Source organism: Apus apus, chromosome Z (genome assembly GCF_020740795.1).
Source record: "Apus apus isolate bApuApu2 chromosome Z, bApuApu2.pri.cur, whole genome shotgun sequence".
NCBI lineage: Eukaryota > Metazoa > Chordata > Aves > Apodiformes > Apodidae > Apus > Apus apus.
In genome coordinates, this window is record NC_067312.1 from 70,903,614 (window position 1) to 71,047,792 (window position 144,179).

Below are 144,179 nucleotides of genomic sequence, written 5' to 3' on the forward strand. Positions count from 1 at the left end.
GTCTACCTGAGGCCCATCCTCTTGGGGGGGGCAGCAGACGGGGGCTGACAGCGCAGCTGGGGCCTCCCTGGGGGGGGTGCGGGGCCCTCAGGCCGCTGCTGGGCGCGCTCCGCTCCCGCCCGGGCTCCCCTCGCCTCACGCAGCGCTGAGGGCCCCGTCCCGCCTTCCCGCCCCCTTTGCCGCCCCCGCGCATGCGCACCCGCCTCCCGCCGGCGCTGCGGCCGCGCCTGCGCGGGGCGGTGCGCGGGCCGGTGCGCGGGGGCTGCGCGGCGGGCACGGTACGTGCGGGGCTGCTCCCCGCCGCGCTCCTGGCTTCGTCGCTCGGCGGCCGGGGCTGGGCTGGCCTCAGGGCCGGGCCCCGCCGCTGCCTGTAGCCGCCCCGCAACCCGCTTGCCCGGGTGGGGCAGCCCCGGCGGGTGGGCGGTTGGGGGGGGGCGAGGGCTGCGGGAGGGGCTCGGCCGCGCCGGGAGGGCCAGGGAAGAGGAGGAGGAGGAACCGGGCTGTCCGGGGGCTTGTCGGGCCCCACCCGGGCTGTGCTCGGGTCTGCTCGTTGCTTCGTTCGGGGGTAATTGACGGGAGGAAGGCGCGGGTGCTGGCAGCCCGGCGGCCCTTCGCGGCTGCTGGGTTCCTCAAGCTCGTAGCTGCCCGTAAACCGCGTGTGAGGGGCCCTGACCTCGGTTCTGCAGCTCAGCGTCTGAACTGGGGCGTCTGAGCGTCACAGAAACAGGCACCGTGTCTCTTTTCCCCCGTTTCCACTTCCCTGACATCCAGGTGGCATAAACAGATCGGCAGGGCCTTGGGTTCACTGCCATCGAAAAAGAACATATTTTCAGGCACTAGATAAATAATTTATGTCACTCACTTCAATACGATGCAGTGAAAGCACCAGAGGCAGTGAGCACAAGCTGATAGATCATTTTTTTTCCCCTTAAACGGAAGAAGAATTAACTGCTGTGGTAACTGAGCACTGAAACAGGTTGCCTGTGGAAGTTGTGGCATCTCCCTCCTATAATAAAAACCTAACTGGAAATGATCCTGAGCAACCTACTCGACCCTATTGTGAGCAGGGGGATTAGACTAAAGAGTCTCCAGAGGTCTCTTGCTGTTCTGTGTATCTGTGATTCTCTACTGTACTTGAAGAAACGTGTGTTGTTTTTTGTTTCCCCCCCCAGTGCTTTGTTATTTTACTATTCAGTTGCTGCATCAGTGAAAGGTCTTAGTGTTCATTTTATCTGTCAGTACTAACATATAGTTTGCTCTGCAGATGTCATCTAGCATGGCAGGTGAAGAGGACTTCTTTTTGGAAGAAAAAAGTTTCAAGCAGTACTGTGAAGAATTTATTAAGCATTCACAGCAGATAGGAGATGGTTGGGAATGGAGAACTAGCAAGGTAATAATAGTGTTAATCTTTAGATTCCATTGTTGGTGTCTTTGAGCTGTTGACAGCTGCCACAAGCTGGAGCATCCTTTAAGGGGGGTTTACATCACGTGAAATGAATACCATTCACACAGCTGATCCAAGAACAAAATGGTGCATAGGTGGTTTACAGGAGGATTTAGGCCAGTACATCTGTTGCATAGGGTTCATGAATCCAAACTGCTGTGATGATCTAGTGCAACTTGCTGTGTGTATCAGAGGGGTAGGACCACCAGAGATGATTGCTGCTTTGATCAGAAGATGTCTTCTGAGGCATTATGCAGTCTTTGCTTTCAGAATTCTCAATGATGGGGGAAAAAAGTCACAGCTCTCAGCAAGTCTTTCAAATCATTGGCTATGCTTAAAATGGAATTAAAAGAAAAAGAGAAAAGAGCTGGTACTTTTAATCTTGACTGCCTAGCTTTATCTTCCAGCCATTGGTAGCTGTACCTTGTCTGCTGAGCTGAGGACCCTTCTTTAATCAGAACTCTCCCTGTTTTGGTACTTAGAGATTGAGATCAATTCATCCCTTAACCTCGTCAGTGTAAAAGCAAAATGTGTTAAGCTCCCTGACTATTTGACATGTTTTCCAATATTTTAATCATTCTTGTGGATCTCCTCTGAATCCTTTCCAGTATATGAAAATCCTCCAGCTGTGAGCAAAGCTAGACAATGAATCTTATATCACTGGGAAATTCAAACCTTCCTGCTCTGGGCAAGTGCTGGTGGTTTTGTATTCAAAGATTACTTTAACCCTTTACACTGAGATAGCACATAGTATTTGTTATATATGTCTGAGTTAATAATTTGTATTAAAACGCTTGTTAGTTGCATACAGCCACCACAAAAAACTGTATTAGTGATCAATCCTCATTATCTGCTGCTTTTGCATAACTTTCAAACCTCACCAATAATAATTATATATTGTTTCTATGCCATTAATCAAAATTTTAAGTAGTGAAGGCTCACAGGACCCTGGTAGAATCACTTCTTTTATGATGATTCCCCATTTTTAAGTTACACTTGAGATTTGTGAATGAATAATATTTTCATCCTTTGGTGTGTTTAAGATTAATGTGGGATTATTTTAATTTTTTAATTTCTGTTTATGGAATCAACAGTTAATCTTGAGGAAGTCTTGAGCATACACTGACTTTTACGTTTACCAACCAAACGTCTTTTTATGTTATCCTGACAAAAATCTATTTTCTCTAAAAAGTAACTACATTTATTGTATATATTTCTGTGTTTACTGAATTCTGTATGACACCGTCTGTTATTTTGCTTGGGACTGCATCAAACTGATAGGTATATAGTTAGTTAAATTAGCCAGTATATAAAGATAAATATTGATACATGCTGGCTATTTCCAGAGTTCTCTGAAACTTCTGTAGTGCTTGAAGACCTAAATAAAATTAGCAGTTCTTACATGCTGATTAAAAATGCCTAATAATAGCTACATCATGCTAGTGTCCTGCTTAACCACTTGTCACATGAAAACTTTGTAATAGTTATGGTTTATGGGTACATAATTTGTATTTGTTATGTATATATATATGTATTTTGAACACTTGATTTTCCTACTTTGAATGCTTCTGTTATTTTCTATTTAATAATAAATCCATGCTGTTGTAGGTTTTCTTTTTGCCACAGGTTTTTTGAGGGGTGAGCAATGGAAGTTTTTTCTGTGTTCTTGTGCTTCTTCTGCAACTGCCTTTCAGTAGTAGGTGGTGTGGGATACTCATTATTATCTGTGTATTTCTATTTCTCTAGCTTTTAATTTTTTATTTTATTTTATACTTTAATGGCTGTGGTGGTTTCCCATGCTTTCATGATTTTGGGGAGAAAAATCATGCCGGTACCATTTTGAAATGCAGCAAGTCCCAGAATAAATCTGTGCCATAATTTCTACTAAGTAATTATACATTAGCATTTGTAGCCCTGCCATCACAGATGAACAGAATTTCAGTGTGAAGCAGGATCTTTGCCTTAGATGTATTCTGTTTAAAAGTTTGGTTTTGTTTTTTTTTTAAAGAGTGCTGATATTAGCCAAGTGTTACAATGCACCTTTTCTTACAGGCAACCATTTGATACTTCAGATTTCAGTCTAGGGCTATATTTGTGAGGATTTATTCAACAAAGAGAGATGCTCTGAGCTGCTATTGGGAATTTAATACACGGGTCAAAGTTTGAACTTTCTGTGAAATAAGAAGCTTTGCTGGAAATAGCAGAATGAGGTAGATTTTGTTCTCACATATAAAAAAATTGTAAGGGTTTTTTTGTTGTTGTTTTTTTTTTAAATGGGCCAAGTTGGCGACTCTGTGATTTCAGTGTGTGATAAAAACCTGGCCGTTGAGACCATCCATTTATTTTATGTTATCTGGGAAGGAAGCTTTTTGTTAACAAGATATGTCATAGTCTTGTTGCCTTTTCCACCAATATATGTGTTGTGGGTAGTTTGGGGCACTCTTAGTTTTGCTGATGTAATGCACTTGGATCCCATTACTCATTCCATACTCACGTGAATAGAACCATTGATAGCAGTAAGACCACACAAGTAAACCAGGCTTGTAGAACTGTATTCTTGTGTTCCTGTGTTTTCTACAGAGATTAAATTTAGATGATGAAATACCTGTTGTTTTTGTGGATCTGGCTCTTGTGGCATACGCTCACATGGCCCAAGCAGAACCCTGTATTTATAGCTGAAAGTGACATGTTCTAAGCTATGTTATTTTTATAATCTGTTTTTTTTTTCCCCAGAAGAAAGCTGTAAAAAGACCAAGAGCACCTCTGCAGTAGGACCTAATGAAGCTAAACGTGGTTGCTGTTATTAAGGACAGATAGCTACATCCTGTCAGTGAAGGCTGCCCCTAGCCCCCTTTGTGTTCTGCTTTATGTTTGTTTCATATTTAGTTAGGTTAATCGCTAGGTAATCATATCAAAGGCTATCTCAGTTCCCATTTACTTGTGATACTCAGAGGCAGCTGGATTAGAAATTGACTCCCTTTCCACGATATAATGGGATCAAAGTCCTTACTAAAGTGTTGATTTATTTATAGGGGCAGAAGTGTACAAAATATATACAGAGAGTGCAGCAGCAGGGATGTTTCTCTTCCCTGCCACCTCTCCTCTAGCCTTTGACATGCAGTTGTCGAAGACAGAGACTGCTAACTCCTTGTTTCCAGCTATCCATGGATTATTTTCATGGGACTCAAATAATTTAGACTGCAAAGGCTATGGAGCTTGGCTCCCTTCTGCTGACAGGAAGAACTGGTTCAGAGAGGTGAATGCTGTATCCAACCCTTCTCTGGCAAAGCTCAGTGTGCCTTGGGGCATTTTACCTCTGTGGGTGGCTGTAGTACTTTACTTTCTCTTAGTGGGATAAATACCAATGCAGGTAGCTTTACTCTTGCTTTACACTTGCAAGAAGTTCCACAAGAGAAAGACTTGAGTGTTTATAGTGGGAGAAGTGGCTTTTGTATCACAGAGTTAGGCGTTTCTGTCACTGTTGTCTGCTGAATGCTTGATTCTTCATTACACAAGATGCAGTTGGTTCTGCAGCCAGGACATTCAGCAAAACTTGGCGGATTCGTGCTCTCGATGAGATTTATTCAGAAAATATGGCATGCAGTAGGAGAAGTTATAAGCAAGGTAGTTTCTCATAGTGTGGTTCATGCTTAAAAACTCATGGACAAAGGTACATGAAGAGTATTAGCATTTTTATCAGGTGTGAGACTTGGTAAGAACAAAGTAAACAAATAGCCATAGCAGATTTTGAACGTAGATACATTCTGCAGTGTCCTTGAAAAAAGAGAGCTAGTGTTCCAGAATAAAGCTTGTGTTGATTTGAAGGTCAGAATACACAAAATAAACCATGTCAACAATGAAAGAATAACTAAAGAATTAAATAATAGTTAAATTTCCAGCCTTGTCAAGCAGTTTAATGCTACATTAATGAATTTTGTAGAGCAACTTAATTTGAGTAGAATCCTTTTTTTGTCAGATGTGCATATGCTTTCTGTGTTTGTCTAAAATAAAAAGTAACAAAATGGCTAATAAAACCCCAATTTATTTGTTTCTTTTGAGAAATTAATGCTTAACATGCAACTACTGTTCTTTGTGGTTTTATACTCTTTCTCCCTTTTGGAGTGTATACTTTTCCAATATATCTGTTATTAAATGTTTTTTCTCCTCTTATTTCTAATTAATAAAAAATAGGTATACGAGTGTGTGTGTGTGTGTGTGTGTGTGCAGGTAGTCAGGTCAGCAAGGAGGGAAAGCCCCTAAAACCTCCTGCCACTGAGATTGCACAAGGGCCCTTTACAGCATTAGGTGATGTGGCTTGGGAGGCAAAATGATAAAAAGGGAGCTGGGAGAGGGTACAGCTTAGTTTGTTTTCTCTTGCATTTGACCCTCAAGGGTGATCAAAAGAAGGGAACAAATTGTAACTCTGCACACATAAGTTCTGAAGTGGGTTTGTTGTTTTTCTTTTCAGGAATTTAAGAATGTTAGGGGGGGAATAAAGCAAAAATAAATCTATGTACCAAGAATTGGGAAGTTTAAATTGGCATGAATGCAGTGCTTGAAATAGGTAAAAGTCATTAATAGCTGCTCTTTATGACCTTAGTGCACTGTCTTTCAGTTCTTTGGCACTCATCCTGATGACCAGGTAGCAGTTACCTAATCCGATTAATGGATATATTAAATTTTATTTTTATTGTTCAGGTCTTTGACTTCTTTTGAGATCAAGAACTAGTGTAAACTACATGTGAAAGATACTGGAAAGCAGTGCAGTCATCAGTGCCTATAAAAAGACCTGGACCTTATGCCTAAATACCATGCTCTGTTTATTTTCTAGAGCAGTGACAACATTTAGCATTTTGGTTACAGAAAAGTTTTTCTTTCTTGTTTTCTGAACACAGGGCCTTGGTGATGGTTATCTTAGTAAAACACACTTCCAAGTAAGAAACAGAAACATCCCAGCAGATCTCATGGAGAAAAACAGTGATAACACTGAACCAACATTATTTACACATGTTGAAGTAAGTACAGATGTTAATTTTTTGTGTTTACTGGATAAACCACAAACTAGATTTTTTTTAAAAAAACAACTATACTGTTGATTTAAGTCCTACCAGAAAGATTTCAGATCTTAAGTTACCAGTGACTTAATTATTCTTCCTATAGTTGTTCATATTCAGGTGTACTGCTATATTGGTGATGAAAACTGGGAGTAAATGGAAAGGCTCAAGCATGTTTTATATATGTATTTTCATTATGGAAGGGTAATACTTATTTGCACATTGATTCACTAGCATTAAGGAATCTTTTTGTGGAAAAAAAAAAATTTTGTTATCTTAGAGATAAATATTAATAAAAAAAAAACCCCAACAACTGAGATTAATATTAATTAGAAGTAGTATTTACTGGGGTGGTGCATAAGAATTTTATATTCCTTGCAAGCTTTTCTGCTATGGAACTAACTTCAGATACTGTGCAATATTTTTTAAATTGGTGGTGGGAAATAAAATAGTTTGTTGTTTTTGAAGAATACATTACTTTCTTCCAGAAAATGAAACTCACTGAACTCGGGGTGAACTGATCTGAATAATTATTTGCTTGTTAGATTCTTCATTAGACCTCTAGATTATTTGCTACTCAAGATATAAGTTGTAGAAATTCAGTCCCTTGTTACGTTGTTACCATAAATGTGACAAGAAATGCTGGATTAAAATTGACCGAAAATAATGTATTTATGTATTATGAATACATAATTATGTTGAACAGATGAACATGATGTATTTTCTAGTTACCTTTTTCTGCAGCAATTCCTTTTTTCATCAGCACATTGTTGTTTTGTTTTGTTGTGTTGTTTTTTTTTCCCCCCCCACAGTGACTCTGAAATGAGTATTCTTTTGGCTTGTTTTTTTTGAAGGAAATGGCACTTAAAACAATCATGCTCTGTGTTAGTCTATGATGTAGCAGTTTCTACTGATTTTTGAGTTCCGCTGTATTTCAGAAATTATTAGGTTCTTAAAATTTTGTGAAAGCAGATGGCTATCTAGATGAAAAGTGACTTTTACTGGAAGTTAGAACTTTGATCTTTGTGTTCTGTTTGTCTAATCTGTGCAAGTATGAAACTGCCTAAAGCAGCACCTTTGTCCCTCAGAATGCCATGAGGAACATCTGAAGTTCAAATGGCACAAGTAAGCTGGAAACAAGACATGCTTCTGTTACCAATAAGACAACTTGTTCAATTCATTATAAAAAGCAAAAAAACCCCCCAAACAACAAACAAAGAAAGAAATAATAAAGTTTTACAACCCCATTGCTGATGCACCAGCTTTGATACGGATTGGAATCCATACAATCTTTAGAATCACTAAGTTGCATTTGTTTGATAAGTACCAATTTATAAGCATAGTATGTAAGTAACCTGAAGGGTAGCGGAAGCATTTTAAGTTTTCCTCTAATTTAAATTCTAGTATTTCTTAAAATGAAGGCTAAAAACAGTGCTTTAGAGATCTGTACTTAACTGTCACTATGACAGTGTTCCTATACTTCAGTCCTGACTTGTGAGAACAGATTACTATTTATGTTCAAAATTGCTTTTGATGATTGTGCCTTTTTTAATAATGAGTCGAGTCTTCATTACGGAGTGTGTTTTAAAAGAACATTTTGTAAAAAACTATTCAGTCCTTTGTCTGAAAAGTTGTATCTGCTATAGAAAAAGCTTCAGAGCCTGTAATATACTGAAACAGAGACTTTTATATACTGGAGTGTAACAATAAACAGTCTTTAATATACTGAAGTATGATTCCAGGCCAAACACTGGTTTATCAAGATGCCTATATTAATAATTACTCTTGAAATATTGTGAAATATTTCAGTTTTGGATCACAGAGATGTATCTAGGTTGGAAAGGATCTTGAATATTAGCTGATAGTCTTTGAGAAGGAGTCTTTGCTCATGTTATGTAGCAGCAGTAAAGATGGGAGAGTGAAGCAAGGGAAAGGTCTTAGAAAATTATGTAGGTTATAAGACATGAGCTTATGCATAAGAAGAGAAATGGGTTTCCTTTCTAAAGTGTTCACTGCCTAATAGAGATTATGTCAAATTTATATTCTTCATTGAACTGGAGGGTAACCAGGCTGTTAAATTATTTAATCTAGAAAATGGGGGAAGCACACCAATAAGTTGGAAAATGAAATTTGGATATATAAAGTAAAACTATATATTTAACATTAAGGAGAAGGAAGGAAGTGGTGGCTGTAGAGGGGATAGATTTGCTCAAGTATAGCAGTACATGTTCTTTTTCACAGATGTTGAATGCAAGAGTCCTGTTGCACTGTTCTAAGTGTCTGTTATTTAAATAGGCTGTCTTTGCAAAAATACTTGTTGCACCCATAAATCATAATGTTATGGAGTTAACTGCAGTCACTTGGAGGTTCAGGTTAGATACCAGGAAAAAGTTTTTCACCCAGAGGGTGGTTGAGCACTGGAACAAGCTCCCCAGGGCAGTGGTCACAGCACCAAGCCTGCCTGAGCTCAAGAGGCGTTTGGATGATGCTCTCAGGGACATGGTGTGATTCTTGGGGTGCCCTGCACAGGGACAGGAGTTGGACTCGATAATCCTGATGGTCCCTTCCAACTCAGCATATTCCATGATTCTATGGTTCTAAGTTATTGAAATACTGAGTTCAGCAAAAGTTGTGATCTTGGTAGAAACTGACAAGGTTTGTACTGGTTATATGCCTTCAATATTTAACATTTTTTCCTCCAAAAATGTATAAATTTTATTTTTATATATTTGAGGTCTGAAGGAGGCCTAGATTAAAGTTTTGTTTTGGAAAAACAGTAGCCATTGTCTGACAGTTGCATCTTTCAAAATGTTTCAGAATTACTGTTGTGATCTATATTTTTCTATATTGTATCTGTAGTATTAGTTTTACTGAGATATTCCATCTGTCAGTTGCCCAGTCTTCTTCAAGGCATGGTAGGATATGACACATAGTTTTATGGCAGATAATTAACAAGGAACAGCAAGAAAGGACAAGTTAGGAAATTAAGGTCCTAACAATATCCATTGTTGGGAACAATGTTGACCAAAAAGCAAGGAAAAAAATGTGATATGGTGTATGACAGGGCATTAGAGACCACAAGATTATCCTCTCCTTTTCTTGGGGATCCAGTTCAGAGATTACAAGTAGAACATTAGTTTTGGCAGGCATGGTAAAAATTAGGAGGAAAATTAGAAGACAAGCTTTTGAAGCTGAAGGGAAATACAGGGTAGTTGTCCATAGGAAGGATATAACTCCTATTTAAGTAATTGAGCCAAAGACACATCAGGGAAGAGGTGTTGTTGAATAAATCGGTGAACATATCGTGTTGTAACTAAGAGTACAATTAGGACATTGAAGCTGCAGAGAAGCAAAATTATTGCTGTTCTGTTCTTTTTAAATTTATGAACAGATACTGATGTATAATGATACGGTGCAGGAAATACACAGAATAGTTGAAGTAACTTTATTTAAATAGAGAATGTTATGACAGTATCAAAAAAGTACCTATCTTACAGGATCTCCAGGAAACTGATCAAAATATTTGAAAAGTTTGTTTCAGTTCACTGGTAATATGGACAGTTATGGTTTCCAGTTTTCCATTTCATTGTCTCATATTAAAGTATTTGAAGTCTTCCTTGTGAAGGAGTGGTGAATAATATGTATTGTGGTCTTTTCTGCAGAGCAGTCTGTGTTACATGGTATGCTTGATTCCTTTTACACAAGTTGTGTTTTTATCTGAAAACCAAGAATAAAATTCTGTGTGAGTTTCTTTCTCCTAATTTTAGAAATGTGCAACGTAGAGCTTGTCACTTAAATCTTTGTTTCAGCATGAAGAGATAAAAAAGCATTTTGGGATATAAATCAGTCAGCCTATTTTAGGTGTCTTCTCTAGGAGAAGATGAGTCTGAAAGTGTCTGTCTTTCTTGACTGATGATCCAGGGAAGCTAGTTGGCTAACCTGGGTGTAGGTGTCTGCATTTTGTCATGTGAATATCACACAACAAAATATGGATCTGAGCTCATTAAAAGCAATAGTAGTTTTTGCTGGTGACTTCCCTGAGGCCAAGATTTCGCTTTGATGGTAAAGCTTATACATGGCTGAGGTCTGTATGTCATAAAATAGCAACACAAATAAAAAGGATAAACTATTTGAGCAGCTGACATTGTCTTAAAGGTTGATTAAAATCCTTACATGGAGACTGGCATGCTTGTGCAGTGGAATGCTGTGGCCTTTGTGACACTGGGTGTCAGCACTGGCAGTCACAGTCTGTACATGTAACACACCTGCACATGCTAGTATACCAAAGTACCATCCTTTTGAGGGGGCTACAGTGGTGCGGGTTGCTGCATTAAAGCTCTTACTGCAACTTCTTGCACAGGAGTCTTCACATTGCAGGTATTGTAGGATACTATGGGTAAGCCGATTGACAGGAAGTTGCTGTAATAGGAGGCTGCCCTCTCTGTAGGACCAGTATCTATAGAATACAGCAGAAGCTTGTAACAGCTTTGGGAGTTACTGTCCTGTACTGCAGCAAGTTCACATGTGACCTAGTATGAAGCAGGTTTTCCATTTTCTGGAACTTGAAGGCTTCTGCCATATGCACAACAGTTATTTGATGGCTTCTTCAGCTCATTGGCAAGCCTGCAGAATTCAGACTGTCTCCTTGTTATCCTTTCACGTGTCAGTGAACCTTTGATATCTACTGGTTTCCAGACGCACTCTTGGCAATTCTTGAACTGTGCTAGGCAGTAGAGGAATAACCTTATGAGCTCATATGAGGACTGTGTTGGGTGTTGGGAGGTGTGAGAAGGCTTGCAGCTGTAAGTGGGCGCAGTATAAGTGTCAAGAGTTGGATTTTACACTGTATTGAAGTGACCCTTAAGACAAGTTTAGATGAAGGTAAATGTAAAAAAGGATTCATATTCACATAGATGCACTTACACTACAAAGCAAGATCTCTGGAGGCTAATATCTATTGCTAATATCTACTGCTAATATCTACTTAGGGCAGTGTAAGAATGTTTCTGTCTTTATTCTTGACAGTAAATGAGTTGTTAAACTGTTTATCAAACCAGGTGCTGGCGGATCTATTTTATGCAGACCCTATCTTTCCATTTGCCTTTTTACTGGGAAAGGATTGAGAATGTTCTTCAGGAATGCCATTCTCTGATTTCTGTGGATTTATTTTAATCAAGATGTTTGTTTTAACAACCAGATTAGTAAACAGAAACTACTAATGACATTGTGACTAACCATAAACAAACTTGTGACCAAGTTTGAGGAACACCCTTGTAACCAGTGAGATTGGAATTGATCCCTAGGATATGAGCTGAAAAATTCATAAATCTTGAAGTGTCTTCTCACAGAACCAAAGTAGGATGAAGTCCAAAGCAAGGAGCTGATACAAATACACGGTGCAGTTGAAAACTTCCAGGTTGCAACTTTGTTTTAGTTAAATTTTTATTGATTCAGTTGTTCCTTTCTCTGCTGTCCTGACTTTATGCCAGATGAGTGTCATCTATACTTTTCCATAGACAGCATAAATCTTGTGGAACCGCCATACTGTGTTCTGGCTGACTGAACAAGAATCTTCAGTGTATATTCTTTCTTGAGGCAAATCAAATCTGTCCTGCCAAGAGATCTGTAAGGGTCTTCATCAATGAAATGGAATTGTCTCTTCTTTTGTATAACTTACTCTATACATGGAGAAATGTTTCAAATATTTCTATATTGACAATCTTATATTACCCAAGGTTATAAAAGAGATTAATGTAAGTTGTTATTCACAAACTCTTTACTGGGCCTAGATCTGATGATGACCAACTGTGGGAGGTAATTAACTTGATAAACTTAACCTTGGGTTGCTTTTGAGGCGTACTGTGGCACTGGCATCTTGACTTTGTGAGGCAGTAGCTTATGTTTCCCTGTGACTGAAACTGTACAAATGCTACAAAGTCATATTTCACTTATTTTACTATCAGCCCAGGTTACCAACTGCGCTGAAATGATGGCTTTCATTCTAGACTTTAGTATTTACCATCATCTAACTCCAGGATTTATTAAGTCCTATGTAGACATGTTTTAAACAGGGACAGAACAATTACATGCATTACATATTATTACATTGATTTGTTGATAAAGTAAAAAATATTGTAAAAAATTCAAAAATTAAGATAGTCCTCCTGCCTCAGAGAGTTTATAAAAGAGTAAAATAGGAAAATCTGGATTCACTTTATGCGTTCTTTTTGTTTGTTGTTCAAATAGCTCAAGGGAAGCAATAACTTGGAGTAATAATTCTCTGTGTGTGGTTTGTCTCAGCTCTCCTGGGTATTGCAGAAGAAGTGAGTCAGCGTGGACCCATTTCTGAAGCTAGAGCCATTGCTACTTCATGAGGGGGTGGGCAGGTTGGGACTGTTGAAGGTCTGTTAGTACCTGATGTTGCCTTTGGAAGATGAGCACTGAGCTTCACAGGGATGTTGTTTAAGTTTTCTATTTATGTGGACTCCACCTTTGCTGGCAGGCGCTCGTTAGTCTTACTGCAGATCTGCCTGATGGAGAATGTGGGAATGAGTCTGACATCTTTCTTGAACTTCATAATACCATGTGATTTGGTGTTCAGCTGTGCTGTTCAGTTTATAACAACCAGAAAGTTACGGTTCTTAGTAATTATTAATCATTTTTTCTCTAAACAAAGCCAGTATTTTTAGAATTAAGACCAACTCCTTTTTTTTTGCACAAAAGTAAATAAGATTTACTCAGTGTAAACATTTGCATAACCACAGTATTTGTTGGATGGTTAAAATATGTGAAGTGAAAACCCAGCAAACAGTACTTAAGGAGAAAAATGTAAATACATTTAATGGAATCCAGCACTCACTGCAGAAAATAATGAAAAGACCTTAGTAAGAGGGGGAAAATAAAGTGTTACATGCTCACCTGAAACGTCGGTTTTTAAGGAATGACCTAAGCTTAAGAGCAGTGCAATTGCTCAGAAACTGGTGAGTTTACCTCTAGTCTTCTTGATAGTTTCCCTGTCACCTTGAAAAGGGAATTAAGTCATGCTCCATCTGTATTCAACCCCAAATATGCTCCCTTGAAAAAATGATGTGGTAGGCTTTGGTAGCTTTGATAGGAAGGAAGTATTCTAATTTCAGTTTGTCTGGAAACTACTCAGACCCTTTTCATCATGCTTGGCTTCCTATTCCAATTCCATTAAGTATCCTGGCAGTGAGCTCTGCCTTTGGTGCTGCTGCCCAAAGTGTTGCTAGTCAGTCTTAACTGGGCCGCAGTACGTGCTTGTACCCCATAATCCTCTCTTTGCCAGGCCAGCGTTTGGCCCCATGTTCTGAACTCCTTAATGCTTCATTGTCTAGTATATGTACCAGCAACCTTTTCAAATGCTAGGTCACAGAAAGGAAACCCAAATTGTTGATGGAAATCTGTAAAAAGTTGATCAAGAAACTGCTTATTTTAAGGAGAACCGAAGTGCATGGCAAAATGCAGTGAAAATACTCATGATTTTGCTTAAAAATGTATTAATCTGAAAATGGAATTAGCTTTTATTAAACCACAAGAAAATACTCTGATGTGGATTTTATTAACTGCGTTCTACATGAAAGAGCTTGGCTAAAGAATTACATTGTTAAGAAATATCACGGCTGGAGCAAACTTTGGTGTAGACAGTACATCCCTTCCTTGAGCTGGGGAAACCTCTGCAAAGGAAGAATGCTATGGTGACAGAAGTCATCTCAGTCCCTGATATGTCCTGCTTCTGGACTCTTCCATTAATGGAATGTCTCAGTCTTCATGGAAGGGGCTAAATGCTTTTGCTTCTGTTGAGTTCTGGAGACGGGAAGTTTTTGTCTCCCACACACAGACCTTTGTAGATAATTTTCTGTGTGTCACTTTGGTATCCTGGCAAATCTTGTTAACAGTAGTTACATTTAGTTTTCAACAGCTTTGATGACATTCTGTTGTCTTGACTGTGATTGTGGGTGGTAGGACTATGATCTTAATTCTCCATCTTATACATTCTTTGATTGCTGTTCTGTTTACCCAGTAGAATGTGCTTAAATAAGTTTTCACAAACCTTAGAAATTATATCAAAGAAAATATATAAACTAATTGTGAGGCTTTTGTGAGAACTGAAGAAGCACCTTGTAAAACCTCCAGAATTGATTTCTTTTTAGTTTAGATGTTAGAGTGACTGCAACTTTTTATATGCTATCTTAGGATTTGGAGTTGTTGCTTAAAATGCGCAAATAAAAGCCACATCAAACACAGAAAAAGATGCTTTAATTCAGATTCGGTAATGGAATGTAGCACTTTTAGTTAGAGAAATGTGGTTGAAGGCATGGTGTAATCCCAGCAGAATGTCTTCCTTCTGCAATAAATAAGCCTCCATTTCCTACAGAGCACATACTGAAACTGTGGCAAGTCAAGATGGTTTTCCCAGAAGCTGAACTTGGAGAGACTAGTAATACCACTGAAAAAAAATATTTTTAACCTTCGTCTTTTATTACAGATACTAAACCCAAATATTGTTATTTTGTTTCCATTTAGTGCATTTTTGTCATGGCATCTAGAAAATTGTATTGAAAGATTTATATAGGTGGCTTTAGCATATATAGACAAAAATTCCAGACTGAAGTTTTTAAGCCTTTTTAATTCTTTGAGATAAAATCTAATTAAATAATTTTAATGTTTAATTTAATAAATGTGCAGTCTGTCTTTTTAAAATGTATGGCTTGTTGATAATTGAAGTCATTAGGAGATTGTAAAAAAGTTTTAAAAAATGGTGCCACAGTTGACTTCAACAGCAATAGTCTCTGCCCTGGAAGTTGTTCTAATTTACCTTAGGACTGTGTGTAATTGCATATGGAGCAGAATTATCAGAGAATAGGCCACATATTCAGATAGTTACCTGCCTAGGCTATGTATATACCCTCTTAGTTTGCTAAGGTAATGTTCATTTTTTTTGTTTTTATGAGTCAGTGACTTTTGCATCAAATATTTTGGTAGCCACATGCTTGACGTGCTTTGATATCTGGGCGAAGTATCCAGAGATTCCAACTTAGGGAATTTTATCAGTGGAAGGGCTTATGAGAATTTAAAATTTGTTTTTCTGCTTTTAATGTAAAGATACTACTGTATTAGTGTTAATAAGAAAAACTGGTATAGACATTTCTTTTTTGTTGTGTTACTATCAAAACAAGTCATAAGACAGTGGTTTGTTTTGACAATGTATTTTCCTCCTCATTTGTTTTTCCCTCCAAATAAAAGTTCAAATTTACCTCCTGTGAGTGGAAGTAATAAGTATATCAGTAGTGCTTATGGTGGTACATAGAGCCACACCATTGCATCCTATTATATTATTTAATATATTAAACCTAGTGTGTACTGTAAGAGTACCACTGTGAGCAATGCTGGTGAAAGGTCTGGAGAATAAGCCCTATGAGGAGAGGCTGAGGGAACTGGGATTATTTAGTTTGAAGAAGAGGAGGCTGAGGGGAGACCTCGTTGCTATCTTCTACAACTACCTGAAAAGAGGTTGTAGGGAGGTAGGATTTGGTCTCTTCTCTAAAATGAATAATGACAGGATGAGAGGAAATGACCTGAAGCTGCACCAGGGGAGGTTTAGACTGGATATTAGAAATAATTTCTTTACTGAAAGAGTTGTTGAACTATGGAGCAGGCTGTCCAGCGAGGTGGAAGAGTCACCATCCCTAGAAGTTTTTAAAAGAAGTGTAGATATAGTGTTTAGCAACATGATTTAAGCACTGAATGGGTAAGTTAGGTTTATGGTAGGGGGATTTAGGTTATTGTTGGACTTGATGATCTTCAAGGTCCCTTCCAACCAGGATGATTCTGTGATTCTATGACTCTATGATTAGGGATAACTGGAACAAAGAGTTTTGGGGGAGCATATCAGTAGGGTATAATTATTCTTTATCCTGTATGAGCAAGTAGATACCAAACACTTCCCCAGTTAAGATCCAAAGCTATATTGTTCAGAAGTTGAAAGAGGGTGTACTTTACAGGGGTTCTACTCTGTACAGCTTATTAATAGGAACAGGAATATAATTAAAAGCTCACTAACATGCAGAAAAACCCATGTGTTGCTCTGAATTTTACTCTTATAGTTTGCTTTGACTAGATGCATTTTCATATTAAGACTACACACTTCAGGATTCAGTGGAATAAACGATACATATTGGTGGCAGTTGTTCAGAATTGATTAATCACTGAGATATGTGAAATACAAAAGGACTGTGCTGCAAGCATGTACATGGAAACTGACAGTGATGTTAAATATAATAGAAAGAAAATGAATGTTAAAATTCTTGCATTGTTAGAAATACTCCATCTTCATTTGTGTTTGGAATAATCTGGCCCTAAAAAGCTAAAGGGAAGGGATTTTTGAGCAACATAAATACTTCTAAAATTAATGATGCAGAATTATATTTTGGTTTGGCCAGTTTAGGGCGTGGAGCTGCCCAAATAATAAGTAGCATTTTGAGTTTTAGAGTGTGTTTCTGTTCTATGCCCACACGTGTATGCTAGTGATGGTGGCAAGTAAGGATGGACAGAGTGAAGAGGCTCCCAGCACTCTGGATGGCATTGCTGCACCAGCATGTTAGGCAGTATGTGCTGTGCCAGGTGTAGATTAGTTTGCTCCCTCCCAGAGTGGTGATGGAGTCCTGAGGGAGATTGCAACACCCTAATCATAATTTCAGCATTTGACTGCTCCAGGGGCAGTCTGATGATGTACTGCTCTAACTCTAGGCAGAGTGTTGTCTTTTTGTCCAGACTGTATTTTTCAAATGTTTATGACGTTAGTTCACAAACAGGAAACATGACACCATAGTATTTGTCAGCACTGTTTTACCACAAAGGAAACAAAATCACAATCTAGTCAATTGTTAGCATTTTACTTTGTCTGTTGAACCTCAAAATGCTTCATGTTGTCAGTCTTGCATATATGCCTTTGTTTCTTTTAAATTAAATTGCACTCGGCTGGTATTATGCTGTAATTTTCTAGGGACAATGCTCATCTGTGTTGGACCAATACTCTTAATTTGGCCATGTGCCTATATATTCTGTAGCAGCTTTATGTGATTCATCTTGCAGTGTGTTTGGATTATTCGGCTACAACACACAGGTTATGGTGGCTTGGAGAATACTGCAGATTTAGGGCCTGAAGAGTGAGCAGTGATTTTCTGAAAACCAGGTGAAGTGGCCAAACTTTCGCATGTTGCTGCTTTGTAGGAAATTCCAACGTTAAAAAGTTTATAGGGTGCTTGTTCTGTTTGTTTCTGAAATGTATTTGAGTTCTCTTCAAGAGTTGTAAGTAGTGGCTCCTTTTGCAGTGTTAAATTGTTAAATTGTGTAGTGTGGGCAGCAGTCCAGGAGACCATTGGAAGGACTATGCTGTGGGAGATGGCAAGCAGGGGAGTGCCCCATCCCCCAGGGCACTTGAGGTTAGACCACCTTCAGTTACACCACTGAGCCTTTAAATATATCAGAAATACAAGCAGTTAGGAAGTGTGTCATCTTTAAACATGCTTATCATGGCTGTTAGTGCAAAGTTAGCCCCCAGTACTGATTCTAGCTTCCAGTTTGTTTACCCATCTGAAGAGTCCCACATTACTGTTGTTTTTGATGAGAGGTCTAGCTGTGAACTTTGTTTCCTCAACACCATCTCACCATCATTGACTGAACTATTCTCATCTGTCATGCTCAGGATGCACAAGCCTATAATTTTCTCCCCTTTCTTATGAAGACCAGTTATTATTTCCATCTCTGGACAAAGATGCAGTCCTGTACTTTTTTCCTGCATGTTAAATCTTTCTGTACTGCCAATATTGTTTGTTAAACTTATTAATTAAAAAGCAGCCACTGCTAGTTTTATACTGATATTGTAAAGATAGCGATTTAACTTTCTTCTTGAGGTCAGAATGTGGTGTTCCTTGAGGACATTGGAGAGTTGCACTGTGTAACAAGGGTGTGATTTTGAGGTCTAGGCCTTCCTAGATATAGCTAAATATCATTGAAGGAAAGTATGTATGAGCTAGAGTTATGAAATGTTTTGTATAAAATAATAATAGCAACTTATCTTTCCTGTACAACATACACACAATGAGGACGCACTGCATCTTACCTTTTAGGAGTCAAGTCCTTTAAAAATGTAGATATGAAAATAAGACTTTTTTTCAAACTGGACTGGCACTCAACATGCTACCAAAGCAGAGTGTTAAAAATTGGTGTTGATGTGATTATGAGCATCCCAATTTCAAAACTACTATTCTAGTTTACTGCAGAAATGAATTTGGTCCTGTGATTTTGGATGAGATGCTCCTGAATGAGCAAAACACTGTATCTTTCATACATAACAGGTACTTCTAGCTTGAATTCAGCTTGTTTATGTTGTGTAATCTTTCTGCCCTGGTTTGCCAGGAGCTAGTTCAGACATTGCTTAGCGATGCTTATGGGCAATTTAAGTGAGACACTCTCAGCTCTACTTGTGTACAAGGTACTGAAAGCACATCCCAAGTAAAGGGAACATGGTTTTAATGTTCATATATGTTTGTAGATAGGAAAATATACTGCTTAACATAAGTGAATGTCTGTAACTAGACTATTTTCCCCAGTGGGTAACTTTCTCATCATGATCTGTGGTGGTACCACTGAAAATAAGTGATGTGAATTAACTCAAACATCTTTTACCATTTTCTTTGAATTCTGGAGGAAGATGTAATGTCATATGCTAAGTATTTTTTAAGTTTGCTTTCTGAAAAAGAAAACAATAAAGTATTGAAACTCCTTGGGATCATGAGGTAGACATTTCTGTGAGCTAAGTGATAACTGAAGATGCAGAAAGGGAGACAGCTCTGGTAGAGAAGAGGGCTGTAGCTTTTAAGAAGCCAAAGACTTGCACTATGCGTAGCAGGTCATACTTTATAATCTAAACTTTGTGCTTATCTAGTGATTTTTGTAATACAATCATTAATATTTGTTTCCATCTATATTTTATTTTTTCCCCTATTTGATAGCTTGCCAATAAAATTCCTTTCCCAGACATCTGAACCTAGCTTGCAGACTGACAGGGAACAAAAAAACACCTTCAAAAGAAAGCACATTAAAAAGCTTAGAAATCAGCAGAAAGTGTTAACGGCTGTGTTGGCTGTTACACAATGGGATGCAGGAATTGCAATAATGTTCTTCTTCCATCTGGTGCCTGCAAACTTGCTGTTTTCAGAGACATTCATTGCTGTAGCAAACTGTTCACTTATTCATTCACGTGTAGCTGCCCGTTATTCTTTGGAAAAGACTTGGGTTGAAATTGACTCAGTTCTTTGTTATGAAAGTGCTCAGTGTCAAACATATTACAAGAAGATGTCAGTCCAAATGCAAATACCATCAAATTTCAAAGCATCTCTGCATGTTTTATATATATGGAATGTACTGTGAAGGTGTAGTCTCAGGAGTGAGGATCTTGACTGACAATACTCAAAGGAAAATCATGCAGTATCTGTGCCAAAATGTCTGTCTTAGGCTGAAATTTTGATTCCTGTTTTAAATTTCCTGGCTTTTGTTAGCTAACATCCCAGCCTTAAAATTCCCTCTTTTCTTAGAATCTCTGTAGTTATTTGTTACAGCTGGACTGGTTGACTTTCAGAACTTGAGGTAGCTACTGACTGAAAGGAGGTTGTCACGCTGAGAGGGAAGGATGGTTTAGCGAAGTAAAGGATGGGGAAGAACTAGAGCTTGTGCTTTTCACTCCCAATAGCAAAATAAGACAACTTTATTTTGGAAGGTACTTCCTCATTTCCTTGTATTGATTGGTTGATAGTTGGGGCAGTATTGGGGTTGCCAGTTTTGACACTACTGCAGGACAAGGACCGTCTTAAGGAATATTTGTTTTTTTACTTGCAGTTTTCATAGGAATAGCTTCAGAGTCTTGTTAGGAGGAAAGCAAGCGAAGATGGAGAGGGGACACTTACTTCTTGCCAGAATAGGAGAGAAGGATATGTAATTTCTGAGCACAAACCAGTTAAAAATGTCCTCCTTAAGTAGCTGAAATAACCATATTCATATGGCAAGAGTCTTGGATGGTATGTTCATAGCAAGACAAGCTTGCCAGGTTAGCATCATTTAACTTACCTTCTCTTCTCCCAGAACATAAATTAATCTCTTCAGTCCCGCAATAGTGAGCAGGTAAATTAACTTATTCATAGTTATCTTGAAAGTATGATGGGAATTCTTAGCATTCTGCCCATTTTAGTTAAATGTCATATAATAATATGCATTTATGTAAATCTCCTCTTGCTTTCAGAGAGTGTGAGCCAACAAGGGGGTGAATTGAGACTACATGGAAAATGTTCATTTTGGCATATGGAAGCTTTAAAGTGCTTTACTATGTAACTTGGTCTTTCTTTTACCTTTTCCTTGAAAGATTTGTGTTCTGTGTATTGATGTAACTATGATATTTGTAGTGACTGAATTACTAACTGCCAGTTACTGAACTGGAGAACCCTTGTGAAGAAGCAGCAGTTTATAGTTGTTAGAACATCACTGATGTTCATCTACTGTTGATACGTTATAGTATTTCATAATAGTAATAGTATTTTGTGGAAATGAAAAAGCTCAATTAAGCAAAACCTATTTGGTCTTCTAGCTAATGAGAGAAGTTTGAAGAAATAAGTTGTAGGGTGGCAGTACTGCAGAAAAAAATTAGGAAGGTATAAACAATGTACAGATATATCATTACAATCCATGCAGTAAATGTGCTTACAAAAGTTCCTGTAAAATATTTGTCCTCCCTATGCAGTTTTAAAATCTTCAGATTTTACAATTTTTTATTATAATAGACATGCACATTTTTATTGCAAGCAATCAGCTACTGTATTTAAAAATAAATGTGAACCTTTGTATAAAGTGCAGTTTATGGTAAAGTCGTCTCTTAAGGGTTTCAGTATCAAGGATATTTAGGATGAGGCATAAGTCCAATAGGCAGTAATAAGGGAAGGCCAGTGGTTGTGAGTAACTGTTTTTTGACTGATTTCCTTTGGAAGTGGTATTAAGAGGTCATACTGTCTGTCTGCCAACTCCACCACAGTGTACTTTGGGAGTTGTTTGCCAAGATGAGTCACATCTGGGAGAGGTTATCCATATTCTGAAGATGTTAGGTTCCTAGTGAAGTTTGCAATAGCAGCCAGTGAGGTGGAGGAGAAAGGTGCTGGTAATAACCGAGTTACTCAGGGATGAAGAAAAGGGGAGGGAGGGGTGGAAGCCATAGTGAGATCCTAGGATTTATTTAGCCTGTGTATTCATTAGTACTGTGGTTCAGAGCAATAGTGTAATTTTGGAGCAAAGACCCCAACTGTCCGCACTTACCATGAGTTGGTTGGTTTAGTGCATGTGAACTAGATGAATTTTGGAGGAAACTAAACTAGGAGATCTGCTCCAGGTATGTACTGCATGGGCTCCAAATCCTAATGGGAGCAATAAAACTCCAAACCGATGACTCATTTTTATGTAAAGCTTTGAACCACATGTTGTTTGGTCTTTCAGTTCAGAGAATAAGACTTAAGTTCAGTCTGCAGTAAAATCTTGGAGCTGCATACACTGTAAGTTTTGGGGTCTCTGCACCAATTACTGATGCCCTTGCTCTATTCCTCTAGTATTGTAATGTTTGCTTGTGCGGTGTAGGCCCAAGTTCCTTAGTGTACCAGCACTTCTGCCTAGTAAAGCAGTCCTCTGAAAACAAGTTCATGTGTAGTCAGTGAAGAGCAGTGTGTGCTCTTGAGTATCTCTAAATAAAGAACTTGTCTGCTTGAATTTAGGCAGCAGTTACGCAGACATGGTGTGCTTTGGAGACCTTCAAAGCCAGTTATTTCTTCACCAATTATATTGAAACTTAAGTGCTGAATCTGAATGAGTCTGAATAAACCTGAATGAAGTGTCTAGCTTAAGGAAACCAAATTCCATCTTCCAGCTTCATTAGTTCTTCAAATTGTGAATTTTTTCTTTGCCCTCCTTTATGCACTATTCAGTCAAATCCACACTTTTGGCATGTTAGTATATAGTACTGATCATGTTAGAAGAGTGTGTGTCAGAAGAATTAGTTAAATGTGGCTAAAGATCATTCAGGTTTTGGCATGTGGGCCGTATTATTTTCAGCAATCTCTAGAAGCTAAGTGTAGGCTTCTGAACTGAATTGATACTTAGCAATGGTGAGTCCTTTGGCTGTCTTCAGTGGAAGCTTCTGAGTACTTGATGCTTTGGGAAATCAGGCCACATAGGCACTTAAATAGAAACCTGCTAATCTAAGTGGAAGTTTCTGATTTTGAGGGTTTTGTCTGAGATTTAAAAGCTAAGACAAGGTTAATTGTCTTGAGTAGTTATGCAGGTTTGCAAGAATGAACACAAGAGCAAGAACAAGCTCCATATGTGAAATCTGAAATCCTAAATAGGATGCCTGGAATACATTTAAGTATATACTTTGTAAGGTTCTTGTTCTTCACCAGTGTCACAGCACGTGTCTCAATGGATGTTTAATGTATGTTTAACTAGTCCAGTGAATAAGACGCAGAAGTGCAATTAAAGAACAATTGAAGAGAGTATGCAATCAAAATTTTGATCTCATGGTCTGGTACCAGCTAGAATTATTTAGCTTTTAAAAATAAGTATTACAGCTGGAAAACTAAGAAAAATGTTAAACATTGGAAAGATGACAATGCAAAAGGTATGCTACACCCAGAGTTAGCAAGGTATAGTACTCTCCTTTGGATTGCATTAGAAAACCTGTTCTGATCTGATTTTCTGTGATGTATATTTCTGTCTCTGACCTTGCCTCTCCTCAGAAAGACTTCCATCAGTGGAATGGTGTTAACCACATTTGAGCAAGGTAGAGATTTTTAAAGGTAGTTAGACTCCTGTAAGTTTTATGGCTTTAAATGGCTGAGTGGAGGACAGAGTCTATAAAAGTTCTCTGCCTGAAGGAAAACGTACATCATGTGATGGTAACTTACTCTCTGCCAGAGAATCCACATGACAAAGTCCTTATAAATACCCAGCTGAAGGAACAACCCTGTCCTTGGACCTAAAACTCAATTGACCACAAAATGCATATCTGAAGAATGAAAAATCAATCAGACAAAACATTTCATAATAATTCAAGGTAATTCTGTGTTTACAATATTTAACAAGCAACTTGATGAGTAATTTCATAATATTTTGTCACATGGATTTGATGCAATATGAAAAAACAAACATGAGTTGATTAAAGAAATATGCTTGCATAAATAGAAGATAGCTTTTTTGCTATTGATTTTTTCCCCTCTTTCCCCAAGTACCTATGCTTTGGGAAACAGAGAGTGCATTTGTCTAACTGTGAGTAAAGTCTCCTGATGGGCAGGAGCCCTCTCAGAACATGCTGGGTATGTGGATATTGAAACGGTGCATTCTTTGGTGAAGCCCAGCATACCTTTAGTTGAGACAACATCTGTCCCTGTGAAGGAATGATTTTAATGTCTGTAAATAGTAAAACTGTGCTGAACCTTTTTGGTAGTGTTTTTGATCCTGCTTTACATAGATACTCTGGATTTGCTTAGGCTGTCCGAAATTTTTGGGTGTTTACAATCCTATCCAAAGCTGCTGTGTGTGTCTGTGTGTGGGGATACTGAAGTAAATCCATAATCTGTACAGGCCCAGTGCTTGCACCAAGCTTTATTACCAAGTTGTTCATATGTACACAAATCCTTTATATTTCCAGGGAAAAAATGGGACTTCCTGTGCAGGCACTGTGGTAGGTCTAGGCATCTCTCATAGTTACTGTAGATGGCCATCTTTGAAATCAAGATGTAAGGAAATATTTTTTAAAATTCAATATGAGAAATACTTGCTTTATTTGTCATTTTGCATATTTGAAGATTTTTTTAATTTTCTCATTGATTTCATAGTTTTATAACTATAGTATTGTGTGGGCATTGGTTGCTGTACTATTTCAGAGCAAGGATATATTAAAATTCTGTCCCTTGTTCACACAAGTTAATGTAAGGGCTCACAGTACTGTGAACTGTATCTGATTGTGCTTTACAGGTCAGTCTTAGTAGCCAGACATGCAAAGTTCTTTAATATCCAAGTTTTTTAATTAAAGTGAACCATACCTTACTGATAAAGTAAAGGTTTTTCTAAACCATGTTTTCAAACACTGTAGCTAGTCTACATTGCTTTTAGATAGAGCTTCTTGGGCACCTGGAGAAATCTGGGCATCAGTAATCTAGAAAAGGTATTTTTTTTGCCAGCGTTAATCAGATTTGTTTTATTAGACTTTATTTACTGCTTCATGTTGTTCTCCCAAGTTTCTCAGTCTTTCTGCTAACATTACTTTCTTTCTTTGTCTCTGCACAAAAAAGAGCATTTTGCTAACACAGTAGAGTCTCATTACAGAATTTTATTTCAAACCCATCTATAGACATATCTCTGAAAATAGCTAGACTTTAATGACTTTTTTTTAAAGTCTTCTTTCTGAAAACTGCCCAGATACTAATGTGATGGAAATATTGGTAAAAAGGAAGAAATAGAAAAATGACATGAGTGGGGTTGTTACTGATGTCTTTCAGTTAATGCACTTCGTTATCTTCAGCTGAAATCCCTGTTGTAATCTGATACACTTACTGTTCTGGAAGGTATGCTCACAGTATTTTATTTAGCTGGTACTTTCAGATGTTGTCCATTAGTATTATTTTAAAACATATCTGAGAATTTACTTCTGCCTGTTGTTTTTCAAAGGCTGCCCTTTATCATGGATCTCCTAACTGTGTGTAAACATCACGAGTCTGCTGTACTGACAGCTGGTTATGTTGTAGATGATACCAGTGAATGGTATCTCTTTTTTCGGTCAGGTCTACAAAAATCTTGCTGTGATGAGTTGTTCTCTTACGTGAGTGAAGCCCGTCATAGAGGACAGCACTCCTCAAACATGTAAATAATGTGTAATAAGCACAAGCAGTTTTCTTTAGTGATTGAAGAACATTTAATAACCATACATCAGTAACAGCAAAAAGTGCTTAGGCAAATGGAATCAAAATCAAGTGCCTTGAAAATTTTTAAAGAACAATTATTAAGAGCTGAATACTTAACACTTTGAACGAATCTTACTAATAATATGTAGTCATACAAGGAGTGAATGGGTGAAAAGAAAGCAAGTGTTAAGAGTAGGAGGGATGTGACCTGGTAAAGAGGGGAATAAGCCCAGTCTAGTCAGTTAGAGACTAGTTTTAAAGTAGTTTCAGATGTCCAGAAGTTAGATTACAAATAGTTTAATTTTATGGATAAGGAGATCTTAATGGTGAGTTTTCCCTCTCTTCTTTTTCCTTTCTGTCTTTTGACCTGTGTCTTAAATTTTCCCCTACTGGCATCAAAGAACAGGTATTAAAAAATACCTCAGACTGTAGAGTAAATACAGTTATATTCAGCTGGTTCTGAAATAAAATGTTTGTCCTTAAATAGTAATTTATTAAAATGCTAGAAATTCAAAGCATGGGTTAAATTTGATGCAGTGTATTGAATTAGCCAATGGGAGGTACCACTTAGAGCTGGGGAGAGCCCTTGCATAAGGCTTTTCCTGTTACCTGCATGCAATGTGCAGTTTTGTATTGTATGTTGCAAATAACAGAGAAGAGAGAAGAGAAAGCATTTTTCAGATTGTTTCAAATATGGCTATAGCAAGGAAATAGCTGAGGTCATAAGCTGTGTTTCAGGGACCTTCTGTTCATTCTATTTTTGAAGGAGTTTTAAGTGTTTAATTCTGAAGGCAGAGTAGGTATTATTCATGCATTGCTTTGTTAGATATAATTAACCTAATGGAGAAGTAGGATGTTAACCCCAGCAGAGTATCCTACAAATATGGGTATGTTCCTTCTGCTACCTGAGCTATCTCTGTAGAAGTTGTGAACTTGCCTTTGCTGAAACAGATGATTCATTCTGATAATGTCTGAAAACCAAACAATATAATAAAATAACTGCATACACTGCATAGTTTCCATCTGTCCATACTTTCCATATTTGTGTTGAGTAGTGTGTTATTCCCTAAATCTTATTGTAAAATAAACAGGAATACATGAATCCTTTCTCTCTCCTTATTTTCCATCTTTCTGCTTGCTGGACTTTACAATGTTTTTCTTGAGTATTTTTAGTAAAGTTGGAAAAATAATGATTGTATCTATAGTTTTTGGAAGAGCACAGAAAGCTTCCTCAACAAATCTCTCCAAAAATAGATTAGAAAAAATATTTATTATAGAATTAGAAATCAGTTCTGGAGGATTTACACGTTTTTGGGTTAAAACAACAGTTGAAATTTTTACCATGCCAATACTAGCATTTGAAGGAAAACTTGGAGAATTATTTTCCCTACTGTCTGTTGTAGGTGCTTTGTTGATAACGGTGGCATTATTAAATTTAATGAGTATTCTGATATTATTTCTAAAAATGGTAAGAGTCTTCCTTATGTAAGAGCTGATGGAGTTTTTTCAGCTTTTTTTTTTTTTTTTCTTAATCAGCAAAACCTGAAACTCAGATTTGGTGCTGCTATGTGGTAAGAATTGCAGATAGCTGACCTTAGAAAACAAGCTTGAATGGATGTATCACCAGTTGGTTCTGCTTAAAATAAATAAATGGGCAAACTAAGTTTCTTAATTTCAAAAGGATAAACTGTAATTTCTTAAAGATATTTAGTGATTTTGGCTGAAGCATGCTTTGTCTTCCTTCCAGTTAAAAGTCCAGAATAGTCTTGAAACCTAACCGTTGAAGCAAGATTATCAGGAAAATAATGAAACCTTAAGGAATGGAGCAAAGGTATAGCTTAGATGTTTAAGGCATAAAATAAGAATTCCTAGAAAGAAAACCTGAGTTATATCTTGGAAATAAGTCTGAAAAGATGCTAAGACAAATCTCAAAAGGTTCTTGCAAAGAGAAAGGTTAAAGGAAGAGAAACAAGCCCAAGGAAAAGATGGCAGACAAAATTATATTTTGCTTTCTCCATCAGGTAAATGGAAATGAATTCCCATTTTCAGTTAAGATGATTTCAGAGAAGGCAAGATATGAGAATGGGGGTGTATGTAGACAAAAATAACTTAGATCAAGGGGGAAGCAAAATTTGAGAGGAGGTCAGGAATTCAAAGCTAAGAGAGATCTTAGAATTCCTGTCAGGTTTCTGGTGTGCCAAATATTAGTGTTATACAAAACAACAATATAGTGTTATACAAAATAAATACAGTGTTACACAAAAAAAGAAATTTGGTTCTTTCGGGTTTTTTTCTGCTTAAAAAGGAAAAAAGTTATAGGCTTATTCAAGGTCTGAGTAAATTCTTAAAGAAGAAAGAGGTAAATGTTGAAAATGGAAATAGAATGGAAGACAAGATGTGTTTACAAAATATAGTGGATATGTTGAATCATTACCCATTATTTGGCAAAATAACTATTTGTTGGAGAAAGAAAATCCAGTGCTTCTAATCTGTTTAGAGTTTAGTAAAACTTTTTATATTAGAAGCAGACAGGAAAACAAAGCTGAGTAGTAATACCACAAAAATTGTCATTGGACAAATCTTGCATTTTAACAGTAATTGTAGTACAGGAAGAAGGAGAGGGTTAATTAAATTTGCTGATGGCAAAATATCTGGAGGCACTGTCAATATAGGAGAAGATAAGAAATGCCTGCAGAGAGAACCAGAGGACCTTGAGGACTGGCATAACAGAAGCAAAATTAAATTTAGTGGTGCAAAATGTAAGGTCGTGTACTTGGGGAGTAAGGATAAGATAATTCTGTTTCAGAAGTTCTTGGCTCATTAGATGGAAGCATCTGAGGAGGAGAAAGAAATGGGTGGTTTTGTTGATCGTAGAATTTCTGTGAGCTACTAATCGGCATGAATGAATTAAAGACAGTTTTGGGTTCTGTCTGGGTGTTGCTTTCAGATGAGGACTCAGATCTGTCATGCTGTACGTTTAATTTCAGTTACTCCCACTCCCACTAAAAAAAAAATAAATTAAAAATTTGTAGATTTCTTATGGTGATAGGGAAAATCAGATCAAGAAAAACCTATCTTACAAGAAAAGACCAGAAGAACTCATCGTGTTCAGCCAAGAAAAAAAAACACAACAAAGCTTGAAGGGAAAGATTATTTATCTCTGTTAATAGACTGGGTAAAAAAGGTTTGAAATGCCAGGGAACGAAACAGCTATTTAAACTAAACTAAAATTTTGGCACTGGAATTAAATGTTATAAACTGAACTTGGATAAACTTGCACTTGAATTAGAGAAGTGAGATACTGAAATGGCTTTCTGAAAGAACTAATAGTATCCTGAAGCCAGTTAGTTTTCAGTTAAAACTGTATAAATTTAGTAAAAGGCATATGGTGTTTGATACCTGTGATAATGAGATAATGAACTTAATGACCCAGGGTCTCTTTCCCTCCTATTTCATACATAACTGTTACTAAATTTGTGTTATCCATGACTGTGATGAAAGACGGATATTTAGAGTTACTGCCTTTGTTGATCAATCAGTCAATTGATCAATCTGCTTATCCATCCATCCATCTGTCTGTCTGTTTGTCTGTCTCTCCCTCTCTCTCTCTCAGATTTTGCAAGGCTGTTTCAAGGGTCAAGAACTTAGAGCACAGATTGCACAAGAATGCGTGTTTTCCTGTGTAAAACAAGACCCACATCTTTACATTATGTGTGGGAGAGATTTTCACTTTTGCCCTAGATAAACAATCCTAGAAAACTGAGATCTGATTTTGAGAAAATGCGATCCTCAAAATCCCTCCAATTTAATTATTTCAAAATCTGAGTCCCAAGTTTTGTTTTCATGTGAAGTTTAGCTAGGAATGTCTTCTTCTTTAATGTCCTTCCCAAAAGAAATCAGAGAGGTACTTTACCTTCAAAGCAAAGGAAACAGAGGGAAGAAAATACAGGAACTAGGCTGACAATTCACAGTGCTAAGCTAGCATTTTGCCCTTATTGTTTGCAGTCCTGCTTTATCACTGGGAATCCACTGTACGATGAGGAATGCCTGTCTTAGGTAAGCTTTCAAAAGAAAATGAGAAAATAATTTGGTTTAGTTAGAGGAAGTGGGCTGAGAATTTGTGGGTGAGATTGCAAGCGTGGTCACCCTTCATATATGTGAGAAAGAGGGAAGGAGTGTTTGCTATAGTTGGACTGTGAAGAGTAACATGTAGAGGAAGTCTGAGATAAGCAGACAGTCACTGGTATGGACTGAGGTTGTTCCTTCTAAAACTTGCTTAATGATGGTACATGGTGCTTTTTTTTTTTTTTTTTTTTTCCCCCAGGAGGCTTAATGGGGAACTTCTGTGCTTCCATTTGTTCAGATCTGATGCAGCTACTGAAAATATTAGTAATTCTAAGCAGTGCCTGTGAGCTTCATGTATCTTGTGTCCACTTTGTCGTGAGCATTAGAAGTTCAGGAATTGTGATGGGATGAGACCAACAGATTATTAAATCCCCTTTGATGCTTTTGTTTTCTTGTCCCCTGGGATTGGAAATGTGAGTTGTCGTAGCCTTTTGTAGTATATCAGTCTAAAAACATTCTTGTCTGATAAAAAGAACCAGGAAGTTATTAAGCCTGGGAACAAAGAGGGTGAGAGGTACCCTGAACACAAAGCACAGACAGAGGGTGGAGAGAGCACTGCTCTGAGCAGCCTTAGAGGTTGAAAACTTGGTCCCTGCTCTTGCAACTTAGCTTTAGAGCTGAGCTCTGATGGGTTGATGAAGGAGGAGGCTGCAAGGTTAGTAATTTGTTTCACCTTTGTAGCTGAGCTTTGCCTTGAAGCAGAGAAACATTCTGGTTGTTTAAGATGCTATTTTTAATGAAAAACAATTATAGATTATCCTGAATCATGGAATGGTTTGGGCTGGAAGGGACCTTAAGGATCATCTAGTTCCAGTGTCCCTGCCATGGGCAGGAATACCTGCCACTGGACCAGGCTGCTCCAAGCCCGATCCAGTCTGGCCTTGAACACTTCCACGGAGGGGGCATCCACAACCTCCCTGGGCAACCAGTGTCTCACCATGCTCGCAGTGAAGAATTTCTTCCTATTTTCTAACATAGATCTAACCTCTTCCAGTTTAAAACCATTACCCCTGTCCTATCACTCCATGCCCTTGTAAAAAGCCCCTCCCCAGCTTTCCTGGAGCCCTTTCAGGCACTGGAAGGTGCTATAAGGTCTTCCTGGAGCCTCTCTTCTCCAGGCTGAACAACCTCAAATCTTTCAGCCTGTCTCCATAGCACAGGTTCTCCAGCCCTCAGATCATCTTCGTGGCCTTCGGCTGTATTTGCTCCAGGAGTTCCATGTCCTTGTGTATGCATAGCTTTAGATTTTTACCTTTCTCTTGGTAATCTTGTTTCCAGCTTTGTTACTAAGAACATAATATTTTGCTTTGCTAGGTGAAATCTGTTTTCATTTAAAATCATCTGGTGTTAAAAATGAATGGAGCTGACAGACAGGCTTCTCCAGAGAAGATGTGTCCTAGGAAAGCAGCATGTCAAGCTGCCAAGCAGCAGGGATTTACAGTGTGAGAGAAGGCTGGGATTTGCTGGAGTTGTGCATGAGCCCTGCCAACTGGAGGGCTCCATGTGTACCTGGTACCAGCTGCTGGCTGGTAGGAAGACATCCTAGTAGGGAAGGTACAGGTGGAGTAAAGCAGAGCCCTGGGCAATCTCCCAGATCGTTACAGGCTTCTGCACTGTTCCACCTTCAGAAAGGCACTTTTTACACAGTCCTTACAAGTGCCTGGTATTCAGGAACTGTGCTATCATTTGAAGCATATTTGCTATTAAATGGTCCATATTACTTACCTTCTAGTGGCTGAAAGTGCAGTCGTTCAGAAAAAGAACAAACGTTTTTGAAAGTGCCATTCTGCGTATCTGTCCTGAAAGCTGTAGTGAAATAGATGACTTTTGAATATTAACATGGGTCTTAACTTCTCTTGCCCTTGTTCTCAACCCTACACATCCTCATGAATTTGGTTCAAGCTTGTTATTTTACTTTCATGTTACAAAAATGAGACAATGCATAGTAAAGACTTGGAAGTGAATACTTTTTTGACTATGATAAAATGAGGACTTTGTAGAAGTCATCTACTGATGTGTCGAATTTTCATTTACTTTTTCCTAAACTAGATTTTTTTCAGAAACACTGTCCTCACTTCTGTTTAATTTTTAATACCCAACTGCTCAGCAGCTTTTACAGGACTAAGGCCAGTAGCTCTGAGTTTGTGTAGGCTCTGATTGCTTGTTCCATATTGGTGTTCTACCCCTAATATGCCTTGAAGCCTCAGAAGGATCCCCAGGAGACAAAGCTGTAGCACATACAGGTTTGTATATTTTCAGTAGAGGTTTGTGGAAGCTTGTCCTTCGGGCAGGTGTGGCTGTTAAAGCATATCCATGCAGTCACAAGTTGGGAGGAGGGTAAGCCAACTGGTATGGCCAGTGTCTTAGTAGAGGTTTGCACTGCAAAAAACCCCCACTAACCTTGGTTATAGAATTATGGTTTTATACGAGAAAATCTAATATTAATGTGCTCTATTTAGGTTAATTTTGTCTGAGTGACTCAGACAGTTCCCAATTGTGATTGGCAATCAATAGCAATAATGTGAGCACTAAGTCAGGTTTCTTCATCAAAATGACAAGCCTCAGAGCAGACAGTATAATTGTTTGCTTTTCTGCACAGATAGAGACATGATTGCTCTGCCTTTTTCTAAAGAATGAGTTCATGGGAGCTGAAGATATTAATATCTAAAGTACCAGAGACAAAGACTTATGTAAGAATATGGAAGTGTAAATATAAACCAGAATGGGCATCATGCTAAACATTTGCAGCAGTAGCCAGTGACAGGTATTTTAAAAATACTCTTTAGAAATTTTGAACAGAGTGGAGCTTCTCAATATGGCATCTCAGAGAGTCTTGTTTAACATGGAAGTATAACAGTTGTTAGGTACATGCATACATGGTCCTCTAGGAAGAGAAACAAGGATTTTAGAGTTTATGCAAGTAATGTAACTTACGTAGCTGTTATTTCTCATCAGTGTCTAACCTTAAACCTTAAATTGAAAAATAAAATCTCTATTTTTTTAATGAACTTACCAATGTGGCATATGTTTTTTCCTGTTTTATTGAGTCTTATCTCCATAACAGAGAATTAAGTATCACTGTTTTCTTTCAGTTTTTAGATAACGAAGTTACATATTTCTATCTAGCATCTCTTTTATTGTGTGTGTGCGTTCAACATGTCATATGTCTTTAGTTTCAGTTACACGTATATTACTCAATATCTGCAATATCAACAGTTCCTTCAGTACCAGTGTGATTCAGAGATAAGCCAGAAAAAGTTGGTTATTTTGGGAGCACCCGATATCAAAGGGAAGAAAGCTACGGAAATCCTGTTGAAAGTTCAGTTGTTTGTCACTATGAAATTTCAAGACTGGCAGGAGGAGGAATGGGGCAAGGGAAATTAATGATTTTAAGATGAAGCTAGCTAAGAGAATGTGTGCTGAATGATTGCTGTACAAGGTTGGTATTAGTTTTGATGCTGCATCTTGTTCCTGTGTTCGTGATCCTCTTAACTCACATTTCAAGTATTTCAGTTAATGTGTGGGCAGGAGTTTTATTGAACATTTACTCATTTTGGAAAACCTGGACCTCGATAAAGCCCAACATGCAACCTGCCAGGCTAACATGATTCAGGTATTCTGCATTGATTTATACATTTTGTCCTTTTTATTCCATATCAAATGGTATTGTGTAAAGCTGAACCACAGCTCATTTGCAACCACCATGAACCATAGCAAAATGAAACAAATCAAATACTCTGTAATTTGTCAATCAGTTTTGGAAAGCTGATCCCAGCCCTATTTTACACACACACATCATCCTTCAGAGTTTTAAGGAAACATATATATGTTTAGTTGCTATTATAAAATTCATGTTTGTTTTTTTCTTGCCTATTTACATCTTTCATCCGAAGACTGTGTTAAGAATTGAGATTTTCTACTACTGTTTTATGTAAAAAAAATTAAGGTTCTTAATTGTGAGGAAAGACTGTATGATCAAAGAGCTAACAGGAATGCTAACAGAGGAAAACATGAGAAGAGTATTTTTAATGAGAATATGTAACGCACTGTTTTAAGTATGCTTTCAGCACCTACTTCTCTGATTAATCCTTATTTGAGTAGAAGGTAAATTTGTGAAAGAGCCATCTCACTGTTTAAAATATACTTCTAAGTTAAAGATACAAACACATCTTACATATACTGTTTCTTCTCTGGCATAAAATTCTGTGCCTGGCCTTAGTCTGGAAGTTACTTACTAGCACAGTAATTTTAGCTTTACAAACACAGTCTTACTGTTTTCCTTGGTTGTATCAATAGCAGTCTTGCGCCATCTGAAGAAATTCACAAATCTTCGTGTTCCCAGGTTCAGGTATTACTGCATTTTCTTCTTCAAGGTTGCTTAAAACTAAGATTTTACCTTTGATGGTGTAGAGGCATCCCACTTTCAAACGTACATTGTCTTATAGTTCAGAGAACAATTTGGTAATATTTTGTTCTTAAGCTTAGGTATTTAATGCAGGGTTCTTATTCTTAAGTTTTTTTGTAGATTTTTGTAAAGCACAGTTTTGACTGTGGCCAAGCTGTGAAGGTTTGAGGGTGTGCTACAAGGTTGTCCGAGACATAGTTATGTTAATATTGCCCTGTGGTTGAAGGTGGCGCCGACCTTTGATAAGCCATTAAGCATTGTTTGTACAGATTTCAGTTTTAAAATGAAACCATTACAATGAGGACTTTCTAAACATGTTGGTATTTTACCGCTGAATGATTACAGCTTGATAATATTTGCTGTTCATTTGGGAATGTTTGATTTTGAAAACAAAAACATCTTCAGTATGTCTTCTGTATTGTACTGTCATCCCTTGTTTTAAACGTGGTTAATGTTCATAAATAGTTTACCTACCAAAGCTTTAGAACTGGTTTTGAAGTTATTTTGCTAAAATGCTAAGTTGTAAGGTAGCTAATGATAGTTTTCAGTGGAAAAACACAGCATTTTGACACTAGGAATCAGAATAATTAAATTATGCACTCAGTTCTACTGAGAGTTTACCTTACAAGCATGATCAAAGCACTTTGCTTTTCTGTCTCAATTTTCACAGAGCAGCTTGTGTTTGTAAGGGCTGGAAGTTAAGAAAATAAAATAACTTTATAAAAGAGCAATCATGATACAGCCTATGCAGTGAACTTTGTAATGCCACTTTGAATGAAAAAGCCTCCTTAAAATAGCCAATAAAACTACTAAGGCAAGACCCTTACCATGAATTAATCCCTTATTGCATTTTAATGTTTGCTTTCTTTTCAACTGTGCCCATCTTAAGCAGGGAGCAGGTATATTTAGGACCTCACCACTCCCTTTTGTGTCTTGGTCTTCCTGGCTCATTACTGAAAATTTTGCCCTTTTTTTTTTTTTTTTTTTTTTTTTAAGATGAAACTGTATGTTAAACAAATGTGGTGCGACTTAACAAAAAATCCTATGAGTAAGTACCACTTGGTAGAATAAAAATCTCAGGACTGAGCTTTTTGGTATTTATGTTACAAATGATCAACATACACTTTAGTAGTTAGAACAAACTGTATTTCACAATAAAACTGTATATAAACAATGTTAGTGGAGTGGTCTATGCCTTTATTCCATGTGGCACATTAAAACATGTCGAGTTAAGCAAGGGATAAATTTGACCCAATTTTTTGTGCTTTTATTGTAATCTAATTTTAATTTTGCAGTTTTCCCTGAATAGAGAAATATTAAGCTGCCTAAATAAAACACGGTGTATGATCTGAGAAAATCCTACTGCATGTTCTGTAGTAATGAGAGCATGTTTATCATTATGGATTCCCCTGCTGCAGGTTGTTTATTTGGTTTGAGTAGCAACCATGTTTTTTATTTGACTGCTAAAATACTGCATTGTAAGTAGCTCTAAATTTCTCTGGTGACCCATATCTCTCAGCAGTTGGAGGACAATACAAAATGAAGAAAAAGAAATGGCATTTGAGGAGTACTAAAGGGCTAACTTAACCCCCTGTATCCTCAAATCTAGTTTGAAATACAACTTCTGTTGGAGGCCTCTGTCTCTAGTGGGAGTGGGAGGAAAATACGATTCTTTTCTTACTGGATACGTTCTAATTGCTGGGAAGGGTGGAACGGATTCATGTGAATGTTTATACTTGAGGGAAAACCAGGAATATTGTTCCTAATTCTGTTGAAATACAGACATTTGAAAAAGCTCTTTTAGAAAAACCTAAGAAGCTACTTGAAAGTGTCTGAGTTACATAGCAAGTCTGCACTAAGTAAGCTCTACCATCGGGCCATACCTGCAAGTGGCTGCTGGTGTAGGCATAGTTCAAGAGCCATCCTTAGTAATTTCTACTATGATAGTAGGTAGAACTATTCCTGACCCCAAATGAGACGAACTTGGCTGATAAAACCATGGATTTGTCCCTACGACTGCACTGCGTTAGAGGTTGCTGATATCTGTCACATTATTGTGCAGCTTAGGTATTTCAGGTGTTATATGAGACAGATCTGTAGAGGTGGTAGATACTTTAACTCTAGACCTAGGGGACTGAGCTGTTTTGGAGTTAGATCTTTGATTTCATTTTAATTCAGACCTGTGCCTTGTTAGTTGTTTTTGGGGGCAAAGATTGCAACTGTTGTCACCATATGCTTCTGCATGGTCAGCTGCCATAAACTGATTTTGGTTTCACATTCTGTCTTGTAAATGCATATTTTGGCTCTTGAAGTACTTTTCAGTATGCTCAGCATGTCCATGTATTATAAGAAGCCTTATAAAAGGACACAAAATGTTTGTGGTATCAATATGAAGTAAATGGATTTCCTTTTAAGTGGCTTTCTTATTTCAGAGTTACAATTATAGTCAGGCTTATAAACCTCCAGTTCACAGAATCACTGAATTACTGCGGCTGGAAAAGACCTCTGAGATCATCAATTCCAGCCTCTGACCAACACCACCACATGGGCCAGACCGTGGCACTAAGTGCCACATCCAGCCTTTGCTTGAACACATCCAGGGATGGTGCCTCCACCACTTTCCTGGGAAGTCCATTCCAATGTCTAATCACCCTGTGAGGAAGTGCTTCCTAATATCCAACCTAAACCTCCCCTGGAGCTTCAGCTTCAGGCCATGCCCTCTGGTCTTGTCACTGTTGCTTGGACTAGTTCCCTTTCGCTCGGTGATGTGTGAATCCTGTGTTAGAGGTTGAAGGTGTTTTTTTAATAGAGAAGGAATTCAACTCAAATTCCAACTCAAATTTTCTTCAGAAATGTATATTTCTAATTAGACAAATAGACAAGGTATTTTACCTAGGTTCAATTTAATCCTACTGAAAGTGTGGCAATTTATCAAACTTTTCTGAAAGTTTTTTTAGCAACAGTTCAACAATATGCTGCATTGCCCAGCTGAGCTGTATATTTTAGCTCTTTCCCCACCAATGCTCTGTTGGGAAAAATGACATTATACTTTTGGTGGTATAGTACTTCCTTTAACTATATGGCCATTAGAGCAGTGAAATGTCTTTGATTGCCTCAGGGTAGAGATAGACTGGCTAAAAACTCTATTTTATGGGTGAGAATCAGATGTGCGTTAGGTTATACACACTGCTAGGATTATCAAACCTAATGTTCATCTGACTCTTAAGTGAATTGACGTGGCAGCCTTTAATTTGGAAATACTGAAATTTTCTTTTTTAATAATTACCCTCTAACTAGAAGGTTTTTGTTGTATGAAAAATACTAAGATTTAACTTTTATGTTGATTAAAGAAAAAAATCTCAAAACATGGAAGTGTCTTGGGAATGGAAGTTGCAGTATTTGGTCAGCACTTCAAGTTCTCCTTGTGTAAAACATGATTGAGCAAATGAAATATGTGAAGTGTGTGGGAAAAACCTAGTTGCAATAAGGAGAATGAGAGGCGTTTGTCTTTTGATTTGTTGATATTGTCAATTTTTGTGTGACAAAGGGAGAGAGCAGAGCTGAGATCAGCTTGTGGGTAATCTTGATGTGGCAACACTTGTGTTATAAACTCTATTTCCTGTAACAGTTTCTATCTCCTGCTCTATTGACCGTGCTTCCCAGCTTTGTATCATCAGCAAAATTTGTCAACAATCTCTTGCTTTTATGTTCAAGTTATTAAGAAATATTTTAAGTACAATTACAGACCAGTTTTAGAGGTGCTTTGTTACTCAGTTGTCTTCCGGTCAATAATTCTCCTTTTTTGCATATCCCATTGTTATCTCCCCTTTTTTTCAGTTTCTGGTGTCTTACATTTTTAACATAATCCCTATCTTTTCCAGTTAAAATAATGATTTCCCACTTGGCTCAGTATCAAATGTTTTACTGAGTCCAGACAGATTGAATTCCCTCCATTTCCTTGTCGACTAATTTAGTTATCTTACCAGAGGAAGACACCAGGTTAGTTTGGCATGCTCCTTCTTTGGTAAACCAATCTTATATTTTATCCTAACTTCTGTATAACTCTGTATGTTTAATTATTAATTCCTTCAAAAATGGTTCTAACCGCTGTATACATCGAGGTCAGACAACAGTTACCTAAGGAGCTCTTTCCCCCCCCCCCCTTTCTTAAATGCAGATTCTTGATTTCTTATTTTTCATTTAGGCATTACTATTTCCAGCATGATTCAATTAATAAAAACCCTTGCTGCTGGATCCATACCTTCATGTGTCTTTTCAGGCTGGGGGCCGGGCCTTTTTCTGGTTCCCCTCCTTGGCTTTCCTGCTAGTGACCAAGGTCTGTCTTGGTCATCTATCCTGGGATGAATCATAGAATCCTAGAATCCTTAGAATGGTTTGGGTGGGAAGGGACCATGAGGAAGGAATCATCTAGTTCCAACCCTCTCTGTCGTGGTCAGGGACACCTTCCACTAGGTCAGGTTGCTCTAAGCTCCTTCCAAGCTGCTCTTGAACACTTCCAGGGATGGGGCTTCCACAGCTTCCCTGAGCAACCTGGGCCAGTGTTTCACCACCCTCACAGTGAAGAATTTCTTCTTAATGTCTAACTTAAATCTGCCCTCTTCCAGTTTAGTCATTACAAATATGTTAAGGGGGAGTGTCAGGACAATGGAGTCAGGCTTTTTTCAGTGACTTCCAGTGATAGGACAAGGGCCAATGCGTGCAAACTGGTGCGTAGGAAGTTCCATGTAAATATCAGAAAAAACTTTCCTGTGAGAGTGACAGAGCACTGGAACAGGCTGCCCAGAGAGGCTGTGGAGTCTCCTTTGCTGGAGACATTCAAAACCCGCCTGGACACGTTCCTGTGTGATGTGCTCTGGGTGACCCTGCTCTGGCAGGGGGGTTGGACTGGATGGTCTTTCGAGGTCCCTTCCAAACCCTAAGATTCTATGATTCTGTGGTTAGCCCATGTCCTCTCATTACAAGCCCTTGCAAAAAATCTCTCCCTGGCTTTCCAGTAGGTCCCCTTCAGGTATTGCAAGGTGCTCTAAGGTCTCCCTGGAGTTTTCTTCAGGCTGAACAATCCCAACTTTCTTAGCCTATCTCCATAGCAGAGGTGCTCCTGCACTCTGATCATCTTCATGGCCATCTTTTGGACTCAGTCCAGCAGGTCTGTGTCCTTCCTGTGCTGGGGGCTCCAGAACTGGATACATACAGCACTGCAGGTGAGGTGTCATGAGTACAGAGTAGAGGGGGAGAATCACCTCCCTTGACAGGCTGGCCACGCTTCTTTTGATGCAGCCCAGTTGGCTTTCTGGGCTGCCAGCACACACTGCCACCTCATGTTGAGCTTCTCATCACCATCACCCCTCATGTCCTTCTCCTCAGTGCTGTTCTCAGTCCATTCTCTGCCCCACCTGTATTTGTGCTTGGGATTGCCCTGACCCAGGTTCAAGACTTTGCACTTGGCCTTGTAGAACTTGATGAGGTTGTCATGGGCCCACCTCTCAGGTCTGTCAGGGTCCCTCTGGATGGTCTCCCTTCCTTCCATTGTGTCCACCTTATAGTTTGGTGCACAAACTTGCTGAGGGTGCACTCAATGCTATAGTCCATGTTGCCAACAGGGATGTTAAACAGCACTGGTCCCAGTACCAACCCCTGAGGAATGCCACTTGTCACTGATCTCCATCTGGACAGAGTCGATGTACCTGCATCCTCATGAACCATTATATTGTGGTTCCATCTTCTAGCTGAAGGTGCATACTGGGCACTGAGACAAAATCTGAAGTTAGGCTTGGGAATGTTCCTTTGTTATTTTTAATTTGAACCTGTCTTACTACATTTTTTAACCTTTTTTTTTTCCTTGTTTTTCTTCTTATGTCTGGTGAGCCTTTTACTGTTTCTAAATGTAAATTCAGCTTGAGTTTTGGCAGTTCTCACTTTCTCTTTCTAACTTAGACTTCGGAGACGTAGCTTTTTTTTGCTTGCCATTCCTCTTTTCTATTCTCTGTAGATTTTTTTTGCATACACTTGGTATCATTTCTGAGGTTATTATTATTCACTTGCTTAAGTCTGCAGCTTTATCCTGCAGTGAGGTTTTTTCAGTGGCTCAGGGTATACATTTTTGGCAGTTTTTGTATCTCTGTATTAAATCAATTTAAGCCTTTTCCATAGTCCAGTCCTTCACCTTTTTAGTTTGGCTGCTTTAACTCATTATCTCCCTTAAATCCTCAAATATTTTTAAAAATCCTAACATAGATTTTGAAAAGGTTATAATGGACAGTTTTTCTCAGCAGGTACTGGGTACAGGAAGCTCCACAACATACCTGTTCTGCAATCATTGCATATTGCAGGCCAAAATGTATTTCTCAGTTCATCACACAAAGTGAAGATCTGTTGTAACCTACCAGCAGCCACTTTTTTACTTTGTAAAATTCCTAGCTGATCTTAGCAAGCAGAGCTCGCTCTGGTCTTCTGTCTAAGGCATTCACATTTCAGTGATCTTTGCTAGGCTGACAGTGGAGAGATTCCCACCTGATTTCCGGTCTTGTAATTGGTTGTTTTTGAGAGTTTCAGTGAGACACCACAGTCAAATAAGCTTAGTATCATGTATGCACATATCTTTCTGTATTTGTATCTGTGTAATTGAAATATTTGAGTCAGATTTGTTTTGTATAAGCAGCTATCCTTATATCATCCTGAAACTCTCTTAATCCACATAATTTTTTTTTTGTTAGTTCAGTGACTTTTTGATGAAGAAATAACTCAAGTACGGCATCTCAGTGAATCTTGCCAATATTAGAGACATCATCTTCTGCAGTTCCTGGCAATATTAATCTCTCCTACCAGTATTTGAGAGATTTCTATCTAAATAAAACCCTGTTGGCCCTATTAGGACTCTTATAGACCCTATTTTTATAATTCTTTACCCAGATGAATTTTCACCCATGGTGACATACCTTTGTCTGTGTTACTTGTATTTCTCTGCAACATTCACAGCTGGAATATAGGCACTGAAAGCATTTATTTTAAAGGGAGAACCTACTGTAATACTTTCTTCCAAGTCTTACACCAGCCATCCACCAGAAGTCTCTGATTCTTCCCGTGTTGCCAGAGTTATTGAATGAGAATACGGACTCTGGGAGTGCTTCCCTTTGACATCTCCCAGTCTTCTGTAGAAGTTGGATACAAGGATCATATTTCCTGTACATTAATGCTGTTTCCAGCACTTTTCCTTTTTAAAAAAATATAATTATAATTATAATTATAATTATAATTTTTATTTAGTATTTTGATATTTCTTCACTTACAGCTTTATTCTCTGTTTGGGTAACAGATGACAGATCTTTCACAACAGTTCTCTCCTGGTTTCCTGTTTTAAAACACTAACTACAGTAGACATGACTCTAAACCTGAGTGACTCGTGCTCAAATGGTGTCTTTTTGTTGAGAGAAGTCAGTTTTGAGAGAATGCCCACCAACAGTGAAATGTCCCCAAACCTTCCAAAGTTAGTTGCAAAGTTGTCTGCCAGTCAACACTATGATGTTATGTTTCCACCTTCCTCCCTTGAGAAGTCACATCATGAAGAAGTACAAGATTTCCACTGAAAGCTCTATCTGCTGCACCTGTCTGTGAGTCATTTAGGTAGAAATGTGGATTTATGGTTTGTCTCAGTATGAGGGACACGCAGTGGAGTTTCTCACACTTTGTCTTGATCTGGGGCTTGGAAGTTGCTTTTCAAGTAACAAGACTCCTAAGCATGGTACTGACTGTTCTATGTGCTGAACAAGGTGAAGAGTCCTTTAAGAAAAAATTACCATCTGCTATAAAAAAAAAAGATCTACATATCTAGTGTGGGGTAAACTCACACTGTGCATCAGCACACAAACGTTCATGAAAACATACGCATTGATATAAAAAGCCAACATTTGCCTTTTTTCTATAAATGGCATATAGCCCTGTACAATTCAACATAGGAAAGATTCTGGTACTTGGGAACTGATTCTTACAGCCATAAATTCTTGCTCAGCTCATGTATTACTTCCAGACCCAGCAAAGTAAAAAATGCAGACATCCTCCTTTACCTGAAACACAAAGGGACGAGACCTCAGCAGTACTGTAGAAATATATGGACACCAGGCTTTTATTCTAAAATTATTCCTTCAGAGATTGCGTTTGCGCTGCAGAAACATATAAACAGAAGTTAAAAAAAATCAATTAAATTGTGTCTTTGATTTTGGTGCAACACTACCATTCAAAGACTCTGCCTTATGAATAAATTTATTCTATAGGAGTTAAAAATATATTTAATGTATTTTTAGTTGCTTTTTCTTCTCCTGCATCCTTTGTTTCGAACATGACTGAAGTTTAATATTTAGGAAAGCATGTTCTTAGTTGATTCTAGATTAATTCCTTTACATAACCAGAAATAATTTAAGTAGTAAATATCTTGCTGTTGCTGTGGGACCCTATTTGGGGGTACATGCAGCAGCATGCAGTGTAATAAAAGGTTCTTTCAGCAAATGTTTAGGAAAATATTTTCCAAGAGATCTGCACATGATTAGAATTACTGAGTGCTCTCCTCTTTGGCTTCCTGTTTTGGAATTAAATGCCTTCAGGACACTTGGAATATCTCAGTTTTGAAAAGCAAGAGCAATTTAACCAATTAAATACTTCCTCTTCTGAGCTGTGATTTCAGTTAGTTGTAAATAGGAATGAATATATGAAATAGTCCCTGAGATATCTTAATCAAATCGAAGGAGTAAATTAACTCCAGTAGCCAGAGTAGCTTTTGAGGGAAATTAGAGCAGTTGCAATGCAGGAACAGTCAAAATTACATTCTAGCTCTTTCTCTGCTCATGTATACAGTTGCTAGCTCTTTCCTCCCTACTTGTGTCCTGGGTTTCAGGTCCTATGGGACACTGAGCACATGGTCCTCTGATATGGTCTTGAAGTTAGGGCTGTGGAGCCTCTCCATGCTGTGTGCCCTCTGAGCACAAACATCACCTGCAGAGGCTAGTATGGCATGGTGGTGTTCACCAGGGCCCTGGAGTACCAGGCTCTGTTCCCTGCTCCAGCAAATGTTCGGTGACTCATACAAAGTGGAACAGGAGAGATGTCACCTCGAGAGGTTGGTGGCTCGGTGCCTGCAGTGCTCTTCTGAGGAAGGAGAAATGTGCCTTTGAGTTTCCCCACGCAGAAGGAGGAACTGTGCAAAATGGGTGAATGCAGCATTGAGAGGGAGGAGGCAAACATACCAGCTCTCCTGTTCCTTCTCAATTTTTCTGCTGCTCCTAAAAAAGAAAAAATTGAAGATTGTTTGGAACAATTTCCTAATTACCTGAAGTATTTTACATAGCTTATTTATAAAGTTTGAAGAAAAATGTAGGTGTGCTTGTTGAGCAGTTGTAGTCAGACCAACCTCTTCAGGACCCTCTACCCAGTACTGAGCAGTTTAACTACAAGAAGAATTCCCTGAGATGAGAAATTAATGTATTTAACAGCTCACCCATTATGTGGATCTTGCACCTGTGTAAAAACTTCTATAGTAGCAGTATACATGAGCTTGGCAGTGTAGCTATGTACAGTTTGTGCCATTTCTTGATTTTTGTAAAACTTCTGCTACAGTGGTGTTGTCTGGTCATTGAATTTATGTGTATTTGTTGACCATTACAGGTGTTTTCCACCACATGCTGCTGTTGAAATATTTGGGTGTTCCTAATTCTGTACTGGGCTTTCCTGTCAAATAAAACAAGGCTTGCATGAAGAGGAAGACTGTTAGAAGAGTTATTCCAGACAAACTTTGTAAATAATTAATACACATTTTCTGCTTTGCTTTAAAGAATTTTAAAACAACTTCCAAATCCTCAGTTTTGCAGTGTATCTGGCTTCAAGGTGCAGTAATACTGAGCTCTATAAAACTCAATGGTGTACTTCTATAGCTGGGATCCTTTTCTACTTCTGTGTTTTCTTTATTTTTCTATAGAAGTCTCCTAGCCATGTTATTCAGCCATAGGAGAATAGCTTAGATGATGCCTTAACAGGCAATTTTTAATTGTAAGAATGTATTGCATTGTGTCTTCTCATTTGAATTTTGTGAAATTTAACTGCATTTTCTCAAACTACAATTACTTGTTTATAAAGCTTGCTAGCAGTTAAATTTGCATTGAGATCTATTATGTACCACATTCCTGGAAATCAGTAGTATCATGTAATACAGCATGGCAGTTTTCATTTGAGATCACCTTAGTAAAATAATTAATTCAGTACTTTCCTTCCATCCACTCTGAATGTCTCCATTATACATCTGGGCTGGTTGTGATCAGTGACATTTGATAACATTATATTTATTAGTACTTAAAATATTCTTACAAAGTTTTATGTTTGCAAATGAACTGAAGGGGTTTTGACCTGCTGAAATCTGAATTCACAGCTTTGCATTTTCTGTATAACACTGATTGGAGAGTAGAAGGTAAATACATCTGTATTACATCACATATTAATAAAATAAACAGTTTTTTGGAGCAGGCAAAAGTTGAGCTCATTTGACGTAGTAGGGTCTTGCCCTTTTCCATTAAAAATATATATTTATTATACTTAGGTATTGCCAAAAAAAAAAGTTTACTGGATCCTAATATGCTACCTGTTTTTATTTATGTGTAGGAACAAATGCAGGTTGTGGGGGTTTTTTATAATTTAGAATTAATTATTATTTTGAATGATAGTAAAATTTTTGAGTTAAGATTCTTTTGAATTTGCAATAGATTGTTATATTATAATTTTATTTTCCTGTTATTATAATAATATATATGCTTAAGCACTAATACATAGATATTTTAATTGGATCTCTCCTATTAAAATAAGCTAGTTGTAATTAAGCTACATTGTTTATGATTACTGTTTCTACTTTTCATGCTTATGTAATACAGGTTACGGCTAAGCTTAGATGAGCATCTCAGGTAACTTTTGACAGATATTAACTTAATCAGACACTATATCCTTTTTCAGGAAGGCAGCGTGCAGCTCTTGCACTTACTGCGGTAAGTCACTGTTCTTTCATGGTGTCCTGGGTGAGCATCAGGGCAGGCAAGCCTCCCTGACACACTTGCCCAGCCCTGTGGCTGCCAAGCCCATAGCTCAGCAAACAACTCCAGAAGTGCAACATCCCTGCTCCCCTTCAGCTGCTTTTATTGCAACCTCTAACTTCAGATTTCTTGTTTTAATAGTGCCAGGTTTTGCGCCCATTTGAGCATTTCTGTCTATAACTTATTCACTTGAATTACTGCTAAACACTGTTAGTCTTGGCACCATTTTCATACAGTTTCCCATCTGAGAAATTAATGAGGATTTGAGTTTGTCTTCTATAAAGTAAAGGTTTGTAGGCATTTGTTGTCGGTCTCCACATTGAATTAAGTGTGGCCAAAACTGGGTTTCTGCTGAGATTCTCAGAGCAGAAATAATAATCCTTGTACTAAAAAAACCAGACCTGACGTAAAATACAGCTGAACTTCTACCTATGTCTTCTAATATAGCAATTTTTTTTCTTTTTACCTATTATAAAGTGTATTATTATGAAGCATAGAGCCCAATCCTGGAAGTACTCTAGTCCAAAAAAGAAAAACCTTGTGAAATAGTGCTTAAGCTTGAAGTAGTAACTTTTACTGATTTGTAAAAATGCAAGATAATGACAAAATTAATAGGAAAGTACTGCAGTTTAGTTTCTGTTTATCTGGATAAAATTCAATTATATAAAACTTTGCTTGACTGTGAACTTAATTTTTTTTTTACTCCAGTAATTATTGCAAACTAAGTGCAACCCTGTGCAGATACACCTGCCAAAGTGTGCCCTGCAAAAGGCATCTAGAGGAGATGCTGGTTGTCCTGTAGTTTGAGGGAGGTTACGGACAATCCTGATTTCAGTTCTGACGTTTGGTAGAGGGGCTGGGAAATAGTTTGAAAGCGCGTGACTCATTGAGTGCGTTGTGGAAGCTCTTTGCTTCTTACGTAATAAATAAGTATGTGTTTGATGAGACTGAGGAAGGGCCTTTGGGCTGATATTTACAGTACTCAGAAAAAGAGGCTCTATTTTCTGTCCCTACCCACAAGAAAGCTGGGGAGGGACTTTTTACAAGGACATGTTGGTCTCCATACCTTATCTGCCCTATATGACTTTTGTCACAGAAAATCTAGAAGCAAAGAAGAGCAGGTATGGGTACCACCATCTCTCATTTCTTCTTACCTCACCATACATAGAAAGAAGGACTGCTGTAAATGCCTAATCCTTAGGAACAATATTAACAAGTTGGTTGTATGTCATGGAAGTAAACTCATCCCTGCAGCTTACAGATGAGGTTGCTCTGTTCTTCTGCAAGGTGTGTGTGTCTATAGCTTTGCATGCACCCTTCTTTTAAGAATTTTGAATAGTCTAGGTTCATCCATCATCTGTCAGCAGGTGGTCGATGTCTGTCCTGCTCTCTGATTATCTTCCCTCATTTCCTAGCTTTGCTAGATGTTAACTGTAATTTCTACCTGAAGAGTTCTCCTAACATACTGTGTCTCAGCACTTCAGCCTTGTTCAGAATGGAGTCTTGTACTTCCTACATAATAAAAGATGAAAACGTTTCTTCTGGGGGAGGAAAGAAGCCACCAAATTCTGCATTTTATATGTGACAACCTGGCAAGAATGAAGAATGATCTTGAAAGAATTCCCACCTTTATGGGAAGAAAAAAATCACAACTATTCTTTAGTCACGGTCCATTGCTTGTTTTGCTTGAGTAGGTTTTGCTCTCACTTGTGATAGTGGTTTTAAAGCAATCAAAAGACAAATCTAATTTCCAGCCATTAGCAGTGATTGTTAATGCATGAGGGACCACTAGTTTTATCTGCTGCATTTTTTGGGGTGAAAGTCTTGGTTTTGGTCTTTTGGAATGCCTTAAATGACGAAAGGCTGTGGGTTGTTTTTTTTTTTTGTTGGTAACCTCTGTTTTTTAGGGGGAAAATAGTAATTCCAGTAATAACTGGATACGTAACAGTCTCATGGTCAGGGTCACTTGCAGTTAGATTTTTCTTTGGGAAATGAAGTCTTTCAGGGATCTCTGTGCCCATACAAATCCATTACCTGTCTGCATTAACTCACCTCTGGGTTTTTGCAGTGGTGGCGTAGTGGTTGTTCAAGGTAGCTGCATCTTCCAAATGAAGGCTCTTTGGGCATGTAATTTAGTAACATCACCATCTAATTTAAGAGCCACCTTCTTTCTCTGCTGGTGAGGGGTAGTACTTAACCAGGTTCTTCAGTTGGCTAAGTGATTTTGGAGAAATCCAAGATTGTGGGAGGATTTTATAGCTGCATACACAAAACAAATCCATCAGGTAACTTTGTAGTTCTTCAGAGCTCTTCTCTTATCCTCATATTGCCTTGTCTGTCACTGATGATGGTGACACCAGAAAACATGGAGATTGTTGGTTTCCCGGTATATACTTCACATAAAAGAGCAATTAATTAGTGTATATTAAAATGCTGTAACTGGTGGCAAAGGCATTTGTTCACCATTCTACTTACACTTAAATTGTTCAGGAAGGTGTCCACATTTTTATGACTTTTTACAGGCCATGATGATGTGGGTAAGTTTGATTAGAGACTCTAAATATTAGCATAGAATAAATATTTAATAGCAAATAGAAGATACTGACAATGATATTGAAAACTGAAATTTTCCTACTATGTTAAAATAAAATAATAAAAAATCCCCCTGTGTGCTAGGATGGTTTTGAGGTTCCTGCAAGTCTTGGTTTGTTGGGGTGGTTTTCCTCATCATGTTTAGTTTGGCAAGGAGATTTTTTTCATTTTAGGCCGTCTTGCAATTTTCAAGTAATTCAATTTCAGGCTGGAATCCAGGCACCAGGCATACTGACAGTTCATCTTTGGTCAGCCAAGCTCACATCTCCTCCTGCTTCCTCCATCTCATGAGGATGATATGAGCTAGGGGTTGGGTTCAGAGGTGGACTGCTGCCCAGGGGTCCAAGGCTCCTTCTTGCTGACCAGCATTACCTTGCTGACCACCGTGACTCCATGCTGCATTTTCAGTGTAGAGGGGAAAGGGAGGATGGCATCTGGAGATTCAAGGTCTGTGTTAAGGGTGAGGGATGACTCAAAGCTCTGTACAGGAGGGACAAAAACCAGCAGCAAAATGACCTGCAGAGACTAGACCCATGGGGGCTGCAGGCAAAAAAGTGAGACACAGTCCAAATAAATGCGGAGAACACCCAAGAGGAAGAATAAAAAGCACAGATACAATCTCACCGTGCTGCCACACCCTCCACATAAAGCTCTGTTTTAGTTCTACCTGATGAACACTGTCCTTACATTCAGTTTTCATGTGCAGATCTACCTATTTGCCAAAGGGAAAGTGTTGAACGGGGAGGGGAGCTGCTCCCTGAAAGCTATTGTGTTTCACACGGTAACTCACAGTCATCTCTGAAGAATGCCACACTGGAGAAACAGTGATACATTTGTTTTCAGCCTGAAATGAAATTAAGTGTAAATGTATTCCAAACAATGAAATCAGATTTGTTTACTAATCTGGATTGCATCTCCCTTTCCCCCCCCCCCGAAACGAAACTTGCAGTACCAGTAACTGTGCCTGCGTCACCTCTTCCTCCCTTTCCTGCTTGCAGACCAGTCCTGCCTCACTCCTGCAGGAGAATTTCCCAGGAGGCTGGCCTGCAGCAAGAGGAAACAGAGGTCAAGACAGCATGAAAAGAGATGAAGAACGTGAGAATTGGGAGAAAGGCAACAGTGACTTAAGATCCAGGAGAAATGTGCCTGCTGTTCTTTAAGCCACTGCTCTTAGGCTTTCCCCAAAAAAGGGCATTAGGGCCTGCTTCTGTATTTCAAAGACAATTTGGGCTGAGCAAGGGAGGCTGGCTCAGCCGGCCCTCTGCGGGTGAGGTGGAGAGAGAGAAATGCTTGGTGTCAGCAGAGAAAAATCCATTTTTTTATCAGGTAATTTTGTCGCCTTCCCAGTTTAGCCCTTCTGTCACTTCCCTGGCCCTTCCCTTTCCTTTGGAGCCTTCCCTCCAAAGGTGACCTGCCTTAACCCATACCTTCCTGCTGCTTTTCACTCTGCAGACCTCAGTGACTACTAAAGCATTTCAAAATACACTACTAACTCTCTCCTGCTGTCAAATTAACTTGTTACCAGGGGTTTTTTTGTTGCCTTCTTCATCAGGAGGAATAAAAATAGTACAGATACGTTATTTTGCCTTCAGAATGATATATCTATTTATTTAAATATTTTAGCATTTTAAAAGGAACAAATCAACTTAATTTGTTTAGGGGATACTTAAAGGTTAAGAACGATTTTGTATCAATTAAATTTAGTGATAATTGATTTATGATGGAACTGATATAATTAATTAGGTAGTTGCTGTTTATCCTTTTTTGAATACATACATTGCTTTTAAACATCTGCTCAATAGACCATCATGATAGCATGAGAATGATTTTACATGAGAGCAATAGAGGAGCAGATGCTTCCTGATGACAACTTCCCAATTTGTTTAGGAAACAGTCATTGAGTCCTGGATTCACAGTTTTAACTTGAAACATGGCAACCAGGCAAGCAAATTTGCAAACAAGAAACAAAAAACTGAGAAATCAAATTACTTCATAGCATTTTTAATATTTGCAGTCTGGACCAAACTCCTTTTTGTTAATATTTTAATGTTGTTTTTTCGTGGATTTTTTTTTTTAGTAGAACAGGTATGTTTGTTTTGTCTTTACAAGATATGAGCAAAATTATTAATTTCTTTTGTGATGTATCTATATGTATAAATGTTTTGCAGTGGTTTTGAAATCTTCTGAAGTTAAAATTGATTTTGATACTGTCTGTTGCAGTAAATAAACCTCAGTATTGACTCAAAAAGAACAACAGTACACAGAAAAAAGGGAAGTTGAACAATTACTTGAAGAAAAAAAATTAAATAAGCTAGCATAGGACACAGATAAAAAAAATCAGTGGTTGTTTTTCTTGTTGTTGTTTTGTTTTTCTGTCAGTTTTATATTTATGGCTTTATCAGTAGTTGGTTAAAGAGTGAAAAATCAATCTCTTTTTTAGGCTGATATAAAACTCTCTGAGGCTCCATGGCTTTATTCAGCCATGCATAGATTTTTTTAGATGTTTCAAAGATCTTTTAAAATAACTGTACTTACTTTATTTGTGTCATCAGCATAGTTCATCTCATCAGCTAAGGAGATACCATCAAAACTTTCAGGCACCAAAATGTATTTTCCCTGCATAAATATTCTGTGTTGTACTTACAGAGGCTATAAAGTATAGGATTACACATCGATGCTTTATCTCTTTTTTTGTAAGAAGTCTTGAAACTGCTGTTTACCAAAAGGAGAAGGGGTTAGAGGTAGCCCTAAGAAGGATTTGACTATCTGCCTTTATATGCAGATCACAAGTACAGTGTGCTCACTTGTCACTAAAAACTGCAGAAAAAGAGATCCCAGTATCAGAAGCATATTTTGAATAGGTGTAGAAACTTCGCAGTAGACCAAAGTCCATCTTGCTACCGAGCAGAAAAATGTCAGTTTCAAAGCTTCTTTGAGCTTTACATTCAGCTGAATGTTTAATTTCAGAAACTGCCTAAACTATCACTCAAAAAAATCCAGGATAATGAAAAAGAAAAAAAGTGTCCAAAAATATTCCCTCTGCTCTTCAAAAGAGTAAAGCAGTAAAGCTGCCTTCTTCACTTCTCTGCTGCCTCTTCTGCCATCAAACTATGTAAATCTTCTGGAAAGGCCACTTCTGGGTAAAATCACCCTTCTCTGGAAGTAATAGGATGTTTTGGGAAGTCAAGCACAGTCTGATGTCTGTCTGTTAATGGCAAAAATTCTTAAGGTTTCTTAGGGACTGTCTCAATGAATAATGAAATTAGAAAGTCTCTCCTTTGCTTTCCTTTTCCTAGTCCAGCAAATGAAGACAGAATTTGCTTACCAGATGGAATCAGTGTTAAATGAGCAAGTTGAATTCCTAATGCTGAAGTTTTTCCTAGCTTAGTTTATTAATTTCTGAGATAGTATGTAGCATTTTTATAAAGAATGTTTTCCCTCAGGGTGTACAGATTTGACTATTTCATTTTTGAATGAGTATTAACTTACTTATTTTCCTAAGTATTTGGAAGTAATAAGTAATGTAGCTCCTTTATCAGTCAGTCTAAAATCTTCACAAATTAGATACCAGTATTTATGTAAAGGGTCTACAGCCATTTTACCCTTACATAAAGAAGGAAGTAGAAGTAGGGGTAGACATAGAACTTTTTTCTAGAACAATAGTATTTAATACATGAACAGGTACTCTTGCCATGAAAAGGTCATCTTACCATTTCCAAGAGAAGTATTTTTTAGATAAGTTAGTGACTAAGCAGTTGGCAAGGCCATAATATCTGATGAAATGTTACTGTTTGTAAAGCAGTATGATTTTTATTCCAACAGTTTGATTCAAAAGTGTTTTGTAAATTTTAATGCAGGTTCAGTTCTGAATATGGACTCTTTCTCACCCCTATACACTTGAAAGCCAATGTCTAGTTGTTGTGGGTTTTTTTGTTTTCGTTTTTTCTTTACCACATGCTGCTGTTCTTTCTTTTGCTATTCTCACCAAGGCATTGAAAATAGATCTGTTTTAAACAGAGTTCAGCCTACTATAATTTGTGTTTTACTTAAGTGGTTTTTTTGAAAGTATTTTTTAAAAATGCTATTGCCTCTCTATTCCACATCTGATCAGAGGGTGTGACGTGTGGGGACGAAAAGAACTGGGCATAGCATAGCTAACTCCCTGGCCTGTGAAGTCAGGTACAGTAATCACCACTGTCCTTCTGACATGTTGTCTTTAGTATTCCTTCATATACAGCTTTTAAAACTATGTTATCACTGAGACCACTTTCTTTAACACTTCCTTTCAGTGCTTTAGATACCTCTTTCATCATAAGCTAAAATAAACCACTCCTGCAGCTATCCCAGATTTCCCAGAAACCATGTTTTTGTAAGCATCTATTTAATGTCCAAAAATGTATTTTGGACATTTGGAGTGTAGCTTCCCAAGGTCAGGGCTCTCCATTCCTGATCTTTTATCCATGTGCCTCAGCAGCATCTTGTTGTCTATTGCACTAAATTTAGGGAAAATAACTTTTATGTGGGCTATAAAAAAAATTGAAAGTATTTTGTGTGTCATTACTGTTATAGTTTATCAGTTCTTATATCTCTTTATAGATTGATTCATGGCTGAGTTGAGTTAAGGATATGAGATAAAAATGCAAAATAGCTTTAAATTTCTTGTGTGTTAAACCAGCATTGTGTTCCAAGGATGCTGGTTCTTCTTTCTGTTCATTTTTATTTTGCTTGGACAGAGACAGTGAGCCAATATTCACAGTTGCTTGGCAATAGTCAAGCTGTGAAATGCACACCCAACCTGTGGGGCATTATGGTTGCTTAGATAATGCATGTAAATTTGGGGGGTTGAAAACCAAACAAGTCCACACCCATAATGTCTTGGAAAGTTTGTTCTAACGTTTAATCTTAATGGCAATATTAATTTAATGTTTCCATTTTCAGAGATGTTGAGTATTGACAATTTTTTGAAAAGTCAAAACAACTGGGTAGTTAGTACCATTTGTGTATTCATTTGGAATGTTAGGAGATTTATGCGGCAGCTGAGATATATCTCAATGCAATAAGTGCTGTCTCTTCTGATTTGTTTCAAATTTACAATAATTTTTACTTAGTTTACACGTGAAATACATGTTAACAGGAAAAAAAGGCTCAGTTTTGGAAGTATTAGCAAAACCAACCTCTGGCAAAAAGCCTTTAAAGAAAGTAGAGCAGAGAATTTTTGATGGATACATTTGATTTGTCTTTTGGCAAGCAAAACCAGATTATTTAAGGATACACTTTTAAAACTGTCTATACTAAATGTATAGAGAGATACAGCAGCGTTCACCTTATTGTGCCATAAAGATTTTAGAGAGCTGTTGTCTATTGCTTACAAAAGCAGCCTGCTCTTAGGAAGACCTAAATTCTGCAAATGCTTACACATAGTTCACAGTTAGTGGAAGTAAGTCTGCAAGATGTCTTTGTAGGTTTTGGACTTTTGTGATTTTCTTGCTAGTATTGATCAAAAAATTCCTTGGGGAATTCAAATAAGTAATGCTGTGAAAACAGTCATTGCCATTATTTCTGTTCTACATATTTATTGAATTTATTACAATAGTAGTAATTACTTTTCCCTTGGTACAAATACAAGAGTTGATGTATTACTGTGTTCTTGTTTGTTGTTTTAGGAGTCTTTGGATGATTCTGAAGTAGCTGGAGCTTGTGCAGCAGAAGAAGTGATTCGCTATGAATATCACGTCTTGTACTCCAGCAGCTACCAAGTACCTGTGCTTTATTTTAGGGCGTGCTTTTTAGGTAAGACCAATCTTCTGTTAGACAAAGGAAAGAATAAAATGCAATACATGTCAAAACCACAGCTTTTGTATTAAATTAAGGAACAGAGTAATGATTGTATGCAATAAGAAAGTAAGAGATGTGTCTGTTCACCAGTAAATTCTGTAATACTCCCGACACAAGGCTTCAGGACCTTGGAGTAGATGATATCATCTCAGCCTGAAGGAGACTGATCTTTGGCTTCTGGCATCTTGCCTGTGGTTGACTAAAACTGCTGGTCATTTTTCTTTCCTTTAAATGAATACGAAAACTTAAAGATGCAGGTTTGAAATTGGCTGCAAAATAAGTGGACATAATTAAAGTGCTTCAGCAGACTTGTATCACTTTCTTAACCCACAAGGCTGGGGTCTAAATGTAGCCTTTGAAGTGTACATTGTTTTCTATCTAAATTTTCTGCTTAAACCAACATAAAGCAAATAAGATACTACCTTTTTCTATCTATTAAAGCTGGTTCTTGAGACACCATCTGATCCTCTTTTCTCCCTGCTACATACATCTTGTTACCCATTACTCAACTGCTGTAGCCACTGTGATTTCACTCACCATCCTGTCAGGAAGGAAGGAGGAACACACAGCCTCCCTCCAAGGCCGCTGCTAGTGTCACTTATTTAATCAGCAAACATAGAGTGATCACACTGCAGCACTGGCTGTGCTGTGTTCTTCTTTGCCCGAAGACTCTGTACCTTGGGTGGAAGGATTGAAATATTTTTAAAGTCATTTCATTCTGTCTGCTGCCTGGTAGCATCAGCATCTTTTGTGTTTTGAATAATCTCCTAACTTTATCTAGATAAAGATGTCTGAATGTTGCCAGTGATATCTTTTCCTTTTTAATTAAAAAGTAGCTTAAGCTGCTTTGAATGTGTTTGGTAGATTTAATCACTCTCTGCCTTATATTGTTTAATGGTTTCTAATTTTGCAGTGTTAGCATTTTAAAAGGCACTTTAGATTTAAAATTGAAGAACAAATTCTCATAGACTCCCTGGTGAAAAGATTTTAGTCTGAGGTGCAGTTTCAGGAATGGATAATTTGGGGTAAATTTTCAAACAGGGATGTGGGGAATTGGGGACATTGCTCTGCCTTTAGTACCAACAGAACTCATTTGCACACATCCTGCTGCAAATTTATTTCTAGAATTATTACAAGCATTTACATGGGTGCAGTGTTTTGCCTTTAAACTTACTGTGCAGACAGGAAGATAAAGTTTGGCTGTAAGAGACAGATTAACCTATTTGTGGTCCTGAAAAATGTCATCTTCTTGGTTTTAGCTGCATTAATAGTGCACTGTCTCTACAGAAGAGGTTGGGAGACACTGCAGATAGAGGAAATAGGACACTATTTCTACTGTACTGTACTTTCATATAATTAGTATTCACCATAAGCAGTTAATCACCAGAGAAGAGCTCCCAGAGACAAAACAAGTTGTTTAGCTTGTCAGCATCAGGGAATCGGAGGTGTTGAAACATGACTCCTTATAGCTGGAAGTGGATATTACAGAAGCTAGTGGATGAGCTAATGCACAACCATAGTATTACGTGCCAACAGCTCCCCTTGCAGTACAAAAGTGTAGTTGTTCCTACATGTACAATTATGTTTTAAAACACTTCTTTGGAACCTTTCACAATGGAAAACAAAGACTTCTAGATAATTCCTAAAGTGACCCAGCTTCTCTTCAGTATCTAACATTCTTTGTTAACATATAACATTCTCTGACTCTGGAAGAGAGAAAGATACAAAATTCAGGCAATTGTTATACTTCCTATAGTGTTTTCAGCTAGTATTCTCTGATTTTAATTACTTTTGAAAATGAAAAATTCTGTCATCCCTGCAAGTTATTTGCCAGCCTGTGCTTCACTGTCTGAAGATCCCAACATGGGGTTTTCAGGAATGTGCAGATGACAGTCACTCACAGTCACTTGAGATATCTGAGCAAAGTATCTCTTGTCTTTTCCGGAACCTGGTATGAGGAAAAGTCTAGGTAGTGCCCTGAGATTTTTTTCCTTTGAGGAAAGTCTTCATGTGATAGGTTCCTCACCTTGTTTCTCAGACAACTAGTAATATTAGCTTCATTCCTTATCTGAAATAATCAGGGAAGAATGTTCTCAGACCTACATCAATTTCCCAGTCTAAATTCCTACCATTATTTGTAGCTTAAGTCACAGAATTGGTTCCTCACAAGTCTCTTGTGAGCTATTCATGGTTTCCCTTCAGTCCTGTCCATACTGATCCTCATGGTAATTAGAGCTTGTTGGAGGAGGTGAGGGTGAGCTATAATCCTTCCAGTGTTTCTACAGCCCTGCCCCATCTTGCCTTCCCCAGCAGCAGGGCATGGAGTTTGAATTTAAAACTCTGCTTCTCTCCGGCAGCATGTTAAGTGGCCATTACACCTTGAGGCCTGCATAGGAAATAATAACTTTTCTGTTCAACCTGACTAAGTAGTTTTGCTTGTTTTGCAATATTCATTTCCTCACTTTGTGTGTTAAGATTAACAACTGGTGTCAGCCTGTCCAAATCTGCACTCTTCCAAATAGACTCTTTAAAAACTTTTCTAGAACATCCTGTGTTTGTCCCATCGCATGTGAGCCCAGTTTTCATTGACTTGGTCTCTTGCAGTCTCTCCACGGCAAAATGCTTCCAGTAGAGTTTCAGGGGAGGTTTCCCTGTCATCTTCAGTGTGACTGGCATCTTCAGCAGCTTGTGTCAGTGTCAGGACATCCAGTTTTTACTCCTCTCTGCTAGCAATTATGCTCAAACATTACAAATTAATCCTTCCTGCAGAAGGGCAAAAGTTGTATCCTCATCCTTGCTGCTGTCTCAATTGGATGTAGTAACTTATTTGCTGGAATTCATCCATAGACCTCTTTTTTGGTGAGATGAAGTTGATATGAAGGTAAGTAAGTAATTTTGGGAGACATCTGAACTTTTTGGTGGTCTCTGGGGATAGATTTACAGAGGAGATTTTGTTCTGTGCATGGACAAATACTTCAGCTGAAAATAATCATTAAGTGTGATGACTCTGTCAGGAAAGATGGTGGGGAACGTTATAGAATAGAAGAAGATATTTTTAGGCTCTATATTTATACTTAAGAAACATTTCTCACTACCACATTATACTTCCCACATAACATACAATCCCAAATTCAGACCTACTGGAAGTCCCAGGCAGTATCAGGAGCTCAAGACACTCGTCCTCTATACCTCAGTCTCACAGAAGTAGGTGTAGTTTCTCCAAAATCAGTCTTAAGTATGCCATACCTTTCAGAAATGGGAGCCCTTCTTTCTTTCTCTGGCTTCCAAGATTACCAAATAGGTAGTTGAAGAAATGCACAAACCCCTGCTGCTATCTGATGTCAGCAATTAGCCCTCTTAAGAGACAGATGGTATAGGCAATTAGCCTTCCCCTTCAATGCTGGCATCAGCCAGATGGGCTGGGCTAGGTCCAGTAAGCTTTCTTTAATCAGCCGAGTATTTTCCTCTATTCTTAGTCTATTTTCCTCTATTCCTAGTCTTTAAGATGTCGAGGAACTTTGATATTTTCCTGAACTACCAACATCTGAAGGCATACATTCAAAAACCTCTTGTGCCAACTGTGAGGTAGCAGCAACACAATCATAGGTGAACACAGGATTCACCCTGCATGTTGAGAAAATAAGGGCTTCTCTGACACTTCTCTGCTTATTTTTCCTACAAAAATAGAGGAATAATCATGACTGCTGGCTAAGCATTGAAAAGAAATAGCACAACTAATGGCAGTCAGTAAGCTCAGCAGCCTAACTCCCCTTGAAAGGGGGGAAGGAATGGGATTTTCACGTTGACCTGCTCAAAATAAGCCTAGTTCCCTGACAGGTAGATAAATCCCTGCCAATAAAAAATATGCTAATTAGTGGTTAGAGGGAGGGAGCTTGTAAGATAATGTTACTTCCTCCAACCCTGAAGGCATGACTTTCTTGTATTCAGAACAATACTGGGCCTGACCAAGGCACTTTCCATCATATAGATGTACTCCCTGAACTCAAAAGCATGTAACCACTATGTCCTTTCTTAGAAAAATAGCTCCTCTCTTAAGACTATGTCCCATATGAGTTGGTTTTAGCATGGCTTTGGACACAAATAAAGAGTGAATTCTTTGTATAGTTAGATACTCTCCTAAGCTGTAAGAGTGATTTTTCTTTTGTGGCAATGGTTTCTTAAGAGTACAAAAACCTAATATTTCTTTGGAAAGGAACCTAGAATGAAGCCTCAAAACAATTTGTGGACCATTTCAAATAACCTTTACTTAGAAATCCAAGAGATTATTTAAGACACTTCAGGAAAACAGAATACAGCAACTTGGGAAGACTGAAAATTTTCTCAGAAAATGTACATGAAATTTGTATGCCTGAAGAATTTCTGCTCTTTGCAGAAATTAAAATGCCAAGTCAGCTGGGAGCTGCAACTCGTAGGTTGGTTTCAGTGTCACAACTTGCTGCTGTGAGGGAACACTCAGCCATTTGCTTTTTAACTGTTATTTGTGGTGACATAAACTAGTTCATTTAGAATGGACCATCAAAAAGCTTTTATCAGAAAACTTGTTATATCCTAGACAGTTTAAATAAGACAAATTTGAATTTGTTATAGAAAGTCTGTAGTAGTTCTTCCCTGACTGTTAAGGCAGATGAATTAGTTGATTCAAGCCCATAATTAGTTAATGGCAGAGACAGAACCCAAACTTAGGAGTCCTTGACACCCATCCTTTATCTCTTTTCTCTCAACAGAAATCTTAGTTGGTTACTTCCCAGGCTATGTCTGCATTTTGCAATGCCTGGGTTAGTTCTGATGAGCTGATGACGTTGTGTGCCAGACGGGTGGCATTACAGGCATGGAGCTACAGTGAATCTGGCCTGACTTACAAGCAGCTATTTCCTTTCACTATCTGTAATTATTTAATGAGCTGAATTATAAAAAATGTATATATAGCCACAAACTTCCACTTCTGTCTGCACACCCACTCCCAGCTAGACTGGGGATAAGACTTGGTACAAGCTGCAAGCACCTCAGCAGCTGTGTCATTGTGAATAATGAGTAAATATGCTGCTGGGTGAATCTGGAGCCTTTACCTCCCTCTGCTGCCACTTCTGTTGGCTTGATGCTGCTGTTGCTTTCTTTTTTCTGGCTGAACTTTTTGAGTTCAGCTCCATCACAGGAAGGAATGAGACAAGAAGCACAGAGGCTCAGCAGGTGCCACAGTGGCCCCTTGTTGCTAGCAGCAACAATTACAGCCTGCTTTGTCAGACCAGCTGGATATTTGAGGTCTTGGTGGGTTGCAAGAATGTGTAACAGGGCTGCTAAACATATTAATGCTGGCAGCCTTGGAGAAAAGAGGTCTGAACGTGCCCGAAGAATACAGATGTGTGCTTTGTGCAAATCTGGGAACCTGTGCATGAAATTAATTCAGTTTTATCACCCTGAACAGATGACCACCCAAACTGAGGAGTTTTGAAATACAGAACACACCTCCAGCCAGATTACCTGAAATGGGTCCTTCTAACAGTAATTTTAAGATCTTGAGGTAGTTGTATTTGATTTGATTTGATTTGATTTGATTTGATTGAAAAACTCCTTCAATAGACTTTCAGGTTTTCATTGCACAAAATTGGATGGGGTACCTGCCTGTCCACCCCCTCTGCTTTTGCAAGGGACTTGCAGTTCCCAGCCATGTAGCTGAACCAGATATTAATTTTGAGTATTGATAACTTAACTCTTTTCTGCTGCATCTGGGCTCCCAGCTTCTGAGCTGGTCAGTTAAAGAAGAACAACTCAACTAGTGCAAGAATTTACAGAAACTGGAACAAGAATTTACAGGAATACAATGTTTGGAAGCAGGTATGAAGGCTTACTCAGTTTAAAAAGCACAATTCAAACTCATTTAAAGCTTACTGAGATATCTTGAGACAGTGCAAAGAATTCAAAATGCTGGGAAATCTAAATCAAAGTATATTTCAATATGTAAGTGCACAATCAAAATGCTGGGATCAATTTTTTCATTCTATGTGGAACAATTGTAATTATATTAACTATTTAAGTATTTACTGATGTGAGTGAATCTTTCAGTTTTGGTGGTAGTTTTATTATTCTATGAAATGAAAATCTGTACTGAAATCTGATGGAAGACAAACTGCGTCTCCTACCTGGAGTAATAAAATCCATAAGGTGAAGACAAAACTCAGTTTTAACTGTAATATGATTAATGCTTCAATAATATTTGATCATTTCTATAAATGAGATTAGTGGTTAGAGTAATCCATTCCATGCTTAAGTGTTACTTATAAAAATTAACAGATGCAGACAAAGGTGTACAGAACAGAATCCAGAGTGGCAAATAAAATTTTGCATTTGAACATGTGTTGTTCTAGATTTCACCTTTGAACTTTATCTGGGTTGTCTATGCAGGGTGAACCACAAAGCAGAAAATTGCGAGTACGCGCGTCATCTTCTGTGATCTGCACACAGACCTGAGCATGAATTCACCCTTCTGAAGTTTACTTAGGTTTTTGTAAGAAATTTCTTAGCAAGTGTTAGACTGTCTCCAGCACAGCTCTGGTGTCTGCCATCATAAGGTGGAGGGCATGACATTCTAACAAGTGTCACATGCATGGGGGTGCCATAGTATAGCTAGTTAAGATGCCGTTACCCTTTCAGAGACTGTATTTGCCACGTGCTTCTGCTGTAGGGTGCTTACATAAGTTCAGTGCTTTTTTATAAATACGTGCAGAAAATAAGATAAAAAAGAGGCTGCAGGCAGCTGGTGTTAATTTATATCTAAACATGGCATTCAAATGTTAATTGGGTGAATAAATCTTGTTCATTTTACAGACATGAAAATGTCAGTAGAATAAAACTGTTTATCACAGGATAATGGTTTCTGACACCTAATAAATGCCAAGATGTAGCTGCTTATTGCAAATGTATCAAAATACTCTATTGCTGTTGGCTAAAAACAAATACTCAGGAAAAAATTGACATGCTTATTTTCTAAGTGGTTGACACTAATGTCTTGGCGTAATTCTAACATCACAACTTAAAACCTGATGCAGCAATGATGTATAAACGCAGCTCAAGAAAAAATTCCAGGCATGTGGGTTACCAAAATGCAGTATACTTTTTTTGCCGAATTTTATTCCCTAGATTTTTTCCACTCTCTCACTATGAATTGCATGTATTTATATGTGGTAAGTTTCATGATGTTATTTTGTGGTTTAAAATCTATATTCTCCAACCATTGTTTTTTCAAAATTATTTTAACTTCACACCTCACACCTGAAACAGTAAGTTGTTATTCTCAGATGACAAAGAAGAAAGCTGAACAGGGAACTTGAGATTTATATGCCCTTCAGTCAGGATTTGAGCAATGCTGTTTTGGAGTTAAAGGGGCCAGAAGTGGATCAGTCACATTTTGCTGTTATTTTTTCCATTTGCTTCCAGATAACCAGTATTTCAGATTTGCAGTCGGTATTCTGTATTAAAAATATAGCATGGTTAAGAGCTTTGACTGTGGGTGTTTTTCTCACCCCTCACAGATGGAAGACCTTTAACTCTGGATGAAATATGGAAAAGTGTTCATGCATGTTACCAGGCTCGTCTGCTGGAGGGGCCCTGGGACACTATTACACAGCAGGTGAGAAACTGCTGGTCCTTTACAAAATTGATGAATACAATGTATGTCTGAATCCTCAATGCCCTTACTCCCCTCCTGGATACAAGTAGAATTTATAGAAGTCTAACTGAAGTTGTGCTGAGCCAGTTATCAACAATAGTTTTAGTCCTGGATTTTGAAGGGTATGTAGATGTTAACCATTTAAGACTTAATGTGACAGTATCTCTCATTGGAAATACTTTTTCAAAGCTTACCCTGAAAAAGCCAGTTTCTGAGTATTCATGGATTTCAGAAAATAAAAAAATGGACCTATTTATATAAGTAACATATATTAGTGTAACCTTTCACAAATTGTCTATTAATTAAATTACCAAAAAAGATTGTGTGATGTTCAATTATAAATAGACTTACAATCCTTAGGATTGAAGGATGAAACATTGGTCTCTCAATGAAATAAGTTGTTGCCAACAAATGTCCTTAAAATCCATAGTTACTGAATGCCATGTTTTACAAGAGGAAGCAGATTAGTAAACTTTAATATCATTGCCTTATTTTAGAGCTATTCAAATAGCTTTCTTTTAAAGTGGTTTAAAATCACCAGCTCATTCCAGCAACTACTCCCAGACTTGTGGTGATGGCTCTCTTGAAAATGGTCACCCTGTTCAAGGAAGGTGAGATACGGTTCAGAGCTGAGTTGGTCACTCTGGTGTCTTCCCTCAGCTCTGGACCACCAGTGCAAGTTGTTACAAAGAATGGAAATTCTCCAGGTGACAATTTTTTATCATCAGGCAAAGATACTAATGTGTCCTTTCTTCCTTCCCTTTTCTTCCTTGACTGTTTGGTTTTAGCTGTTTCTAGGTACACAGGTCTCTTACCACAGCAGCTGGCACAAGAGGGATGTAACATCATCTGAGTTCTACAGGTGTTTCCTTAGTTCAACTAATAGAGTTTAATTACAGGATCCTTATTTGTAGATGGTACTCAATCCTGGGAACACATGCAGTGTTCATGTTTTTGCAGCCATGGCCTATAACTTATAATAGCTGCCTGAGAACCAAGAAAGCATTTGGTTTCTGATGTTTGCTCTGCACGTCTGATTTCCAGTTACGAGTTTGCTGATTCTTGTGATATATGCTTTTACTTAAAAGTATTAATCATCTGACTTGTCTACTGCGAAATGCAGATGAGAAAATTAGCTTTTAATAGAATAACGTAATATGGTAGCAAATAACTAATTTTCTGCACAAGAAAGTATTAAGGTTCAGATTTTTGAGTAAAATTTTATGATCTATAGCTGATTCAGATTTGTAGCTAAATCATTACTGTTTCTGCAGAAAGAGGCAGAGGATTAAATTAACTTTGCTTTCACTGTATCCATCTTCTGCCATTCTTAGCTGACAGAGACCAGTAACCCTGTGGTCAGATGCTAGGTATTCTTTAGGGCTGACATCTTTGGTATTTCTCAGCTGAGCTGTTCTGGCTAGTGGTTTGTTTGTATTTCCACCTGCAAAAATGTACAGAAGAATCTGCCATGTGCAGTTCAGAAGTGGTGTGCCTCCTCTGGGCTCATAGTATAGTGTGGCCTGAAGCCACCTTCAGGCTCCTCTGTAGAAACCACAGTCTCCTTCTGTTCATCTGCAAAGCACTGCAAGAACTGACAGCTCTGTAAAGGTAACAGATCCTAATGCAATACTACTGAGAATAAAGGATAAGCATTATGTTTGGCATGGATAAAATCAGACTGGTGGAAGCCAAAGGGAAATCCAGGTCACTCCCACCCAGAGATAATTTTTGCTTCTTGAGGAGCAGTAACATCAAACTGTCCTGCATCGAGTAACTATAGAAGTGTGTGAGATACATACACAGACACAGACTTGCAGAAACAGGTTTTATGGGGTGTAAAATGTGTGGAGTGCTGAACCTGTTGTCTGTGTGACACCCCTCCAGAGGCGGGTCAGCTAATATGAGTTGTGACAAACACAAAACAAGATGTAAGGAGAAACATTTTGGAGAAAAGAGCAGTTATGGCAGCGAAACAGTATTGAACATAACATTCAATTGAACAAGGATATTGCCAAGTTAAACTCTTTATCCTAGGGTAATACAGACTGGATCCCGGGCTGATAGCACAATACTGGAACTGCTGGCAGGTAGCAGAAGCCGGAGAAGTTAAGATCATCCAGCAATCCCATTACATAATTTGGAATTACTTATTTCTGTGCCATTTCTGTATGTGTCTTCTCCCTGAAGACCATGTTCCTGTGGCTCAAGGCTGTTGAATTCCACTGACTTCAGTGAGGTTAGCCTGCTTTACATCAGTGTTGAGCTTGGTCCAATGGCCCCAGTTGCATTCCTGGGTTGGAAATGTACTTTCCCAAATGGCTGTAAGAGAAAGCCTCTGGGAAAACAGCTTTAAGAGGTCTACGGTTTTCATTTTAGATGAAAGCAGAAAGGCATCTGGCAGTGGGGGTGCATTTGCTTATGGTCACTCTGTCAAGTGATAAGAAGACAAAGGAGTCCATGTTTTGTGGAAGTGTCCATCTCTGGAGCTGAATCAAAGCAGGGGAAAGCACCAGTACAATTAGCAGTGTCGACACTTGTATTTTCAGCGCCAGCAGCCAGTGGTGCAACAAACACTTCCCCTTGTAAACTCAGAGATGTGTATGCCAGTCCAAACATAAAACAACAGTAAAAACCAGAGTATTCTCAAAGGAATTATGAAAAATAATAAAAGCATAACTGTAAGCAATAGCCTGCAAGGCTCAGATAAAAATGAGAGTTAGGTTTTTCCCCCTCAAATTAGTCAGGGATCTGAGCTGAAATACAGAGTTTTCTCTTCCTTTTCTGCTTTTCTGCTGACCCATTTTGTTATGTGGGTTAGGCTTTGCCTGCAGGGACACAGATTGTATAATGCAAATCACTGGGCAAACTCACCAAATCAGGCTTGAACTCTCAGTACACATGAACAGCAGAGAGAAGAGGTTTAGGATTTTGCTCCAAAATGGATACAAATTTTAAATTCTATACACAATCCACCACTGGGAAGAAAAACAGAGCTTATGACTGTCTGTGCATAATGATACTGAAGTTTTAACAATGGCAGGTTTTGCACTTTGATTAAATAGTTGGTAGGTAGGAAAAGAAGTTCATACTGACTTTTTTTTTCTCCCAGCTCTAGGATCTTATTAATGATTTTAGACTTATGTTCCATATATTTTATGAAATGTGGGTGCCATGACTGTCTACATTTTTAATATAACTGTACTATCAGGAGCTGAGATACTGCCTAAGCTTCCAAGAATTTAGCTTTTTGGCAATACATTGCCAAAACCAAAATTTATTTAAAATATCTTTAGTTACTTTCGGTTGTTGTGGAAAGTGACATTCATTTTCAGAGACACCTTCTTCAGATACTTTTTACTGACTGGATTATTTTCATTGCAAAAAGCAGAAGTCAGCTAGTTATCTTCTCATAAATGCATTAATATGATAAGGTTGCTTAGTATCTTATAATGATAATTGATAAATGGTGATGATTTAATTGCACTTCCTCTAGTAATAATCTTAAAATGCTCAAATGAAGTTCCTATGATTGGCTTTCTTCTGAGTTAAATCTCCCTGGAGTCTTCAGTCATCCCTTTTCTACATCCGATGATAACTTGCTTTAGCTGTTTTAAATAATACAAATCAATTACAACACACAGCTGTTTAACAAAACTTCTAAATGTTGCTACAGGTCTCTGTGGGTATTTCCTGATGGCTTATAATGACATCAATTTAGCACACCTGGTAAGATCTCTGTGAGCTAGAAGTAGACTAATTCTGCAATGACAGGAAAATTAAGGATTATTTATGGATTACTGTTGCATTTCAGAACCGTTGCCAGCTGTGATTTTAGCTTCTTTTTTCAGAGTCAGAAATGGAACTGTGGACATTGCATGCTCATCTCCTGAACAGTTCACTTGTAACTTGGTGAGCGCTTTTGAGGATATCCTGTATTAGTTATTTCCCTCTACACATCCTAGAGAAAAGAATGCCTCCACCTTTTTGAATTAATAGATCCTAGAAATGTGCTCTCTTATGAGCGCTCTTCCATGTCTTTGTAGCCTTTTCTGAACTGCAGACAGTCAGAGCTTTCCTCATTTGTCCCTCATCTGAATTTTATCTTTCATCTTGATTTAGGATGGAATCCAGTCCTGCATTCACCCATACTACCATGCTGGATTACCCTCCAGGTTCCTCCAGCTGCCAGCCCTGGTGTTTTTCCTGACTACATTGCTTTTTAAAACTACTTATTAAGCCAGTTATATATCAGCCTTAAGGGCAAATAAGTGATCTAGGTGTTTAGAAAGGAGCAGGAGGAGAAAAGACAGATCAGTCAGACTGAAAGAAGTTGCAAAAAGGATGAGTGTAAAAATAACTCCAAGGGTCCTGGAGAGCTCTCAAATAGTAGAAAACAAAAGAGGATGCATTCTCCAAAAACTGAAGCAAACGTGTCCAACTAAAAGGAAGTTACAGTAAATGGGAAGAAAGGAATTCTTTTCTAGGAAAAGAATGATGACTTAAGTCGTTGGGGTAATGAATGGCAGCAAGAGAGACATGCATTTCTTTCACAAGTACTCTGATATTCAGCATGTCCAATACAGTTTTAGGTAAATACATGGGGGTATTGTGTAAAACAGGTGAAACATAATGCTCCTTCTTTGTGTAACTGAACAGAAGGTGTTAGATACTAAAATCTAGGCATGATATACCAGAGGCATAGTTAAGTTGGCAGTAGTCCAAAATGCCATGGTCCAGTGCTTGATGATGGGGCAATTTGAAAAGAAAACAACACAACAAGGAAAAGTTTCAAAAACAGAGAGTAGGGAATAGAAATAAAACAAAGTGGGAGACATCTTCCTGAGTGCAAAGGTGAACATATTTTACCACATGGTAGTGTATGATTTAACAACTAGGAATTTAAAAAGCAAGGATAAGTAAAATTTAGTTAATCTGTAAAGTCTACACTTTACATTTTACCTTTTTTGAAATCTCTCCCAACATGAACGGGAGATAATGAAGCAGCAGTCACCATATGGTTGTAGCCAGAACTTCAGACTGTGTGATATTTGGTCCTTGATGTAGAATTTGGAAATACAGAGGCCGTAAGCACCTGAGAATATCAGATTTTCTCTAATTTTTAGAAACTGTCTTTTCAAAGTTATGACCTGGTAATCATGAAGATTTAAGGGCATAATAACTTCACCAGATACTATATACACCCTTCTATATAAGTTATATTAATTATTGCATGCAGCAGTAAAGCTACTTTGACAATGTGTGTCTAATAGCCAAGATTTTAAGTAATAATTGGACTATTTAAAAACATACATTAAAAAATGAACAGAGATGCTCAGCTTTTTTAGTGAACCATAGTTACGTTTTTCCAGCTGTAAGATCACTCATTGTCTCTGAAAAGTTGTTGAGATTAGTCTTTAAGACAGAAGAGTGGCTATGGAATAGGCATTGGCTGTGCATGAATTTTCATTCAGGTGTGGCTGTGTGTTCCAAACCTATTTTGAAGTACCTGCATCAAGGACCAAGACAGTAGTGTAATCTCCACATAGAGCTAAGTCATTGTTTTCTGCAGAGAATGTGAATCAGTGATACCTACCGTCACCTACTAGAAGGTAAAATGAGACCCGTTTTTTTCCTAGGCACCTTACGAAATTTGTTTAAGAAGAATAGAATATTTGTCAGATTGGGATAGAGGGTAAAGACACTAGTAATTTTTCATCTTTTTGTTGCCCTGATGGATATTTATAACAGTGTATACAAAGCAGAACAACTTAAAAGAGGGGAAAGCAAAGCATTCCTGCCTCAGAGTACCATGTAGGTCAGAAGTGAACTCTCCTAGGAAGTCAAGAGATTAAATCAAGCAGAAAAGAAATTTGAATCTAGGCCTCTTGAGTCTACAGTGAGTTCTCTACTTGCTTGCAGAGTAAAGGGGGTATAGCTGCCTTCTTTTTGATGTTTGGGCAGGACCTGCTTTGGCAGGCATGCTGCATGAATGCCTACGGGCTGCCTGCATTGCTGTCACAGGCATACTCTGGGAGTTGTATCAGTGCATACACCATAAATTAAGCACCTTTTCAAGATGCAGTTGTTCATATACATGCCCAGAGACAGAAATGTGGGGGTTTTTCCTGTGGGGAGACACAACACTGAGAAACTTGTGTTTCTAAGACTACAATGGAGCTGAGTAATAATTTTATGAATTTTAGGTACAGGCCCTTGAGCATAAGTTCCAAAGTCCAATTTTGATTGTTATCATTTTGCAAATCCATGTCTTAGTTATTTTTTTCCTGTGTGGAAGCAAATTAGCTAGAGAATTTTAAAAGCTGGTGGATGAACCTGATCAGAATCAGTAACAAATATCACAAAAAAAATTGTTTTTAACAGTATGGTGATGTCATAAAGCTTGACCTTTGCCTGAGAAAACAGTCATAAACACAATCAAGTATATGTGCTAAGGCTTTATCAATGCTTTGTGATGATGGAGTGTAAAATCAAACACCCAAGGATAGAAGTTGAATTGCATTGTTACAGGAGGCTCAACGTTTTAAAAACTGCCCAATAAAACAAGTATTAAAGCATGGTAACTTGAAGGTCCTGCAGAAACAGTCTAGAAAACTAATCTGTGATTCAGGGCTGTGAAGGATTATGGAAGTTACAAAGCACATGTCCATAGATCCCGACCCATACTGCCCCTTTTCAATCAAACCTGTTAAGGTGCGGATACTTCTGTAACCAAAATGTGTCTCAGAGCTGGGTGTGCAGGGTGCTCCCTGCAACGACCGGAGTGGACGTGTTTTACGTGTGACATCTTGATTCTGATTTGCCAACAATAAATCAGCATTTTGCTTGTTTGGCTTTTCTGCCACTCTGGATGTCTGCTTCCAGAAGACGGCAAAAACCTTCTGGATTCTTAGGAATGAGCAGTTTCCTGTGGTCACACGTATTGCTTTATTCTGCCACTCATCTTCTCATAAAACTTTTTCCTGAGCCTCTCATCATGGCACTGCAGAAAAGATAAACCTTATTCTCTAACTTAAGAATAGCTATGTTGGAAAATAGGCTTTTCTTCAAAGTTTATTTCTCCTTTGGTGTGTTCCTGCTGTTCTATAACCTTGAATATGAATTCTTAAATACATTATTCTCTATGTGGTGGTCTCTTAAAAGATCTTCCACAGTGCTTCAGCTCTTAGCTTAAAGACTCACCTTCTGTAAATCTTAAAAAGTTGTGGACTGTGGAAACCAATTCTTGTTGTGTGAGGAGTGAAGGCAGTTTTGCTGCTTGCTCTCTGCATTGTTCCTGTATCTTCAGGTGTAGGCCATTCAGCTCTTTTCTGAGTTCTCATCTACAATGGATAAAGCTGTATCCGTTTGCTAATAGCGCTTTTACTACAAAAAGGGGTGAGTAAGCAACTCTGTCCCACAAGGTACTCATCTTAAGTTTCAGAACAGTAAATGATAAGAAATTCTCCAGTGTCCATTTTCTTCTCAACATTTATTTCTCTTGTTTCATAGAATCATAGGATGGTTTGGGTTGCAAGAGACTATGAAGATCATCTAGTTCCAACCCCCCTGCATGAGCAGGGACACCTCTCACTAGATCACATTGCTCAAGGCCCCTTTTTCATTAGAAGATCTGAATTAGGTGTTTTTCTTCTGTCATTTGATACTTAGCAGGTAGTTGTCATATCATCTCTGTTATATTTCTGTTCTGTCGCATAAAAAGTAGTCAGCCAAACCTAAACTACCCAAATATCAGTACACAACTGCACTATTTCCATATTAACCCAGAATCTCCTGTTTTTCAGTGTGTAGGTAAGAATCTGGAAGGCGTGTTCTTCATAGTACTTCAGTCCTGTCCATTACGTCACTTAATTTATAGCAGTGTTAACATAAAAATCAATAAACATTACTTCTAAAATGTCAAGGATGTTAATGGTGTGATTTAAAAAAGGAGAAACATTCAAAACTCTGAACAGAACACGTTGATACAGTGTTGTAGAGTCACATCTTGCTGAAACTGTGGTAGGAAGGATTTAAATCATTATGGCTCAGTCATCTTGAAAAATGTGTGGAGGTAGCTATTCTTAGACATACAAATCTTTCTTGCCATATTGTGGGATTTTACTAAGTGGGGGATGCTGTATACAGTGTATCTTAACAGAAGGTTGCTAAGATCCCTCTTAAATCATTTTGAGTCATATCAACAGTTGCTATGGATCCCCTGCTAATATTTTTGGAAAATTATGAGAACAACTTCCTGAGGAAAGGGAGTCGTACCGGTATAGATTGAAAAGCTATTTTGCAGGGGAAAAAAAAATCTAAGAATGGGTGGTTATTTATCTGCAACTAAAATGTTCTGTGCTGTATTGAACTTACATGGTTTAAACCAAGCAGCAGTGTTGTGCAAGTTAGCAGGTAGGTTTTATTTTAAAACTAAGCATTAATTAATAATGTATAACTGCCCTACAGTTTAATAATGCTTTTCTCAGTAAGACTTCATGCCCATAAACCTAGTCTTGCTAATTTCTTAGGAGGAAAAGACCTAACAGTGGACCAGTACTAAATGATGTAGGGTAAATAACAGAGGCTTAACGGATAAATTCCATGCAGAGATAAAAAGCAGTAGGAGGATCTTTGCCATTTCTGGAGCACAATTCAGGATAGATGTTCAAGTCCTGGTACTGTTGTTACTTTAATCGATCAGTTATTCAGAAATGAAGATTCAGTAATATTTTCAACCCACATTTGTAATTAATTGAATTAAATACAATGTTATAGTGTTTAATCCCTTTATTCTTTTCTACTTCTGTAGAAAAACTGTTTCTGTGCTACAGATTGCATATACCAATGGTTTATCTAGCACTGGCTTTGCTTCCACATAGCTTCCTAAGCAGAGATATTGTGGAAGAAGTTGTAATAGCATGTTTCCCTCCCTGGTCTGCCATTGCTTCTTTTGGGCTGAGATGGATTGCACTTCTGTCTATCCACTACAATGATGTCTGACAATTCGCTGCTGGCATGAAGCTGGTTACTGAACGTTCCCACCTCAGTGAATGTTTTTTTGGTGAAAAATCCTAAAATGTGCAACAAATTGATTGCACAATGTGACAGAAGTGGACATCATACATGGCACATTCAGTTCTGCTTGAAAGGCAACTGGTATGGTCACAAGGCATTGAAAACTTGATAACAATTTCCCTTCTTGTTTTCTGCATTAAATGCTTTTGGTCAAGCTCTTTGGCATTTTTTTTTGTTTGTTTGTTTTTTAAATTAAAAAAGCATTATAAGTGCCCTTTAAGTGGAAGTTGAGTATCTATGTTAACAGAAAGTAATTTATGCTTAAGCACCTGTGCTCTCAAGTTCTGGAAGCAGATGGTATCAGCAGTTCAAAAGAATTTAGACAAATTCATGAGACCAGTTGTCCATAAATGGGTGTAAAATTACCAGGCAGGAATGTGTCCTCCATCATCCTTGATAGAGCAGATAGGCTGCAGAAGTGCAAGGGGAGTGAGCCACAGAAAGAGGCCTGCCTCATATTCCCCCAGAAGAGCTTTTCCAACTACTGCTGTTGGAGGTAGGTTGCAGTGCTAGGTGGAAGATGAGTCCAATCCAGTCAGACACTCCTCTGATTTTTTATAGAGCAGTCTGAAGTTCAAAAAAGAAAGTGATTTTAGCCCATTCATCCAAGGAGATGTCTTTATTCCATATACTCAGACTTGTGTATGAAGCAGTATACAATCTCCAGGAACCTTTGAAGCTGAAAGTCAACTAGAGCTCCTTTTTAGCTCTTCTTTTTGTGTACTGTATTTTTGATTGCATAGCAGCAGTATAAGGAGAGGGACCACACAGAATGCCCCTGCTGAGTGTGAGCTATGGCTCCTGTAGAAATGGGAGGTTAAAGCTTCCATAACAAGAGAGCTCTCAGAAGAAAGCTCAGTGTTTCAGTCCTGTGTTGACCAAGACAGTGATGTGATCAGTCTTATCTAAACTCCAAATACCACTTTCATTGAACATTTACCTGCAGTACTGAAATGGGCACTAGCTTTGCAGGGGACAGTTGCATTGTGCTTCTGGCATCTTCTGTTGGCCACCTTTGTTGTGCTGGCATTTGCAGTTCTGGTGGTTGCTAATCCCTTTTCAAACCTCTGGCTCTGCCGTGCTGCATATAGACATCCATTGGCAGAACTGGCCTTTAGGTGGTACAAAGTTTGCAGCATTATGTTGAGTCTGTCATTGGAGAATCACCATGAGTATTGACAGCCCTACAGTGTCTCTGCAAGAACATTGTATATTCAGTTTTAATAGTGATTCAGAACACTTGGTCCAACAAATGTTAGTTCAGATTATAGGTAATACAGATGCTTTGACTGGAGGTGGAGAGCACAGGCATCAGCTGCTACAGGGAGAGATGATGAACACAGGAAGTCTTCCCTTGGTCTGAACTCAAAATGAGGGTTGAGTCACACTTCTGTGGGCACATCATTACCTCCTTATATTTAATATAGTTAAATTGGTGTTCTAGTGCTCTGCTGCAGCAGAAATTTGTTTCTTATTATTACCTTATGGTAATAATCTGTCTTGTGACTGTTAACAGCTATCAGTCCTGCTACCTGCTTGATGTACTGTAAAGAGGAGGTAAAAATATATGCCATCCTCTTTGCTGGTTACAATATTTTGAATTCAAAAGTCTTAGCAAATGGCTGTTCCCAATATCTTTTTGTCCAGGAAATCCTGGTATTATAGAACAAAACCTTTTGGGGCACATTTGTCAAATGCCAGTATGGAATTTTTTTTCTTAACGTAGCATTTTTAAATCAGAGTAGGAAATCTGTTTCCAGTGTCTTTTCCATACTTCCACAGCTTGTTGGATCTTTCAGTTTTGTACCTTAGATGAATCTCTTTAAGAACAGATTTTAAATAGTAATTAATTAAGACTATATGCTTCAAAACTAAAATGATGACAACTGAATTAATCCTATTTTGGCAAGCAAGGAAGAAGAATCATCTGTTTATTTTCTTAGAAAAATGGCTGAGATGCCATTTCTTGACAATATAACTATGGACCTGCCAATTTTTAACTGTAAAGTTTTCTTAAAGAATCCTAAATGCAGCTTACATGCCTGTGACAAATTTCAGCTTTAAAAACATAGTTTTGTCTGAGCGTCACCTAGTGCTTTGATTCCTCTTGTTCTTAAAGATTTTGAACCTTACTTGTTGCATCTATATATTGAAATATAAAAAAATATATAGCAATATAAAAATGTAAGTGTATAAATACAAGAAATGTTGACTATTTTTCATTAATGTGCTTGTTGTGCATTATCTCTTAGGTATGCCCCTCAAGGATACTGCGTTAGCTATTAAATAACTTTTCAAAAATAATAAAATTGTAAGTCATAAAAAAGAATCACTACCCCTTCAAAACCATAAATATTCTAGAATCAGACACATAAACTGTTTTGGGGGATGAAATGTCAAATTGGTTTTGGTCATGTATCCTGTAGTATGAAGTATTATAATAATAAGTTAGCTCTGCACAAAAAGTGCATATGCACATCAGATCTTAAGGCAGTGGTTGTTATCATTGTCCTAGTTACAGAAATCACTATGTGAAGAGTATATTTATTTTTGAATACACCTAAAATAAGAATGTCCTAAAGATGTAAAGTAAACTAAAATACAACAAAAATTTCCATCTGTCACCTTTGAAAACGCTTTACTTCTGAGCAACCAGCTTTGTCTGTGGCTTTGTAACTTTCACTGTGCATTATGCAAGAAAAATAAAGCTGTCTTCAGAGATCACGGAACAGTATTGTTCCTGTTTTGGATGCATCCTGATAGTTCTGGTAGCTTTAAAAATGGAAAAGCAAGATTGATGTTTTTGTGGCATCAAACTGTAGACATATTCAGCCGTCACATTCAGCAGAAGCCGCAGCTGTCAACGTTAAGTTGCAATAAGTTAGCAAAATAGATGTGATGTGTGCGTGGAGCATGGTGGTCAGAGCTCTGTCTGAAGGAGATGGTTTTATTGCAAGCTGTAGTCAAGAGGTGGCATGCAGGCTGTGACCAGCCAGCCTTCATGACATCAGCAAGATTTTAAGGTGTCCTTTGTGAAAAGGTATGTATGATTTTGTGCAATGAAGAGTTTGCTTCTTAAGAACCTGCATTTCCACCTTCATGGCAATAATGGATTTGAAACAGCAGGTACAAAACTGTAGGTGTGGTTCATCCTACAGAAATGCTGGCTGCAGTAAGGGTACTTGTGTGTTTGTGTTGTAGGATATGCCAAAACAACTCCATTTACCTCAGAAAAACTTAGCTGTTTGATTAATTGCCTCTTTAGCTTGGACTTCATATTTCATGAAAGAAGGATAGGATCCTGCTTAGTTGGCTGTGTGGGGTTAGTAGTAGTAAAAGTATTAATAAAAACTTAAGTTAGTTGGCATGTCTTTTGAAATACACAGGGTGCAGATGCATTAAATCATAAGGGTAATTTCAACTGGTTGTCTGCAAAGGGGAACTTGACGTAAATCAAAATCCCTCTGCAGCCTTCTCCTCCAAAAAGAAGTTCAATAATGACAGAAATTTGCCCTTTTTGGTCTAGTTTGCACTTCTTTGTCTCATCAGGGTCCCTTCAAGTTTTCCCTTGCTCAGTGCCATTGCAGATTTACTTTGATTGTCTAGGAAAATGCAGAACAGTGGTGGTTGCACTTTCATAGTAATTCCTCAGCCCCCATTACAGACGGAAGTAGGTTGTTTCATCTTCAACAAGCTTAACAGTGGGAGCACTTCTCTGGGTTTTACAAGAAAGTTACAGACACTTTCCTCAATTATATCTCAGGATATAACTGAGCTTCTGCTTGTAAACTGAAATCAACCCAACTATAGGTATGTTAGCTGTCCCAGGTAATAAACTGCATCCCATGCCCACTGGGATAAATGGCATTTTTGGAGCTGATGAGGTTTTTTGCTATTACAGCAAGCACATTTCTTTCAACAGCCATTTTGCCCTCTCTGAATTTTTTTTTAATAATAATTTCTCTGTGACCAATGCCAATCCTATTATTAAAACATTACTTTTATGACATGGCTGCATTAATAGAAATGTTGTGACCTATGTCAGTGGGATGGAGAAGCCCTGTGCAATTAGTATCCTAAGAACAGCTTTATTACTATGATCTGTACCTTTCATCAGGGTGATAGAATTTCAGTGTGTAATTCCAGTTCCTTGATGCTGCATCTGCAACATTGTGATTCCACAGTGATACTGTTGTAGTAATTCCCTTATTAGAGGAAAATCTTCTGTGAAGAGAAGGGGAGAGAGATGTTTGGAACGTTTTTCTTTTGGCAGCTCTTGCTGTCCAGTTGCCATTGCATGGTTACGGGTCCTTGTAAACAAAATGTGTATGTACTTATCTGGCTTCAGTGCTCAGACTGTAAAGTCTCCCTGGCCTTCATTCATAAAAGAGTTTCACTCTTTTTACACCTGGACCTGAGTGCTTGTGTAATTTAAGCATTAAGGAATCCCTTTGACCTCAAGTTCAACATTGTTTAAGGTCCACATGTGCACAGTTACTGTTCTGGTCGTGGGACACACAGTCAACCTGAAGAGCAAAATTTTACTTGTTTATTTCTGAATGAGAAGAGTTAGATTTTTTTAACTAGTATGTTGTTATTGATGTAAATAAAAATAAGGAATGAAAAACATGATAGTCTTAATTCAAGCACATAAAATACTTCTAGTATCATAATCGTGAGTGAAGGATTTTAATTTAAAAACAGACATCTGTTTCAGTAAATGTGGTAAAAAACTGTTGAAAAGGGAAGAGCATGTGAAGTCTTTATTAATTTCATCACTATTTCCATTTCCCCAAATGGAGGAGATTATGGAGGACATGTTTTATTTCTTTTTCTGACCTGATATCTGGGATTGTGAGCACTGCTGGGCAAATGTCTGAAAAGAATTGGTCCTGACCATGGTGTTTGGTGGTAGTATCCTGCATGAAAGTGTTTACACCCCTGCATGTAGTCAGTTTTGTAAAGACGCATCATGCAGACTGGATTGAGGAGGAGGCAGTGTTGGGCACAGATCCCTTGCACTATCATAAATAGAGAGACCATAAATGTTATGATGGATGCTTGAAGGCAGTTTAATGTAGCACTGGAGAAAACAGAAGCCATTACTACTGGAAGAGCTCCAGTTATGACAGAGAAAATAAATGGTGCTGTTACAAGAGATGTACTGACAACAAAATACCTGCTGGCTGGGGAAGAGCAGAGCACAGTAGAGATACCTACAGGCAATTACCCATTACCTGAAGTAATGATTATTTTCAATTTAAATTTGACATGGATAGTGTTTCCTATATGCACTGCTTGATAAAATTACATAATCCAATCTGACTGAAGTTTTATACTTAGTTATGCTTAGGAACTACCCAGTCTTTGCTATTGTTCATTTCTTAACACTTTGCTGTGCTATAGGCACAGAAGAGGGGGAAAAGTTAATTATTTATATCTTGACTCTTGATGATCCAATGAAGGATGAGTCAAGTTTCATTAGTAAAGGATGGTTGATCAAGCCTTCACCTCCCTGATGGACTTGACAGGAAGAGGCCTTCTTACACCACACAGAAAAAGCTGCTGCTTTACTCAAGTGTTTTTCAGTCCTCTGGGAGTCTGCAGCATTCATTTTTTCTGTTGTTGATGAGAACTCAGGTAGGCTATCTTACATAAACCTCAGTGGAGATGTTTAAGCTCACCAGCTTAACCTCACAACCAAGGCAGCTCAGCACTTACACATGCATGGTTGTAGTTGCACAGCTAACAAATAGTAAGCTGTTGTGCTGCCAGCACTCAGCCACATTCAGTCTTGTGTAGCATTCCTAAACAGAATTACATTAATTTGCAAACTACTCAGTTAAAGCACTTCTGAAAGTGTTTGAGAAGGACTTTGGATTCACTATACTGCAGCCACACAGCCTCCTCTCAGGGCATGCCATGAACAGCAGAATTGTGAGTTCCTTGCTTTTCCTGACTTCAGAGCTAATGTACAGGGACTGCTTACTATGGAGACAAGATAAGACACCATCTTCAGTTCTGGACTCATCAGCAGTGGTTACCAGCAAGGGCACCAATTAATGGCACTTTGATTGTGCAGAACCTGGCAGCTGCATGTAGAGCTGTGGTACAAGAATGAGTCCTAGCAGCCACCAGCCTTCGCCAAATCTGAACTCGTGAGCTGGCAGTGACGTGGCTCAGTTGCACATTACCAATTCTGAAGTCATTCAGGGCTTTGATAACTCTTTTAGTTTTATTGGCAGCTCTCTGGTACTTCCTCCTGGAAGTTGCTGTGTCAGTGATTTAACCTTGAGCATACGTTAAAGCTTTGTGAGGGTGCCATTAGTTACAAGATTTGGAGTTTGGGATTTGACTGAATCAGATCTGATACTCTTAAGAGTGTTTTCCTTGATGCTCAACAGCTCTTCTTCCCTGTCTCAGCCTTTTCCCATTGTAGAGGCTCTTGCTTGATGGGTCTTGGCTTAGAATTTCTTTAATCCCTTGTGCTTTTGTGTTTTTCCTATCAGTGTGTTACATATTCCTATCTGTCAGGTTTTGAATAAACAGCATGGCATTCTTGCATTTTCATGCCTTTTATTTAGGGCAAGAAAGATACATGCAGTGGGCTTTTTGATAAATTCTGACTTTGAGCACAACTGTTTTGCATGACATCATGCCTATGGACGTTCAGTGCTGAAGGATCTTTGTAATAAGGAACTTGAGTTTCCTGGATTAGAGTTAAACAAGTAAGTGACAATGCTCAGTTTTAAAAAATGCGATATGGAAACCAAAGCAGCTCTTCCTGAATGTGCAGACATGCATCTTAGAGCACATGCCATTCTCAGAGCCTGGTCAAGGAGCAGCATGAGTTTAACTAAACCCCTGGATCATTTCATTGTTGCCATTCAAAATCTTGTGGATTATAGTGAGATTTACACCACTCTGGCCCAGCTGTTACTTCAGGATGTGTATGAAGCAACCCATGATCATTCAAAGAAATACAGAGGCAAGCTAGGAAGAGGGCATGACTAACTAAGAACAAGTGTCCTCAGAGCCTCTGTATCAGCCTCTCCCTTTACATTTTCTGGATCCAGGGGGGAAGAAAGATCCTTTCCACCCATTCAAGAGGAATGGAGGAGAAATTGCAGGGACTTCACTGCTCTATCACATGCTTGTAAATCAAAGATCAGTGCCAACCATGGTGGGACCCAGGTTGTTACCCTGTGTAGCAAAGCACTCTGCTTTTCATATAGACATCTAATTGTTTATAGAGTTTGGGAATTGTGTTGCTCTGTCATTTTGAAAGAAGATGAAGAACTAAAAGAAGAAAGACTATAAAGTTAATAAGCTATTTAAAAAAAATGAAGACTGGCCTCCATTTGTCACTCAGTGGTGATTTGCTGAAGCAAGAAGTGCAGGATAGAATAAAATTCCCAGTGACAGGATGGTTGGAAATTACTTGAGGCTGAATATTCAGCTTTGGGAATTTCCTTTATGCCTTGTTCAGAGTGCTAAGTGACTTAAAGCCAAGATTATGTTCTCTGTTCTTTTTGGGAGTGTGTGCTGCCTCTTTACTCTCCTTCTTTGTGTAAGGGAGTTGGCTGAAATTGTGGCCCAATCTACTTTTTTTTTTTTCCTTTGCTTATTAGTTCTGTAAATATTGTTAGCTATATTTTTATCTTTTGTTTTTCCTTTTTAAATCTTTGAGTAATACCTCACAAGCCTTGTCACAGTGTATGTATTTTCAAGAATTACTTGGAGACCTGATTTGATTAGATAATTAGAAATAATTTTTATTTCCAACTACCACATTTTCTCAATGGAACACAGCATTGTCACAGTTTGACTCAGAATCGACAACAACACTCTCAATCCCCTCCCACCCAGGTAGGGAAGGAGAGAGAGAAAAAGAGAGAGACTCTCTGGATTGAAAACTAAACTACACAGCTTTAGTTACACACTAATGATAAGAGAAAATACATACAATTATATACAAATTTGTTCAGGGATGTGCAAAAGCCTCTCGCCTCCCCCCACCCTCAGCAACTCCCACAGCATCTCCTGAGCTGGGAACAGGCCCGAAAAGTCCCAGAGCTGCTGGGGAGAGCGCAGAGTGATGAGGGTCAGGAGAGCTCCAGCCTGGGGGTCAGTGGTGATGGATGGACGGAGTCCTCCCTGGATGCTGGCCATGGATGGAAGAGAAGGGAAGAAGAAGCAGGAAGGAAGTTGCTTCTGTGATCTCTGACCTTCCTCTGAGCTTACATAGATACATGGAATGGAATATCTCTGGCCAGTTTTGCTGGCTTGTCTAACTCAGCCTCCTACGGGGGGGTCACAGATCTCCCTGTAGTGTCTGAGCCAGCAGAGTGAAGATGTGACCTTTAACACCCAGCAGTTAGAAGAACATTCCAGCCGTTACCAGCCCAAGTTGGAACACTTTGCTACTAGTTAGAAGAAAGCTTACTGAAGGAAAAAAAAATCAGTAAAAGTGGCTTCATCCTGGCTCAAACCAGGACAAGCATCAATTCATTTTTACTAACAGCAAATGGTAGCATTCTTGTGCTAGTTATCTGTTTGCAGTGCAGTGTAAAACAAAGCTTTCAGAACATTATTTTTTGTATGTTCTGAAGCTCTGGAAGTTTCTTAAAGTTCTATTAGACATAAGATGATTGATCCTCATGAGTACATTTTCAGTACATTTCAGGAGAACCCAGCGTCCTTCAGCTGTAAGAGACCCTGTAAGAGACCCTGTTTAATATTTAATACAGAACACAGCCTGTTTGCTGAACATGACAGTCCAGGATTTGTTTTTAGGCACGGAGTTGGAGAAGGGGATTTTAGTGTCTAGCAGGAAGACTTACTCTGAGCATCTTCTCTTCAGTGCAGGCAGTTTACTACATGGTAAGATAAAATGCCATTGCAGGACCAGGGGAGTCTGGCTACAGCTTTGACAAGGAAAATCTTGTGTCAGAGCATAAATTTAGTATTTCTTCTTCTTTGCCATTGAGAAGCACAAGAAGCACATCTGAGGAAAAGGGTCTTTGCCCAGAATAAAACACCCATCATGTTAATCCTTGTAGTCAGTCTCTGCCGAGGCTCTGATGGGTAGCACAGCACAGTGGGCCAGACTGACATGGCTGAACAGGAGCCCTATGCAGAATGGTGATCCTGCTGTTATCTCCATTGGGGTCCACACTTGCATGTCCCAACCCTTCTGTCTTACCTTGTGTGCTTCTCAGCTCTGGCAGAGTACTGGGCTTAGGAATGTCCAAGCACAGTCTGTAATAAGCTGTAAACAGGCTGTCATGAGGCTTCATAGTTGACATCTTGTCTGGGATCCCTTTCTAGCCATTCACTGCTCTGCTGTTATGTCCCCTGTTGTGTATGGGGATGAGGTAGGGTTTGTTTATTTTGATGCAGAAGTAGAAGCAGTGACCTCAGCAGCATTAAAGGAAAATCACTTCCTTAGGGCATGGTGCATAAGACAGTCAGCTATGCTGATCTTGTGGTATCACCCATATAAGAGCTGATGAGATCACTGTTATGGCTTTGCATTGGGTGCAAGCTTGATTAAGTCAGAACATGTATTCTGTTGAAGTGCTGGATGGAGATGAAGCTTTATGGAGCATTGGATTGAGTTTTCAGCAGCACCGTGTGCAGGGTGAAGGAGGAGGGGAAGGGACAAAGCCTTTTCATGTTGTAGGGTGTGTGTCTGACTGTTAAGTTTACTGCCACTAAATTATCTTCTTTTTTTCCTCAGGGTAGTGTTGACTGGGCTTCTTGAAGAACAGCTGTTTTCGAACATTTTTCCTGTAAATAGCCTAGAATGAGGATATGCCACCTAGTGGAAATTAATGTCACTTTGAGGGCTCTTCCTTCTTGCTCCCCCTCACAGGCTCCAAATGAAACTGTGTTTACTTCTCAACACCATAGAATCATAGAATGTCTTGGGTTGGAAGGGACCTAGAAAGGTCATCTAGTCCAACTCCCCAACAATAAGCAGGGACATCTCACACTAGAACAGATTGCTCAGAGCCCCATCAAGCCTGACCTTGAATGTCTCCAGGGATGGGGCCTCCACCACCTGTCTAGGCAACCTGTTCCAGTGATCCACCACCCTCATATTAAAGAACTTTTTCCTAATGCCCAATCTAAATCTACCCTTTTCTAGCTTGAAACCATTACTCCTTGTGCTATTGTTACATGCCCATGTGAACACCTCTTCCCCTGCCTTCTTATAGGCCCCTTTCAGGTACTAGAAGGTCACTATAAGGTTGCTCTAGAGTCTTCTTCAGGCTGAACAACCCCAACTCCCTCAGTCTGTCCTCAGAAAAGAGGTGAATCAGCCCTCAGATAATTTTCATTGCCTTCCTCTGAACACGTTCCAACAGGTCCACATCCTTCTTGTGTTGAGGCCACCAGAGCTGAACACAGTACTCCAGGTGAGGTCTCACCAGGGCAGAATAGAGGGGCAGAATCACCTCTCTCACCCTCCTGGCCACACTTCTTTTGATAAAGCCCAAGATGTGGTTGGCCCCCTGGTCTGCAATTGCACTTTGGTGGCTCATGTCCAGCTTTTGATCCACTAGTGCCCCCAGGTCCTTTTCCACAGGGCTGCTCTCAAGTGTGACCTCCCCCAGCCTGTATTCATATCTTGGGTTACCTCTGCCCAGGTGCAGGACTCTGCACTTGGCCTTGTTGAACCTCATGAGGTTCACCAGGGCCCACTTCTCCAGCTTGCCCAGGTCCCTCTGGATGGCATCCCATCCTTCTGGTGTATCGACCACACCACCCAGCTTGTGTGTCATCAGCAAACTTGCTGGGGGTGCTCTCGATGCCACTCTCAATATCACTAATGAAGATATTAAACAACCCTGGTCCCAGCACTGACCTCTGAGGGACACCACTTGGCACTGTTTTCCATTTGGACTTAGAGCCATTAACCACTACCCTCTGGATGTGACCATCCAGCCAGTTCCTTATCCACTGAATAGTCCACCCACCAAACCCCTATCTCTTCAACTTAGAGAGAAGGATGTTGTGGGGGACCATGTCACAGGCCTTGCAGAAGTCCGGATAGATGACATCCATAGTCTTCCCTTGTCCATTGATGCAGTCACTCCATTGCAGAAAGCCAGTAGGTTGGTCAGGCTGGATTTGCCCCTGGTAAAGCTGTCTTGGCTGTCCTGGATCACCTCCTTGTCCTCCACGAGCCTTAGCATGTCTTCTATGAGGATCTGTTCCATGATCTTCCCAGGCACAGAGGGTGATAGGTCGGTAATGCCCAGGGTCCTCCTTTCTACCCTTTTTGAATATGGGCATAACATCTCCTTTCTTCCAGTCACCAGGGACTTCCCTGACTGCCATGACTTTTCAAATATCATGGACAGTGGCTTGGCAACTACATCCACCAGTTCCTTCAGGACTCTGGGATGTCTCTCATCAGGTCACATGGACTTGTATATCTTCAGGTTCCTTACATAGTCACAGACCTTGTCCTTACTTACAGTGGCAGGGACTTGGTCTGCCTGGTCTCCATCCTGTGGGCCATCACCTTGAGAGCCATGAAGAGAGGGGTTGCCAGTGAAGACTGAGGCAAAAAAGTTGTTGAAAATCTCAGCTTTCTCCTTATCTTTTGTTACTAGCTCACCACTTGCTCATTAGGGGGGGGCACTTTTTTTAACCTTCCTTTTCTGGTTTACATACATTTGGAAGCTCTTCTTGTTTTTCTTTACAACCCTGGCTATATTCAGCTCCACTTGGGCCTTGGTCTTCCCGACCTTGTCCATACACAACCAGGCAGTGTCCCTGTACTCTTCCCAGGATACCTGTCCCCCCTTCCACTGCCTGTGTAGTTCCATCTTGCCTTTAATTTGACCAGCAGGTCTCAACTCAGCCATTCTGGTCTTTTGCCTTCCTTGCCTGATTTCCTACCCCTGGGGATTGAGATCTCTTACACTCTATGGAAAGCATCCTTAAAGATCTGCCAGCTCTGTTCTTCTCCCTTGTCCCTGAGGGCCATTTCCCATGGGGTCCTAACTCCTTGAAGAGCTGGAAGTTTGCTTTCCTAAAATTCAGAGACCTGACTATCCTTTCTCATCTGCCTCATACCCCTTAGGACAGTGAACTGCACTAGTGCATGGTCACTGCAGCCCAGGCTGCCTTCAACTTTGATCTCCCTGATGAGTACACTGGCATTTGTGACCATCAGGTCCAATAATGCATCTCCCCGCGTAGGACTGTCAATTTCTGGACTTAAGAAGTTGTCATCATGGCACTTAACAGTTTGAGCAGATACAAGGATAAGGGGCCAAGATTCTTAAATAACTTTTCCATGGTGCAGTTTTGTTTTATGTATTACATTTGATTGGATACTTGTTCACACAAGTAGCTTTCCCTACTTGCATTCAGGTACTGCTGATAAAATAACTTGAGTTACTTTAGGAAAACATTACGTTTTAACCAAGATGGTGGCATAGCCTGGTCAGTGATCCTATTTCCATTTTAAGATAGGAGAATATGGTCTCAAGTATTAATTTCTTAATGACTATCAGTAGAAAAGCAAAGTGGGTTAGAATCTGAACTGACAGAAGTTGCATCAAAGATTAATTGGCCCCTGCTTTGTCTTCTTCAAGAACAAATGGTGTAATTCCTGTTTTCTTCTTGCATAGTAAAACAACAGATATTCTCTCATAGGAGCACCCATTGCTTGGGCAGCCATTTTTTGTTCTGCACCCCTGCCGGACTAATGAATTCATGTCTTCTGTACTGACTGGTTCACGGAAGCAAAACAGGTGAGAAGCACTGCTGTGCCTTGCAAGCCTTTATGCAATGCAGGTGAAGTAAATGAGCCAGAAATGGAGGTGGTCAAAACAACTTCCCTGGTCCAAATAGAGTAAGATTCTTGATTGCCACCTAGGGGCTGAAAGTTAAAATACATTTGATAAAGTGAAGAAGTAGCGCCATCTGAAGTTATTATATGACTGTCAAGTGTGTCTGCAGTTCAGCAGAACCTGGGATAATATGTTTATGGTGCTTTCTTGTTGTTTGTTTATTTTCCCTAGATACACAAATTACATTATATTGTGGCTCAGTACTGTAGGCCCAGTGGTGGGTCTCAATCTGCCTCTGAGTTATGCAAGACTAGCACCCAAGCAGAATACAAATGCTGATTCAGTTGAAAGGTAAGAGAAGATGAAATAATTCTCCCTTCCTCCTATGAAATTAAAAAGATCAGATGCATAACTGCAAAAACATTATCTTCTCCTTTGAAGCTCTTGGTTCAGTTCATTTAGGACTTACCTTTCAGTCTTTGTTAACATGGCTGCCCTATTGCTATACTTACTTTGCAAAGAAAATTTGTGCTTGGCACATTGCTGACACCCTTCATGACTGTCAGAAGGTCCCTGATGTCCTGGGGTCTTTCTCAGGTGTGTAAAAGCATTTTGAGGTGGTCCCTCCAACACATGGTTGGTTGGTGGTGTGATCTGTCGTAATTCTGCTACAATTAAATACATTTCATCTCTGTTTTTCTGTTTGATGTGTCCAGACCTCTGAGCTGAAGGATAGATTGATGGTTCGCTCTAGTAAAGCTACTGCAAATGAAATCAAGTAAAGGAATCCTTCCTGAATGGTAAGCAGTGCAGTGTGGAAAGGTGACTGTTCATGGCTCCTTCCCTGGTTACAATGGAAGACCTAAGAGTTGGCTGCAGTTTTGACAACTTTCAAGTACCACCAAGACTTGAACACACTTGTGATTTCATCATCCCCTTGAAATCACTCCTTTCCTACGTCTGTTTTGCCGTGGTTTTGACCTTAGTTAGACTGCAAACAGATGCACAAATCTATGGTTCCTTGATGCACAGTTGAGATAGGGGCTTTGGATCTACTGAACTTATCCACTAATAATCATATATCTAGAAAATCTGCACCATCTGTGAGGATATGTTCAGCAAAAGTCTTGTAAGATATGGTTGAAGCTTGTGGCTGTCAGTTTATGGTGTGAGACTTCTTCACCTCGGGACCACCTTCTCCACCACAGCTTTATGCACGGACCATCCTTGTGTTCCACACCACACGCAGAACATCCTGATCCCAGGACTGAATAATACTTTGCTGAGAATATTTTGTGTATGTCATGCTTCAGGGCAAAATAGGATCAGGACTGTAGACAAGCAAAGTACTTACAGTCAACATCTGACTAAGCATGTACAGTTGCAGAGTTCAAGGTGCCTAATGCTATTGTATGAAAACATCTGGCTTTCCCGTGCTTCACTGCCTCCAAAGGAAGCTTTGCCATACCCTGGGGGAGTTACTGTTGTAGTCAATTAGTATTCTCATTGTAGTAGTAAGTTGTTCACAGGTTTGTTCCCTACCCTGCTGTCTTTACGCAAACCTCCCTGGACAGCTCTTGAATTTTGAGCAAGTATGAATTGCCTAGTAGTGCAAGAAGTGAAGAACAGTGAAGGTCAGAAGTGAAGGTTAGAAGTACCTTCCATACAAGTCGTCTTGACTTCTTACCTAATCACATTTTATTTTCAGTATAAACCAAATCACAAGTCCTGAGCAGTTGAGCTGGAATTACAGATTCTGCTTTATATGGTCAGCAAAATGTCACTTGCATCCAGAGTCCCAACATATGCCATATCAGTGCTGGAAATGCAAAATGCATCAGGTTTCAGGTTCTGGGTTTTTAGATATTTTGATTGGTTGCATATTTTTAACTTGCTGTTGCAATCTGCGACCTATTGTATCTCCTTGTTGGAGCAAATTTAACTTACCGGGATCTGCCGAGAGGTCCGCACGCAGCGCTCGCCCCTCCCAGAGGAGCAGTGAACTTTGGCACTGACTTTTCAGGTGAGACACTTCTTCAATGCTCACTAGTGTTTCCAGTAACAGCAGCCAATCCCCAATTAGAATTTACGAATACATGGTTTATTGAGGGGAAAAAATGAAGCAATGTGGGGCAGGAGACTTAAAGAGGGTAATTAGAAGACATAGATCTGTAAAGTATCTTTAAAACACCAAATACGAAGAACTTACATATGCTCTAATACTTATATATAGATAGGCCTTATTTACACGCCCAGATTAATTATTATCATCACACAGAGGGGAAGAAGAAAGAGGGATATGCCCGACGCTTGTCCCGTATAGGGTCACGGGTTGTGTGCAGGTGAGGCAGGAACACCTCAGGGAGAGAATTATTCCCAAAATACAATCCCTTACTTTGTTCCTGAGATGGTCTAGGTACTTGTATAGTAGCTGTGGATGACTTCCCCTGCACCCCGGTCTTAGAACCACGGGTGGCAGGAAGAAGTTTCACTGCACCTGCTCAGCAGCAGGCAGGAACCGCAGGCAGGTCGGGAGCCGGGACTGCAAAAGCCGCAGGTGAGCCGGGACGAGCCGGGCCTGCAGGGATTAGCCGGGACTGCAGGTAAACAGGAGTGGGAACAGGAGCAGGGAACCTCTGGCTGGCAGGCACCCTCTGGCTGGCAGGCCCCCCCAAGGCGCAGGTCGCCCCCCAAGAGCAAGCAGCAGCAGCTTCAGTGTCCGTCCAGAAGCGCACCCCAAGCAGCACGCCTGCTGTCTCTTTTATGGGTCTCCTTTGCTCCCAATTGGCCAGTCTCTAGTTTCTGGGGCTTCTCAGCCAATCAGACAGAGACTTTTTCCCACCACTGCTCCTCTCTAGCTAGCAGCTAGCAGCTAGCTACCTCCCTCATGGCGTTGGAGTTGTTTTCTGGCAGAGGAGACAGGCAGGAGAGGGTTTAAACTGCCACGTTATGACTGCTGACCTAAAGGGCATATTATGTTCGTGTGAGGAAAGGTCTGGTCCTTCACACTTGCGTAATATATTTTTGGTGGATTGAAATACCTTGCAGTCCTTAGAATTCCATTGGTGCAGAGTTCTTTTGCCAGCCATTTGGAATTAATAACAAAAATACACGTTTTGGGTCATAACAACCTGAAAAGCCATTTTTCCATGTAAGATTTATTAAATATGGCTTTCCATTCATACATACATGACAGTAGGTACATTGTCTTTTTAAACACTTTTGATAACATGTGCTTGATAATTGTATCCATAGCCCATTTTCAAATTTAAGGACAATTTACAGAGGAGGAAAACAAACAAACAAAAAAAACCAAACAGGTAACAGCAGTTTTAAGAGCTGTTAAATGTTCATTCCTGCTCTGTTGTCTTCATTTGTGATACACTGGAACAGAGAAGTAAAAGCCGCCAGCCCCCCTCTGCTTCCCTGCATTGCTAAGCAGCTCTCTGTCAGCTGCTGCTGCCTCTATCCAGCATATCAGCACACTCACACTGTGCTGCCAAGCCCTTGGGACCTTTTTTCCCAGTATAACTTAGGACTGGCCTCAGGTAGCTTTATTTAAACCAAGGTCTGAATTAGCTCCTGCTGACCTTAGGATCAGGGAAGTGGAAAGGATTGATGGAGTTGTTCCCTACAAGCCATCAGCACTGAATGCTGCATCAGCATATCTGAGGATCAGTTATGCTCATATTCTCAAAGCATCACAGATGTTACCTGGCACTGCATTGAGGGTTGAATGTACAGAAGAAATTCCACTTTTAAACAACAGAAAGAATAAAATGCCATCCTGAATAGAGTGGCGTTGGAATAACTTAGAGCTGAAACACTAATTTTAGTGTTCTCATATACTTGACAAGAGCTGTTCCTGATAAAAGAGCATAAAAGAATAAGTTTGAGTATTATTTTCAGTACCTTGAGAAGATTCAACTGCTAAGATGCTGCTGTGCAAAATGTATAAGCATAGTTTCATAGGCATTTCTTGAGGACCAGCCCTTCCTGTTTCTGTCTTGGAAGCCAAATACATTGAATACAACAGTATTACTCAACATAGGATTTGGCCAGTTTGGTTTCTTCTCTAAAGGAAAGACTTGTTACTGCAAATCTGTGAAGTGTCATTGCTCTACTCAGAATGTCAGCATCTCATCCATGTGACACTGTACGTGGGGTAGTGTAACTTACAGATTGTAATCACAGATAGAAGAAAACAAATATGAAATAAGTGTGGGAGCCTATATTCCAGTCACTTTCCCCAGTCCATCAGCCTTCCATTGCACCTTAATTTGATCTTCTTTTTTTCTCCCCAAGAATTGCAAGAAAAATGTAATTTGTATGTAGATAGGAAGTACTTATTTTTCTTCTACATGGAAGAATTCACAAGGCCCATTACTTTCTACCTTGATTTATAATTTGTAAACAAAATTTAATATTATTTGGACAGAGCTTTGCACACTGTATCTTTATCAGTGATCTGGATGAGGGCATGAAGAGCACCCTCAGTAAGTTTGTTGATGACACTAAATTGGGCAGGAGTGTTGATCTGTTCCAGGGCAGGAAGGCTCTGCAGAAGGACCTGGTCAGGCTGGATCAATGGACTGAGGTTCAACAAGGCCAAGTGCTGGGTCCTGCTCTTGAGTAGCAACAACTGCATGGAATGTTGCAGACTAGGGGAAGAGAGGCTGGAGAGCTGCCCAGCACAGAGGGACCTGCGGGTGTTGGGTCGTCAGCTGGCTGAACATGGGCCATGCCCAGGTGGCCAAGAAGGCCAACAGCATCCTGGCTTGTATCAGGAGTAGTGTGACCAGCAGGACGAGGGAAGTGATTGTCCCCCTGTACTCGGCACTGATGAGGCTGCATCTCAAATCCTGGGGTCAGTTTTGGATCCCCCACTACAGGAAAGACAATGAGGTGCTGGAGTGAGTCCAGAGAACGGAAACGAGGTTAGTGAAGGGTCTGGAGCACAAGTCGTATGAGGAGCAGCTGAGGGAACTGGGGCTGTTCAGTCTGGAGAAAAGGAGGCTGAGGGGAGACCTTATCACTCTCTACAACTGCCTGAGAGGAGGTTGTCGTCAGGTGTGTGTCAGTCTCTTCGCCCTAGCAACAAGCAAAAGAACAAGAGGAAACGGTCTGAAGTTGTGCCAGAGGAGTTTTAGATTAGATATTAGGGTAAACTTCTTTACTGAAAGGGTTATGAAACACTGGCACAGGCTGCCCAGGGCGCTGGATGAATCACCATCCCTGGAGGTGTTTAAAAGACGTGCAGAGGTGATGTTGAGAGACATGGTTTAGCTCTGCACTTGGTAGATTTGGGTTAATTGTTGGACTTGATGATTGTAAAGGTCTTTTCCAATCAGAATGATTCAGTGATTGTATTAGACTTAAGATTTCCTCTGTCACAACGAAAGCACTTGTTTAATGGATAACTCAAACAGCAGGATACTGCTTTGTCAGTGTCCTGACAGTCACACCCTAACTCCTGCATGTCCTCTCCCAGCAATCACTCACTACCTCCTTGGTATCTTAGAACCATATATTCATTTGGCTGGACACTCAAGTTCTTCCCAGTTTCTGAAGCTGTCTCTGCCTTGCTTCCTTCCTGCTGATAACTCCCCTCCAAATTCCTCTTTAGTGCCTTGACCCTGTTCCCACAGTTACTGAGACAAGATTATAATAATGGGGGGCAAGAAAAGGATAAGCAATCTGACAGTTCCACTGCCCTGCTACAATTCTTAACCATTTAACACCATAAGCAGTGAAGTAGCAGAACGGTGTCATCACCATTGTCAGAGTTTCCCTGAAATTTGTCCAGAATACCACTAGACAAAAGTTCAGCTCAGTTAGTACAAATACACTAAGCTTAGACTGAGAAACAAATACAGGATAACATAAATATTTGAGATGAATGAGAGATACAATCTTGTTTAGATATCTACTTCCTAATGGCTTAAGTGGGAAGTAGGCATCTTAATTTCCCATTTACATCTGTGCCTTAATGTGACTTACAGGTTGTTTTATACAGAATGTTTATATACAAAAATCCTATTTTATTTCAAAATCAAGTTAATTTCATCACTATTTTGTAATATTATTTAGCATAATAAGATTATTTTATCTGAACTTGGGTTTTAGCTGTATACATTATCTGAAATCTTGCAGCCTATCCAAAGAAAATTACCAGTTCCAGTTTTGTAAATTTGCTCAGTCGTTCATCCTTGCTCATGTGGGAAGACATATTGAAGACCATTGCTCCTGGGGACTTCTTTTTAAGAGAACAGACTCATACCTGCTCTTGGTCACAAGTATCAGCAAGAAGAATTAATTTTATGTGTTCAACTAAATAAAAAATGTGCTTTTCTTTGGAATGCAATTGCTACCTACATAATCCCTCCTTTGTGTCAGCATGATCAGGTTAACCCCCATCTGGTCTGCCAGAAGGTTTGTAGTTGGTTGGTTTTGGTTATTAAAAGTAACATTCCTTTGGTCAAATCGTGTGCTTGTTTTCACAACAGTAAATTTTTGAGCGAGTTAATTAAGAGCTGAAAAGAATGAAGTAATCAATACCAATTCTTGTTGCAACTCCATGAATTTCCGCAAGACTTCCAGTAACTTTTTTTTTGGCCTCATTTGTTATCACTGATATAATGAGTTTGTTGGGATATCTGTATTTATATTGCATAGCATTTCAGTTCCAGCACAAAGGAAAAAGGATTTATCCCTCCTCTGAAATGTGAAGTTACAACTGTTTTTGCCAGAAATACTCTATTCTAGAGAACAGTGTATAAATGAATATATGTGCATATTTTTATTAACAGGTAGGCCTTCAAAAGTGTTTCAGACAGTTTAGATAATATTTTAGCAAAAAAGCCCCATGAAGTTCATAGCTGCAAAACTGTCATGTCAAGTAGCTGCAGCTTAGCTTTAATTCCTAGACTTAAAAAGCCAGGCTGATTCAGAGCCATGCTAGGAAGAGTAGCCCTGAAGAGAGTAACCATTTATTGAGTGCTCGGGAAGAATTAAGAAGGTATCACACCTGTTTGGTTTATGTCCTGGCTTTCATTAGGGTCTTAAAAAAACACGACACCCCAAGGAAGCTTTTGCTTCGCCGCTTAAGAGTTTGTTGTAACTGTCACCTGCTGAAGATGATTTTCAACTTAAGGCAAGAGAGGAGTCTGCTGCTTTGTTTGGAAAGTGAATGGTTTTACAGAGACTTGCCTTGAATGCTTTTTTTCCTGAAGCCTGATAGAAAATAAAGTGTTTTGCTGTGGCATTGTTTCTCAGAGATGTTAGTGCAGCGCGCTTTAGGAGGCAGCCCTGTCTAAAGAGATTAGGCTGTGTGCTTTGTGCACTGCTGGGTTCAGCAGCCATACACTATTAGCCTCAGCAGCAGAGGCCAGATGGAGTCAGATACTATTCAGGTGCTTCCTTTCCCCACCTTTGTTGCTGCCCAGGGTTAGGCTATAGTTAGAGAAGAATCACAGTAATGAGATCTTCGCCAGCAGTCATCTGCACCACCAGGAGCAATTCCCAGTGTCTCTTCTGCAATACATCACCTTAAAACACAGAAGCTGGTCGTAATGACTTTTGTTTCTGCTGAGCAAGCACTGCAGTTCATGCCACTCCAGTTCCAGGGACAGGTAGAGCCCACAGTAGGGGAGAACACGGGCTGAGCATAGATGGAAAAAGATTTGGCAAGCTGTGGAAATTAACTAATCCTTTCCTTTGCACCTGATCCAAATCAAAATCCTGAACTGAATTTTGGTGGATTCCAGCCAGGCCTCACTCTGTTAAGCATTGCTTGCTTCTCCAGAGTTTGTAAAGTTCATTTTCCTACATCCAGCAGTCAGGTATGGTTCCTTAATATTAGTCGAGTCTTCCAGTATTTACATACGCTTTGCTAATGAATTAGAAAAATGTATCTGTTGCATCAGTTCAGCTCTTCTCTGATCTCTGTTGATCGCCTTCCATTCAGAGGATTTGGGTTGTGTAACACATAATTTCAGTGCTTCTTTATTAGGCCTAACCCCCCTCCTCACCTAGTGGTGAGGTTTGCCTTGGCTCATCTTCCTTTGACTTCTTTCTACAGTGTACAGATCACAGAAGTTATTCCTGGGCACTGACAGGATCCACAGGGACATTGGCTAGAAGAATCCTGGTGCCCAAGTGTTGACTAGGTGTTACATGCTAAACAGGCATGTAAAACAAATATTAACAAGCAGTGCAAAACGTGCAGCTAGCTTTAATGTTGTTCTTTACTTGTTCTGCTCTCAGCTCTGTGTGTTCTGGTAATTGTTATTAACCCTTTCCCTTAATAACAGTCTCACCTTTTCTACCTTCTTGCAAGAAGTTGAAAAAAGCCCCCACAAAACAAGCCCCTAATTCAGCCAAAGCTGTAAAATGTACGCATGCTTCATGGAGTAATAACCACCTTTGTTCTTCTCTTCCCTGTTTTTGATCTGACAAGATTGCAGGTGAATTTACTCCATAAGCTCTTGTGCTGCTAAGTAGCATCTAGCCACCATTTAAGGTACTCAAAGGCAACAAGACAGTAAGTGCCCCATTTTCCTAACGGGAGCTCACTGAATCAGTTAAAGGCTAAATTTCACATTTTGAAGATTTCCTTTGTTAAATTCCACGTAAACAACTTTTTGGCTTACACCTTTCATGTTTCAGCTTTTCCCCTCATTGTGCTGATAGCAACATCTAGTGGCAAGAGTCCCTCGTTACAACGTCCTACTTTTGGAAGCTGAGTCTTTGCTCCATTTACCCTCCGATAAATCTCCCATCTCCTCTCCTGCCAGATGGGCTTTAGAATTTGCCAAGACTGAACTGCAAGGACTTTAGAAGTCCGCTGGCTGCGGTAAAGTCCTCTTTTCAAAGGACTATCACTGACAGCCTGCTAATGATTTTGCTACACAAGAAAAGCAAATCAAAACAACAAAACGAAACAGACTCTGTTTGCTGTAGTAACCAAACCAAAGCTGGTCGTTTGCTTCCTTCAAGTAATGTATCTCCTGTAGACACTAAGCTGGACTCCAAACAGCAGCAGCTGGGTAGGGTAACACCTACATACATAAGACATGATTTTGAGAAGAAATGAGCTGACTGGAGTTGATCTCTTCCACCAGGAACTGCTGTCAGGTCTGCAAGCTGGGAGTCACACAGCCCAGTGTTGAGGTTCACTTATCCTGTAGCTTCCTGTCTTACTGTAATAAAGGATCACCTGAAAACAATTATTGGCATTCTAGCTTTTTTGCATATAAATGTGTACCTGGTGTCTCTCAGATACATACCTGCCATTGGTTTGATGCATAGAATTAGTACATTTAACTGTACTGATGGCAACCAATGCTCTCAGACCTGGCTGGCTGCTTGCTTTGTTCTGCTCCTAAATCAAGGCTTGGTTTCAGAGACTTGGTAGGAACATGAGTGCATCTCTGCTGTGTGCCACTCCCCATGACTGTGTGTGTACTCCAGGTTTCACAGAGCTGTAGACAGAGCCACAGCAGATGTGATGAGGACATCTCTCGAGATTTCTGGATGTACAGTGGCATGACTGAAGTTGTGTGCATAAACAGTAGCTTTGATTCTGTGAAGCTGTAGGAAATCCTGGGCAGATGCAGATCCTCAAAATCCATCCACGTAACATTTTGGGAAAAAGAGAACAGATCCAGAATGTGCATATGGTTGTGTGAAAGAAAAAAAACAACCAACTACTAGCAATTAACCCTTTGGTATCCAAGAAAACAGGGCTGGGAAACCAGGAAGCACAGTAAAAAAATGGTGATACTTGGTAGCCTGAGGAGCCGTGGAGCCGGCTGGTGGCCTGGCCCACCCAGCCTCTTCACCTCCACTCCAACGTGCTCATCGACTGAACTGCACATCAGTTAAGGCTCTAAAAATCTGAGAGGTTATTTAAGTTTGGTTCCAACAGAAGGAGTCTTGCTTCTGGAATCAGAGCATGCAGCTTTTCCAGAGTTCCCCCCATAATACAGGGAAGGAGCTGCAGAGAAAGCCCATTTCATTGTGACTGGGGCTACTGCATCTGCAAGGGTAAAGAAAACCCAAGTTCAGCCCAGGCCTGAACAAGGATTTGAATCCAAGTCTCACAGATTTGCAGATGACTAAACTACAAAATACCCAGTAGTAGAGATTCCCAATCTGTTCTTATATGTTACTCCATTTTAATATAAATTAATAAATACTAATTGAAGCAGAGCCTTTTGGATGAACACACAGATTAATTGCTATTAAAATGAGGGAATTGTTTAACTTCAGCCAAGTAAATATTTTGAGGTTTTATTGCATAAAATAGCTCTAACATGAAACAAAGAACCCAGTGATCCACTATTAAGCTGTGTGCAAAATACACTTTAACAAGGGGCCAAATTCAAGGTAAAATGTATCAGCGCAAATATTCATAGAATGGAAGATGTTGCAATTATTTAAATAAAAGCTGACACAGAGGGATGTGTTGGCTTTTTAGATGATGTTCTATAACTGTATTAGTTCTGGTATCCACATTCTAAAGTGATGTTGAAAAACTGGACAATATGGAGAGAAAAAATATTGAAAATGTGAACTAATGAAATATTTCAGTTTTTCAATGGAAGTTTTCTTAATCTAGCCAAGAAGGCCAAAAAGCCTAGTAAAAGAGATGTTCAAGTAGTAACAGCAGTTAAAATGAGAACAGCTGAACTCACTATAAGAAACAGGCATCTTCAAAACAGACTCGCCCAAGTCCAGCTAGTCAGACCTAATTTGCACTTAACCCTGAGAACAACTAGGGGGAGTTCTATGGGCTGAGCAAGGCAGAGATGATGATTAGGTTAAAAAAATGGTTTAATAATCCCTTCCAGACCTGAACCTGATCTTGTCAGGTGCTAAAAATAATGCAAAAAATAATCCCCGTACTACAAAACTGCCTGTCTTCAGTCTAGAAACTAGAACTGCTCTCATCAAGACCATGGATAAGTACAATTTTCAACATTTACAGTGACCATTTTCAGCTTGAGGAAGGTTTTTTTTTTCTAAAATATGCATTGGAATTAATGCAGTTTCTCCTCCCAGCTTGCTTGAGAGGTTTTGATTCCTCATGGATTTTATAGTCCCAAAGAAACATCAGGTTCTTTTTGGCCAGAGCTAGCAGTTAGGAATTTCATTTAACTTCTTACGGGAGAAGCTTTATGACTGACATGACAACTGAAGATGAAATTCCAGCTACACTAGGCAGTGGTCTATTCTTCCTAAAAAGATGAAATGTAATTCAGTTCTGGGTTGTGCAGAATTTATTACAGTTAATACAAACACCTCCTGAGCAGTATCTATACACAGCCACTAAGGGAGTAATATATTTCAGACTTTGAAAAAAACCAACCCACCCCACCAACCAGCCACCTTTAGGTGATAGTTGAACTATTCAGGGTTAAAAGGGCCCTGGGTTTCTGAAATGCTGTTAATCTTTCCTTGTATTTAGAGTAGTGGTATTTTATAAAAATGGAATTGCCTCTCTTTAAAAAAAATAGATCTGAATTACTAGCACAAGGTCACAGCAGGTCTGACAGACAGACAAGACAAGGTCTATTCTTGCTGCCCAACTAATCTTTCCATCGTAAGTTAACATTCCATTTTTAAGTGCTCAACTAACATCCAGTAGGAAATGTCCACTCTAGACAAGATTTGACAAGAGGAAAACAAGGGAAGAACTGTATTGCAAGACGTGTCAAGAGACCATTCCCACTGTCCCTTCCCCTGCAGAAGCCATCCCTATGGATACACTGACTAGAGATTATGCAGCCTGGAGGATGGTTGGAGCTGTGGCGCAACAGGTAATGACTTTCACTTGTGCACCAAGTGTGCCACTGTGACAGGCTTCTCCTTTTCCATGCTCTTGCAGAACTCCAGCCCTCTTTTAACTATGAGAGGAAGCCCTGGAGACCTCTCCCTTCTTCCAATACAGCCTTAGGTCAGAGCCCTAACTAGCTTCTAAGTGTCAGGCTTGGACCCAAGCTTCAAACTCTTCAGTTCTGCACAACTGCCAGTATAACCATTCAGAAGTGGTTTCATGGGGCCCCCTTCATGACAACTTTCAGGAAGAAGGGTCTGAGAGGGGGGACAGGCCTTCTCAGGTCCATCAGTCCATCCTGACTGCAGCACAGTCACTACTCTAGTTAAGAAGCCTCCATGAAGGCGCTGGGCAAGGGGGGCTGGTCCACAAAGCACTGAAACAGCTTCTGTGGCATAAATCTGACACTCCCAGCAGAGCTGTCCTGCTCCAGAAAACACAATTCAGTTTGGAAAGGGTGTAACTCTGCTCTGGCTCTCCTGTCCTTCAAGAGCAAAGCATCTCTGAAAGAAGGACAAGCCAGCTACCAACAACAAAAAAGACAGCACACCCCAACGTCCCTGAGGTGTATCACTTGCAGACACACATCAAAACATCATAAGCCTTAAAAAACACAAGCATCGATATTTTTTTTCCAATCCAAGATTTTATTGACTTTCTTGGGAAATTATCCTAAATTTATGATCTTGGTCTCTCCTTCTTGCCCTTGTACAAGGCCAGCAGAGAAACATTGGCTACTTTGACAACCTTGAAGCGAACACCAGGGATGTCACCAACAGCGTGACCCTTCCGACCGAAACCAGCCACCAGGACTTCATCGTTCTCCTGCAAGGGAAGACCAGGTGGTTACAAAGTTGTGAGCATTAAAACTCCACAAACACTGAAATGGGCAACATTAGCAAGTCCAGAGTGTGGCTCAAGTTTAAAGAAAGGGTAGGAAGGAGAAGGCGATTGGTATCTGCCTCTGCAGCTTTGAGACATGTGCTGCAGAATGACATGAATCCCAGTCTCACCATCCATAAAATCCATCAACAATGTGTTTCTTTACTTTGCTACACAACTTTTTACCATCCATTTTTGAAAGTTACCTCAATGAAGTTCAGGCAGCCATCGTTGGGAACGAAAGCTGTTATTTTCTTGCCGTTCTTAATCAGCTGGACTCTGACACATTTCCTGATGGCAGAGTTGGGCTGCTTAGCCTCTACTCCTCTAAAATGAGAACACATGGAAATAAAACTATCAAAAGCCAGTCTGATGAACTAGCAGATATCACTACAAATCACTGCATTACTTTGTACTAAGTGCACACTGTATCTGAAGTTCTAAACAAAAAACTACTGGTGATCTTTACAGAGCTACTCAATATACAGGAGCCCAGTTCCTCAGCTGAGTAAAAACTGAAAATTAATCACCTACAGACACATACCAGTTCAGTAAATAAGAACAGGGAGGAGGAAAAAAAAACCACCCCCCCAAAAAACACGAAAAACATCTTGGAGCCCTGGTAGTGTTCCAGTGAAGCTCATAAATTATGGAAGGAAAAAACCCCACATACTCAAAAAGGCCAGAAGAAGATGGAATCTTCGACAAAAGACACACACACAAAATCCAACTGCCCTCAACCCTACACTGAGTTAAGTTACACTTTTATTCTTTCCCTTCAAAAGAAGCACTTATTCTAAGCCACATGCGTAGGGTAAAAAACGCATCTCGGCGCTGCCACGTGGAAAAACAAACCACGTTTTCTACCTACCCCACAGAAACGCGGCATGTTCCAGGTAGCAAAACCTCACCCAAATTTAGAAAATAAACCAGCTTAGCGCCGCTTCCTTCTCGAGGCCTCTCTCAAAGGCCTCACTTTCCGGGGGTAGTTTCCAGGGCAGCCAGATGCCCCAGCCCGGCTGGGGGGGCCAGGCTGCTCGCCCCCCACCCCCGCAGCTGCCGGCAGCAGCCCTGGGCCCCAGCTCTACCCACACTTTCTCCAGGACGATGCCCTTGGCGTGGGAGGCGCCGCCGAAGGGGTTGGCCTTCAGCGCCGTCCCCAGATGGGCCTTCTTGTACTGCTTGTCGTGCCACTTCTGGTCGCGGCGGTGGCTGCGGAGCTTCCGAGCGGTGCGGAGTCCTCGGCACTTCCCTGCGGGATAAAAGCGGAGAAAGGACGGGATGAGAACGGGGCCGCTTCTTCCCCGGCGGGCCGCGTGGGTGAGGCCTCCCCGGCAGGCCCTTCATGGCGGCGGCGGCGCCCACACCGCCTCGGGGGAGGCAGGGAGGGCCCGGAGCCGGCCGCAGGCTGGCGGGGCAGGGAGAGGAGAGCGCTGCAGCCGCTGAGCGGGGCCGGGCGGGCAGCGGGGCCGGGCAGCGGGGCCGGGCGGGCAGCGGGGCCCGGCAGCCCCGCACTCACCCATCCTGCCGCGGCGCCGCCCGAGCGCGAAAGGCCGAGCCCCGCCCGCGCCGCGCCGCCTAGCCCGCCCGCCAGGCCCCCGCGGGCTGCCCGCGCCGCGCCTGACTCCAACTCCCGCCCGGCACCGCCTTGCTGGCTCGAGATCGCCGGTTCGAATCCCCGCCGCGGCGCCTCGGTAGCCGCGGGGGTTCCTCCCCGGTTTTTGGCTTCTTTCATCGGGTTTCTCTCGGAGCTGCCGGCCTCGGGAGGGAGGCGGGGAGGGCACGGAGGGTGGCGCTGCCTCGTCGTGAGGGTGGGGAGAGCCTGGCCCAGGGTGCCCAGGGAAGCTGTGGCTGCCCCATCCCTGGAGGTGTTGAAGGGCAGGTGGGATGGGGCTTGGAGCAACCTGGGCTGCTGGGAGGTGTCCCTGCCCGTGGCAGAGGATCTAACATAGATGGTCTTTAAGGTCCCTTCCAGCCCAAACCATTCCATGGTTCTGTTAATCTCTGAGGGAACAGAGAGCGTGTCACGGTGCGAGTGATGCTGGAGTTCAGGTTGCCTTCACCAAGGGGTGCCTGTCTCCGTGGAGCCAGGGCTGCTGCGCAGTGCTTCCTGCACTTGACAGAGGTGGAGGGCGAGTCCCTCCGTTGGAAGAGGCCTGTGCTACAAGTGAGAAAGGCAGGTGGCATCACCCTCCTTTCGCATGGAGCGGGCTCGGCTGCAGCCTGGGACCGTCCCTTTCTCCTGCCGTGGAGTTCCTGAGGCTCACCAGTCCCCTCGGTTCCTCTGCATCCTCACCAGATGTACAGGGCAGGTGCCTGCCGAGCGCCTGACAACCCAAACAGAAGCAGAAATCTCCAGTAGGGTGTGTTCAGGGTGAGCACGAACAACACCGAGCAGCTCGGGTGGTAGCTGAGCCAGGATTTCTTATTCCAGCTTTTGACTGACACACCTGCGCTGCTGCTAAGTCTTCCAGTGGATCTACACAGGGGTGAAATCCCGTAATAAACAAACACTTGCTAATTATGAAAGCTCCTTTTAGTCCATACTGCCAAACTCCAGCAATCCACAGATGCCAACTGAGCAGGCACCGCTGCCTCACGCAGTTCACTCCCGAATGAAAAAGTCAGGAACATTCACTTTCCTTTTTGGCATTGCTGTGAAAAGGCAGTAATTAAATCTGAATGTTATCTTTATTAACACAACCTGTGTTTACACCTGAATAGAAAATAACATTGCTTCTAAGGGGCTGTTTTTACACTCAATCTGGATAGAATAAGCAACAAAAAATAATTGAATAAATAATCTTTAAAAAAAAGGCATAAAAAAGCCCCAACAAATGAAAACCAGAAAAGCTAGCAACAGTTTCAAGAGCAAACAGATTATGATTATGATCATTATTATTATAAAAAGCAGCTTTTTAGAAGAAAAAATTCCAGTGTGGAGAATACAGCTACTATTAGGCAATTTTAAGACTAGGGAGGTTAATGTCATAGAAATGCTACAGCTTTCCTTTACAATTTCAAGAATATTAGGAATACTTAATACTTAAAAGCTGACTAGGGAAGAAATGGCTAAGTATACTGAAAGAAACCATGGCATTTGGTGCACAAATATTCACTAAGACGTTAAGATCTAGGAAAGATGATTTCGGATGACGCTACTGTAGGTTTTGCTGCTTCCTTTTAAACTTTAGTAGGAGTTTGGGACACTTCTATTACAATAGTTTTTCTACATTTCACCATGTTTTAAAAAATTAGTCTTGTTTGACCCAGACCCAAAGAAGACAAGCACTCAGCTTTAGCTAGTGTCATCCCTTGCAAAAATGTTCACTCAGGCACGTACCTGGTGTTTAGTAAAAGGCAGGGGATGTATTTCTACGTACAAACAATTTACTATGGCACAGAAAGGCATGCAAAAATGATGGGATTCACATCTTTATTAGTACTTCAGCTTGCACAAAAAGAACTTGGGATTTTGGTCTGTCCTTCTGGCCCTCATACAAGGCCAACAGAGAAACACTGGCTACTTTGGCAAACCTGGACTCCGTGAGTGTTGCCAACAGGGTGGCCCTTCCAACCAAAACCAGCAACCAGAAGTTTGTAATTTTCCTAGGACTTATCAGTAAATGGACTGTTAAAAACAACCGTTTGATTTCATTGAAATAAGAATAAAGTCGAGAGAGGCTAACAACCAAGACTGGCTTGGTTAAATTTACATGTGTCCGTACGGAGGAGAAGCTGCACCCCAAGTCAAATGGCCTCAAGTTGGAAAATTCAAGCTCAAGGATTTCACAGCCCGTGTTGATCAGCCAGCAGAACACAGTAGCTCCACACCCCCCAAAGAGCAGGGTGAGTAAGATGACTGTTTTTGAGCTGGGACAATCAACTTCCTTGGTTTTGGATGCGGATTATTTACCTCAACAAAGTTCAGGCTCCCACTGTTGGGAGCAAGGGCCGTTATCTTCCTGCCCTTCTGGATGAGCTGGACGCTCACACGTTGCCAGATGGCAGAGCTGGGCTGCTTCACTTTTGCAGGCCCGTTTGATGAAGAAAACCAGACCCTGAGCAGCAGGTTCTTCGCCAGCAGCAGCCCTGCCGCCAGCCCCAGCCGGCACTCGGCGTTCCAGGTGCGGATGTGGCCCCATTCCCGATGCTCCAGGCGTGCTCCTAACTGTCACCACCAGACCCTGCCCTTGTGGGATCCTTCCTCTCCCTGGCTAGGTGGTTTTTTTGTTTGTTTGTTTGTTTTTTCAGTGAAATACCCCAAATCATCTGAAGCAGCCCCGGGGAGGGCCCCTTGGCAGCGGGGGTGCGAACGCTGTGCTCTTGTGCCCTCGGTGGGGAGCAGCACCACTCTTACACAAGCACTTCTAAAAGTAAACGTATTTTGCTTGGCCGACCAGCTAAATCCACCCCGGGGGTGTCAAGTGCCTCCGGTGTTTCCTCCTTCTAGCAGGGGAACAACCAAACAGGTGGTTGCGGGAGAAACGGAAGGGGAACTAGGGCTTTGACTGACCTGGTTTGGTGCTGTTGAGCCTGTGGCCGGCGCTCACGGGGACGGCAAAACGCTTCTCACGAGCAAAGCAGATCCTCTGGCTGCCACGGAAAACCCAGGAATCAGAAGCTTAGTTTCTGACCCAGTCTCGTTGCTAAGCGGTTGTGGTGTGGCCTGGTGTCTGCACGGAGGTTTCTCAGGATGGGGTGGCATGCTTTGGGGCTCTAGGGCAGGGTGCGGGGAGCAGGAGGGAGGCAGGAAGGAGAGTTGTCACGGGATTAATTTTTTACATCATCCCAGCCTGTGTGGTGGAGGTGAAGGCTGAAAGGCTTTTGGGCAAATTCGTTGTTGCTCAGAGAGAGGATTTTGTTGGAACGGGGACAAAGCTTTTTCTATAAATTCAGGCCAGTTTTCTGCCCATGTTCCTGTTCCATTGTCAGTTTATTGTGAATGTGTCCCAACCAGAGCAACAATGCACTTCTCAAAAAAATAATAATGATATATCAAGCTCTAGTACCTTGTACTGCGACTGATACTTATTTTCATAGACGTTTTTGGGCTGGAAGGGACCTTTAAAGGTCATCTAGTCCAAGCTCCTATTTTGGTTGAGATGTTATTTTAGAAATAAAATGACAGGTCACTCAGTTCATGGTGACCTGATACATCATCTGAAGGTAACTATAAACTGTTGAAAATAAACTGTGCCATTGTCTGCCTGAGGACATACTAGCCAAAGAGAAAAATTACCCATGTTTAAAATTATGTCTGCAGCATCGTTTGTTGCATGCAAACCCAGTGTGTGTATAATCATTGCAGCATCAGGCAGAACAGCTGTCATGTCAGGGTCTGAATCAACCTTTATGTTATTACCCTGTTTGACAGGGGGTTTGCTGGGCAGTGGTGACATGTTTGGGGAGGTGTGGGATGCTAGCAAGATTGACTGGCCATCAGTCTCTAACTGCTTCACAAATCTCACAAAACTGTGAACTCTTGCAGTGAATAGAATTGCCAGCTGCTTTCTTAACTCTCTCTTCTGTGAGGTAGATCCAAAAAAAGAGCAGTGTTTAAAGTACAGTAAACTCTCCTGCTGTGCCTCCTCTCTGGTGGTGGAAGTGTCTGACCTGCCATCATAGATACTAAGTGAAAAAGAGTCAGGTGGTAGCTGCTTTTGATCAAAGGAAGAGTTTTGCCTGAAGAGTAATCAGGAGCAAAAACTTACTGCCAGAGAGGAGAAAAAAAAAAAAAAAGGGATGATAAACAGAAGTGTAGTGCCCTTATTTGGAATACTGGCCACTTTTAGCCCACTGTAGCCCAGCTTGTAGGATGTAAACTGAAGTGTTGACTTCCCACTGACTTTGCCCTGCAGGATGTTCACTGGATGTGTTTATGGAGTTGAATGTGACCTCCTGTGTTCCATAAACCAGTATGTGTGCTGTGCCCTTGATCCTCTGTTCTCCCTTTGTCCTCTTTGTAAGTATGTAGATGAGGCAGTGACCGGGTAAGCTTTGTTGGGCAGATTTCAACGTAAAACAGGCAAATGTAGAACAGGGATTCAGCAGTTGAATCACAAGAACTCAGTTAACCATTCCCTTGTCAGGACTACTGCCTGTAAGGCCCATTCAAGTTTTCCTTTTAAACTCAGTAATGCAGAGATGGTTGTTTTGTCATCATGCTTCACCAGAATAAAGTAAGTGCTTACTTCTTTGCTTTTAATGGGTCTCATTTCTTCATAGATACCATATCAATCTCTTTGTCCTTCAACCTCAGAAAAAAGCAAGAAATGTGCTGGATGTTATTTTTATCATTATGTATGAAGAGATAAGGAAAGGCCTTTTCATTGTGCTTTTTGTTTCTATCATTATTTCATGTGATGACTGCTGATTAGTAAATTACTGTCAGAACTCACAGTATTACTGTACAGTGAGGAAGTCAGTGTATTTTCAGTGATTTATACTGATTTAGCCTATGTTAGCAGTTTGGAATTATATGATTCCTCAGTTTCTGCAAAACTCCCTTTGTTTCTGAGCAAATTGGCATGTACTTTTCCCCTCTCTGACCTTGTGAAATGGTGTCCTAAGAAGGCAGGTTCCCTCTAGAAATTAATAGCACCATGGGAACACACAGGACACTGCCTTGGATTCAGCCTGTGCTACCCTAAGGTGTGGCCTGCCATGTGTTGTTTACTTGTGCTGATTTTGGTTTGGATTGAGTTAATTTTCTTCCCAGTAGCTGGTATAATACTGTGTTTTGGATTTAGGATGAGAGGGATGTTGGTAACACACTGATGTTTTATTCGTTACAGAACAGTGATAACTCAGTTAAGGACTTTTCAACTCTGCCAGGCCAGGAGGTGCACAAGAAGCTGGGAAGGACTGTAGCCAGGACAGTTGTCCCCAGCTGACTAAGATATATGCTGTACCATCTAATGTCATCTCAGCATATAAATCTGGGGGAAGGAGATGGAAGCAGAGAACATTTGGAGTGATGGAGCTTGTCTTCCCAAGTAATCAAGTGTGTATGATGGTGCCCTGTTTTCCTAGAGGTGGCTGAGCACCTGCCTGCTGAAGGGAAGTTGTGAATTATTCTTTGTTTTGCTTTGCTTGCATATGTGGCTTTTGCTTTTCCTGTTGAATGGTCTGTATCTCAATCCCTGATTTTTCTCATTTTTACTCTTCCTATTCACTTCCCCCTCCCACCAGAGGGGAGTGAGTGAGTGAGCAGCTTCGTGGGGCTTAGTTGCTGGCTGGGGTCAAACTGCAACAGTGCTACTTTCTCTGCCTTCAAAGGGTACGTTTTTTGTTCATTTGCTCCGTGCATTTCAGCATTTTTATTTCTTAGCTTTTGCTTCCATGCTGATGAAGAACACTTAGAAAATAGCAGCACATGAATGAAATCTCAGGCGCCATCCAAAAGCCTCGGTGTGCTTCTGCCCCCCTTACTTATTCAGGAGGGACTGAGAGTCAGGAGAACTAGAATTTGGAATTTTTAACAGGCCAGTGACAGGAGTGGCTTAACAGTTTTTAGAAAGGCGTGTGGCACTTCTGCCTTTTCCCAGGGCTGCTTAACATTTTCAGCTGGGTCATGTCTCTGTAATTATCCTTAGTTTAGCATCATGTATTTCTTGTGCTTTGCAGAAGATTGAGAGATTATTTTCAGCTTCTCCTTGTTCATCGCTATGCTTCCTCATCTCATTTTTCTAGCTGGGATTCTCATGTAAGTATGTGGATTCCTCCTTAAATTTGATAGAAGCAGTACTGCTGAGGACAAGCTGCTGAGAGATTTTTAAGATTAGCAAATACTCTGTATCACTGAAAGAGAATGAATTAAGATGGTAAATCCTTTTTAATAGTTACGATGCTAAAGCCTCCATCCTTATCTTACATCTGCAATGCCACAGACAAGAGCTGTTAATCAGTGAAGCAGGGTTTACTGTGTGATCACATCAGCAGGTAGCTGATGTTAGCTACTGACCAGGAAAGCAGAAGGTGTGTGTGGGATGTGTGTGTATATCAATTGGTGTATACGTACACAAACACACACAGCTGTTGGCAGGAACAGTTGGTGACCATGTCCTGTCTGATATTTATGTGGAGGAGGGCACAGTGTGACAAAATGTCAGCCAAGTGCTGGTTCCAACTTCCTTCCAAGACTGAGCTGCCCGTGTGGAGGCAGGGCTGGTCATAGATGTTTTCATTAAGGTGCCCAGGCTGCTGTTGTGCCTGGTCCACCAGAAAGTATCCTGGTTTCAGCTTTCCTGGTCCCGTGTAGACAATTGGAATGCAAGGTGCAGTTAGTGAGCACTGTGTGGAGAACACATGTGGGTCACAGGGCTTGAGGACTCAGCTCATGTGCCTAGAACCTCCTCTTTGCCATCCTGAACACAGCTGATGTGTATTTCAGGAAGGCTGATGAGGACAGAGGGTCTGCTGAAGAGGTACCCATGCCTGCTGCCTAAGTATCTTTTGAGAATGACCCACTTCAGAACCAACCTCCTGCATTCACAATGATGTGTATGCACCCTGGTGTCTTCCAGAGGCACTGTAATTCTGTGGGCATTTAGCAACTGTGGTCTGGCTTAGAGTTACCCATAAATTTAAGACAGTGGAGCCAGAAAGCTGGACACGCACCAAGTGCTGAAGAAAGGAAACCACTTCCAGGTCTGTGTCTTGCAAGCTTGCTATGCCTGCTTTCACATCTGTAAAATGGGGATTATACTGCTAGTCTTGGGTATTGTAAGACTTCCAAGTACATGTAATTCTTTTGCTGGTAATCTTATGGAAGGAGAAATTTCAGAGCTATTTGGAATCAGCACCTTCACTTTTTTCTCTGAAGTTAGGGTTGAGTATAGATAAGAAGTGCTCTTCAGTGTGATTGTAGAGGCTGGAGAGACCATCCGATTTTATTCCATTTTTCCCTTAGCAAACAGCTCCCACCCTCGTACAGTTTCCCCAGAACGCCTGACCTTTAATTCACAAGGAAGCTGGAACGTGCCAGCGGTAGGTGTCCCCTGTCAGAATGAATCTGAGCACATGAAGGATTCCTCCCACGGGCACGGGAGCAGGGATGGGGCGGTGAATCCCGCCCCGGTGGGCTGGATCTGCTGCCTGTCACACTGCCGGGAAGGGCGCTCGGCTGCCCGCTGGACCAGGGGAGCAGATGTGCTGGGAGTGCAGGGAGACTGGCTCTCTTCTCAATGGAAAGAAACGCAGCCCTTAGGTTCCTACTGCTTTTTCTCTGCGTGGGATTCACAGCGTCTGTGGAGCAAATGACTGCGACAGCGAATGGCAGGTCAGTAACTGAGCGTGTATCCACAATCTCCGTTGCTGGAGTTGAAGTGATTTGCTCATTTCTGCTGTTTGGAAGCAGACTCAATAGCAATTTAGGATGTCAGGATGTCATTTTACTTTTCAGGTTTGAAAACACCTGAGGCTCTTACACAAAGGAATTATTTTGAATCCTACACTGCATTAAAAATGTAACTTTAAAACAGTTTTATAAACAATGCTAGAACTGGTTTTAAGATGAGTGTTTTCTGGGCATCTGTGTTGTAATTAATTTCATTTTAATGACTCTCACACTGATTTTCCCTGGTCTGTGTAAAAATTTAGTTATAAATAGACAAACAGGAAAGGTGTGAAAAATATTGCAAGAAACATAGGTGCTAAAATATTCTACTTGTGCAGAATGAGTATTTTAAAGTGTGAATTTCAGTATTGCAAAGAAATACTAAACTTATAAAATTATTAGGGGTTTGGATTCATCATTGTTAACACTGCTGTTTGTAATGTAGTGTAAATAGGAAGCCCAAATAATGTCTGGGAAAAGGGGACTTTCTGGAGCCAAGCAGTACAAAAGTGACAACAGCCTAAACTGTACCAGTTGAATCATGCCCCGAAGTCACTAATAACATATAGATCAAATATGCTGATGAAGATCACAGCTGGCAGCAAAATCTGTGTATTAAGGCAAGAAGGACATGTGGTGATTTGCTTAAGCTTGTACTAGGAGATCTGGTAGTCCGTCACCAATAAATACTACAAAGTGTTTTCATTTGAATAGCTTATTTGCTGTTCTCCTCTGCCAGATTTCGGATTTGTTAGTGTCTTGGTACAATTGCACTTTTCTGCAATTGGATCAAAATCTGAGAATGGGCAAGCAGTGGGGTGTTACATGAACTTTATTCTAATGAATAACTAAGAAATGAAGTTGCGCTCTTGATTCCAGTGAATTGAACGGGGATTTTGCCTTTCCATACAGTGGATGTGGGATTGTGCCTGCACAGTGTTAATCTGCTACAAGTCCTATGAGCTCACTTTTCTTTTTGATACTAAAAATGAAAGCTTGAGTATCTTGTCATTCTGATCTAGTTCTTGTTGGACATCCATTCAAGTCCAGATCAAACCCCAGTACTCAGTACATTGTATAGTCAGATCACACATGATCCAAAATACAACAGAGAATACTTAGAATTTAAAAACTATAGAGTCATGGGTTTTGTAGATACTTGTTGATGATACAACCTAAATAAATTTAAAACTTCATAATATTTTTAGTTTGGGTTCTTTGGATTGTTTTGTTTCTCAGGAGGAACCAGCTTTTGCCCTGAGTCTCGGCTACCAGGCTTACACATTTATCATTTTAAAAACTTCTTTGAAATTCCTGATGACTAGTGTCCCTAAGACTACAGCCTGTTAATTGCTACCAGGTGCTCAGCAACCATTCATCACTTTTGTCATACCTTTGTTTTTAGTGCATTTGAAGGTTCTCAAGTTATTTTCCAATTAAATGCTCATGAATTACTTGAAGCTAGTTCAGCAGCCAGTGTGGTATTTTGCACAGCTGGACAATATTAGTATTAGAATGATAATTCTGGAGTCATTGAAATTCTGCAGTAGAGTGTGTTTTGCCATCTCATGCAGTTTATCAGGACAGCAATATGAAGTGTGATAGACTGTGTGAATATGGCTTTTTTTAACCTGATGGTGTGAAAAATGTCCATGACCTCCAGGCTTGATGATCGCTGCTGTGTGCCAGACTTGAGCTCACGTGTCCTATTTGAGTGGACAAGACACCACTCACATGAAAGGCTTCAAGGGCTGAAGCCAATAGGAACTTTTTCAGACAAGCAAGCTAGGCTTGGTTATCTTACGTAGATGGATAATGTTGTCTGATAAGAGGGAATTTACACTTCTTTATACTTATAATCTAATTTAATTGGGTTTTACATAGCGATTAGTCATCCCAGGGCTTTGTATTAGGGTTAATCCAATTTCGTGTGAGTTCCTGACATACTTGGTATGGTAAATTCAGCATACAACTTATCTGATGTATCAGGGCTAGTTATTTAGGAATTGATAAGGAAAAATACTAGTCATCAGAAGACATGCCATGTGTGCAACTGAATTTGAAGTTTTAGGGCAGAGTGACTGAAGAAGATGATAAATTTAAAAGTCTAGTCTCACCAGTTTCAGTTCTGGCCACTATTTGGTGATAGTTTTGCAGGCAGTGGAGAAGAAGGCTGTAGTGCTAGCTGGTCTAATATCTCTTACACATGTACTTAACATTTTTAGATAAAAAAGAAAAGATGTATTTTAAATGTGTTGTTCTTTGCCCATTTTTTCTTGCAGTGCTTTGTTCTGTGAAACATGCTCCAGCTGAGGGCAAAAGGGCCTTGCTGCCAGAGATCACCTGTAAATTCCCCAGCTTTCCTTTTGATTGGGAAGGCTGATGATTTGGCAGCAGGATGGCTGTTGAAGGCCACCTGTTCCTGGCACAGACCATACGTTTCTGTGACACCTCGGGGTTAAAAGTTTCAAAGGCCCCCTAAGCATCAACATCAGCTTGCTCAGAAACCAGGAGGTGATCCTTCCTGTATGCCATGGATAGGCTGTCTGTGCCATAGCCATCTGACTTCAACAAGACAAAGCAAAGACTGCAAGCCTTGCCATGATGGCCTTCCCTCTCCTATCTCCTAGATGGGGTTACTTCACTTGCATGCCTCCACCTGCCTCTCAAGTGTGCCTGCCCTGTGACTGATCGTAGTTGTCACACTCTGGCACTGAGTGGTGTTTCCTGGGTCCCTCTCTCCACTGCCTTCCTCACGAAGGCATGAATATTGCATTAGCTGTGCATATTCATCTATATTTGAGTATCTTCATGCTGACAGTGGAAACTTGACATTTCTTCATGAGCAGCATGGCAGCACATTGCTGTGGTTTCGTGTGGGTTGTAGAGGAGTCAAACTGCATTGTCAGGAGCTCCCAACCTGGTCCCATGGGCTGCGTGTAGGCCGGTTATAACTGTTCTGTTCAGGATGTCTCCCCACAGAGGCATTCACAAGGAGTTATCATCATATATTCATTGTATGCTTTCCTCAAGGCTCAGTGTTGGTGGCCAGTTAGCATTTATCAGTGTGATTTGGTTGGTATGACCATGGTATTAGCCTTATCCCAGATGGGAAGCTAAGTAATGATTCTTATTTTTATTTATTTATTTAACAATTCTGAAAACAAAAATAACCCTTCCTCTTCCCAGAACAACACAAAAACCTTTCAGGCCCTGTAAGGGAATGCATTAATTACACAAATTTACACCAGTCTCCTATCATCCCAGTGTTTTAATGTGTTTAGTCATTCCAGCATGGTGATTTCTGAACTGGAGTAATGGGCTGTGAGCTTTTATTTGTGTGTATAGGGAGGAGCTGAAAGTATAACTAAGTTTAAATAAATATATATCTAGGTACAATTAAATATAACTAAAGTCAGTATAATTAAATACTTTATTTTTGTTGTGCCTCATTTTTGTAGCTATTACCATGAAAAAATGCCCCCAAATTTTTTCCAGACTGAAGGCACAATCTGTCATGTAGCAACACTAGAAAAGGAAAGCTGCATCAAATCAAGAAATCCATGTTCCTTATAATTAAACAACCTAAGAAAGCGTTTTGCCTGAGCAGGAAAACAAGGTTTGGTTCATTTTCAGTCATGTCTTTTGTTACCACTCTGTCAAAATGAGGATTATTTCTCCCTGTCTCTGAAGGCTGCTCACTGTTGATTTGGGACCTTCAGGTGGCTTGGAGACCTCAGCCCAGCCCTGGCACCCAAAGGGCAGTGGGAGAAAGTGGGACCCACTCTGAGAGTTTACAGCCTCCTTCAGGCCACTGGGGTTTAACAGCTACAACTGAAGAGAAAGATAGTCTCACTGTTTGTAAATAAATATACCAGATTTCATTTAAACAGTGTTATCTGAATTGAACTTTTTTGAATGCAAGACCTTTCTAAGGTTCTTTTAGCTCAGATCACAGTCACTGCTACAGAGCCTAGCTGTCTTTTTGTGCTGTGTTACGTTTTCTCTGGAGACTTTTTTCTGCTTTATTGCCCTGGTTGCTGAAGGGACCAAGCAGCCTGCTTGATGCTCTGGAGCAAAGCTTCTCATCAGACCTGGTGTCTGGTGGCAAAGTGACAAGCTGTAATACAGACTCTGCGTTACTGCTCTCTGGTTTGCCTTCTGGGTTTGAGGAGTTTGCAAGGGGACACGACCCATCTATTTGTAGCAGCAGAGAGTATGCCTGTGAAAAGGGCAGTCTTTCTAGAGAGAGACAGATTGGAAGAAGGAGCCTGCTGCCCTCCTGAACCTCAAGTGTTTGTTCATTGCGTGTGGAATCTGGGCTTTGCTGGAGCTGTCACATTGCCATGGGTTTCAGGCGAGCCAGGTTCAGTGTGATCAAACTTCCTGACTGCCAGAGCTGCACGGGCAGGGCAACACGCGAGGCAGGCTCTAAGCCATCCCATGTTTCTCCTTTGTTTGAATTACATTGTTTATATTTGTATTTATCTGCTATTAAGGATGCCACAACGGAAATCGTGTTGGGATGGCTCCTGCAGTACAAGCTGGTGGGTAACACAGATCCCCCTGCCCGGGGAGTCCATCATGGAGTGGATTCACCCATCTGCTCAAGGCCTCACCCTGCAATTCATACACCTTATGGTACAACTTACAGATAAATGCTTAAAACTACTTTTATTCCTAGTCCTTATGTGCTGGTGCTTGCATATGTTTTCAAATATTTTGCTCTTGTGGTAGGTTGGAAAGCAAGTAAGAAACAAAGAAAGAAAATGAAGATGGAAGTCTATTTCTATGGATTTGGCTGTGAGGCAGCTCCAGCCCTGCTTTTGGCCTGGAAGGGGCACAGGATCTTTGTGGGATGATACTCAGCTGTGAGTGCAGGAAGGGCTGGTGTGTTCACCTGCTGGGGAGCACTGATGGCAAAAGTGAGGAGTGGACATGTGTCATCAGATCCATAGATCAATCCATGGCAGGGGCTGCACTGCAATCCACTGGCAGTACTAAAGAAGCAGCTGTGGTGTGGAGAGGGCTGAAGGGGGTTCCTGTGACTCACAAGTGGAGCATGGTCTTAAGGGAGAGCCTGGCTTCTTGGACTTTGTTTGACTTTGCAGGTCTTTTGGTCATGTATGTGAATGTACTGGGCTTCATTCTCTAGATCAGGAAAACAGATCTTACTTACACCAGCTGAAGACTTATTCCCAAGTTTTACCAAAGAAGGTGACTGAAGGCTGAAAATTTCAAGAGCCTGGTAATTGTTACCTGAGATGTGCTTCTGTTGCTCCCTACCTTGCAGCTGACTTCCATGGGCATTGGGGATTGGCTGGAATCATTTAGGAGCTGTCTTTAGGTGGTTACTTATCTGGGCTCAAAGAATACTTGCCCAGTGCATTTGCTCTATCCTGGAGGAATTCAAGAGTGTTGCTTCTGATCCTCATTGAGTGCTGAGGATAGTGCAGTGCTATCCTTGTTTTCTCCTGCATGGGGGTTGGAACTGGCTCAGTCTCTAACCCAGAACTGATGGAAAGAGACAAGAGGGGCTATGAAGCCTTTAGTCAGTATGGTAAGGACATGGGAATGACTGGTGGGGCTGATCCACTTGAGGGATCTCTGAAAATGAGGCATTTTTAGTCTGAGTACACTTACTTTTGGATTAATTTCCTCTGTTCCTGTGATGTTAACCAGTCTGAGTTACGTTTTGAATGTTTTATTGAATGAAGTAGGAGGTCTCCCCAGTAAACTTGCTGCAGACTTTAAATCCAAGAGTTGTATGGTAAATATTTTTCTTCTCTCTTCTAGTTCACTTGCATTTTCAGATCAAGATTCTCCGCAAAGAAATGGTAAGGTTTATTTTTTTTTTTCCAGTAGGCTGAATGCCTGGCTCTGTTACTGTGGCTGTGAAAGTTCTTAATTCACAGGTGTTGCTTCAGTTGTTCATAGTGAATCTTCTGTCACACCTGCTGTTAAACCATATCCATCTTTTAAAAAAATGCTTTAAAGGATTTACCTGGTTAAAATAATAATTTACTGACTAACTCTGAGATACAGCGAGAATGTGGAAGAAAGAACTATTTTTGTTTGTTTGTTTGTTTGTTTGTTTGTTTGTTTGTTTTTTGTATTTGTAACCAAATGAAAGCAGAGTTCAGTGATTAAAGGAGGAGCTCTAAGACTGTCCATAAAATGATCTGCCTTCTGTGAAACTGCACTCTTCTGGCAAGCTGTCAGGCCACTAGGTCATTTGTCACAGCTTCCCATCTCTGGACAGTGCAGGAAAAGAAATTCCCACCCATAGTTAGAAGCTTTTGCAATTCAACACGCAGTCTTTGACAATAGAGTTTGCTGTATGCAGAAAGAAGAAGCTTTCATTAAGTGTGTTTGGGATGATTAAATACATATATAGGCTGAATCCTGTCATTTTGGGGCACTGGAGTTCTTCCCAGTGAGTGTGGCAAGATGTTCAATGAAAAGAAGAGGAGCCTTAAACTGGAAAATTGATGTGTTGAAGGCACTATTTGTACCCAGCCAAAAATTTTCCAAAACAAGATCAAGTATTCTGAAATACACAATGAATACAGGGATAATTGTAGTTTGTATAAGAGGGTGCAATATTATGCCTTTATAATTGATTGGATGTTTTCTTTGAGGCTAATAACACACTTTCTTCTCTAGGTCGTCGTTATGATGGTGGAGTGAAGCCAAAATTTAATGTAAATCAACTAGCAATTGCACAGGTAATGTTTGAAGGAACTGGCTCTGTGAAATTTTTTCATAGCTCTTTGAGATCTTTTAGTTTGCGTTATTGAGTGAAATAATGTACTATTCACAAGACATAGCCAGCGAAGCTGTGCAAATCATTGTGATGTGGTACTGATTCACCATCTGCTGTGCAAGATACCTTCTGCTTTTCTAGGAAATGAGGTGAGCCCTCAGTTGCCATCGCTGGTGTTGACTGGCAGTGTGTCTGAGGACAGAATCTTACTCAAATCCAGATTCTATACAATGCCATTTGACTGCTGTGGCCAGTATTTTGTTCATATCATTTGGTACTAATAGAATAGCTGAGGAAAAACTGCTGATTGTTTCAATTCAGTGGGAATTTTTCCTGAGTCCATCCTGCAGGTCTTGTCAAAAACTGAGCATAAGAGGCTTCCTTATCAAAAACCCTGAGAATCATGCAATCTAATGTAAGTAATCTGTTAATGAAATCTCTCTCCTTTGTATTTCTGAGAAGAGAGCCTTAACATTGAGACAAAAGTCGTAGTCGATGTTTCTTGCTGGCTGTTGCATCACATTTTCTGACCATGATCTTACCTTTCTTTCAGCTTGTTGCTGTTAGTACTTACTCATTTTAATCCTAAAGCAGTCTTGTGCCATATGTAAGGTCAAGTATCAAAAGGGTCCTTTAGGGTCTGAGCTGGGAGACGTGATTCACTAATCTGAACAGAAAAACAACACCCTGTCCTTAAGCCAAGACAAAGCTTTGGGGCTTAACCACGTCCCCTTCTGGAGCCTTGTAAGATGCTGTTTAGGACTCAGAATACTTCTGTTCTTTGTACATTATTTGAACTTGCTTTATCATATGGCATGCAAAACAGCCATGCAGACGTTGTATATATTATCATATTCAGATAAGACATATGTGTGCATGTAAAAGAGTCAGTGTCTGGAAATTTCAGTTTGAAATATGGAAATTACAGTTAAATTTTGAAGTTCTTTCCAAGCCCTAGCTTGGTGTCTCAAATTATATTTCCTGATGGCCCAATCATCCTCCTATTGTCATTAAATTTGGCTTAGAAGGGATAGCATTTTTCTAACGTCTACAGATGACATTGAAGCTGCAGTCCCCAGGTTTTAATCTTGTGAACAACTGATTTTGTAGAGGCAAGGATTCATACTTGAGCCATCCTGTTGTGCAGCGGGCATTTTCCTGGTTTTACAGCCATGAGGAGCCAAACTGTCTGTAGATAGATATAGACTTAGATATTTCTTTCATCTCAACAGCTGCTTAGTGTGCTTTCAGCATGGTAGGCTGTGTCCTTGGCCCAGGCTGAGTCCTGGTTAGTATGTTGAAGTAATTCATACTCATGTCCTAGAGAGTCTTATGCTGGGGTGAGCACTTTGTAGATCTAGCTTTGCTTCAGTTTTTCGTATTGGGCAGGTGTACAGTGAGATGGGAGCATGCTAAGAATGTTGTTTGTTCCAGTGATGCTATCCTGATAGAATAAATATAACTTATATTGGCTCTCTGGCCAGTTGTGGTGCAGCTAGAGGTCTGTATGGTGCCATTCCCATGGTGGGAAGGGGCAAGCCAGAGATTTCTCTGCTTCCTGAGTTCAGTAATGCTCTGGCTGAGGACTGACTCCACACATGCTGTCCAGCTGCTGGCCTCATTTATTCTGGTAGGATGTAGAGTAACTCCTACACGTCTTCTGATACTGATATTTTATGTGGTCAATCAGGTTGTCAGCTACAATTTCAGTGGGAAAGGAGAGTGGGAAAGAGCATCCTGGAGGCCATTCATTCACAGCCACTACAGCCCTCTCAGCGTCACGGTTAATGGCATCCCCTGCATTCTCTTCTGGGCCAAGAGGATCATGATTAAGTTTGAAAACCACACGCAGCTGGATTTGACGGAGAAGACATTTGGTGTCCATGCAACAGTGGATATTGGAGATTCAAACTGCAGTGAAGACAATGCAATGTAAGGTGGCGTTCTACTCTGCAAATGGAACTAGTACCAGATAACAAGTCTCATAAATACATACTTGAGGGAACAGACCTTGTATGATGTTGTGTAGAGCCCCAGGGGTAAGCTCCTTCCTATAATGTCATGCCCTTGAAAAACATCGGTGGTTTTTTTTCCCCTCTTTCCTTCATTTATTGAACTCTGTCTTGACACATGAGTTCCCTAGCTGCTGGCTGGGGTCAGCCCACCACAAGGCTGTATATTCTGCTTGGTGCATTTTATTAGAAGATATTTGGGAATTTACAGAACACGTTATTCTTTAAAAAAACTGCAGAAAGAATCAGGAAGCAGAACTGCCCTACAGCATACCCTCGACATGCCTTTTTATCTGTATTTCATCACATCTGAGGTTTGATCTCAAAATCTGTGGATGTAATGCCATCTTCTCTGCTGTGTCTTCCCATCTTTCCCTTTGTTGCACCCATAGTTTTCTGGGTAGCTCCTGGGACACATCTCCTAAGGGCAGGCAGGACCTTGATGCTTAGCTTGAGACTGGGGCTGGCATTTTTTTTTTCTGGGGTCAAGAGATACACTGGGACTACTGAGCCTTTTCTCCTCTGTTCTATGGAGAGAGAGAGGGGGAAATGCTACCCCTTCTCAATGGTTGTGCTTTCTTGCATGTTCTATTCTTTGCTTACTTGGGATATGGTAAGAAATACTAGCCCTGCTGGCTCCTTCCCTTTGAGTGTGGTCCAGAATCCTAACCAAGAAAGGCCTGGCTTATTCTGAGCTCTCACTAGGAGGGATTTGTCAGGACATTTGATCTGTGGCATCTCTGCTAGATTCCAGGTATCAAGTAATTAGAAACTGTATGTTTCAAGTATTCATTCAATCATTGCCGCTGTCGGCATCTAAATACTGATTGGGGTAGGTCAGTGTGGTATGTAGAAACCATGTCTACAGATAGGAAAATGGATAATCTGGCTCACGAATCAGGATTGGACTCAGCGTAACTATCAAATACAAGTCATGGGTCAGATTTTCAGTCAATTTACATATGACTGTGGCAGATAAGAATGGGAAAACTGGCCTGAATGTTGCTTTCTCATCTCATTTAAGGACTGACCTAAATTAGGCCAACTGATGGCTGAGTGCTCACATGATGCATTGCCTAGTTTTTCTCACCCAGAAAAATCCCCTATACTTTTCCTTTCTCCAGCCTTCTTTGCTTAGACAAAGCCACTCTGTTGTGGCCTTAGATCAACTTTCAGGCTGCTTTATACTGTCTGATCAGTGCAGAGTAGCTGGAACCAAGAAAAGTATTTGACACTAAACACATGTGCATTTGCTAGACAGGTATAATAATTCAACCTGTGGGTTTCTTTGTTATTCACCAACTTCTGGATCAGGCCACTCAGTTTAATTCTGTATTTGCCTGTGTCTAGTCCTCAGCTATCTATGATTTTGCTTTGTAACAAACTGAGGGATTGTCTAGATTCAGCATCCTGGTTTGTTGGACCAGTGCTAGTCAAGGTACAGGAAGAAGTCTGGATGTCCTATGAAATCAAAGGGCTAGCTGTTTGTTTTCATTTTCTTCAGCTTTAGGTTTGGAAGTCTTTCAGATGCTGCATGTGTTCAGTATGTTTCAGCTTAGTCTGAAAATGTTACGTCAACTGTGAGAATCTATTATGTGGGTTTTAAGAGGCAAAATATTATTGTTAAGCAAAAGAAGGTATACCACTTAATCATCCAGAGCTACAATGCATTAATTCCAGAGATGGTGAAAGGATGGCAGATTATGTGTTAGTTTCTGATTAACCTGCTAGAGCCTCTAACTATCAACTTCAGGTTGCTGTGCTCACCACAGATGTAAATTCCTAGAGCAATCTCAGAGTCTGTGTATTTATATTGCTGTAGTGATGCACATGTGTGAAATTTGAACTCAAACATCACCTGTATTTGTTAATCTCTAGCATCTACAAACCTGAGAATAATGTGTTTACACTTGCTAATGATATACAGAGGTGACTAGGATCCTATGACTTGAGAAGGAGAACATGGATGAAGTGAACCAATTGTCAGCTGTTGTCAGGAGCAGTGGAATTGGATTGTGTTGAGAGTTGAGCATGCAGTTCTGTTCTTTTGGGATGGTATAGGCCTGCTCGAAATAACAGCTGAACTTCTGGATTTCATTGGAGGAAGGTTTAGTCCTTTCAGTTTTTCCCCCACTGCCTTCAAAGGTATACTGAGTGAAAGGCTCCATGTATAACTATGCTTCATCTTTTGCGCTGCTTTTTTCTGTTACAATTTCTGAAGTTTTTATCTAACCTGATGGTACTTGATTTTTGACCTAGGCTTTCTCTGAAGTTTGGTGACATTGGCAATCTAAAGGGTCTTGTTATTAGGTAAGTTTATATGATAAAGAAAATAACAGATTATCACATGTTAATATTCATTGTTACGCAGTCACTTGTGCAGTTTGTTTTAGGAAAATTTGAGTGAGCAGAAATAATGTGATAGAACTGTTGACAGTATGATCAAGACACCTGCATTTAATAGGTCTGTTGTTTGCCTGCCTTGTTTTATTAAGGCATTTCTTCTTCTATGTTGACTTTTCTATTAATGAGAAAAGTTGAGGTCATCTCTTTTGCATAGAATCTTCCCATGTCTGACATATTTGCCAGTGTTTCTGTCTGAAAATTTTGCTGCAACAACTGGGAGTGTGGACTTCTCAGGCATCAGACTATTACCTGCTTTATGTTTTCTTTTCAGCAATGGAAAATTAACAGCATTTCTTGATAAGTAACTTTATGTATCTTGGATGGAAGTACAATATCAATGTTGGATATAGATTTTTTTCTGTTGTCTATGAAAAATCGCTCACCTTTCCTCTCATTATGTGGGAGAAAAGCCAACTCCTTCAGCTGCAACAATGTAGAAAATCCAGTAATTTACAGACTCAGTAGTAGGAGTTAGAACTCACACTGATATAAATGGGTGGAACTCTGGTAATAGGTGTGTGTCTTCTAAGATTGTTGAACATGTGAATACAATAGTTATAACTCAGACTTATTTTCTTACTCTTTTTTTTTTTTTTTTCCCTCCCCATAAAATGTTTTCAGATTCTTATTAACAACCAGCTATTACCAGATGTCTGTCCAGAACTGGTTCCATTTACACAGACTGCAGCTTCTTTACAACCACTCCATACAGGCGACGTTTAACGCGACGAGAATATATGCACCAGCAAGTTACTCCTACCACTGTGAGCATGTGAGCAGCTTGCAGAGATATGATGCACTCCTCGTACCCAGCTCTGCAAATGATCTTTCAAAGCTTTGGGAAGTCACTTTTACTGATTTCCAGGTAATGTCATGGAATTAAAGCAAATGGATCCCATAGGCAAACTGATGGGAAATGTCGCACTTCACTGCCAGGAAAGTATAATGACCTGTCATGTACAGTTTACAGGATCTCCTTGGAACTTGAAACAGAAATTGAATAGAAATGAAGGCTTAAATTATTCTAATTATGTTCCTGTGAAAGGGAATGAGATAGATTTCCTGTAGTGTTTTGTCTGGGTTTAGTTCTAGCATGGGGGGAATGCTCTCAGTGTTACACGTCTGACCTGGCCTCTCAAACCTGGCATCAACAACAGCATCAGTCACCAAGTATAAGATTCATCTCCCTTAACTTTTGATGTCTAATAGTTTCAGCCTTCTGCCCTGATTATAGTCACCCCAGTCTGCCTCTAAAGCCAGTGGATAATTCCTCTGACTCATCTTAAATCCTTATTTTAGGATGAGATTATAGCTGTCTAAAACTACCTGAAAGGAGGTTGTAATGAGGTGGGTCTTGGTCTCTTCTTCCAAGTAACAAGTGATGGGATGAGAAGAAAGAGCCTTAAGTTGTCCCAAGGGAAGTTTAGATTGGATAAAATTTTGCAATAAGCAGATACTTAATTAAACATTCTTACTGACATCAGGAGCAAATTAGTGAAGTTGTTTGTAACCAAGTTAGCAAATGCTTTATTTAATATGAACATTTTTGTTCTTTTTGTAGATTCAAGGTTTTAACATTCAAGAAGGACATTTTGCCTATGCAAAAGACTGTGCATCCTTTTTCTCTCCAGCAATACTTATGGGATTGGTTACATCTCTGATTCTGCTGCTGGTTCTTGCCTATGCTCTTCATATGCTGATCTACCTGAAGTCTCTTGACAGACACTACGAATGCAAAGCTTATCCTGCCTATTTTTCACAGATGAAATACAATGACATGGAGGATGAGAAAGAGCCACTAAGAAGCAATGGGAATGAGTCCTATGAACTTAGAAACCAACAGTTCTGTAAAATTTATATTTAGGAGTATGCATCTGTCTCAGTGAAACAAGTGGTATTTTCTTCTGTTGGTACTGTTGTAGGTAGTTTGTGCTGATTTTTCACCAGCTTTTGAAAGAAAAGTAGGTAACAGACTGTTTATCCAGTTACTCTCTGTTATTTGTTGTTAACCATCTCAAAGACGCCTTGGGAAACATGAGGGGAAAAAAATTTCACCTGTAGGTAAGAAATTTCATGTGATGGGAGTTCATTCCTGTAGTACAAAGGCAAAATACATATGTTGTCATCCAGTTTACCAAGTGCTAAAAAGAGAATCAGTCATGGAACATATAAAATTAAATAAAGATATAAAAAAAAATAATGCAAAAATAAATAAATATCTCTTTGCTTGTTCTTCCAGAAGGCAGGGTTTTTCCTTGTTTTATATTTGCTTCATCCACACTGCTAGGTGTCCTGACAAAATAGCATCCTTTCCATTCTCAGTACATGTTTTTCTTTGTTTTCCAAATTGCAAGCTTTCATGTTTGTCCTCATAAAGTCCTTTTCCTTCTTCAGAGTCTGTAGAACCATATAAACTATGTATTACCTGCTATACTGATGAAATAGTGATGGCTCTGGTGCAGCAGCATCTTGATGCTTTTCTCTGTCTAAGCTAGAGGCTTAATGTAAGTGGGAGAAGAGCAGACATCTGGCCCAAGGCTTACCCTTAACTTCCTGGCTCAACTCCACGCCAGAAGACGGATTATGAGCATTGTACCCTGTAATTCTAGGTTAATTTCTTTTCTATTAAATCCCATCAGTCTTCCTTGGGAATTTTACCTGATCGGAGAGAGCCAGTGCTATAATTGAAACATCTAAACAGAGTGGTGGAAACTCCCCAGCAGTGATGAGGATACTGGGATTTAATTTTCACCCCTCCTTCAGAGCACCAAATATACTGTCTTCCCACTCATCCTTTCTTCTGTTGGAGTCAAAGTTTGGGAACTCCAAATCAGCCTCTAATTTGGCCCTACCTTCTAGCAAAGAATAATGTAGGAATGTAGTAACTGTAGTGCTTCTGGGTCACAAGGAACAAAAAACCCCAGCATGTTAGATAATCCTCTGCAACACCAGATTTAGGAAACAGATGCCTCTTGAATTTTAGATCATAGGTCAAATCAGTTGTTTATAAATTATACTGCAGTCATCTTTAAATACTTCGAGAGGTGTCCAAAGATCTCCTGTTTATTAGCACAGATGACACACTGACTAGATGTGGAGTCCAGAGCAGGCACTTTATTTAGGGAGGTACAGAAGTGAAAAAAAAAAAAAAAAAGAATACTTGAACTGTAACCAGGTGTAAGAGACAAGATTCTGAGGACCTGGAAAGACTATCTGTGTCCAGTTACTCCAAACTTTATGTATTTTATAAAGAAAGCAAGCAAAAACATTAGTGACTGGGAACCTGCGGGAGGATAAGATGAGAAGGTGCAAATAAAACCCACAGTGTTCTATGTGGAGTGGAGAACTTGCAGTTTTGGTCTTCTCTGCTTGCACACAGCAATGACAAGGAAAGAGAGGACAAGGGCTAATGGATTAAAACTGGAAGAGGGGAGATTTGGATTAGACACTAGGAGGAAATTCTTTAGTGTGAGGGTGGTGAGACACTGGCACAGGTTGCCCAGGGAAGTTGTGGAAGCCCCATCCCTGGGAGTGTTCAAGGCCAGGCGGGATGTGGGAAGTGTCCCTGCCCATGCAAGGGGTGTGAAACTACATGATCTTTAAGATCCCTTCCAACCTAAGCCATTCTATGGTTCCGTGACATGTAGGCAGATGACAATGTTGGAAAGAGCTCAGGATGCCAGTGCTAAACAGGTGCTAAATAGGGTCTGGAGAGCAGTCCTCTTGTGCCTGGGGTTCACTACCTGCCAGAAGATAAAAACCTGGCACTATCTAGTGGTAGGCTGACTGTCAAAATCACCATCATTCACTAATGTAAAATGCCCACCCTGCAGAGCTGTGGATGGTGGCTTTGGGCATGGTAGTTCTCTCTGGACCTCATGTTCTCTGAGGCACAAGTGCACTAGTGCATCCCCCATAGCTTATTTAACCTCCTGGTTAGCATCTGAGGATGCTGACAGTACAATTCTTACCTATTGTTTTCTTGTAATTTTTCAACAGGCAATAATAGCACCACTCATGCAAGGGGTTCTTCTGAGACTGATAAATCGGGAATAAGGGAGCTTCCCTCTAATCACCACCCATGCTCCTCGTGTCCTTCCTTAGCTATTTTCCAGCCCACTTATGTTCTCCTTGCCTTGGTTTTGAGAGTGAGGTAATACCTGCTGCCTTTGTGCTCTAGGGGCTCAGCACTGCAAATTTCCAAGCATGAGTCAGTGCAGAATTAAAAGGTGTGTGGCTCTTTCAGTAGGGCTTGTGGAATTATGGAATGGTTTGGGATGGAAAAGACCTTAAAGATAATCTATTTCCAACCTCTCTGCATGGGCAGGGACACCTCTGACTAGACCAGGCTGCTCAGAGCCCCATCCAGCCTGGCCTTGAACACTGCCAGGGATGGGGCAGTCACAGCTTCCCTGGGAAACCTGGGCCAGGGTCTCAATACTGTCAGAGGAAAAAATTTCTTCCTAAAATCAAATGCACTTGAACATGAGAGATTAATTTATACCTGCTATTTACAAGGCAAACATCACAAAAAAGAAAAAGGAAAAAAATTCAATAAATAATATTTCCCCAATAATAATAATAATAATAATAATAATAATAATAATAATAATAATAATAATAATAATAATAATAACAATAATAATTATTACATATATAATTATATAGAATATATATAGTATATTCTATATAATTATATATTATATTATACTATATATAATATAGTATATATATAAATATATAAAATAATATATAATATATATTATTTATTGTATTATTATCATATACTATTATAATTATCATATTATCATATATTAATATATTATATATTAATATATAATAATGTTAATATAATCAATAATAATTATTATAATTATATATCTATATATAATTATATATAAATAATTATAATAATTAATATTATTATTAATAATAATAATAATAATAATAATAATTATTATTATTATTATTATTATTATTATTATTATTATTATTATTATTATTATTATTATTATTATTATTCAGCTTTTTCTAAACTGTGACACAACTGTTATGATACCCAGGACCTCCTGACTGGAGGGGTACAGCAAGTTGTCTTTTCATGGCTGGGACTTCCCACGTTGCAGTCCTGTCTGGCAGTGGCAGGTGGTTCTGCTTCACCAGGTCATCACGTTTCTGCTCAGGTGCCAGCAAGAGTTAGAAAGGATAAATATGCTAATTGAAAATACAACATTCAGTCATAGGACTGGAATGATGAGCTATATATTTATAAAGAGGTAATGATGTTTTAGTGGAAAAACAGCAGCAGAAGGAAAAATCATCTGTACAGCTTCTGTCTCCTTGTGCCATGCATAGAATCAAGCACCCACACTTAAAAAAGACAGTGTGGATTTTTGCATTCCCAATAGGCTATGTTTTCTGTGAGAAAAAAAATCCTTATCAAATGCACGTTTTGGAGCAACAGAGGGGTTCTGTTGTTCTGGTCCTGAAGTAAGAAAATGCAAGTTAAAATGAGTTGCTTGCTACAAAAATAAGCTTTTTTAATGTGTTTCACATTCTGCAAAATTTCATTGCTGCATCAGAACACAGTAGCCTTTGCAACATAAATACATTCATTCAAACAAAAGCTTTGTAACATCTTTTCAAAACTGATTTTATGTTTTAAATTCAGGGCCCCATCGTCACTCAAAGTCAAAGGGAAGAGTCTCAGAAGAGTCTCATTTCCTTTAACTGAAAGAGGATTAATTTCACAGACTATGCATCTCTCCCTGTGCAATGGTAACACTGAATTGAACAAATAAATACATTTGTTTGTCATACATCTCAGCTGCTGTAGGTAAAATTTTATGTAATAGCCCCTCTCCCCAGTATTAGGCAACTTCAGACATGCAGAAAACCAGGATTTCAGGCACTACATCAAGTATTGTTGTTGAACCGAAGTTGTGGAGTATTGGCATCTTATTAGCTACAAATGCACCAGGATTAATCAAAGCCAAGGTCTCTGTGAAGACAGGGAGAAAAACCACGAGTCCACTAGCTGGTGAGTAATACTGAATTCCACCAAACCAGAAGAAATAAATATATTTCTTTTCAGGTTTTTAAAATGGTAGCATTTCACTCCCGTCCTTTAAACACTGATTCTTGCTGTAACAGCACTGGTATTTCTGGCTGATTTTTTTTTTTTCTTTTAGTTGGAGACTTCCAAAAGCTGGATGCAACCTCCAGTTTCAGAAACTGTCCCCAGAAGCCCAGAGAGAAGACACGTTAGGGAAAATGATAGTCTGATACACAGGGAAATATTGCCACATCAATCCTGAAAAGCTGTATTTAAACATGAGTGACAAAGAACCATACCCTTTGCTGCTACTACTACTTATTTATATGCATGAAGCTAGAGTCAGTGAAAGGATATTCCCAAGCCAGAGCTGCTACATCTGACAGGCTGGCAAAACGATGACAACCACCTCTATGAGGACTGTCTACCTGGCAGAATTTTTATGTAGAATCATCCTAGGAAGATCTTCCAATAGCCAACACCAGGGCTCTGGGCTAACATTCAGGTTACTGGTTGTCTGTGCTGTCTCCTCTTACTGACTGAGGGAGTGACAAATCTGTCTCAAGCTCTCTGTGACTTCCCTAGTCCAGCTAACCCTCTGATGTTTGCATTTTTCTGCATGAGTCTGTTCTTCACCATTGTTCTAATACTTCTTAATATTTTTTCCACTTCCAGTAAACTTTGTAACATGGCATTTCACTGGTATCTGATAAATCTGACTCAGTGGTCCCTATCTCACACCTTAATTTGTTTACTCTACAGGCCATATTTGATGTTACAGAACAAAGAACCAAAACTTCAGAGCTATGCAAACCTTATTAAAACAGCCAGTTGTTTAACATGAATCATATTAAATGTAAGCATCTTTTTATTAAAATTCAAAGTAATTCCAGCTGAAGGAGCAAATCAAGAGCTGTGACTTGCATGTAGCCACAGTGGCTGGAAAGCCATCCTGTGTGGTTTTCTAAGCTGTGTTTGCTTGCTGTAATAGAGTCAAGAGAACTGAACACACACTGAACAGCCAATTTGGGATTCATCATCATTTGGGCAGGTGCACCACATGAGAGGACTCTCTTCCTGCCCTGGACCAGTGCTGCTCTCTGCCTGCTTGTCTGTGCAGGTAAAGCCTCATCCTGAAATAGTTCTAAAATTAAAATGAAGCATTTTATTAAGGAAGAATTTACATCTCATAAAGAAGAGTGAACAAAGTAACCTGCCTAAGGGATCTTGAACTTTACAGTAACAGTATATGCTGCAAATAATTCCAATAAATGTGATTTTCTGTGTATGTAGCATTTCCACCTGTAGTATTGATATAGTTGCAGCTGCTTCAGAAGAGGAAGGCAGCAGGAGAGAGACAGAAGAGCAGCTATATCTGTAATCAGGTTTTCTGGAAGGATGGCTGTCAACACAGGTTCAGACCCTGCTGAAAACTCTGTATTTCATTACAATTGGTTCTTGGCCTCCATGGGAACTTACAACAAAAGTTAAAATATAATGTTTCTCTGGTAGAGTTTTAGAAATGGGCCCAACCTTAGAGGAACATCTATCAACATCAAGCCATTAATGAGATAAGAAACCAGAAGAAAGTGGTAAACATTGTGTATACATTTTTGCACTTTTCTTCCTTCAAGCTGATTGATTGTAATTTATCAGAAAATGCAGTTTATTTCTTCTGAGTCAGTGGGCTAAATTTGCTAGTGACTCATGCTATTTTTGATAGCTAACAAAGAGGTTCAATCCCTGAAAATTTTGCAACAGCCTTCCTGAAGGATATCCAACTGCATGCCTTGTGCCAGCTACCTACAGATTTGAATTGCTTATTGCAAATTATTTCTTAGCGTGTTCAGAGGTAAGTAGTACTGCTGGGGAACATAAAGGAATTTTGATTTAGGATAGAAACCCTCAATGATTTCTGCACATAGCTCTTTACTCATTTACCTGCTCTATAACTGTCTCTGCTTACATAGGACAGAGCTTTCTTAATCTTGATATCATAATTGGGTGCTCCATTTTTCTGAACTGGTTTATCAAGTGTTCATAATCCAGCACTTAGATTTTCTTTTACAGATCTCATTTTTTCAAATAAAGGACTTTTTTTGCAAGGCATCCTAGGGAATTTTTGCATGTACAGAGCATTTTATTAACACCAGCTGCTGGATCATTGCAGCCTTTCATTCACTTTTCTCCAGGAAGGGCAGTCTCCTGCCTTTAGCTTCAAGGTTAAGTGGATTGATCAGAGCCATAGAAAGAGCAGCAACCCATTTTATCAGGTCCCATAGTGACTGTTGAGTTGCCTCTTGGATGTCCAGGAGCCAAGCTAGCTGCCCAGAGAGGCAAGAGGTTTAGCTGCAGGGCTCCACAGACAGTCTGAAGAGGCCATCAGTGGTGGCCTCAGATGATTTCCTCCCTTCAACATCCCTGTCAGACCTCCAGATGATCAAGCATCCTCTTGGGAAAACCAGATTTTCTTCCATTCCTACATTTCTGAAGTGGAAGGCATTTATTATCTATCTTTTCCTACAACACAAATGAGCAAGACTTTCAGCCCTGAACACTCTCTCATTGTTTCCCTCCAGCTAAAGGTGGTCTTCCCAGTGAAAAGTGCACAGAGTGCACAATGAGAAGGTTGCAGCTCCCCCTTGGCAGGAGCAGCACCACCACAAATGCTTTTCCTTACAAAGCCTCTTCAGGAGCCTGCCTGTTCAGAGACCTTCAATCCTGGATCTATGAGGTAGGGACAGCTTTTCCTGTTTTACACACAGGCAACACAACTCCACTGGGTTTTTTTCCAGGCTCTGAAGGGATGTTCTGGGTGTCTGTAATGTGGTTTGGGATCCTGTTTCCCAGGAGTTGGGTGTGGTGTGATGGGCCATGAGAGGACAGCAGGATGGGGATGAGGACCTGGAGTAGGCTGGGGAATGGTGGGCAGGATCAGTGAGAGAATTAGCCATTTCTGTCTCTGCAAGTGCTTGTCCCTTGGTTTTGCAGGGCAGAGCAGGCTTTGAACAACAGTTTACAGAGCCTCAAACTCATCAAGCTCTTATCCTTGACATTGCAGAGTTCTTTCTTATCAACAGTGAGCAGGTTTTTCACTCCCAGCTGCAGTTTTCTGGCACAAATTATTAATCAAGGCTCTTCAAGAAACTGAAAGGCTTGGTTCCAGTTACAACTCTAACTTCAAAAAAGTGAAGGTTAAGACAAAGGGACAGTTTTAGCTCCAGTCCTTGAGGATCCCACACCCAACCAATCCAAAGCCATGGCCTGTGAAATTAGATGTGGAGTTGCTGCAAACCTTGCTCCTAATCAGAGAACTGTGGAGCAGAGGTTTGTAGCACTAAGCAAAAATAGCAGGGGTCTGGTGCCCACATCCCTGCTGGCAAAGTGATGTCTTTGTGAAATATAGGGACAATATGCTGTCCTTGTAGTATTTTACATCATGCAGAAATATTCCTCCAACAGTATGATCACTTTTCATTGTAAAGAAACCGTGGTATTAAGGAAGACCAACATTTAGGCCCAAAGGAGAGCAGGCACAAAAGAAGAAAAAGTGGAAATGGTAGAGAACCTGAATTCAGAAAGACCTCCAGGTGTCCTCCAGCCTAGATGTATGTTGCTCTGCAGTTAGTTCTAAAAATGCCTGGTGCAGCAGTCCCTGGAAAAATCTTCCCAGCTTCTTCTCTCTTTTTTGGGTATTGGTGGAAATTCTTAAACCTGTTCCCAAGAAAGCATAGCCTCAATATTAATGTGTTTCTGTTTCATATGTGCTGCTTTTTCATTTAGCTTGAGGTGACTTGGCTCCACGCACAATGAAATAAAGAATCATAAAACTGGCTGTTCATCTTGTGGGTCCCTTTTTTGTTATTGTGGCTGGTGCCTGTAGTGCCAGCTGGGAATTTTTAAGTGTTCAAATGGTTTACATAAACACTTTCAGTAAAACTGGTGCTCTGCCAAAATCACTTCAGACCTCTGTCCGCAGGATGTGCCATGCAGCTTCTTTCACTTTGCAAGAACCCCACAGTGAAAATTAAGACGACAGAGAGTTGCAGGTATGATCTTGCTGCAGCCCTGGGGAGATTGTTGGGCCATCACCACAGGGGAAGTGATCGGATAAACATCTCTGAAGACAGATTCTTCATGGAATCAAAAATGACCAGGAAAACTTCAATTCTCCTGAAAATCTGCTTAGTGAATCACATAAAAACCTTGTGGGATTTTGTGTGGAAATAGCTGGAGCACCACACTCAAGCAGTGTCTGAATCCACATTTGGCTGTGTTTCTTCAGCCAGTCGCTAGAAGGACGTTTTTTAGGCCAAGTTATAATGCACTTTTTTCCTTGTTCGTTCTACAGAGGAACAGTCTCAGGGCTGGGAGTGGGGCTGAGAGCCTCTGCTGAGGGTTTTGTGCTGGTTTGGAGCAGAACAGCCCCCTGGTACGTGCCTCCCACCAGCGCAGGGGTTCTGCGCGGGGGGAGACGTGGAAATAGAACAATTCCACCCAGTTTTTCTTCCCAGGTAATCAGGCCACGCCATTGTGACCACAGTTACTCTGTCAGAAGGTCTTGCTCATTTTATTTGTCGACATATTACGGAAAAAATAGGTGACCTGTCACAAAGGGACTTGTTTTTTTCAGCTGATGTCCTTCCAGACACGTGAACTGTGTTTGAACAAGCTGAGTAGAAAGGCACCAAGGCAGGTATAGGAGTGAGCTGCTGCTGCCAGCCTGGGTCTTGCAACCTATTCCAGGTAGAGGGAGCCCATCATTTCTATGAGCCCCACTGAAATCAGAAGTTTACGGATCCAGGACACAGCAAACCTCTTGTGCAAGCAAGTGACATCAAGCCAGAGACTACTGCTACACTTCAGTGGTACTTCATTGCAGTGGGAACCCTCATTCTACATGCAAGGTGTGCAGGATGTGGGCTGGGAGCTGGGCTCTCACTCATTTTCCTTCTCTACTTCCAAACCCAAAAGTGAGTTAATGGTTGCAATTTTATTTTATTTTATTTTATTTTAAATTTTTTTTTGGTGGCCCATTATGTAATATCCATATTGGATATTAGGTGGCCCTAATATCCAAATTGTTTTGAATTACTAAAGTCTTATTGGTTCCAGGGCACGCTACAAAGAGTGGCTGAGAACTTATAAGAAAATGCAGGTGGCATTTCTGAATTGATTTATGGAGAGTGAAACCCCCCACATGTTGCTTCTGGAGATGTGCCTGGTGCAGGAGAGCATCTGCAGTTCTTAAGGACAGACACTGGTGCACCACAAAGACCAACCTGTCTTCAAGGGCCCTTCCAGAGGGACAGTTGGACTGTACCTCTAACCTAATGGTGCCAACCTCATCAGCTAATGCTGTGTGTCTCCTCACCTCTTCAGAGACCTGAGACCCATGAAATGCTTCTGCCATGTGAGACCAGGTGCCACCTCCACTAAAGTGGAGGCAAATGTTAGGGGCTCTGTGCAGAGACTCATCTGAGTTTTTTTAGCATGACATGAGCCAGGACAAGCAAAGTTCCATTGTCAGGGTCCCATGAAGGCTGCTTCCTGAGGGTCAGGGAGATTTTCCACAGCCCCTGAGCAAGGACAGGAGGGACTGAGGACCTGGGCCAGTGGGCAGAGGTGGGGGAGGTGGTTGGGACATGAAAGCCTATTAGTGTCCAAGAGGGTTCTGACAGCTCTCTCTTGGTTTCATGTAGTTTTCTGAAGACTTCACTTGCTTCCTACCTTTATCCCCAGAGGCATCAGTATCTTCAGTTCCCTGTCCTTAAAAAATGCACAGAAAGATTTGGTTTAATTGATCCCTGAGTCTGATTGTCCCTTTTTGATCTTCCTAAGATGATCACAGAATGCATCACAGATTCTCATGACGCAGGGACCTTCACTGCTTCACTTGAATGTTGTGTAGTTAGAGGTTTTCTTCAGGTCATACATTTTATCAGATATCCTTGAATGTCAAAGAAATTAAATAAAATATCTTGAGACACCACTGAATTGATTGACTAGCCCTACCTCTGAGTTTTGTAAGAGCAGTTATAGAACATTTTGAAATTAATTCTAGAAGGTGAAGCTTGAATAAATTATGTTGCTCTTGACCCTCTACATCCACTGACCTGGAAAAGTGTCTTCCCTCTCTTGTATTAAAATTCTACAAATAAAACAGCTTCATTAGGTCAGTTAGTTTGCATATGTATGTTAACAAAAATATTTCCTATGGGGGATAAAAAAGTAATATGAAACATAAATCTCAAATTCAAGGCTGTTATATTATGGTCTGCTTTCCTGACATCAGTTTATCTAAACTTCATCTAGATTTATTTTCTGATCTTAGCTATGGGCATTATTTGTTCTTCTTAACCAGCTTGCCATACATCATGTATTACCAGTGTATCATACATGAAAACTCTTAGAACTGAGATTTACAGAGCCTCTCAGATTACACATTAACAGGATAATTCCAAAAGATTTAATGTACTCAGAGCGAGGACTTTTGCAAAACAGCAACACCCCACTCCAGGCAGCCCATGGTACATTCTGGTGCTTTCAAAACCTTCCAAGTGATGAAGCCCACCCTGGTGCCCTGTGCCTGTGCAAGGCACTGGGGCATGTTCTTACTCATATCGTGCACTGTAAAGAATAATAATAGCACCACCATTACCACTGCAACCACAGTGACCTTCTAGACTTAAATTTCTTCTCAATAACCTGAGAAAACATTTACCTATGGAGCCAACAACCCTCAGCTGCTGTCTGATGACCACCTGGGAGGGTGCAATGCTGGTGAATGTCATACGATGCTGATTAAAGACAATTAAATAGTCTCCTTGACTGGCACAGAGACAACAAGGAAAGTGTTTGACCATTAGCAAACTCTTAGCACCTGTGGCAGCTTGGTTGGTCTTTAGGAAAGCTGAGGTTCAAGCACCAAAGCAATGAAGAATGATATTGCTGAAGCTGCGGTGATAAGAGACTCCTGTCTGAATGTGGTCGTATGCAGAAGCACAGGAAAGGAGATGCATTAGAAATGAAGAAATCCCACTGGGACTGTTTATCTAGATAAGATAAATTCCTCAGATAAGTACAGAGTGCTCTGTTCCTGCATGGTAAAATCTGGGAAAAATTTGCAAAATCCTTCAATTTCATGTTGTAGCAGTCTGGAGACTCCAGAGTGCCACTACCTCTTTCTATTCACTTGGTCACCAAGGGAGGCAAATTGTCACTTCAAACAGGCGTTGTCCGGTCAAACGCTTCTGGGGATCCTCCCCACAGTGCTTCAATCTCTCTCTCTCTCTTTATATATATATATAAATGTCTCAACATAATCCACTTAAAGCTTATTTTCTATCACATACTTAAAATCCTGATTCCTCAAGAGGTAAATACATCAAAGTTTTCTGTATGTTTCACAGAACAGCAGCAGTTATTAAAATTCTGTTAGGTGCTAATTTTGTCTTCCAAGTCATGCATTCTGATAAATTTTATCTGCTATATCCATCAATAAGTAGATCTTAGCAGAAAGCCAGCTTGGCTGAGGCCAGTGTATAGTCATGCCAAAACTGTGATAAATTGTATTTAAAATTAACAGGCATAATTTCACTTCCAGATAGTGAAGAAAAAAGAATTATTTATACACTTGCTATACCCAAGTTCAGTAAAACATTGTATAACATGAAAAGTACCCAGAACTTTCAAAAGTATTGTGGTGTTAATTTTTTTTTTTTAATTTTTATTTCGTGTTTTTAAATTTTTTCTTTTAAATTTTTATTTCCTGTTTTGGTTTTGGTTTTTTTTGTTGTCTTTCAGGCAGTATGCCTCATCCTAATGGGTACTTCTCAGCCATGTTGGAGGCTTCATCCTGTCACGTAGGCGAAGGTGGTGGTTGTAGGTAGACAGACACCTTTCTGTGGAGAGCAGATGTACCTCTGAAAACTCCTCACAGATGCTTTTAAGTACAATAATCATCTCCATGGACTTGCCTGGGTTAAGACTGAAAATGTGAAACTTAATACAACTATGGCACATTCTCTGTGCACCTGTTGTCTCTGGAGCTGGCAGGAAACACTTCTTTCCTCAAAAGATGTCTTATTTCAATATCTTTTCTACAATCTCTGCCTGAAGCTGCCTTTTATTACAACATGATACTGGGAAAGGAACATAATCAAGAAGAAAGATAATATCAGTAGTTTTCACCCATTAATTCAGATGCTTATAGTTTTTTATGTGGAACAAAGGAAGAGCAACACCTGGCTGAGTATCTTCTATGCTCTTCCTCTAGTTTGTCCTAGGCCTTATCAGCCCACTGGCTGGAAAACTTGCTCTTCGTTTCAGCAAATGTGCTGCTTGAAAGAGAGTTCACTGAAGAAAAAAAATAAATAAAAAGAAAATTAGTTGAATCCTGGATCAAGCCAGGACATAGCTTTATCACTTTTCATCTCTTTTCATCTTTTGCAGCTACAAGGAGACTGGGATGCCTTGCCAGGCTGTGTTTTGTGGAGTTGTCAGTCTTGTGAAAACCTGCTCAGCTGTTACCCTTTCATCCCAGGGTAAGAGGACTGGTCAAGTTGTGAGAGTATGCAGTCTTGTTCAGATATATGCAGTATTTATTTTAGCATGAACTGCTCTTCAAAGCATCCTAGCAACAAACAAGCTTTTAATGATTAATTTAAAATTGGGTAATTTCCCTGCAAAGCCTGTTTTCTTCATTCAGACAAGGCAAAAAGAAATAAATAAGGGTAAATCCATCTATATGCTGGTTAACAGCTGTTTTTACATGGCCCATCCTCGGCCCCTGGGTTGCTTTTCTTCTGCACAAAAATGCATACAAGATTAATGCTTCAGTGGAAATCACCAGGATATCCCAAAGTAAAGGTTTTCTGCTGTCTAGATTGAAGGTGTGTTGTGAGGGAACTGCTTTCTCCAAGAAAAATGCTCTGTAAAGAGGTGCTGAGACTAGTAAAAAACTTCTAGAATATTTCTGTAAAACAGCAACAAAAAGTCTGCAAGACTTAATTGTGAATGGAGTGTCTTTGTCTCTCCTTATCACCTTGGTCCTTCTCACCAAGGACTTTAATGTGGGAATATTGCCTGTGTTTGAGATTCAGTACTCCATCAAGATTAATTGATGAGGAAATTACCATCATTAGCTGTGAACTCAACCTTGTTGCCTTGAATCAATTTCCTGTTGTCTTAAATGGGACCAAGAGAGCATACAGGAAAGCAGGCTTGTGGTGCAAACCTCCCACATCCATGTACATCATAAAAAAATCCTGAACTATACTGGAGCCTGAAAAAAACCCCAGAGTTGTTTTTGATGCTTTGCCACAAGATAATATATAAGAGTAGATTTGTTAGGGTGCTCTTCACTTTTTCTAGAAAATATCCATTCCTTGATGCACCTGGTAAAATGTTACATTCTCTGCCCACCTTTGCATGTTCTCCTATAATGCTGCTCTATCATTTTTTTATAAGCCAATGAAATTGGTGCTGGAAATTCAGACACCACACTATCATTTCCCTTGAAGTTATTCATTATTTTGAGTGCATTTTCACTTTGCTTTTTCTTGTCTCTGATTTTAGAAACTTTTAAAGAGACAAACAAGGACTCTGCCACAGAAAGAAAACAATTTCTCTCCTCTGACTGAACAAATCACAGAGAGCTACAGGAATGGACCTTGGCTCTAAGCTGTGTGAGAAGTGAGATCAGTTATGGGTATTGATCTATTTGTATTCCTCTGGAGTCCTCCAGAGGTGCCATGCAGAATCAGGCCCCTGCTGAACTGTACATTGCAGCAGCACCAAGGAAAAGTAGTTCATGCTGGTTAGAAGGTGAGTTACTTTCTATAGTCTGTGAGTTTTTTGTCCCTGTCCAGAAGGGTTTACATTGACTAACTAGTCACCCTCTGTGTCTAAATGACTTTCTGCAGGCAAGATTTACCCATTGTCTTGCTTTGTCCCACGTTCCAGAGAAGGAAACCTACCCTAACTGTGCTAAAATTGCCTGACAGCCACCCTCCTTCGGGGCAGGATTGGAACCAGCTGGGATGGACCTCGCACAGAAAGGTGGGAAGTTCCTGCTCTGTACGAATGGGGTGAAGATCTGCTTGGTATTCTCCCACCCTTTTCTAGGTCCCTTGAGGCACGAACTGGGAGACAGAGGAGAAATGCACTCAGCAGCAAAGAAAGATGATTGTGAATCTGAAGACTCCTTTATTCCCTGCTGAGGCAGGACCTGCTGCCATTCAGTTCCTTGCCTCACCATTCCTGGGCTTTTCCTTTTTCCTGTTTGACTGCCCTTATTGTATCTACTTCTAGGAAAAACCCAAAGAAAGCATATACTGCCTTAAAAGAGGTTTTGCTTCACGTACCAAGCACTTTTGTCTGTTGAGTCAGATTCTCAATTGACATGTAATCAATTTTTGATGATGTATGTGCTGCTCTGTCTTATTCATTCTGCCCACTTCTGGCCACATACTCTTTTAAAGCATGGGAATCTAGCAGAAATACTGGAAAAGCCAGTGGGGATCTCTCCAGGGTTTGGCATCTGCACTGTTGGGTCAGACCCGTGCTCTGTTTCCCCCCTCCATCAGCAGTGGGTAACAAGGGAGTCTGGGATTAGATGAAACCTGGTGTGACCCCCACAGTCTGTGCCCTGCAGTCCCTCCAAGGGCAGTTCTGCCAGGCCTCCTGTGTGGGCACAGCCTGTGCTCTCTGGCAGGAGGAGCCTCTTGCTCCCTGTTTGCTGGGCAGCTTTGTTTTTCTCTCTGCTCATCTCGCTCCCTCTCTTTACCTGTTTCGCTTGGCCTTTTGCAATATGATCTTTCCTCCCAGCTGTCAGTCAAGAAGACTGGCATCTGCCTTGTGCAGAACAGTTCCCTTAATTAGCCCCAGGAGCATCTTGCTTGTGGTATTTTTCCCTTTTCTGTCTCCTGCCATGCAGATGAGGTCTGAGCCTTCCTTCTGTTGTTTTTAGCTTGTGTGCTTGTCATACGATTCCTACCTGACCTTTTCCATAGTTGCTCAGCAGTGATACTTGAGTAACAGAAAGCTCACCCTTTGGTGGACCACCACGGAGGACAATGAGGCATTTTCTCTGGCGGGGGGTTTGGACTAGATGATCTTTTGAGGTCCCTTCCAACCCCTGTGATTTTCTCCCTTCTGCCTCCTGCTCTCTTCCCCCTCCTTCTTTTCCTCCAAAACCTTTTGTGAGCTCTGAGAGGTTTTATACTTAACAAGCCTGAACACTGCTGCTGTCTGCCCTCCTGTATTTTCATTCCTTGGGGTCTGCACTTCCCCTCTTCATTCCTTGTGGTTGTCAGATGTGATTTCCCAAGGTCTCTTACAGAGATGATGCAAAGCAGAGGAGCAACCACAAGCCTGAGGCGTTCCTCCTCTTATGGAAGAGGTTCAGGTCAAGGCTGGCTGGGATGAGCATTGCCAGTCTGATTAAGACAGTTTGTTTAATAAGGGGATGCAGATGTTCATGGAGAAGGCAGCTCTTCTGCAATCCCAACTTGATACAATTAAAGACCTGGAAAATCTTTTTCCTCCTCATATCCTGAAAACCTTGTGGTGGATAACTGTGTCTCACTGGAAGAGAGATTAAAGGAGAGCATTGTATGAGAGGAAAGGTCCAGAGTACAGTGATGAAAATTACACAGTGCCTGTGGAGGAGAAACCAGATGAGGAGAACTTTGAAAAGACCAGAGCTATTTAGTATGGAAAGGGAAACAGGAGGAGGAAATACAATGGTGCTTCATATTTTATTGGAGGATATAAAGACAGCCAAGTATGGGATATTTTATCAAATAAACCCCTTGATCTAAGGACATGGGGTCATTTTGCAGCATGTAAGGGCAACATCTTGCAGACAAGCCAGGTGAATTTAGTTGGGTCATGCATATGTGTGGTTCACAATGACACGGAAAAATCCAGGACTGTAAAGGAATACAACTGCTCTGCCAGGCCTTGCGTGCAGAAGGTGAGATTAATGTATCTGGCTGTGGTTTTGCATGTCCTCACAGATGGATCCATGCTGAGCACATGTGCAGCATGAGCCTTCGGTCTGCTCCTCCTGTTCCTCAGATGTGAGCTGTCTCTGTCTGGTACATGGGATGATGGAGCAGGAGAGGGAGCTCTGCTACTCTGAAGATGGAAATGCACCACCTGGAAGAGTCCTGCTGGTCCCTTGCCTGTGCCTGCTTCCCCTCCTCTGCCATGCTGTGTCCTTCTCTCAATGCTAGGGGATTGCATGCTTAAGGAGCTGGAGTATGTCATCCACCTTTAGCTTGGAGGAGAAAGGACAACAGTCATGGGATCATGGAATAATAGAATGGTTTGGAAGGGACCTAGAAGATCATCTAGTTCCAACCTCCCTGCAAGGGCAGGGACACCTCCCACTAGACCAGGTTGCACAAAGCCCTGTCCAACCTGGCCTTGAACACTTCCAGGGAGGGAGCATCCATAACCTCCCAGGACAACCTGTTCCAATGCCTCACCACCCTAACAGTAAAGAATTTCTTCCTAACATCTAACCTGAATCTGCCCACTTTCAGTTTAAAACCTTTACCTCTTGACCTGTCATTTCCTTCTCTGATGAAAAGCCTCTCCCCAGCTTTCCTGTAGCCCCTTCAAGTACTGGAAGGTGCTCTAAGATCTCCCTGGAGCCTTCTCTTCTCCAGGCTGAACAGCCACAACTCTCTCAGCCTGTCTCTGTAACAGAGCTGCTCCAGCCCTTTGATCATCTTGGTGGCCTCCTCTGGACTTGCTCCAAGAGCTCTATATCCTTCCTGTGTTGAGGGCACCAGAACTGGACACAGTTCTCCCTGCTGATATTCCATAATATCTTTTGTGTGTGTAAAGGTCTTGTAAAATTCTTTTAGACACAGCACAGTGTTTTATTATTTCCTTTATGTCAGGAGAAGCGGGTCCCTTGAATTGTAGGTTGCCAATGAGTTTAAAGGGAACCTTATTAAACAGGGAAATGTAAAGGCTGAAAAAGCTTTCTAAGCTGAATATGGGTGTGGGCTATCGCTCTGTAGAACAGCAGATGCTGTTATTTGAAGAAATGTGCTTAAGATGATGGAGACAGATTCAGTTTGCTTAAAGGTAAGACCTGGAGATTTTTCCCAGGTCAGTATCTAATGCAGATCTTTAATTCATTCTTAATGTTAACAGTGTGACTAGTGTTGCAAGAGGTTAATTCTCTTGGCATGTGTTGGCAGCTTTCTCCACTGCAGTGAGCCAAGGCACGTGCCTTGCAGTGACAGCTGTGCACATCACTTTGTCATTCATGTGTGTGAGCTCATCCAAAGTCTCTGCATGGGGAATTGTCACAGAAGAGGGGCAGGGCTGGTGACATAGGATTGGATTTTTGTCCATCTGCAGCTCCCCTTATGCTTACTACTGGGTTTTTGTTTTATTGGTTTATTTTTTTTTCTCTTGCAAAAATCTGAGTTAGGCCCTGTGTCAGAATCCAAATGGATTTCCAGTGCCTAAACCCAAGGATTTCCATGGTGGAAGCTCTCTCAGGCACAAGGCTGTTACCCAAATTACAATCCATACGGGCAGATGTCTGGGAAATCACTGGCCACAGAGATTTTGAAGCTTGGGTCGAAAGTTTCCAAAACATCAGCTTAAGCACTGGGCTGTCAAGACCAAGCACAGTTACAAGGCTCCTCTTTGTTTTCTTCGCATTTTAACAGTTTCCTTCAGGTGGCTCTGGTCATACTGGCTTATTCCACTTGTAGCCTGGAAACCCAGAATCTCTCAAATCAAAGTAAAAATGTCAATGGCAGAATGTCCTCTGCAACTATGCATGGGTTCATGTCTCCTCTGGCACAAAGCAGATGACAGAGTGTGGTTCCTTTTCCCTGAATTGCCTCTAACTTTTGGGACAGATGGTGAAATTATGACCTTGCCAGGGATAATTGGTGCTGCTCCTTCCATGTCTGAGTGCTTGGCTTAATTGTGTTTGTTTGGTAGCTGTGCTGCTGAACGTGACTTGCCAAGACATGGAGAAGAACCATTTCTTCTTGGAGGGCTACAGCTGCTTGTGGAGGCTTTTGGAAGATCTAAGAGGGGGGCAGGAAGAGAAGAACAGAGTCAGGAGTTTGGCACAGTCCCTGTCTGGGGTCTAAATGTGCAGGGAACCTTCTGTGCAGAGAAGGTTTTCCAGCACCACCTGGGGAAGCACAAAATCCTGTTCCCACATGAGGCCCCTCTCCCCATTCCCATTCCTTTTTCAGAGCACAGCTGGGATGTGGAATTTGACTCTGCAGCTGAGACTGACCAGGCCAGGCTGCAAAGGTAAGTGGCAACTAGGGAGAAATAGCAGAGAAAAAGTTTGCTGGTGCGAAGTCAAAAGGAGTGCAGACCTGGTAACCACACAGAGCTGATTCCTGCTTTCCAGGCAGGCCTGCAAGGCTTGGCAGGAAAAAGAAATGCCTTGAGCAGTTGCCAGACAGACTGCTGAGTTATGCTTGCAAACCTGCAGCCCTGCACCTTCTTCCTTCTGTTGAGAGCTGTGCATCCACTGGGAAACACGTGCTACCTGACCTCAGCCTTCCTGAAGGGCCACATCCCCTGAGGTCTGCACCTCTGGTGGGAGCTGAGGAACCTTCGGGTCTGCAGAACCCCATTCCTACAGAGGGACACATGAGAATCTCATTATTTTTTAACAGAGTTCGATTCACAAACTGTTCTGAAAACTACCCCTTGTGGGATTCAATTACTAGCAGTTTTATGACATATCAAAGGAAGCATCTGTAGGCCCAGAAAATGACTTACAGCTTATGACACCCATCTTTACGTTCCAGAGCTGCTAAATAGTTCAGAAGTCCTCAGTTCTGAAATATGGAGCCAGACTGGATTGTACTGTGTCAATTACACAATGCTGCATGGTGGAAGGCATAGGGAGTTGGCTGTCTTACACAGTTATGGAGAGCAGGTGAGGCTATAGGAGGACAGAGCCTGAGAAGCGTAAATCCAAGTAGTATTTCCAAAGCATGGTAAAAAAGATCCCAAGACATGTTGCTGCACTTTCCATCCTAGAACAGTTTGAAGATGGCTCCTCTCCTTCGTGGCTGTATCTAACACTCTCCATGAAGCCTGTTCTACAGCATGTAACATTTTCTGAATATAGCACTGAACTGTGGGCCTGATTTCTTGCCAGTTGAAGTCAGTAAGAGATGTGCAGAATGATTAGCAGGAGATGGATTTACCCCTGGCCTCATTAGTATAATTTTCTTTTACAGCTGTGAACCAGCCTTGCTCTTGCTGTCATAGGGCAGTAAAAATTAAGATGTACTGCAGAAGGGTGATCTGCTGTATCTTGCATATCTTTCCTCTACCTTGTGACCTTGGTATAATTCTCTGTGACTTTTGCTGGGATGCTGTAGAAGACTGAGGAGAAAAGGTTTTCTTGACTGACTGCTTACCACTGCTGACCCACCACACTTTCTTCCAGCTGTGCAGAGTGAAGCTGATCCCTGATTTTAGCAGGTATCTCCCCCTGGGAATTTACCCAACATCCTGTAGATTTTGGTGAGCATTAATTAAAACTTTTTTTTTTTTTTTTAATTACTCCTTTCCTGATAGAATTAATTTCCTCAGCCACCTGCCTCTTCCTAGAGGCTGTGCTCCATCTCACATGCTTCATGGACTGGCAAGTACTCTAAGGATGAGGGTGCTGTTGCTGTTGGTGCACTCTTACTTTTGTGCATCTTCATATCCATGCTGGAATGAAGACAAGTAGGTGTGAGCCAAGGAAGCAAAGGATCCACCCAGAGAGCTGCGCAGTGCTGCATCAAATCTTAGGCTTTGGTAAAAGACTCCAGCCTCCCAGAACACATTGCATGAAACACTGGTGTGCAGCAATTCCACACATGATTATGGAAAATTAAGTGCACCAAAGCTGTTTTGTGTGCACAGACCTTTCTTGTTTAGCTTTGTCCACGAGGTCAGGAAACTGTGAACTTCGGCAAAGTGCTGGCATTTGCCAAATAACTTCTACCCTTTCCTTTGGTCCAGAGATAAACTGGAGCAAAAGGTAATAAAAGCTAAATGATAAAAGTATTTTTATTTTGCACTCTTTAAACAGCTGAGAAGTCTCTTGCCATTCCGAGATCAAAGCAACTAAACTTAATAAAGTGTATATAATTTTGACAAGCTGGAGCTCCTATGGGAAGCAGCCTACTTGTAATTAAAACATTGCAGCTGCAGTACTAGAGGAACGGAAACAGTGAAAAGCAGTAAAATCTTTCCACTGACTTTGATGGGCTCAAGACTCTGCAGGAGTTTAACATGAGGTTCCCTACAAAATCCTCCTCTGGCTGAGTCATAACAGGGGTGCAAAAAGATGAGGGAATTTACTGATTCATCTTCTTACTCAAAGTGGCTCATGTAATGAAGTCAGCCCCTGGAAATTAATTGCTATGAGGTGAATCTCCTCTGTTAGTCTTTGCTGCTGAAGTTTGGGCAGTTTGTGTGTGAGGTGCAGAGTGGTTTGACAGTGAGGTCTGAGGTGAATTGTCTGTCTGTGAAATCTGCCTGCTACAGTCCTTTGGATCTTGGTTTTTGTTGTGGTCTGGATTATTCCAAAGGCAGGTGTAAACCTTGCACAGAAGAACATCTGTTCTTTAAAGTATTTCAGAGTGGACTTACTGGTATTGGGTGATGGCTGATTGTATTAATGATTAATATTTTAAAAATTAGAGAATTAAGGGCTGCATAAATACATTCTTGGTCTTTGGTGGGGAAGAAGGACCATCAAGGAGTACAGGAAGGCTGAATTATGAGAGTTTTAAGCAGAATCAATACACACGACATGGGACTGAGCAGGATGCACCAAAGGATGTTTAGGTTGTCAGAGGGCATCACTGAGAGGCTGTGTCAGTTTTTGAAGGTCTTGGTGACTATGAGAGACTTCAGATGCATGGAGAAAGGAAATTGTCCCACCATTCTTCAAAATGTTTCAGTTGACTTTGGTGCCTTCTGATATCAGGGTAAACTTAACTGAAAACTGACCTAGAAGATTTTGTGGTTACTTCATCTGCTTCTGCTGAATTTAATTAGCCAGTGTTAGGTGTCCATTATGCCCTTTTTTGCATGGGCTTGTTAAGTCTGAAGTAGCTACATTTCTCCAGACCTCCAAGTGAAAGGTATTTTGCTTCAAGAATACATTTAATTTTCAATTATTTGGCTTTTTACATAGCCAACTCAACCCTAAATAAATCTGGTTTAAATAATAATAACATGCAGGGGCTGTGGAGCAGCAGGCTTTGTTTGTATGTGACAGCGGGAGGTGAACAGACTCAGCTGCAGATGTAGTGATGTGAGTTCAAACCTTGTGCACAAGGCCATGTCCAGTTAATCTAACTTCCCCTGTGCCACAGCAGCTTTTATGTTTTTCCTATGGGAGTGTAGTGGCCAGCTGGATTCAGGTATATCTTTGCCCTTTGAGGCAGCTTCTGTGTGCAGACCAGGTCAAACAGAAGGATGACAGAGCCTTTTTTAAAAAACAAACAAACAAAAAACCCCAAACTTTCCAAGGTGTAAGAAACTGGATGTTCTTCAATTAGAATCCCAACAGCTGCACAGTCAGGTCATCTTGAACTACAATTACTCAGATAATGCACTGGAGTTTTTTTTGTTTGTTTTTCTTTTTTTTTTTTTTCCCCAAATTTTGTTTTCCCGAGACTACATACAAAAGCCATTTAACAGTTACAAATAATCAGAGCTGCAAGCTTATTTCCATAGGATATTGACAAATGAGAAGCAGATACTCTTTTCTGCATGACAGGGCTTTCCTTGTATCCCACACAGTGCCAGTCTGGTCAAGCTTTACTGCAAGGATGTGTAGCACCTGGATTCAGGGGACTTGTAATTATAAACTATAGGACATGCAACTTCACTGAGCTAAGGAGCTTGTCTAAAATATGTTCCAGCTGTTGTGTGATTAAATCCCCATGATTTTAAGGTTGTCCTTTGCTGTCACTCTTGCAGGTGCAATTATTACTAGAGTGCCAGCAAGATATGTGATGTGTTTAGTACATGAACCAGGGCTGTCGTTCCCCACTCACACCCCCATGTTTCTGCAAAAGCATTAGGAAACTGTCCCAGGTTATTCACATTTCTTTCTCCTTTCTGAAACAGGCTGAATTTGCAAAATACATATTTTTTTTCCCATGGTCCATGCTGAAAAGCCAGGTCAGTAGTCCCTGTATTATGGCCAGCTGTTTAGTGTTGGGCTTTGAATTGTCTATTGGAGAGCCACTGTCTTCCCCTGCTTACACAGAGGACAATATTACCTTATTTGTTCTCATCTACAAAAAGATGTAATTGGTGGGGGAAAATGATTTTGATTTTCTGATGCTAAATTCCAGTCTTTCAGTGTGACAGCACCTCTGCATACAGATGACTGCTGTATTTCTGGAAATACTGTGGGAAAGGGAGTAGTCAATAGACAATGTCATCTGTTTCTTTTGGAAAAATGTAAATAAAAAACTATTGAAACAAAGTTGACTTCTATGAAATTCTCACTGTAAATATAAATAAAATTGTTAGTGATTTTCATGAAGATATTCTTGACATTAGAGCCAGCTCTGGGAACAGACATATAGAAAACTGCCTTGAGAAACAGACTGTTAGCTTGGTAGAAGATACCAAAATGGCTCTAAACCTATAATGTCTCCTTTCCCTGCACCAGAACAAAAGAAGACCCTGGAGCTACTGAGATGCGAGTCAGTGTGGCTGCCCAGGGAAGATTTGTCTCCTTGCAGTGGAAATTGCTCTGAGTGTCTGGGAGAGTGGAGATTCCAGCAGTGAAATCATAGAGTCATGGAATGGTTTGGGCTGGAAGTGACCTTAAAGATTGTCTAGTTCTGAACTCCCTGCCATGAGCAGTGACACCTCACAGATTATCTCCTCTGGTCTAATATATTCTATTTTACAGTAGGTGTGTCAGATTTGTTGTAGGCCAGGGCCACTGAAAAGCTTGAGGACAGCAGGCTTCAGATCTTCCTGCAAGGAAGTGCTGAAGGTGCCACCTCCCACTGGCTTGCTGCCAAGAAGATCTGAAGTTCTCTTCAGGAATAAAGAGACTGATCTTGAAAGGAATAAGAGATGAGTTGACCTCCTGCTGTCTTGAGGTCATGGTGGCCTCCAGGGACAGGGCAAGAGCATTGCAGGGTGGCTTCCAAACCAGGAAGGTCACTCTAGCAATATGCAACCAAATCTCAGCAGGACTCAGGCTAAGGAAATGTTGAAAGGGACAGGAAAATACAGAAAACAGCTTTATGGAGCTATGTTCTCCTCTTCTCTCCAGCCTTTGTGTCTCTGTGGTTTATTGTGTGCACACAGGGGCCACTGGGATCAGCTCCCTTTTGACATGATCACTAGGGCTGATCTCAATTTACTCCATCCTGAAATACAGCAAGTCCTTCACAAACAGCCTGCGTGTCATGTTCTGTTGGAAGGTGTCCCTGCCTACATGCAGGGGGCTGGAACTACATGATCTTTAAGGTCCTCTCCAACCCAAAACGTTTTATGCCTCTATGATTTGCAGGTCACCAGTGATGGTGGTGTGCTGTAGTACGTGGTAAATTGTTTCAGCGTTTTTCTGCTTTGAACTGTTTTGCTTCTACTCCCAGCTCCTGGTTGCTTGTTGCAGCTACGCCTGCTTGGCTGAAAAACACTGCAGGAAAAGTCTCTTCTTTGTGGAGAAGAGTAGGCTAAAGGGATGAATCTTCCCAAGCCTTTCTCTCTCCCTTAATCATAATTTTCTTATTCTTCAGTCAGCATTAAAGCTCTTTACAGTTATGCTACTCTTATCTACTCTAGCAATCTCCTTATTTGCCTGCTTGTACTCAGAACAGACAGAATATTGTTGTACTGATTTAGCCAGTGCTAAACACAACTCTCGCTATATTTAACTTTAGCAGATCATAATGTAGATATTATCCATCCTTGAATCCTTTAAAATCATTGCTTTCCATGAAAGACATACTACATCCTGTATGAATACTGCATCTTATTTATCTTACATGTGTGGTTTTATATCTGTCTGCTTGGACTAACTGTGTACCATCTGTATATGCCAAGGTTAATCCAGATTGTTCTAACTCAGTGTCCTGTTCTCCCTGTAGTGTTCACTATTCTCCCAGTCTTGCTGTCATCTCTCAATACAACATAAACTATTTTATGTATTTTCCCTGAATCCCTCACAACACATTATACAGTATAGGGTCAATGACTAATTTCTGTGATTGTCATAAAGAACCCCATCTCTTTGTTATTTGTTGTCTGTTTATAGTCATCCTTAGAAATCTGCAATTTAATGTATGTCACATGTGGGTTATTTTCATTCTTTCTTTTTTTTAATTTTTTATTAGAGTGTTGTGTGGTATCAGCTGAAATGTCTTGAAAAAAATTATTACTGCATCAGTTACGTTGTTGGACTGACAGAATTATTTTGTATAAATACTTGAAAATAAAATTTGCTGCCCACCTAAAGATTTGGTGAATTTAGGATTAATCTAATAATTTTAAACCTAATTTTAAAAAAGTCAAAAGATATAGTTAAGATTTTGTTATACTGGAACACTTGAAATTTGTGTCAAAACAGTATTCTGGTACAAAATTGTGATTTAAAGGAGGTTATGAACTTCTTAAATAATGAATGAACTTGCTTTATTTTATTCAACAAGTTATGATGCAAAAGAATTTATTATTATTATTTTTTTTCTTTTTTTACTTTGGTGAGAAGAATCCTGTCTCATGTGCTTTTGCTTAGCAGAATTTGTATATCAGCCTTCACAGTTTTATATGAGGTGAAAGGCTGATGACTGATACTGCAAGGAACTTAGAGAACTATGATACAGGGTTGCGTCAAATTAACTGGCAGGCAAACATGTCAGGACTTGAGCTGAAAGGTACCTGAATAAGTGAAATTTAACAAAATGATATAAAATGGTCAATAGGAGTAAAGAGGTAAAAATGATACAGGATATGGTGGACCACCTTATCAAACTAAGACCATTGGCATGGTCTGTTCTGACATAAAATCATTGATTCTTTCACCACATGCCAGCTTAAAACTTCCTGATCATTGCCTCTGTTGGAGGGAATTTTGCTGCTCTGATGTGTAGAAGCCCTTGGATATGAAGTTCGATAGTATTTGTGGATAAATTGTACACTTTTGTTACTGTGCCAGTACTGTTATTTAGCTTGATATAGGCTTTCTTCCTCCCTGAGGTTTGCCCACTGCTGTATTTTTAGAGATCAATCACAGTCGCTCTTGAAGCTGACTTTGATATGCTAAGCAAGCATTTCACATATCTGCCTCCTCCCCTGGTCATCCCAGTAATCCAGCCCTGTGCCTCTTCCAGCTTCAGCCTGTCTTTGAACACAGATGGCTCAACTCCATAGGCTGTTCCAGATGAGGTTTCGTCTCTGTTTGATAAAATAGCATTGATGGCTTACCTGTCTCCTGGATACCTCATCTGCTGTGCCAGCAGACTGCATTTGCCTTTTTCACATGACTTTGATGATAAAGTAGGTCTCATGTACTAATCGATGCAAAAGACACACACACTTCAGCAAGTGACCCCAATCCTGTGTTTGCTTTGTTTTCAGACAGGCAACATCACTCAGATTTCACAGTTTCATTAAAAACCTCAGGGTGGAATGTGCAACCTTGTGTGGTAATTTTTCTGGTACTCTAGGATGGGGATATTTATTCTCTCCTAAATGTCACAC

General features: G+C 40.3%; 3 protein-coding genes across 4 annotated transcripts; 2 read left to right on the forward strand and 1 right to left on the reverse strand.

Annotated features, from left to right (window-relative positions):
- The first annotated feature begins 261 nt into the window (after nucleotides 1-261).
- On the forward strand, nucleotides 262-92,350 carry ATG10 (autophagy related 10). 2 transcript variants are annotated; one of them, XM_051643084.1, is made up of 8 exons: nucleotides 262-278; nucleotides 1,265-1,390; nucleotides 6,340-6,459; nucleotides 53,375-53,501; nucleotides 61,094-61,191; nucleotides 82,987-83,084; nucleotides 83,355-83,474; nucleotides 83,840-92,350. In XM_051643084.1, exons 2-8 carry the CDS (start codon nucleotides 1,265-1,267, stop codon nucleotides 83,850-83,852), a joined length of 702 nt encoding a protein of 233 aa, XP_051499044.1. In that variant the 5' UTR covers nucleotides 262-278; the 3' UTR covers nucleotides 83,853-92,350. The 2 variants fall into 2 exon arrangements, 1 of the variants encoding a protein (XP_051499044.1); XR_007891848.1 differs by lacking the exon at nucleotides 262-278 and having other exon boundaries at nucleotides 1,021-1,390; nucleotides 83,840-83,923; nucleotides 91,791-92,350.
- A 3,238-nt stretch (nucleotides 92,351-95,588) lies between these two features.
- RPS23 (ribosomal protein S23) lies at nucleotides 95,589-97,425 on the reverse strand. Its single transcript, XM_051643260.1, has 4 exons — nucleotides 97,364-97,425; nucleotides 96,937-97,096; nucleotides 96,051-96,171; nucleotides 95,589-95,787 (listed from the first exon to the last, which is right to left on the reverse strand). Exons 1-4 carry the CDS (start codon nucleotides 97,365-97,367, stop codon nucleotides 95,641-95,643), a joined length of 432 nt encoding a protein of 143 aa, XP_051499220.1. The 5' UTR covers nucleotides 97,368-97,425; the 3' UTR covers nucleotides 95,589-95,640.
- Nucleotides 97,426-105,016: 7,591 nt separating this feature from the next.
- On the forward strand, nucleotides 105,017-118,553 carry LOC127395650 (V-type proton ATPase subunit S1-like protein). The gene is made up of 7 exons (XM_051642875.1): nucleotides 105,017-105,127; nucleotides 110,981-111,021; nucleotides 111,851-111,912; nucleotides 113,641-113,882; nucleotides 116,222-116,272; nucleotides 116,990-117,233; nucleotides 117,930-118,553. The coding sequence occupies exons 1-7, from the start codon at nucleotides 105,033-105,035 to the stop codon at nucleotides 118,230-118,232; spliced, it is 1,038 nt and encodes a 345-aa protein (XP_051498835.1). The 5' UTR covers nucleotides 105,017-105,032; the 3' UTR covers nucleotides 118,233-118,553.
- The last annotated feature ends 25,626 nt before the right edge of the window (nucleotides 118,554-144,179 follow it).

Excerpts from the sequence above, each read along its gene's own strand:
- ATG10 (XM_051643084.1), top strand. The coding sequence starts at position 1,265 with ATGTCATCTAGCATGGCAGGTGAAGAGGACTTCTTTTTGGAAGAAAAA. Across the intron at positions 6,460-53,374 it reads CATTATTTACACATGTTGAA|GAGTCTTTGGATGATTCTGA; the intron begins GTAAGTACAGAT and ends TTGTTGTTTTAG. Across the intron at positions 53,502-61,093 it reads TTTTAGGGCGTGCTTTTTAG|ATGGAAGACCTTTAACTCTG; the intron begins GTAAGACCAATC and ends CACCCCTCACAG.
- RPS23 (XM_051643260.1), bottom strand. Across the intron at positions 96,172-96,936 it reads GGCATCGTCCTGGAGAAAGT|AGGAGTAGAGGCTAAGCAGC; the intron begins GTGGGTAGAGCT and ends TTCTCATTTTAG. Across the intron at positions 95,788-96,050 it reads GCTGCCTGAACTTCATTGAG|GAGAACGATGAAGTCCTGGT; the intron begins GTAACTTTCAAA and ends CTTCCCTTGCAG.
- LOC127395650 (XM_051642875.1), top strand. The coding sequence starts at position 105,033 with ATGGAAAGAAACGCAGCCCTTAGGTTCCTACTGCTTTTTCTCTGCGTG. Across the intron at positions 116,273-116,989 it reads CTAAAGGGTCTTGTTATTAG|ATTCTTATTAACAACCAGCT; the intron begins GTAAGTTTATAT and ends AAATGTTTTCAG. Across the intron at positions 117,234-117,929 it reads TCACTTTTACTGATTTCCAG|ATTCAAGGTTTTAACATTCA; the intron begins GTAATGTCATGG and ends TTCTTTTTGTAG.